A 144179-nucleotide genomic window follows, 5' to 3' on the forward strand; every position below is an offset into this window, starting at 1 on the left:
AATGACCCCAATTTTTTATTATTATGATAAGTTAAAATCTATACTTACAATGAAGAAGGTCTAAAAGAAGAAAAAGATCAGTAAAGAGATGGAAACATTTGAACAATATAGTGATAGAAACATAGCATTTTGTTGTTAAAACAATCTAGGGGATCAAACATAACTATTCCAATTTATAAATAAGGTGCAGGGGCCCCCAGAAATAAGTGACTTGCTGAAGTTCACTGAATTAGAGAAGAACACAGGGCTTCTGATTTAGAATTTGGTATTCTTTTCAGAATACTTAAACATAATTACTGAGCTGAAAAGAGCTTCTGAATCTATGAAGAAAATTACAAATTCTCCTGGAATAATGTGTCTTTGGAGTACTTTATGATGATATTTATTGTAAAGTCAGATAGAAAATGCTGATTTTTATTCCAGTAATTCTATATGAACCTTTTTTTTGCCATTACAATTATAATTTAAGTAAGATACTTTTATTCATTCTCTTCAGTCTCTCCATTCACTTGAATGTATTGCAGCTTTTCTTCATGTTTCTTTTACAAAGGTGGCATAAGGGTAAGAATTTGGGGTCCACAAAGTAGGCACCTTTCCATTTCCGACTCAGAATATATTCTTTATCAACTGCCATTCTTCCCAGGCCTCCATTATTGTGAATTCACTCTTTTAAGTAGTTAGGAAGGTTGATGAGATTGCTCTCCAAGTTGCTAGCTGGGAGTGGGAGTGGGAATGAGGGAACTAGAGAGAGAAGGAGACTTAGGAGGGCAAGCCTGAAGGAGTATGTGGGTTGTGAGAGCAATCAAAAGGAGAAAAAGGCAAGCTGTGTGCAAAGCTGTGAGGCTTCCAAGACAAGTACTCCTGGTTGACTGTTTTGTAAAGAGCTGATGCCAGTGGCAATAAGGAATGAATGCAAGAATCTACGACCTCAAAACTCAAGGAAACCTAGATGGGACTCAATCGGGGCACCTGCTGTGAGAGGTTGCTTCACTAATTTGCAGCAGAGAAATAAGAAGAGAACAGCGCATTCTCATACTTGTTTAATCTTCTCTAAAATCTGCTTTTGTTTGGCATTTGGACTCCACAGAGTTCCTTTGATATTGAAATGCTTCAGGGTTCATTGTTTTTTTTAAAAATGCTTTGTATACTTTAATAATATCATTAATTTAAATATAGAAAGCTGTGATCTGAGATGAGAATCCATTATGGGCTAGTAATAAAATCTTCATTTTTTTTTCCTATCCCATACCAATGACCTGGTAGAGATTAGAACTGAGGGCTCATATTCCTCAAATTGGAAAAAATTGATCATAGAGTGATTGTGAGAGGAATAAAGCTTCTCCTCTCCCACATAAAGAAAAGAGAGGCCTCAGTGTATAATAAAAATAACACAGAGCTAGGCAGAAATTTTCTTTTCATCTCTGCTTTCCACTTATTATGTTGTTTGAATAAATTACAAAAACTTTTCTGTGAATTTCCCTAACGTTCTTGGTTGTTTCACCTGGGGTAACCATACATAATGCCGTATGTAATGTTTCAGATTCACTAGAAAGTTGGCTTAACCATAAGTTGCTTAAAGATATCAGACAAATGCCTTAAAGTCTTATCTTTTAATATGACACTATAAATAACTCAGATTCCATGATTAGTATTTTTACAATTGGTTTATTTCATTTTCCACAATCTTGACTGTAATAGAGGCAAGTTCAACCTATTTCCCATCACCCAACATAAAATGTTCTTTTCAATTGTCACTGTGAATAAAGCTGACAATTTCCACTTGATGCGTGAATGTTTGGTGAAGGGTCAGATACACTCAGTTAGGCCCATTGGCCTTCAACTATCTCTTCTGTTGACCCGAAAGAGTATTAGAAATTCTACCAGTAAAGATGATAATTTGGGTTAAAGCTGTTTCAAGGACAGGTTCAAAATTTCTGGAAATAAAATATGTAAGGATCTAATCTGAAAATAATTATTTTGCAAATTAATTTGTAATTCATTTAACAAATTTATGTTGAATGCAATGTCTATAAGAAAGACCTTGTTAGGTTTGTGGTACTAGAGCAAGCAAAGTAACTGCACTTTTTACTTTATGGAGCTTTGGTTTTCTGGAGGAGACAAATATTCAGATATTTAGAGTAATAAGTGTAGGACACACCAATATAAATTTTCGGAAGTAAAAGAACCTTGTTTCACAAAGAGATGTGGCCTAGACTTAAGCGTTGGGGAAGACTTTCTTGACATAGTGACCCTTGAACTGAGAACTGAAAAAGGAGAAATTAATTTGACCACAAGGAGGAGAGGACAGGACTACAGGTAAAGAGGTAAATATGTCTAGAGGTCCTTTAATGGGAGGAAGCATTGTATATTGGAGTAAAGAGGGAAAGCCAGAAAACCTGGAGCTCGGAGAGCAGAAGAGAGAAAAAATAGTAGCAGATACAATTGGATCAATAAAGGTAATTATACCAAAAATCGACATTTTTATAGCTCTTAGAAAATCAACACTTATCTATCTATTGACATATGGGAGGCATTGCTTTTCAGCGATTTACATAAATCACTTCATTGAATCCTCACAATTGCTACAAGTTAGATAACGTTGCTATTCTCATTTTGGGAAATGAAAAAACTGAAGCACAGAGAGATCAGATATTGTCCAAGGTTTATAGGTAGGAAGTGTAAGTGTAAGTTCTAGAAATTGAACCCAGATGGTGTGGTTCTTAGTGTGTACTTTTATTTACAATATTCTACAACCTCCTCATCATTAGAAGCTAAAATAATCATACTTTACACTCTTTTTTTTTTGAAGCAGAGGTTTCAAAGGCAAGAGAAAGAGAAAGGAATACAGCTCTCTCTCTCTAGTGAGAGAGAGGGGACTTCCAAGAGGAAAAGGCCCATAGTTTACTTTTATTGAGTGTTTGCTATGTACCAGGTATCTTTCCAAGTTTGCAAATATATTATATTATACATTCAACAAAAATCTATTGCCAATCTACTGTTCTAGGCAATAAAGATACGGTGGTAAACAAAGCAGACACAATTTTTATCCTCACAGAGCTACATTTTAAGGAGAGGAGTCAGCCTATGAAAAATAAGTAAACAAACAAGTAAATGTATAGCATTTTAGATGGTGACTAATACAAGGCACAAAAGGGCTTAGAGGTGCCAGGGTGGGAATGGGCAGGTCTATTTTGCATAGGGTGCTTACAGAAGATTCACAGAATGATGTGTTTTAATAGAGACCTGAAAGGAGAGAAAAGCATCGATGTGTGACTGAGAGGGTTACATTCCAGGAAGAAGGAACACCGAGCAAAGACCCTTGAAGCAGAATGTGCTTGGCATGCTCAATAGATGCCAAGGACACTTGGCAATAGGCTCAGGGTAGGGAGGGGGAGAGTAGTAAGATATGAAGCCAGAGAACATCAGGCTACATCATGTAGATCCTGGAGGCTATCAGAACTTTGCCTAATACTCTGAAAATGGAAGTTATTGAAAAGTTTGGACAGGAGGAATCACATAAAGTGATGCATGTTAATGAGACCATTGTAGGTGATGGGTGGATAATACATTGTGAGGGACCAAAAGAAAAACAGTTAAGACTAATTAAGAGTTTAGCTTCAATAAACTAAGCTAGAGATGATAATGTCTAAATTATCTAAGAATCAGCAAAATAGCAGTAAATGTGGTGAGATATGGTCAGAGCCTTGATGCCTTTTCAGGATAGTGGCAACTGGATTTGCTAAAGGATGGGATGCAAAGTGTGAAGAAAAGAGACGAATCAAGGATGACTCCTGAGTAACTGAAAGAATGGAGTTGCAATATCCTAAGATGGGAAAGACTGTGGAAACACCAAGTTTGGAGGGGGAGAGCAAGAATCCGGCTTTGTACTCGTGTTTGAGAAATCCATTAGTCTTTCAAGTGAAGATGTTGAAAAGAGAGTTGCTTCTATGAGTCTGAAATTCAGTAAAGATCAGGTTAGATAAATAAATTTGGCAGCCATCATATTATAGATAATATTGAAGATCAAAAGATCGAATGGGAACCACCTCATGAATATACAGAGAAGAGGAAACTCTCAAAAATGAAGCCATGGGAATCTATAGCGTTTACACACTGGGGAGAGAAAGAGGACCAACAAAGGAGACTAAGAAGATGCAGTGAATAAGCACGGAGGAAATCCATGGTGCACCAGGGACTCAATTCCTTTCAAAAAATGAAAATAATCCACTATGTCCAATGCTGCTAAAGGATCCAGTGAGTGTGGATTGAAAATTGACCACTGAATTAAGCAAGGTACAGATCATTTGAACGTCGCCTTGTTGAGCAAAGGGTAAAAAGTCTAACAGGACTAATCTCAAGAACAGATAAGGAGAAAGGAACTGGAAACAAACTGTAGACTTTTTATTTTTTTAGAAATTTTACTGTTAGAATCCAAGAATGGGTGGTAGCTGTTTGAAAGGAGAATGATGTAAAAGAAGAAAAAAATGATCATATGTATATATATATATATATAGAGAGAGAGAGAGAGAGAGAGAGAGATGATAGTAGAGATGGGGAACAATTGCTGGAGTGATGACATTGAGGGGACAGGAAGGAATAGAATCCTGCATATTAATGGAGAATAGACACTAGAAGCATGAACAGTGCATGCATAAAAACAGGAAAGAAGGAGTCTATATGGGCACACATTGTAAGGTAGATGTGATAATGAGAGAAAGTGAGAGTTCCTATGATGGTTTATTTTTTGCCAGTGAGACAGAAAAGCAAGATGGTCAGATGAGAGTGATGAAGAGGAGATTTAGAGATTTAGGGAAAGAAAAAAGGGTATACAATAATTAAGAGAAGTGGGGAGTGAATTAACTAGGGAAGGAAAGATGGCTTGTGAGTACGGATTCATTTAATCTTCATATCACCGCTATCAGATTTATATTATTATGCCCATTTTATAGATGAGAAAACAGAAGTATAGAAACGTTTCATACCTTAACCAAAGCCACAGAGTTAATAAGTGTCAGGCAATTTAAGTCAAGTGAGTCTTTTGTCTGACACCAGTGAAAAACTATTAAAGCATTTTTTTTTTTAACAGGAACATGACATGGCCAGGTTTACCTATTAAAAATACCACACTTGTGGCCATGCATAGTGACTCATACCTGTAATCCCAGCATTTTGGGAGGCTGAGGCAGGTGGATCACTTGAGGTCAGGAGTTTGAGACCAGCCTGGCCAACATGGTGAAACCCTATCTTTACTAAAAATACAAAAATTAGCTCAGCATGGTGGCACACACTTGTAGTCTCAGCTACTCAGAAAGCTGAGACAGGAGAATTGCTTAAACCCAGGAGGCAGAGGTTGCAGTGAGCCGAGATTGCACCACTGCAATCCAGCCTAGGTGACAGAGCGACACTGCATCTCAGAAATAAAAAATAAATAAATAATCACACTTGTTGCAATGTAACCAAAGAATGTCTTGGACTAGAATGGAGGCAAAAAAAAAAAAAAAAAAAAAAAACTTAGTGGTGGACTGATTATAAGGGATGTCAATGATGATACTGACTTTCAAAATTGCAATGCTAAAAGTATGAGGCACTGCTGGCCAAGACAGAGAACAAATTGGGGGGAAATGTATTTTAAGTCTTGTACATATTGAATTTACAAGGTCTTTGATCCTTCCCAATGAAGACATCAAGTAGAAACTTCGCTGTAAAGATCTGTTGCCCAAATGGCTAGAAATATAAAATGTGAGGCTAGCATAACAATAATTAAACCATAACTGAAGATGAGATGGCTTTGGAACAAGCATAATTGGAGGAAAAGAGGGTATTGAATAAATACCTCAAGGAACTCAAAAATTTAAATGCTACGTCAAAGAGGATATGCCTACAAGTTGCCACTGAACCAGGAAGAAGTTAAGAAGGCTATTGTGGCAAGGGAGCTAAATAGTATATTTAAAAGGGAAGGATGTGGTCAACAGTGCTAAAAATTGTTAAGAGGGCAAATAAGATGAGGACACAAAATATCTCTTGGATATAGAAATGGTAAAATCACTGGAGATATTGGCCATTTCAGTAGAATAATAAAGGCAGATGCTGGAACTGGGATGTGGTAGGATAAGTTGGAGGTAAGAAAATTGCAAGAAGTCCAGATAATACTGTGTAAGAAATTTAGCTGTAAAGGAAATGGGAAAAAAAGTGATAGTAAGGGTATATGAGATATAGAATAGAGAGAATTTTTCAAAAAGGAGAGACTTTTGACTTGACTTAAAATGGTACCCCCATTTTAAGCCAAGGGACTCTGATTTCTTTGCCTCCCTTCCAAGTCTGCTTATATTTTCCCAATTTGTAAATATCAGTGTCAATTTCCCCACCTGCAAAGTGGGGATTATATTTTATAATGTTGCTATACATGGCTGCTAACTGGGAGCAAGTGAATTGTATGAGAACAATTCTGTTTTTCAATCACAATGGATGAATGTTAATATCAGATGTATTTTTCCCCTTATGTTTCCTTGTAGAAAAGGTTATCCTTGGAGCAGAGGGTCTAAATATCAAAAGGAAGCTTCCAATTGACATGGATTGGTTCAGTTTGTGGAAATATTAGAGAGATATAGGTGCAGGCGAGAAATAGAATCCCAAATGAAGATAAAAGGATTCTATTGGCCATGGGATAACTCTACTAACGTAACAAGAGAACACAGACATACAGACAGAATTGTCCAGGCCCTTTGCGCATTTGTTCATTAGTATTCTTTTTTCTATTGATTTGAAAGGGTTCTATATTATATGGACACTTACTCCCACCTTTTATTTATTGCATACATTTCTGTAGTCTGGATATTTTAATTTTAATATGTGATTTATGCCATATAAATTTTCAATATTTCTCATTTAACAAATGTTCCTTTTAGTTTTTATATGGCATACTCTGAATAGAAAGAATTTAACTGTCTTCAACCAAAGCATATATAAATACTTTTCAACATTTTTTTCCTAAGACATTCTTGATTTTTTTCCACTTTTGAAGTTTTCAGATATCTGGAATCAAATTTATATTAGACATGAGGTAGGAATCTATGTCCAGCCAACCTTCACCACCACCACCTCGGTAGTTGTCTTTAATTAGAACATGATGTTCAACCTCCAGGTTTTAGCCTCAAGCACCTAGCAAGTTGTGTAACTCCCTCAAGGAACACTTCCTTGTTCTGGATCAAAACTGCCCACCTATCTGTGAGGTGCTTCATCACTGCAGTGGAAGCGAGGAGGAAGAAAGGTGGACTCCTTTTCTCAAGCACTTGTGCTCGCCTGTACCAGAATCACTCAGAATGCTTCCCGGGTGTATATTCTTGATGATTTTACTCATTCCTCAGGTTAAAGGTATGTCTTGCTCTTTTTATCAGGACTTTCTTATTATACTATGAGGTTGTGTCTCTTTAGTCACAAACTTTAAATTGTAAGTGATAAAAACAATAAACATTGATGATTTTTCTGAGAGCTTCGACTAGATTATAGCTAATCATGAGAGTCCATGCATCTGTGTAATGCCATATCACTCTTGAACGCTCTGACCCACAGTGAGGAGGAGAAAGGAGTGGACAAGTACTGCACACCTGCAGCATGGCAGGCACTGTGCTGGCCATTAGCTGCTTTGTATGTTAAAGTGTTTAAAATTTGAAATTAATATCTCTACTTTACAGATAAGGAAAATGAGACTATTTACGGATCAGAGAAATTAAATATGATACTGCTGGCCACACGATAAATTGGTAAAGCCTTGATTCAAATCAGAGCATATTCCAAAAAGCCCATGCCCTCTTCTCTTTATTGTTCTTTAAGTACCACACCTTAATTAAGCAGGGCTCACCTCACAGATGACTATCAAGGTGATAGGACATGAATAGAAGATTTATGGTTAGCACTGATTCAGGGCTACCCAAAATTCTTTAACAGGCCTTATACTTAACTATGAAAGGTAAGACTTTAAATACAAACAACCCTGGAAGACCAAATTCAGTAATTTACATTCAAACAGGCCAACAGTGCAGGTTTTGACAGCAGACAAAATCCAGAGGTTGGCATGAAGATAATACAATGACAACTGCAGGCCGGACACGGTGGCTCACGCCTATAATCCCACACTTTGGGAGGCTGAAGTGGGTGGATCACCTGAGGTCAGGAGTTTGAGACTAGCCTGGCCAACATGGTGAAACCCCGTCTCTACTAAAAATACAAAAATTAGCCAGGCATGGTGGTGTGTAGTTGTAATCCCAGCTACTTTGGAGGCTGAGGTGGAAGAATCGCTTGAACCGGGCAGGCGGAGGTTGCAGTGAGCCGAGATCACGCCACTGCACTCCAGCCTGGGTGACAGAGCAAGACTCTGTCTCAAAAAAAAAAAAAAAAAATAATAAATAAATAAATAAATAAATAAGTAAGTAAAATTACAGCTGCAGAACATGGCGAAAATATGGAGGAAATGGAGGGACACTGATTTCTTTGGCTCCTTTCCAAGTCTCCTTATATTCTCCTGATTTGTAAATATCAGTGTCAATTTCCTTGCCAGTAAAGTGGGAATAACATTTCAGTGTTGCTGTCCATGGCTGCTAACTGGGGGCAAATGAACTGTATTAGAACAATTCCGTTTTTCAGCCGCTGTAGACGAATGTTAATGTCAGACGGATTCTTCCCCTTATGTTTCCTTGTAGAAAAGTTCATCCTTGGAGTAGAGGGTCAACAACTGGTTCATCCTAAAAAGCTTCCTCTGATACAGAAGCGAGATACTGGACACACCCATGATGATGATATACTGGTACAGGTTTTGATTTAGTAAATAACATTTGTTGTTTTCACAGGCATGTAGACAGTTGTCTCTAGCTCCAACCAGCAGCAAATAGGGAGAGAGGAGTTTCAATTTTTCTAAGGACTCCCATTCGGCATACAGCATGTGCTTGGGAATAAGCAACCCCTCAATGGGTTAGAAAACAGAAAAGAGTAAAGCTTGGGTTTAGGGGATACCATTCTAAATTTTCCAGTTTATGGAGTTCCACCAACAGCTTTTCAGGCTGACTTATAACAACCTCATTTGTTCTGAGCCGGTGCCTGGCGAATGTCATCTTGAGCGTGTTGCTTTCCCAGAGGTCTGGCATGCAGGCTTTTGTTTATAGAGTCTGCAGCAAAGATGTACAACTTTCAGAGGAACTCAAAGGCCTGCTTGGTCTGTTGCTCAGAAGGGTATTTATTCAGACGTTAAAAATTAAATAAAAACATGTGAAATATTACTTTCAAAAGTAACGAATGCTTATTATAGAAAATCGATAATATACGTAAGAGGGAAGAGGCTTGAAAATTAAGATGTTTTCAATTTCCACTGTTATAAAAGACATTAGATGAATGTCCTTAGGTATTTATCATTAGGCACTTGATTTTTAAGCCTTAGGTTTTAACTGGGCTCATGGAGAATATTGACAGGCACTTTGCCCAAACGTACTATGGAAGTCCAAACCCTTCCCAGTGAGTTTCTTCTGTCTACCATTAGAGCAGCCAGTTTTTCAAGTTCTCACTTGTTAGGTTTCTCAGTCATAAATCAGATACATTTCAGTTTTCTAAACAGTCCCATTGAGATCTGTTTCCTACGGCTTGAGATGATTAAAATAAAAAGCAACTCTCTATCTCCTCCCCTTTGGAAGTAATATGTAACTATTTTGGTCAACGATTCTCTTTAATATCCAACTCTTTTCTCACTGTCTCAGACTTTGTCTTGGCTGAAGAATGGTACTCAGCTAAGGGGACTTTCACCAGCTTTCTACCACCTATTGTGCATACACTGGTGGGGTCTTCTCACAACTACTGTCTTAAGACTTAATCAAGACTGATGTTAAAAATCTCATTATGGCCGGGTGCAGTGGCTCATGCTTGTAACCCCAGCACTTTGGGAGGCCGAGGCGGGCAGATCACTCGAGGCCAGGAGTTCAAGACCAGCCTGGCCAACATGGTGAAACCCCATCTCTACTAAAAATAAAAAAATTAGACAGGCATGGTGGTGTGCACCTGTAATCTCAGCTACTCCGGAGGCTGAGGTGACAGAATCGCCTGAACCCAGGAGGCAGAGGTTGCAGTGAGCCGAGATCATGCCACTGTGCTCCAGCCTGGGCAACAGAGCAAGACTCTCTCAAAAAATAAAAATAAAATAAAATAAAATAAAAAAATCATTATGAATATGCCAGATAAGCTTGGATAAGGGCAAGAAATATAAACAATGAACCTAAAGCTTCTTGTAGTACCAGAATATGCTCAAACAGACAAAACAAAATTCAAACCACATTGAAGGGGTCTTGTCAAAAGAATTCAGAAGCCAACAGAAAGAGCTCCCGATGGCCAAAGCTGGGATAATGTGAAGAACAAAATAAATAACAGTTTTGTATTACGACATGAAGTATAAATAAATATCATGAGCCCATACTGATATAAATAAATGACTGAATAACTTATATATAATAAATAAATAAATGGAAAAAATGGACAATTCTCCTGGGAGAGGAATCAAATAATTTATGTAGATGATGTCCTCTCCAGGAAGTGGAACCTAAATCCCCACCCATTAAGTGTGGGCTGTAGGTTGTGACTTCCTTCCAGGGAGTACAATATTGAAGAGGGGAAAGAGTAATTTTACAGAGAGAAAGATGAAAACACCACCTCAGCCACGTGATCAAGTTTAACACTTGCTAAGTCCTGTGGCTAGTAGGGTGTAATAAAATGGCATTTTCTATTGTGGTTCTCACCTCAAAATCCATAACATCAGTCTAAGCGTGAGAAAAACATCAGAACAAAAACAAATTGTAAGACATCCTACAAAATGCTTGACAGATACTCCCCATAAAGGTCCAGATCATAAAAAAAAAAACAAAAAACCCTGAGAAACTGTGAGACTTGAGGAGGCTAAGGAGACATGACAACTAAATGTAGTGTGGGATCTGGGATCAGATCCTGAAAGAGTTGAAGTACATCAGGGAAAAACTAACAAAACCTGAATAACTATAAACTTGAATTAATAATAGTTTATGCATCTGGGCTCATTCATTGTGACAAATAGACTATAGTAATGTCAGATGCTAATAAACAGGGAAACCTGAGTAGAGTATGTGGAAACTCTGTACTATCTTTCCAACTTTTCTGTAAATGTAAAATGATTCCAAAATAAAAATTAAAAACCAAATTCTCTTATTAAAAACAATATTGATACAATTTAAGATATCATATTAACAATATTGACAATATTAACAATAATCTTTTAATATTTGTTAATATGAAATCCATATTTGAATTTCCAAAAAAGTTCCATGGCCACCATTACACCCATACATGCATGTACACATACACGCAGACACACACACATACACACCTCTACACATACAACTCATCATGTTGCAAAACGTGACCAAATCCTTTCTATCTGATTAAGTACGTAACCTAGTTTCTTGGCTTCCCACATGGGGATTCTGTGTCTTTATGATAAAGCCGTTAATTTTATTGTTCAACTTACAGTCAAAACAGCCTTAACTAATGCACACTTAACATTGAACAAATACAAAACTCTCCTTTCCAACCTCATAGCTGCCCCTCTTCAGATCCTCCTTGCTATAGTAGCACAGCTCTACAAGTTAAACAAATCAGAAATCTGGGCTTAGTCTTGACTACTCTCTCTTACTCCATCTATCACTGAGCCTTGTAGATTCTAGCATGTAAATGTGTTTTAAAGTTATCTACTCCTTACTCCTCTGCTCAAATCATCTGCATTCATCGACAGCCTTAAATGGTTTTCCTGGCTATAGTACTGAGTTTTGCTAATCCATTATCTATAATAAGTAAAGTACTAAAACACCATGCTTGCTATGGCATGTTTCTGCCTAGATATTTAGCTTCTCTTTGTTCTTAGGATAAAGCCCAAATCTTTGACTTACTAGATTAAACATGATTTACTCCTTCCCACTTTGTCATTTCATTTCTATTCAACTTACACCTGATTTTCCAGTAATATTGAACCTCTCTCTGTTCTTCAAATGTGTCATGTTCCTTCCTGGCTCAGGGCCTTGGCATATGCTGTTCCCTGCCCCGACTTCTCCTTGTAATATCCCCGGAACATCCTTGCATTTCTCCAATTATGATGCTCATTACACTCCACTATGTGTGCTTGGTTATCCAGTGTTTTTCTCTGCCAAGCAGGGGCTTCCATGAGGGCAGAGACCTACACCATCTACACCATTGTACTTTCCATATTATCTCTGTGCCTGAAATAGTAGTCATTGAATAAATGAATGAACAGTCATCTCAAAGTAATGTGCAACATGTATGACCAACAACTGTGAATCTTAAATTATAGAGAATTTTTATGAAGCATGAAGAAATAAAATACCACAAAAGAAACTGGTGAAAGGACATGAATCAGAATCCATATGAAAACTACAAATAACTCAATAAATAAAGGAAAAATATTGATGTGAATGATCATCCAGGAAAACAATTTATCACAATAAGTTATCATTTCATTGTTTGAAATATTTGTATTAATCATAATATCGATTATTGGTAGGAAGGTAAGGAAACAGAGACTGCTATAAGTTGATGGTGAGGTTCTAAATATGTCCACTTCCTGTCTTCATGATAGTTTGGCAATATTTATCAAAAGCTTTACAATATTTTTCATGTCATTGAAAATGCAGCTCTGTCCAACTACAGGGAATACTCCAAACCAAATTTCTCATAGTAAATATAGATTAAATAAATGAAGTTTCACTGACATTGTGCTTAGCTGCCTAAAGACACATACTATAAAAAATGTATTAAAATAGGAAATAGTCATGATTTATAATTGAATGGAAAGTAGATGAAAAAACAGTATGTATACAAATTGTTTTAAAAATGCGTGAACAGGATATCTGTGTATAGGGCTGCTACATGGACATATGGTAAATGGTGTATCCTTGGATGAGGAGAGAATCTGCATTTTCCATTTTATCGTATAACTAGAAACTATATATAATATGCTATATTATATTAATTATACTAAACTATATTATAACATGCTATGTTATAATATAAATAGCTATAATATAAATATAACTAATAATATAACTATAATATAAAATAATAACTATATGTTTTATTCTAATATAACTAGAAGAAATCTAGTTCTAAAATATAACTAGAATGAGGTTTGTAAAATCTTCCTTCTAATATTAGTTCTCTTTCAATTCATCTTTATCAGTATTTTGCGTTTTGGCTGAAAGGACTGCTGGGTGGATTGGAGATAGGGAACGTTCACCCAAAGCACTACTTGCTCTAGCACACACTAAATGAGCCCACGTTGAAGTCATGTGATGCCTCTTCTTTTTTAGAAAACGTATGAAGAAGAATTGTTGTATGAAATAAAACTAAATAGAAAAACTTTAGTCCTTCATCTTCTAAGATCCAGGTAAGTTCTATTGTGATCCCAGTACCTTACAGATTTTAGTAATTATGGTAAGCCAATTTTCGTAAAAACTGCCAGTGAAGTGGATTCCTCAAGTAATTGTTATTTGTATGTAATCTGAATTTTTCCTCTTCAATAAAAGCTCTTCATGTGTAAACCAATCACATCTCAAAAGCTTAAAGACAATCATAGATGCCACTGTTCTCCCATTCCTAAATAACTCCATACTTTGAATATTTGGAGTTTTTTTGAGTTCCATATAGTCACTCTAAGAACAGGGTTAATACATTACTGTGTTGGGAATCAGTGGAAGAAAAGAGATTTGAAAAACATGGTTTTTAAAATGACTTCTAAGTTGTGTAAACTAGATATCAAACCAAGTTCCATTGCAGAGTAAACTAAGAACTGTAGAGCATTTGCTTCGTCAAGACATCTTGTGTAACCAAATACTGTAATTGCAATGCCTATAACTTTCTTCATTGGCTTTCTTCAAAAGAATGTCTATTGTTCCTGCTGTTTAAGTTTCATTGTTTTTCCACTGGGCCATTTCTACACATAATAGCTCTGTCTCAGATCCCCAAATATTAAAAGGGTGAGGAGCTGTCAAATGCTAAGCAGAAAGAAAGAGTGACACTACTGGGGAATTGAGACTTTGGTCTATTAGCTAAAAGTAAATAACAAAACACACACACACACACACACACACACACACACACGCAACCCCAAACCCTCCCTCTATTCTGAATCCGTCACCGGACAAATGTACTGAATAATAAACATAATCCCATAACCATATTGATAATACATTTAGACTCTGCATATTTTCACCTTCTCAGCATGAAAGAAGCAAACATTTATTGAGAGATTTCTCTCTCCGTTATTTTTTAATTCCTGAAAAATGTATATGAGACAGATATTGTTTAATTTACACTTTGCTAAGGAAGAATTATAGGTGCACTGAAAGGATAACTTGTCCAGGGTCACAATACTCATAAGCACATGATGATGCAGATGGTCTGACTGAAGAGTTCCAAGTTACTTTCACAATTACCCCAGGCTGCCTAGGCCTCTGAGTTAATTTCATTGTATTAGCCATTGCTTAATTCTGCTAATCAGCCTGGAGTGTCATGTTATTGAATTGTACACACAGAAAGCAGTTTAATCTAATTTCAACATCTGTAATAGGCAACACTGCCTCATTCCCTTAGTTCTAAAAAGTAAATGAATTTAGTGCATATCACAGAGCCTCTAAATCTGTGAATATTATGTGATTGGATGTTTTCGTAATACAGTAACAAACAGAAACTGATCTTATTAATTTAGATTTCTATTTGTCTTTCTTTCCATGACCACACTTTTCAACATTTCCCCTCTAAGTTTCATTCAGCTTGGTTTTAATAACAATAAATACTTATTTTATAAACTCATGTTGAGAAATAGTGATGAATCTTTCTAGGACAACAGTGTTAAATCAGATTGCATATTCATTCTGTGGAAACATTGATTGGGTCAATTTTCTGTTCGCTATAATAAATCTATTAATAGATGAAGAGTTTTATTTGTATGTGCACATAAGTCACCAGAAATATTAATTTAGAATCTACTATACAACCAAGCAGTTTATTATACATTTTATATATGCTATTTCAAAACAAACACAAAATAATTATATTCTATTTACCTGTTGCATCTAGTTAATGTTCCCAAGAAGTTTACTATGATATAATTTTAACACACAGAGCAAATTGAAAAAATCCATATACCCACTAACATATACATATACCCATAGACCCATTAAGATGCACATACATACACATATTCACTAATATTTTACTATTTCTGTTTTATATCATCTTTCTTATCAATCCATTCATCCATCAATCCATTCATCCTCCATGTTATTTTTATGCATTTTAAATTATATTGCAGACATCAGTTTACTTTCCCCTCAATACATGAACAAGCTTAGCATTAGAGTTTAGTATTTGTTTTTGTTTGTTTTAAGACACAACCTCACTCTGTCACCCAGGCTAGAGTGCAGTGGCACAATTATGGCTCACTGTAGCCTTGATCTCAACCTCCTGGGCTCAGGTGATCCTCCCACCTCGGCCTCTCAAGTAGCTGGAACTACAGGCACATGCCACCACACCCAGCTAATTGTATTGTTTGCAGAGATGGTATTTCACCATGTTATCCAGGCTGGTCTGAAACTCTTAGGTTCAAGCAATCCTCCTGCCTTGGCCTCCCAAAGTGCTAGGATTACAGGCATGCACCACTGCACCCAGCCTAATATATGTTTAGAATTAATTTTTTCTTTGTGTAACATTTTCATAAAACGAAATGCACAAATTTTAAATGTGCATCTACATATTTGTTGAAGTTTATGTATGTATGTATGTATGTACACATGCATGTATTCACTTATTGTAATTTGACAAACTATGATTGTATATATTTATGGGGCCAAAGTGATGTTATGATTCATGAATACAATGTGAAATAATTCAATCAAGCTAATTAACATATCTATCACCTCAACTACTTATTTTTTTTTTGTGGTGCAAACACTTGAAATGTACTGTCTAAGAGTATTTACTGTCACTATTATTAAGTAAATTCAACATGCTGTGCAACTAAAAGGCCTAGAGAAAGGAGTGGTATCATTCAATTCTATCAGCACTGTGTTCATAATATTTAATAAGCTTTCATTATCCTCAGACAACCCTTGTCAGAGAAACTTATGGCACAAGGAGAAATGGAAAAGAGCATTGGTAGCAGACTGTTTATTTAGAATCTTGGATCATTTACTTAATTAACCTCCTTGGTTCTCAGTTTCCTAACTTACAAAATGTGGATAATTTGGTTGTTTGGATTCAATAGCATAATGAATGTATTGCACCTAGATAACGTACGTAGAGCACATTGCCTGGATCAATAAGTGTTGACTGCCTAACAAAAAAAAAAAAATAGATCCCAATAAAACACAAACTAACTTACTCATCCCATGTAACTTGGGCTTTGTACCTACCCTTTGACCATCATCTCCACATTTTTCCTACAGCTCCAGTCACTGGTAACCACCATTTTACTCTCTGCTTCTATGAGTTCAATTTTTCTAGATTCCACATATAAATGAGATTATGCAGTATTTGTCTTCCTGTGCCTGGCTTTTTTCACTTGGCGTAATGCTCTCCAATTCCACACATGTTGTCATAAATGACAGAATTTTCCTCTATTTTAAGGCCAAACATTATTCCATTGTGTATCTTTACCATATTCTCTTTATCTATTCATCTGTTGATGGACACCTAGGTTGATTCCATAATTTGGCTATTGTGAATAGTGTTGCAATGAACATGGGGGAGGAGACATCTTTTCCACACAGTGATTCCAAATCTTTTACGTAAACACCCACAAGTGGAATTGCTGGGTCCATCCATTGAGCTCTGGCAAATGCTCTTCATGCTTCTCCTGAGTCATCTCCTCTCAAAATCTGTCATGGGAAGTTTTGTTTTGTTTTTTTTTTGCCATAGATTACATTTGTCCATTCTGGAAATTTTCAACACAAGAATCACACTACACGTACTCTTTTGTGTAAGACTTTTAAAATTTAGCATACTGATATCGAGATTCATTCATGCTGCTGCATTTATCAGAAGTTTGCTTTCTTTATTTTCTTGCAGTATTCTGTTGAATAAATACACTGCAGTTCGTTCATCCATTCTCCTATTGATAGACATGTGGGCTGTTTTCAGTGTTTGGCTATCATTAGTAAAGCTTCTATGAGCATTCATGCACAGCCTTTTTATAAACATATGTTTTCATTTCTCTTTGGTGAACACCAAGGAGTGATATTCCTGAGTCACAGGATATGTATACGTTTAGATTTATAGAAATCTGACAGATTCTTTTCCGAGGTGTTTGTCAAATTTTAATAACTACCAGCAATGTATGAGAATACTAGCTGCTGTATGTATTCTTCATCATTTTATATTGTCACTTTAAAAAATTTTAGCTATACTAGTTGCAATATTTAATTTTTATTAAATGTTATGTTTCCTGTTGAAAATTTTTTCATGTGCTTATTTGATCATTTGTATATCTTTTTAATCTTTAAATATTTACCCATTTTTATTAGGTTATTTGTCCTGTTATTATTGAGTTCGAGGAGATTTTTTTTTTCCTCACTCTGTCATCTAGGCTGGAGTAGAGTGGCGCGATCTTGGCTCACTGCAACCTCTGCCTCCTGGGCTCAATTGATTCTCGTGCCTCAGCCTCCCCAGTAGCTGGGACTACAGGCATCCGCCACCATGACTGGCAAATTTTTTGTATTTTAGTAGAGATGGGGTTTCACCATGTTGGCCAGGCTGGTCTTGAACTCCTGAGCTCAGGCAATCCACCCGCCTTGGCCTCCCACAGTGATAGGATTACAGGCATGAGCCACTGTATAATTTGGAGACCAGCCCTTAGTCAAATATAGTTCTTGTTATGTTTGTTCCTGTCTGTGACCTTTTAATTCATTTTTTAAAATTGTGTCTTTTAAGAAGTAAAAATTTATAATTTTAAATAAATTTTAATTTATCAATTTCTTTATGGTCATCATTTTCTAGGACCTAAGAAAAATTACCTAACTGCAAATCACAAATATATTGTATGTTTGCTTCTAAGCTCTTCATAGTTTTAGCTTTTAGTTTTGGTCTGTTATGACCTTAAATTTGTGTATGTGCATATGCGTGTGAGTGTGTGTGTGTGTGTGTGTGAGAGATTTGCTGGAGAAGTCAATATTCTTGTTTTTCCATATTTATAGGCAATTATAGGCAATTATTCCAGTCCATTTTGATGAATTGTCTTTCTGGTGCTATTGGATTACTTTGGCACCTTTGGCCAAAATCAAATGACTATTTCTTGGCTCTCTATTCTATCTTATTCATCTATTTACAGTCTGTAAGCCATGGCCAAACTGCCTTGATTACTGCAGCTTTTTAGTATAACTTAAAGGCACAATATGTAACTCTTCTAATCAGAATTGTTTATTTATTCTAGGTCCTTTGCATTTCTATATAAAATTTAGAACCACCCTGGCAATTTCTATTAAAAGACCTGCTGGAATTTTATTGAATTTCATTTTAACTGACTGAACCTATAGATAAGTTTGGAAAGAACTAACATCTCAATAGTGTTGAGTATTCACGTTATAACTCATCTTCTTTAAAGTTTATCAATATCTTTTTTTTTTTTGAGACGGAGTCTTGCTCTGTTGCCCAGGCTGGAGTGCAGTGGCGCAGTCTCGGCTCACTGCAAGCTCCGCCTCCCGGGTTCACGCCATTCTCCTGCCTCAGCCTCTCCGAGTAGCTGGGACTACAGGCGCCCGCCACCACGCCTGGCTAATTTTTTTTGTATTTTTAGTAGAGACGGGGTTTCACCGTGGTCTCTATCTCCTGACCTCGTGATCCACCCGCCTCAGCCTCCCAAAGTGCTGGGATTACAAGCGTGAGCCACCGCGCCCGGCCTATCAACATCTTTTAAAGTTTTCAACGTGGAGCTCTCACCTGTCTTGCTAAATTTATTTCTTGATATTTACTATTTGTGGTGGTTATATAAGCTGAATTGTTTTTATTATTTTATTTTTCTATGATTTGTGTCTACAATATAAAAGCAAAATGGATTATTTTATTTAGGCTTTGGGGTTGAGAAGCATTAGTAAATGAATTTATTGACTGTTTTGTAGAGTACTTAGAAATCTTCTAGGAAATTTACCATCTTGTCCTCTGAAAATACTGATAGTTTTGTCTTCCTCTCTGATTATCATTTCTTTTATTTTTATACTTTATTTTATGACAATGGCTAGGACCTTCATTACAATTTTACCAGAAGGAGTGAGGGCAGCCTTACACTTTTCCTGATCTTAGAGGGAAAGTGTTCAGTATTAAATGATTAATATGACAGTACCTGTAGATTTGTCATTGATATATTTTATCAAATTAAAGTTCCTTGAAAAGTTTGTTGCAAGTATTCTGTCTGAATCCATTGAAATGTCCATATGGCAGTGTACACTGATTTTTGTTCATTATACATTATATATTATTTTATAATAAATTACTGTATTTAATTTGCCAATATCTTATTAAGGGTTTTTGAAATTATGTTACTGATGGCTATTCTGTGTTTTTAGTTTTTGCAATAGATTTGTCAAATTTTGATGATAGATTATGTTGGGCTTCTGAGTTGGGAAATATTCTCTCCTATATTTTCTTAAAAAAGTTATTTTCAAAGTGTTTGATAGAATTTACAAATGAAATTGCATGTGCCTTGAGCATATTTGTGCGTATGTGTAGGAAAGAGGTTTTATAGCCAATTCAAGTTTATTGATAAGGGGTTATTCAAAGTTTCTATTTTATCATGCATCAGTTTTAAATTACAGTTTTCAAGAAAAATGTCTATTTCACTTAAGTTGTCTCCTTTTTTGGCATAAAGTGTTTCATAATATTATCTTATAACTTTTAAAAAAGGAATAATTTATTTAGTGATAATTCTTTTTAAATTTCTATTATTGGTAATTTGGGTTCTTCTTATATGACCAATCTAAAAGGGACTATAAATTGTCGACCTTTTATTTATTTATTTTTAATTTTTTTTTCTGTTTTTTTCTGAGACAGAGTCCTACTGTGTTTCCCAGGCTGGAGCGCAGTGGTGTAATCATGGCTATTGCAGCCTCAACCTCCCAGTCTCTAGGCATCCTCCCACCTCATCTTCCTGAGTAGCTGAGACTAAAGGCATGCGCCAACATGCCTGGCTAGTTTTTTAAAAACCTTTTTGTAAAGATGGGTTTTCACTTTGCTGCCCAGGCTGGCCTCGAACTCCAGGCCTCAAGCGATTCTCCTGCCTTGGCATCCCAAAGTGTCAGGATTACAAGAGTGAGCCATCATGCCTGGCTTGATCTTTTCTTCAGCTTTGTGAATAATTGTAATTGGTTGTCTATTTATTTTACTGATCTCTTTTATCGTTTGTATTATTTTCTTTATTCTTCTTATTGAGTGTTTATTTTTCTCTGGTTATAGAATATGTAATATTTTCTAAGTATTTAAAATATTGAAGTCATAGCATTTCTCTCAAGTCTTCATTTAGATACATCTCAAAAGTCTTGATTTTTTTATTATCATTCATTTCAAAATATTTTATTTCTTCTGGGATTTCTTCTTTGAGTCATGAATTATTTTAAAGCATGTTATTTAATTACCAATGTTTGGATTTGTTTGATTTTTTAAAACGTATCTTTGGGCCAATCATTTGTGTATTTTGCAGTTTGTTACAGGTTCGGTTTTTTTCATGTGTTACAATTTCATTCAGACTAAAGAACTTTTACCAATTTTTGTAGTATAGATCTGTGGCAAAAATTCACTTCAGTTTTATTTTATCTGCAAGTCTTTATTTTGTCTTCCTTCTTGAAGGCGATTTGTGTTGCGTGTGAAATTCTGGGTTCACCAATTTTCTGTAAGCTCCACCTTCCGGGTTCACGCCTTTCTCCTGCCTCAGCCTCCCGAGTAGCTGGGACTACAGGCACCCGCCACCACGCCGAGCTAATTTTTGGTATTTTTAGTGGAGACGGGGTTTCGCTGTGTTAGCCAGGATGGTCTCCATCTCCTGATCTCGTGATCCACCCGCCTCGGCCTCCCAAAGTGCTCGGATTACAGGCTGAGCCACCACGCCCAGCCGATTTTCTGTATTTTTTTAAGAAAAGACGATGACTGATGATGTTCTCCTCTCTTCAGGCTCACATCGTCTCTAATGGAATGTTAATAGTTGTATAAATTTCTGTTCCCCAGTATGTGTCGTGTTGTCTTTCTCTTGCTGATTTCGAGATTTTGTCTTTATTTCTGATACTCTGCAATCCGACAGTGATGTGCAAAGGTGTGACTTTCTTCATATAAATGCTGTTTGATGTTTGCTGAACTTCTTGAAATTATAATTCACGTCTTTCTCCAAACTGGGTTCACTTTTTGCTACCACTTTTCCATTTTTTTTTCTGATACCCTTTCTCCACTTTCCAGCACTCCACTAATCAGTATGTTAGTCTTTTGATGTAATCTACATAGCTCTGAAGCTCTTTTTTTCTGTGTCTTTTTCAGGTTAGATAATTTCTATTGATCTCTCATTGAGTTTGTCGACTCTTTTATCAGTTTTGTTCTTATTTTAAGGATATCAAGTAAAACTTTTATCTAGGTAGTTTTTAGCTATAACATTTTCAATTTATTTTTAAAAAATATAATTCCATTTATCTGCCACGGTTCTACATTTTTGCATGCATTGCAAATAACTTTCTTTTACTTTGCTAAGCATAGTTACAGTAGCTGCTTTAAAAGTCTTATCTGTAATTTCAGCTTCTAGATTAACTTGAGATAAGCCTCTGCTGATCATCTTTTCTCTTGACAATAGTTCAATGTTTTATGTTTCTTCATTGTGTAAATTTGAATTATGAACTGAACAATCTGAATGTTGTGTGAAATGGACTCCAAATTCTGTTACATTCTGCTGAAGAGTTCTCATATTTTCATTTTATTTGGAGATTAACTTTGTTGGACTTAAACTGCAAATTCTGTCTTTTGGGTGGCATCAAATTTTAGTTCAGTTGTTTTATTCTTAGCATGGCTACTTTTAATCTATCCTTCACATGTCATAGTTCAGGGAAAATTCTGAATTTGAGACTGAGTTTGTTTACAGAACTGAGGACTCTCCCTGCTCTCATTTTCTTCCATGATTACTGTGTTCATTCCTGTTACTGTGATTACTCCAAACTCTGTTATATGGCTTTTCAAATAAGAACAACTGTGGTTTTCTAGCAGAATTTTATCCATCCTCTATAAGGCAGACTTCAGCCTGACCTCAAGCTAAATGCTGTAAAACTGGAAACTTCATCTTATGCTGTGCCTTCTTCCCTGTTTCTCATACTGTGCCTTCTTTACCTCTCATGCTGTGCCCTTCTCCCCTGAGCCTCCTTCCCTTTCCCAAAGGATGCTGACATCCCTTCAGAGTCTGCCTGCTTTTGCTCAGTACCTGGATCCTTTAGGTACTTTCTTTCTATATATTATCCAGAACTAACTATTTTTATACATGGAATGTTTGTCTGGTAGTAGCTTATTCAGCCATAGCAGGAATGAAATGCTGTATTTAGTTCATTTTAAACATTAGTTCACCATTTATTTTTTTGACCACTCCTAATATTCCAAATACTATCTTAAAAACTGTGAGACACAAATAAATAAAAATGAAAAGTCCCTTTCCTATGGTAGTTCACAGGTAACCTTTGAAGACTGACATGAAATACATCAGGGGTGAACAAATGATAATTGGTACACCAAATTGGGCATGTTTCTACTAATGTATACCCCTTAATCTAAGAGTAATGTTCAAAATTTGGAATATTTGGAGTAAAAACAGCAGCAACAGTAACAAAAAATGAAACAAAGAACATGTAATAGCAGCCACATATACGGCCCATGTAGCCTAGAATGCTTATTGTCTTCACCTGTACAGAAAAGGTTTGCTACATTTTTATTATGTAGCAAAGATGAAAATGAACATCTTTGGAAGTGTGAAATACACCTTAGGAAGGGATTTCAAAATCTGCTTGATGGAGTCAGGATGTGTGTTTTGCACTGAGTTTTGAAGAATTTCTAGAAGTTTCTTATGTTCAGGTTGGGATCAAGAAGTGGCCATGGGTAGTCCAAAAAGACGTTCAAGAAAAAAATTATTCAGTGACAGTTGTTAAAGCACCATAAGGCAGGCTTTATTCAGGCCCATCACTATAGATATAGAGACCACTGCAATGGTAGGGTCTTGCCATGGGGGAGAGAGATTGGGCTCAATTCCAAATACAGCATGGGTAGTGTGAATTTATTATAATTAATACATATGGCTTTTATCTAAATATGTAGCTGTTAGGTTACTATATATTAAGACATATTCACCACATATATCTAATGATGTGATGAATATAAGACATATTCATCACATATATTAATGCATGTTTTTTGCATTAATTTTGGTCTCCGATTTTTGTTTAGATAACATTTTCTCCAAGCTATTTTAAAAATACTGCTTTGCTAAAACCGCCAGAATCTATTTTCTAGCTTCTCTACAGTCTTTATGAACCATGATATTTAGGTAGAAAGGCTCTTCATATGAGCGGGCTTGATTTTGCTTTACTATTTCTAGCAGAAGAGGATCTTGCTGAGATTTGGAAGCAAACTGGACACTTCTCCATCACATTATAGGTTTTATCTGTCAGGTGTTTAGAATGAACAAATCTCACCACCTGTCTGCCCTCTTTTTCAGGGAGTTCCTGGGCTCAAATTACAGTGAAACATTCTACTCCATGAAAGGAGAAGCGTTCACCAGGCATCCTCAGATCATGGTAACTTATGGAACTTTACTGTGTCTCTTCTCTAAAAGTAGTATTTCCTGATGTGATTTTGAAACCCTGTTCTAGCTGTACAAGCTGCTCCAGAAAGTACTACATCAGAAATAAGTTCTGAATTGATTACTCTCACTGAAAAATTATAGTATAAAAATACGATTGTGTGGACCCTAACCTCTTACTGCATAATAAGCAAATCAATGACTGCTAATATATCTTTGCTTTTCCTAAACTGATTTCTATACACTCAATATGGTGTTAAGTCTGGGAGAGGGTAAAGCAGGACACCAAAAATATAAGGCACCTTATGAGGCTGTGATCAAGCTAAACGGATAAAATCTGAAGCTATGAAACAACTTTAAAATCTCCATTAATTGATCCTTATGTGATTCTCATCCCCTTGCCCAGTTTTTCTGACGCACCAATGTTGAGGTCTTTTCTTCAATCCTCACATGAATTTTTGTTCATTTCTTCTTATTATTATACCATTAATTTTAATAAAATCTAGACACAGATTTTATTTTTACATCCCCATTGCTTTTTTCCAAAACATGTCCTCTGTAACCTTCTACCAAGAACATTACTTTTACCAAACCTATACATTTAAAAAAGTATTTCCTCCATTTTAAGCAATTGTCAACTTTTTTTCGTTTTGTTTTGTTTTGAAACAGAGTCTCGCTCTGTTGCCAGGCTAGAGCGCAGTGGCGCAATCTCAGCTCACTGCAACCTCTGCCTCCCAGGTTCAAGCGATTCTCCTGCCTCAGCCATCCAAGTAGCTGTGACTACAGGCGCACGCCACCATGCCCGGCTAATTTTTGTATTTTTAGTAGAGGCGGGGTTTCACCATGTTGTCCAGGAAGTTCTCGATCTCTTGACCTTGTGATCCACCCGCCTTGACCTCCCAAAGTGCTAAGATGACAGGCGTAATCTACCGCGCCCAGCAGCAGATGTCAACTTCTATGAGAGCTAAGTCTTTATGCAATCTTCAAAATAGGACGAGAGGAAAACTGGGTAACATTCTTTTATGCGGGGGGTGGGTTTTTTGTGAGGGTGTGAGGTCCCTGGAAGACCATAGGAAGTGTCATCCATAGGGAGGATTTTAACACATGGCAATGATGGGAAAAATAATTACCTGATTGGACTACCATGGGCAGAGCATCAAGTAGGGAGTAATAAAGACACCAACTAGATTGAAACAGAGAGGCCAGAGAGAAAGGCTAGTTTCATAAAAATTTTAAGGTGGATTAAAAAGTAATATTTCTAAGGAAAAGGTCACAATTCTAAAACTACTGTTATCATTAACAGACTATTAAATTTGTAGAGGAAGAATCTATACTTTGCTTTACACACAATAATCACATAATTAAGGTAAAATGTCTCTGAAGCAGGCTCAAATATTTCCAAATGAAAGAATTTAGTGAATGAATGCAGAACAAATATCAATGTAATTTGTCAAAATAAAACATTGATACATTCTGAACAGAAAATATTTAGATATTAGTATCTATATAAAATCAATATTTATACATATAGTAATAGAGTCTTCTTCTATTTTAGGATCACTGTTTTTACCAAGGATCCATAGTACATGAATATGATTCAGCTGCCAGTATCAGTACGTGTAATGGTCTAAGGTAATGCAGAATGTCTTTCTTTTTCCTTTATGACTTTTCCTATGGATTTTCAAAGAAATTAACTTTGTTGATTTTGTTTTATCACTCCCAGTATATAGAAAAATTAATGAGAAAAAAGCTGCTGTGCATTTTTAGCAGTGTCAGCTGTAGCCTATGATTTACGTTTTGACAAAGAGATGTCTAAGGCATAGTCCTGAACAAGACAAGCTTTGCAGTATATGAATAAGGGATTCGTATTTGGAAGATGGCTGAAAATCATTCAGTCTGGCCTCTCATTTTATAGATCAGGATACTGACTGAAATTAGAAACTTTCTCCTGAATATTCCATTTGCTAGTGGTAAAATTGAGTCCAAAATCCAGGTGTTTTGAATGCTAGTTTTGTGAATTCCCATTATGCCATAAGGCTTGACTCATTTAGCTTTTTACTAAATCAACCTGTGTTTGCAGCCTCTTGAAAGTAAAAATGCAGAAGCAAAGCCTATAGTTCTCTATAGATCATAGGCTCATGGACAAAGAAAGATGATGTGAAGAGGTAAAGAAGAGAAGAAAAAGGAAGTTCTGTCTTTAATTACAGGAAATTGACTTGACTAGTTCTTAGTATTTTCAAGAATGAGAACCCCTTTAATGAGACAGTTACCACATATTAGTATTTTTACTTTCATGTATTTACTTTCGTTTATATTCCATGTCATAATAGACATAGAAACTCACATAATTTTTGCAATAACTCTTAAGACTTGACAGCGGTCCACAACCACCAGTGGGACTTGCTACTCTACCTGTGCTCAAAGCAGATATTGGACTGTGAAACTTGTGAAAATCTAGTAAGTTGACTCTTAGAAAAAAGTATTGCTTCAAAGGCCACGTATCATCACATTTCCTTACCACTGAAAGCACCCTCCTACATGTTCATGAAGCACTGGCTTTGTGGTTTCTCTTTCTTGAAAAGACAAAGTCAATACAATGAAATAGAGTAATTATAGACCTTGAATACACATTGTGTTCCCAATTTCTACAGGGGATTCTTCAGAATAAGTGACCAAAGATACCTCATTGAACCAGTGAAATACTCAGATGAGGGAGAACATTTGGTGTTCAGATATAACCTGAGGGTGCCGTATGTTGCCAATTATTCCTGTACAGAGCTTAATTTTACCAGAAAAACTGTTTCAGGGGATAATGAATCTGAAGAAGACTCCAAAATGAAAGTGAGTACTTTATTATTAAGTTATCTTTACCCCAAATGAAACGCCTTTTATTTTCTTGATGATGTCTAGGGAGAAAGTATGAGTCCAGCTAGTGAAATATATGTGCCACTTTGAGTCTGGCACTTCGTCTGATATTTGAAATTGGAAAACTTTTGTTTTTCTTATCTATGTAAAAAGTGTTTATTTCATAGAGTAAATCTCAGTTTGTTTCATCAGTTTCAAGAAAGGATGGTTCTATAATTCTATGTATAGATTGATAACACTGGGGCTATGAGTAGTTGGAAATAATGAATTTTCAATGTCCTAAAACCTAATCTAGAGATAGTGTCCTTCCTTGTCTTCCCTGCCATTTTTTTTTTTGCAGTTATTGATGACAAGCTATGTTCTCCCCTTTTCATCATTCAAATGTTTTAATGGTTAAGGATGATTAAGGATAAAACAACTTCAGTTTTTGGTGGGATGGTTGTATAAAAGTAGTCCTTGGAGCTTTAGGCTTTTCTATACAACTAATCCATATATCCTTAAATTCCCAGTGGATGTTAGCCTGTAAGCTACATGGTTGTTTTCCTTCTTCATATGTCCATGATTTGTATAGTGTCTCACACATACTGTATGCCTAATGGATGTTTCCTGATTGAATAAATCAACAAATAAATGATTACTTAGTCCACAGAAAAAGATTTAGCCAAATCTTTGAACAATTTACCTCTGGTTTGTCCTCAGAGAATATGTACATACCTCAGCGCACGCACACTGAAAGCTGAATACTTAGAAGAATGTCCTGGTATTGGTGTTTTATAGACATAAAAGATTGGCCAGGCATGGTGGCTCATACCTGTAATTCCAGCACTTTGGGAGGCTGAGGCGGGCCAATCATCTCAGGTCAGAATTCGAGACCAGCCTGACCAACATGGTGAAACCCCGTCTCTAGTAAAAATACAAAATTTGGCCAGGCAGTAGTGGCGTGCGCCTGTAATCCCAGCTACCTGGGAGGCTGAGGCAGAAGAATTCCTCGAACCCAGGAAGTGGAAGGTTGCAGTGAGGCAAGATTGCACCACTGCATTCCACTCTGGGTGACAGAGTGAGACCCTGTCTCAAAACAAAAATAAATAAAAATAAATCAAAAAATAAAAGATCTATGATTAGCAAAATTTATACATGTTTGCTTGGAATTGAGACTACTGAAAATTAGAAAGTTGGGAGGCAGGGGAAGGAGTACAAGAAATGCAGTCAGTCCTGTTTGTCCATCCTATGTTTTAACTCTCAGTTACAGATGGATGTTTTTCACGTGAGCTTACTAATGAAGCACTTACTCAGTAAATGAAAAAAAAAAAAAAACTGAATGTTAAAGTATGGGTTTATGATTATTTACAACTCTTATTTGACCTGAAAGCCTAAACAAAGCATTAGGAAAAAGAGCTAATTCATGCTGGGCTTAATACCTAGGTGATGGGTTGATAGGTGCAGCAAACCACCATGGCACGTGCTTACCCGTGTAACAAACCCACACATCCTGCACATGTACCCTGGAAATTAAAAAATTAAACTTAAAAAAAGAAAAGAAAAAAGAACAAATAGAAAATACTAAAATCCGATGTATAGGACCCCATGTTTAATCATATAGATCTCATTTAGATAAATACGTATAATTTTTATATATTCATATGCCTCCCCACTTTGTATCAATATCAACATTTCTTACCTTGAAAATACTAGGATTTTTTTTCCAACTTAAAGGGTTAAGATAAAAAGTGTTAACTATACTTCAACTGAATTTTCCCTAAATTTACAGGAAATCCATGATGAAAAGTATGTTGAATTGTTCATTGTTGCTGATGATACTGTGGTAAGTTTTCAATAGAACATTTCTCTCTTTATTCTTCCTTGTGGAACTTGTAGTTATCATTCTAGCATAGAGAAAAAGGTATTCTAATCAGAGTTCTATTCTAGGCTCAAAGTCCTATTTTTAGCTTCCCAAAACAGACATACATAAGAGATTATGGGGTCCGTTGCCACAATAGCAGACTGACCCAAAATAGAACACCCCTCCCCATTAAGAACATATGGAAATGCTGAATAACATACAAAAAGTTGAAAATATTTTAACAACCTATTGTTAAGCTCAAAAGAAAAAGTGGAAAATCTCCAAGTACTAAAAATGAAGAAGAAAATCTCTTTCAAACAGTGAGTAAAATTTAAAGGCTTGGTGACCCCCCTGTATAGAATACAAAAAGAGGCAATTGTAATGTAATTGAATGTAAACCCCTGAGATGCAAAATACTGAAATTTGGAAATGAGACCTCTGCATCAGTCTCAGAGCCATAAAGGGCTGCCCATCTCAGAAAAGGAAACTAGAAATGCTCCACAGAAACTGCAAGAGATAAGGGAAATTTTCTCTCTGCCTGTAGCCATGAGCAGGTAAAATGTTACACATGGGAAAACAAATCTCCTGTTTGTGTTATGCACAGATGTGTGACATGATATTACATATTTCTTCAGATGCAGCATTGCCAAGCAAATTTTTTAATATAAAAACTTATTAGAGAACTGCTAAACTGCTGGAAGTCAAGTCAAAAATGCCCCAAAGTGACTCTTCAACAATCCAAGATAAAATGAACCACATGAGGAAGAGTCAATCAACTTAAAAAAAAGGAAAATAAGCTCACCAGGAACTGTAAATCATCCAATGATATTTCAGACTATGCTGTGACATTAAATTATATGTTTAAAGTTATTAAAGATGTAAAGATGAATTAAAATGACACTGAAATAACTAGAAAAGACTGGACAAAACAGCAGGCATACTTGAAAAGCTACCTGTTTTAACATTTATAAAAGGAAAACGTATATACCCTTGAAAAAATTAAACAGAAGATTAGACACATGTGAAGAAAGAATTAGTGAACTGGAGAATGGAGGATGTAGAGAAACCACCATTTCTCCAGAGAAATAAAAAGTTGGAAACTGTAAAAGAGAACATAAGAGACATTAATTCAGAATATAAAGTTTATAAAGAGTGAATGGGAATGATTGGATGACAGATGACAAATGAGAGACAATTCTTGAGAATTTTCCAGAAGGAAAGGAATAAGCAAATCAGATAACATTGTAGAAAAATTTCTGAATATCAAAGACAAAGAAAAAATCTTTTAAAATCAACTGTAAGAAAGAGACAGATTGCCTATGAGTAAATCACAAACAGAGCATACATTTTAAACAACAGAAGATACAGTTTCTAGAACAGTAAGTTCAAACAGCTAATGCAAAATGTTATAAAATTTAAATTGAGTACTAAAATATCAGGCAAGGATAATACATTGGGAGAAAGAAACCATACTTGAAATGTTCTATGGAATTTTAGATTAGGAATGTAAAGGTAGTCACAATTTTACACTTGGTAAGTAAAGTATGAGTGTTAAAACTTTAATTGTAATCATTATGAACCTAGCAATTAGAATGTAAATATTCCAAAAGAGTAGAGGGAAATAGATGGATTTGAAAATTTAAAAAAAAAAGACCAATCCAACAGAAAGCCTCAAAGAAAATACACACATGCACACATACACCTACAGTCACGCAGCACATAACAATGTTTTGGTCAACAATAGACCACATATATGAAAGTGGTCCCATTTGATGATAACAAAGCAGAAAAATTCCTATAGCCTAGTGACATCGTAGCCATCATAACATTACAGCACAATGCTTCACTCATGTGTCTGTGGTGATGCTGGTGTAAACAAACCTACTGCATTGCCAGTTGTATGAAAGTATAGCACATACAATTAAGTACAGTACACAATACTTGATAATAATAAAAAACAACTATGTTACTGGCTTATGTATTCACTATATTATATTTTTTATTGTTATTTTATAATGTACTCTTATTGATATATTTAAAAAGTTAACTGTAAAATAGCTTAGGCGAGTCTTTCAGGATGTATTCCAGAAGAAGGCATTGCTATCATAGGAGACGGCAGCTGTATGTATGTAATTGCCCCTAAAGACCTTCAGTGGGACAAGATATGGAGGTGAAGACAATGATAGTGATGATCCTGATTTTTTGTGTAGGTTTAGGCTAATGTGTGTGGTTTTTGTCTTAGCTTTTAACAAAAAAAGTTTGAAAAGTAAAAATAAATAAAAAAACAGAAAAAAGCTTACAGAATATAGATATAAAGAAAAAATATTTTGGTACAGCTATAGAATGTGTTTGATTTTAAACTGTTGTCTAAAAAAATCAAAAGTTTAAAAATTTTTAAAGTTTATAAGTAAAAATGTTACAGTATGCTAAGGTTAATTGATTATTAAATAAATAAAAATATACTTGTGTAAATATAGTGTAGCCAAGTATAGAGTGTTTACAAAGTCCACCGTAGGGTACAGTAATGTCCTAGGCCTTTACATTCACTCACCATTCATTCAATGATTCGTCCAGAGAAACCTCCAGGCCTACAAACTCCATTCATGGTAAGTTCCCTGAGGAAGTCTACCAGGTTTTTTTTTTTTTGTAATTTATGCCACTTTTTATTGTACTTTTTCTAAGTTTACATACACAAAAACATTATGTTACAATTGCCTACAATATTGAGTATAGTAACATGCTCTACAGGTTTGCAGCCTAGGAACAATAGGCTATACCATATGGTATAAGTGCGTTGTAGGTTGTAACATCTAGGTTTGTGTATGTATGCTTCATGATGTTTGCACAAAGATGAAATCACCTAAGAATTCATTTCTCAGAATATATTCCCATTGTTAAGCAATGTATAACTATATTACATATATACATACACACAGAATAGTAAATACAAAAACAGAAAAAAATATGTGAAAGTAATTCCAAATGTGTCAGAAATTAGAGTAAATATAACAATTATGTCTGCCTGTTAGAAGTTAGAAAGTCTCAAACTGAATATAGAAAAAGGACATTGTGACATTTTTAAGAAATATACCTAAACCTCTCAAGAGACTTAAAAAATCTCAAAACTAGTTCTTCTCCCCAAAAATATATCTTATGATTTTAATAGTATATAAAAGAGAATTTATGATTTAAAAAGTCATTTGAGATAAATTGGGGAATTAATCAGAAAAAGGGCACCAAAATTATATAAAATATGAGAACGCCTAACAACAAAGTATAAAAAGATAACAACAACAACAAAAAAAACAGGGATTCCAGAGAAAGTAGGGTAGTTTTTAGCTCTTCTCCATCAGAAAATTTTAGGTCAAGAGGAAAAGCTTCAGCAAAAATTGACAAAGATTTGAACCACATAAATATAAGTTTGATCTAACTAATCGATATACTACCTTGCATTTTAAAAAAAGAAAATATATTTTTTGATGTACAAATAACATATTTGAAAAAATTAAGTGGGTATCTGGCCATAAAGACAATACACAGAAATAGCAAAGAGATATCATAAGATCACTGTTTTCTTTTTTACTACAATTAGAAGTTATAACAAAAATTGTTAAATTAAACCACTAAAAGACTATTGGTTTCAAAACTGAAAGTACAATATATTTCCAAATATTAATTGTCTAAAAAATCAAATCTGAAATTATGGACTATTTATAACTGACCATAAAAAATAGTATAGTAAAATTTATTAGATACAGGTAGCATACCAGTATTTAGAAAGACATTGATCAATTTAAACAGTTTTATTAAGAAAAAAGAAAGAAAATAAATGGACTAAGAGTCCAACTAGGGAGATTAGAAAACAAAACAGTATAAATCCAAAGAAGGTATAAAGAAGAAAGTAATTTTAGCAATGAGAAAAATCAATAAAACCACCAAGCAAAACAAAAAATACCACAATGGAGTAGTTCACAGAGCCAAGTACTAGTTCTTTGAAAAATTAATGTAATAGACAACCTTCTGACAAGGCTGATTAAAAAATATAGGAATACATGTAAAATTAGAAGACAAAATGTAAATAAAATTAAAGTTACACCTTATTAAAAAATATATGAAGAACCATGTGCCAATAAATTTATAAACAGAAGTATGTAGTAAAATGTTATCAAGCTGACTCAACAACAGGAAACCCCAAAAAGATTTACAGCAGATTGGAAAAATTACATAAGTAGTCCACAACCTATCAACAAATAAAGACACCAGGAGCCTCAGATTCGTTTAGTGACAAATTTTACCAAAGTTTGTTATAAACAAACAAACTTTGTTTGTTTAACAAAGATAAATAACCTTATCTTTTACAAACTGTTCCACAGAAAAGGAAAAGAAGAAAAAAATCCCGCATTTTATAAGGCTATTATAACCTTTGTATTATTTATTTACCACTGTGTAATAAACTACTCAAAACCTGGTGGGTAGTCAATGACTCATGCAGCTGCAGTAATCTATTGGCTCCAATGGCTGGCTAGTCTAAGATGGCCTCAGTCATTTGCCTGGTACGTGATATTGGGTTTTAGCTGGCCATGTATATCTCCAGTAGGCTAGCTGGTTGTGCTTTCTTGCATCATAGCTGGGCATCAAAGCATCAAAAGAGAGGTGAGGCTACAATGTGCAGGAGCTTTTCAAGCTTCTGTCTGTACATGTTTTCATGTCTCAACCAAAGTAAGTCATATGTCCAAGCCTAGAAACAACGTTGGATGAAACTTATAAAAAGATATAGATACCTGTAAGAGTGATTCCTTGAGTCATTACAATAACAATCTATGACAACTGATAATATTGGTAACAAATCTAGACATGATCTTATGAGAAAGTAAAATTATAAGCTAATTTCACTTATAAATGCAACTTCAAATGTCCAAAAAATATTTGCAAACCCAAGCCAAGATATATCCATAAAAATTTACACGAGAGTGAAGGTTTCCTCCAGTAATGTGAATATTGCTTTGCTTTGACATGAATAGATTTTTAAAAAGTGGTAATTTCAAATATCTCAAATTTGTATATATAGTATATATTTGTGCATGTATACACATACATATCATTCAACACTCATAATAAAACTCTTAGGATATAAAAAGTGGAAGAAAATAAAATATATTTACCAAACTCCTATTCAGTACAAACATTAAACTTATTAATAAAATTTTGGCAGTTTTCCTCCAAAATTGGGAATAAGGTACATTTGTTTATTGTCACCAGATTTCTTTCAACATTTTTACTGAAATTCCCAGCCAATGTAATAAAAAAGGTAAGACCCGTCTTAATTGAACAGATACATTTTTTACACATTAAATATAGAAGAAACTATAATTAACCTATGAACAAAATTTTAAATCAAAATTAGTAAGTTCTAAGCACTAAACAGATAGGCTTACACTGGCATGTTGCTGAGAAATTTTATAAAGAATGCTAAGAGACACTTTGCTCTTAATAATAATATATGTGTTATTAAAGACTAAGAACAGGTTATTAAAATTTCTTACTCATATACTAGGAGAAGGGTTGCTTGGTGTGATTTTAGTTGCATTAAACTGGGCTTTATGTGTATAGCTCTTGCACACGCTGCTTTAATAGTATCTTAAAATATTTAAGGGTTTCTTTGTTTAGAGAAGTTCCTATGGTAAATCATCCATTTTCATTAGACAAATGTTAATGAGCATTCAGTATGCTAGGTTCTGAGTGTTAATGATATATATGATAGCCAAATAAAAAGAGCAGCAGAGGTCAGGTGCAGTGGCTCACACCTGTAATCCCAGCACTTTGAGAAGCCAAGGTGGGAGGACTGCTTGAGACCAGGAGTTTGAGACCAGCCTGGGCAACACAGCAAGACCCCATCACGACAAAAAAGAAAAAAAAAAAAGCTGGGTGTGGTGGTGTGCACCTGCGATCCCAACTACATGGGAGACTGAGACAGGAGGATCACTTGAGCCCAGGAGCTTGAGGTTGCAATGAGCCATGTTCACGCCACTGCACTCCAGCCTGGGTGACAGAGCAAGACCTTGTCTCAAGGAACAACAACAATAAAAAGAGCAAGAAAGCAAGAGAAGGATAGAAAATTTGAGCATTCCGGTCAGATAAAATAAGGAAACCAAAGGCAGTCTTTGGAACCTGTTGAGAAGTTTATGTATCTCCACCATAGTGAGGAATTCTCAACAGGGAAGTGAAGTGAGGATATGGATGACACACTGACAGCTAGCAAGTTGAAAAAGAAGAGCAGAACACAAATGTCTGAATCCTGGGAAACACCAATCATTAAATAAAGACTTGGCAATAAAAGTGCAAAGCTCATACATAACCATTCCTCCTCCCTCCCCTCTGATTGAAACTTACTGATTGATAAAGTATCTAATCTTTGTGATCCCTAAAATAGCTTCAGAATATTCTCCACAGTGAATTTTAGGCAGTGAATTTTGAGCAATTCTTATCAATCAATCAATGGAAATCCTGTTGTGAAACACATTTGTCATCCAGTATTTAAGGGATAATGGGAATGCACAATAAAATAGTAGGAGTGTACAGGGTAATAGGAACCAAGAAGAAATTTCTTGAAACAGAAAATAGTCAGCATTAAATGTGGACAAGATGACCAGAAAGGAAAATATGTTCACAATGTATTTGATAATTAAGAGAATATTTGTGGGTTATTAAGAATAGTTTCAATGGAGTAGTGGCAGTTATAATCAGAGTGTAGTAGGTTGAATATGTGGAAGATGAAAATTGAAGAGATTCTAATGCTATATCTTAGCAGTATTTTGATATTTAAGGTAACAGGAGAGCAATGGGATGGTAACAAGTAGATACTTGTGGGATTCAGGAAAGGCAGGTTAATTTATTATTTTTATTATGAAAGAAGTTTGACCATTTGCATTTATCCCTACAGGACACCTTATGTTATTATTAAGTATATTTGATCAGGTTTAAATAAATAATTGACACAAGATCCCGACAGTACAAAAAGGGAATGCAGTTATAAGGAGAGAACAAAAGTCAGAATAGACCGGACATGAAAGTCTGGTTTGCCCTCATAGCTATTTCCTGGAGGGAAGGGGTAGCTACAGTTTCCTGACCCTCTTCAGCACTTCTCCAGCTCCACTGGGTTTTTAAATTAGATATTCCTTATTTTGTGAACACCAAGGACACAGAAGCACTAATAAAGTTGCTGTTCTTTGCCATATATTGATTGCTTTGTAGCTTTAATAGGTTTGTTTCATCAATGTGATAAAAATAGACTCTAAAGAACACTAATCGGTTGGTTTAATAAATTAATGTAATGTAGTACAATGAAATGTGAAAAGGAAACAGAGTTATAAAGAAAAGCTTGAAGTAATACTAAACCTAAGCATTTCTTTAGGAGGGCTGTATTTAGTTATTTTATACCAAAAAATGTATTTAAGTTGTCTAGGTTTTAGCTGAATGAAAGGATTTCTCTTTCTTCATTAAGCCAATGAATTTTTTCTTTGTAATAGCTGATGAATGAAGTATTTTGTTAAGCTTTTATGCAACTCCTATTATTAATGAATATTAATATGATATTTATATTTCCAGTATCGCAGAAATGGTCTGCATAAACTAAGGAACCGAATTTGGGGAATGGTCAATTTTGTCAACATGGTAAGATTTGATACAGTTTTTGAATCAAGCCAATAATATGAATGCAAAGAACCTTTCAGCACAGATCTCTGCTGGACTATTGTAGTCACTTGGTACTAAGGGAGTACAAAGCACAAAGATTCACCAAGTAGACTAATAAGCAAAAATCCACTGGAAAAAATAATAACAACAAACCACAGCTCTGAGTTTTCAATTTTCAATGTAAATGACATTTAATATTGAAATAAGTTTCAAAACTTGGTCTCTAATCACAAAATTTATGAAGCTATGTACAAAGAATATGAAAATCAATCACTATAAACCAAATTGCACTACTTTAAATCACTGCTCTGTGACGTTGTATAATGAAGTCTTTTAAGCTATAATTTGTTGTCCATGGTTTGGCATAGAAAGTGGAGTAACTGTTTCAGTAAAATATATTAAAAGGCTTAATTTGTCTAAATTAGAATGAGGTATATAACCCTTAAAAAAAAAAACAAATTGTGAATTGCAACACATTTTTTTTGCTGGCTCATTCTAAGACAACCTCAGCCCTGTTACTAGGATAATGAGACCCCGTAGGAAAAAGCTGTAAGGAAGGCCCCTCTAGGCCAATGGTTACTAATTTAACAGTTGAGGGACATTTAATCTGTAGTTTTTGGCTATTGTAAATACAATGGCTTTAAACATTTGTATATAGTTGTATGTGCAATTATAAAATTTCATTTATTTTTTGTAAATAACGAAGAAGTAGGAATACTGGGTCATATGGAAAGTGTATGCTTCCTCACAATAATATATTCTTTGAAAGAAAGTTACTATGCACGGCTCACACTTAAGAAGTGGAAATTATGCTCTTCCTCCTTGACAATGGAGCATCTACATAAATTAGTTGAAATTTTTCTATGCAAGAGATTTATCTCTTTTTTTCCATTAATATGTATTTAATAATTTATTTATATCAGTATGGACTCATGGATATTTATTTTGTACTTTGAGTTACAACCTAATACTACTTTATTTTGTTGCTCAAATTGTTTCAGTTTTGTCCATTGGGCAATATTTTAGCTGGTCTATGTGTCCCTTGGGCATACCCTCATCAGTGTGTGAGTGTGTGTGTGTGTGTGTGTGTGTGTGTGTATGTGTGTGGTATTTATAATGTTGGATTCTCTGAACTTCTGGGATCTGTGATTTGCTGTTTTATACTATTTTTAAAAATTATTCACCATTCAAATATTTCAAAGAAATTCAAATATTTCTTCTGCCTTGTTATCTCTCTTCTCTTTCTCGTATTTCAATTATATGCATATTAGATCCTGTGATTTTCCCACAGCTTTGGACCTTCCCCTATGTGATTTTCACTCTTAACTCTTTGTGTTTCCATTTGGCTAATTTTTGTTGGGCCAACAAGATTCTTTCCTCACCCATGTCTAGCCTACTGATGTACTCATCAATGGTATTCTTTGTCGCTACTACTATATATGTACTCTGCTATTTTCATTCACTCTGTTATAGTTTCCACCTGTCTGCTGAAATTCCCTCATCTTTTCAAGCTTGTTTTTCACTATATTCATTTTTTTATTACTGCATAACAAGTTACCACAATCCTAGCATCTTAGAACAATACTCATTAACTATCTCATAATTTTTATAGGCAGGAAGTCTGGGTACAACATAACTGGGTTCTCTGCTCAGGATCTCAGAATGAGGAAATCAGGCCTGGGGATCTCAGCTTGTTGTTGTTGGCAGAATTTAGTTCATGCAGTTACAGGATTGAAGTCCTCAAATTCTTGCTGGCCATCTGCTGGGGCCATCTCAGTTACTGGGGGCCCTCTTGGACCCTTTCACAACATGGCAGGTTTCTTCTTTGGGCCAGCAGGAGAAATGCTGCTGCTTCAAATTACTAGACTTGTTTTAAAAGATTAAGTTAGGTCTACCCACAGTAAGTTCAGTTATTCAACTCAGAATCGTCTGATTTGGGTACCTTAATTACATCTGAAAAGCCGTAAGCTCCCTTTATCTTTGTTCTGTATCATAACCTAAATATACTAGTGAAATTCATCATAGTCACAGTCCTGCCCACATTGAAAGGGAGGTCATTCCACAGTGTGTTAGTGCAGGAACAGGAATCCTTGGGGGCCATCTTAAAATTCTGCAAATCACATTCATCTTTTCCATTAGAGCCTTCAACATATTATTGATAACTAATTTAAATTTCCTGTTAGACAATTTCAACATGTGGGTCATCTACGAGTTTAGTTTTGTCAACTCTTTTCTCTCCAACAGTGGGTTGCCTTTTCATGCTCTTTTGTATGTTCTTTAACGTTTTATTGGATAGTAGACAGTATGTATAGGATAGTAGAGTCTAAGAAAATAGTATTTATGCCTGAAATGGTACACTCCCTCTTTTGCTAGGTCATTAACATGCGGAATTGGATTAATCTGGTCAGAAACTGAGCTGATTTTGTTGCTACTGCTACCTGCAGTGCACTATCAACTGCATATTCATCTGGTATTACTTTGTGCTTAGGGTGGGTGCTGAATTGTTGGGGAGTTTTTCTCCATATTTCTGTTCCTTTCTCAACTTTAGGCTTTTATTGAGAGCCAGCACCTCCCTTCACATTCTCACTGCTTCTTCAGTAGTGGCCTGTTGTTTGTTCCTCAGTGCCTTCTAGCCTAGTTATGGGGTCCAGAGCATTTTCTATCATCCTGATTTAACCTCAGCCTTAGGGAAGCCCTGTCCATGGGTGGTTGGGTGAGTATTTCTCAGTGTTCATTTTCCTCTCCATTGGTAGGAGATCTTGAATGGTCTGGGTTCAGGACAGTTTCCCACCTCTCCTCCAGGAGTAGAAGGCTATTTTTGTTTTGTTTTGTTTTGTTTTCCTTTTCTTCAGTTGTAATACATTTTAATTTGGGTTCTGGGGGAAAAATTTACTATAGCTCCCTTGGCAGTTTAAGGCTTTTCTTCCTTGAGGGAAAGAGTTTGGTAGATTTTATAATTTTTTGCAAAGCAGCAATTCTCCCCCTCTTCAGGCCCACCCCACTGAGGGAGCCATCTTGAGTCTCCCTCTCTGTCCCCCGCTGTGGTTGTTGGCATCCACGGAGGCCCATGGAGATCAATCTGTGTGTGGGTCTGAGATCCCTGTGTCTGGATCTCCATAGGGCTCTGCATTCTCCTTCTCTCCCACACTTGCCCTGAAGCAATTCATTAATGATATTTGGTCAGTTCTTTCTACCCATTAAAAAGGTGCTCAACATCTTCCTTTCTCATTATCTGCCACAAGGGAGGTGCTCTGGCACCATCTCTCCTTGAAGGAGACTGTCTTTGCCTAGGGTTCAGGCACACTTGTTGGCCCTATTGCCTCAGTTCTCTGGTGGATTCAGAAAAAAATATATGATTTTCTAGATTCTCTGGCTTGTCCTTTTTGTCAGGGTAGAGGCAACATTGTTTCTAACTTTGTATATTGTAGGCAGATGCAGAACTTCTCCCAACTGTTTCAATTTATGTCTGTGGAAATTGAAAATTTTCCCCATGCCTTTTTGTAAGAGGGAGGAAGGAACAGTGTGGAGTGCGATGATTACATCTCATAGTCACTTCTGTTTTCTTCCATTCCTTATATCTTGCAATTATGTCTTTTATCACTTCCCTAGCATTGACCCCAACTCAAGACTCAAACTCTCTCCTTGGTTTCTCATCTTCAAGTAAGCATACATACAAAATTGTTGCAAATTGCTGAACTTTTACTGAAGATCTGTAGTTTAGATTGGGAGGTTACATAGCACATTATAAAACAAAAAATTTAAGCTGACAAAGTCTAAAAGCCCGTGTGCCTGGCCATTGTATCCCTTCTTAGTGGCCCTTTATCCTTCACAGAGCCCATACTCACGTTATTTTACTGGGTCCTTTCTTATTTTGATTTTCATTATGTCTTCACTCCTTTTAACTCAGAGATTCCATAGTTATTTCCCTACTATAAAGAGCAGTTCGACCCTCCACAACCTTCCAAATGTGTGTATCCAAAACTATCCAAGAATTTAGCAGAAAAAGCATGGCTTTTATATGTTCTTATGAGAAGAAAATATCATCATCGGAATGACAAATAATATTTCCGTTTGAACTTGTGTGCAGTTTTGTAAATGTAAAGCCCACTTGTGAATAGAGAGGGTCTGAAAATCCCAGGTTAAAATAATTATTGCTATGTAGTACTTGATTTCTAAAGTTTACCACACATTAAGATTAGGGTCAAGATCCTGGTGTGGTGGCTCATGCTTGTAATCCCAACACTTTGGAAGTTCAAGGCAGGAGAATCACTGAGCCCAAGAGTTCAAGACTAGACTGGGCAACAAAGTGAGACATCGTCCCAACAACAACAACAAAAAGAAATAAATAAATAAAATAGCCAGGCACAGTGGTGTGTGCCTGTAGTTTCAACTACTCAGGAAGCTGAGGTGGCAGGATCCTTTGAGCCCAGGAGTTCGACTTTGCAATGAGCTATGATTGCACCACTGCACTCCAGGCTGGGTGACAGAATGAGACCCTGTCTCAAAAACAAACAAACAAACAAAAAATTCAGGGCCAAGAGGAATAAGGATGCATATCACAGGCTCCAGTGTAGATTTGAGGTCAGAGTTTGACTACATGTCTAACCTTGGGAGAGTTTAAAAGGCACCTAATTCTCATGATTATGAAATGACATTTTTGGCCTCTACTGACACATGGAATTGAGTATATTCATATCATGTAGGTTAAGAAAAGTAGAATATTAACACAAGTTTATTGTTACAGGAATGATATAATTATTACACTTCTTATTGACTAGTTACATTGCCTAGTAACATTGTATGAATGATCTTTCCATTTCTGTTCATTCAGTGTTGATAGTTTATCATTCACTTTCTTTCAACCTACTTGTACTGACTATTGTGAAATATAAAACTGATACAACACATAGTCCTTTCTCTCAAAACTCCCATAATAACTGCATAAACTCTAACTTCTTTTGTCCTGGCATAAAAGTACCTATCACCCAGGTGTTTACAGAGCAGGTAGAAATAGGTGTGAGGTTTATAGGCTACAACTATTTCCGTCTGCTTAGAGAAATCCCTAGTGACATTTCTCAGATTAAAAAAAAAGATAGTTACAAAATTCAAACATAAAGATCAAACACAGCAGTTAAGTTTTTGAAAACCAATACCAACTTTCTAACCTGCCACAGAATGAACACTTGGCCTGAAGTATGAAGGTGCATAAGGAGCACTCACACCGCCTGCCACTGTTAGTAAATTTATGCTTTTAGGCCAGTTCTAAACTCAGAACTTTAAGAAATTCTTCCAGTACATCCTGAGACAGTGCCTGTAAGACTTATGATAGTTTGAGGAGGCAGATCTTTCTGATCAAATTTCACCATTGCCCAGAAAATTCACCAGGTATTCTGGGCAATGCATTCTGTCCCATTTTGATATATCTGTTTGTAACATGAGGCTTGCATTGTTTACTTATGTACCTCACAAGTTCAAATTACTGTTTTTTGGGGAAATGTAAAGGAATATAGTAATATTGAAGAATCTTTCCAGCAACATGACTTTGTGAAAAATGATTTCTTCTTTGAACAGATTTATAAAACCTTAAACATCCATGTGACGTTGGTTGGCATTGAAATATGGACACATGAAGATAAAATAGAACTATATTCAAATATAGAAACTACCTTATTGCATTTTTCATTTTGGCAAGAAAAGATCCTTAAAACAAGGAAGGATTTTGATCATGTTGTATTACTCAGGTTGGTGATTGCTCTATTTTCTTGCATACCTTTGGTGGATTATTACAAAAGAAAACAAAAAAATTAACAGAAAAAAACACTTTTTAAGCAGTTGACTTTTGGGTAGTACACAGGGACAAAATGTTATTTGTAGCTATGCAGAAAATTTCCAAGCGAGGAACAGTAGCATATACCTTTAATCCCAACATTTTAGGAGACCAAAGTAGAAGGACTGTTTTAGCCTAGGAGTTCAAGACCAGCCCCAGGCAACATAGCAAGACCCCATCTGTACAAAAAATTAAAAAATTAGCTGGGCATGGGGGCATGCACCTGTGGTCCCAGCTACTTGGGAAGCTGAGGCTGGAGTATCTCTTGAATCCAGGAGGTTAAGGATAACATGAGCTGTGATTGTGCCACTGCACTCCAGCCTGAGTGACAGAGTGAGACCCTGTCTCAATAAATAAATAAATAGAAAGTTTTCAAGTGGACTATTTAATAATCTTTCTTTCTAATATTAATACTAGAAAAAAATCTGATATATTCATATTCCTTGGTAGACTTAAAAATGCCATTAGGTAAGCAAAGTGCTTTTAGAATCCATTCACATTTTTTGTCAGCATCCAGTGCTAACTCCTCTCACCCTCCCATGTTGTACCATTCCAATATTCTACCAAAATCTACCTTTATGGGAAAGCACCTCACTCTCTGAATATTTCCCCTCATCGAAACCTGCCTACCTGGTGACCAGCCCATCAATACCATCTTCTCTACTATAGAATTGAACAAACAACTAATCTGATAAGTGAAACCTGTCAGAGCTTTAATATTCCTAAGTAAAAGCATGACTTTGTCTAGACTGCTCAATCTTTAATTTCTTTAAAAAGCGGACCATTTTTGTCATTTTTATTATTCAAGATACCTAGCACAGTACTTAGCCCAGAGGAAAAGGTAAGTAATTATGGAACTGAATGTAATACAACCTAATATTTAGTACAGTCCTGTTATCCTAAAGAATGCTAAATTGTGAAAGAAGTCCTTTGGAGTAATGCCATCTTTTAGCATCTCTTCTGATGCCCTTAAAGCTACCGTATTAGAATAGTGCCCACTTTTCCTACTTTATATACCCATAATATCGGTATTTCTCCTAAGGTCTGCAAACCCAGCCTGCTAATCTTCTATTATTATTCAGATGCTGACTTTCAGTCCGAACTTAAAAACCTGAAGCTTCCAATACCTGTAGTCGGAAGTCAGATTCAGTCCTTTGGCAGATTAATGAGAGTGCATCAGACCTCCAAAGTAACATAATTCCTGTTTTTTATATCTGGGATGGCCCATAGCATACATCTCCAGAGGCACAGTTGTGCCTGGCTTGTACTTGAATATCCATGCATTAGCATGCCCCAAAATCATGGGGAATGGAGTGTAGTAAAACATCGCCATAAACTTCAGAGTGGGCAAGATTAACTCCTTTGCCCTCTCCTTATACATGTATTTTTAAATACTTAATAAATAAAACCAAAAGTATTTGAATGGGTGTAAGTAGAAAACTTTTAACTACTTTAGAACACCTCCTATTCTAACCAGTAGCTTCTCATATCAATAGGATGTCTGCAAGTAAGGAGATGGGGTGAAATGCTACTAAATAGCCAACTGAGCATCATATTTGGGACTTCTTATGTGTTAAGTTTCTTGGGTACCTGCCCTTCTGTATTCACTTAGATGTAGAAGCGGCAAGACAGTATATACCGCATTATCATGTGTTACTTGATTTCAGGCAACCATGAGAGGACACTGGAGATTATTCTTGTCCTGGTGCTTCCCCTCCGTACATGTGGTTTTCTCAGTATCCCCAGAGTTTAAAAAGACCAGAATTCTGTCTCTCCAAGAAGCATAGTCAAATACTGATGCCTAATATGTAGGAAGAGAAGCATTTCAATAATAAAGAGAAAAATGGAGTGTATCTTAATCAAAAAAGGTAAAGTGTATCTTAATCAAAAAAGAAAGGGGTCATCTAATCTGACCACCTTTCTTGTCTTTGAGTTCTATTACATTCCAGGTGTGACCCTTTAGCCCCAATGGCTCTTTTTAAAGTGGTTCAACTCTAAATAATATTCCTGAAATCAAATCAAATTTGGATTCCTATAATATAAATATCTACATTTGTCTTTTCAAGTAATCCAAGAACAGTTCTCATTTTATCTGAAACTCATTTAAGTGTTTTATTATAGCTATCAAATCCTACCTGAGTTTCTATGGTTGATTAAAAGTCTTAACATTTTTCAATTGTAGCTAATCAATCATGGTGTGAAGTCCATTCACTGTGTTACTTTGTTTTTCCTTCTAAACACTTTTACACTTCATTAATTAATTTCTGGTCTTGTAAGTGGTTTTATCCAAAGCTGAAGGCAGAGTAGACTAGAGTCAAGTAAAATGGGATTTGGATTGTATTTTTTGATTTGTATTTTTTGTTTTTTGTTTTATACCTTTCTACAATTTCAGTGTAAGATTGCACTGGCTTTATTATTATTATTATTATTATTATTGAGGTAGAGCCTCGCTCTGTGTCCTGGAGAGCAGTGGCACGATCTCAGTTCACTGCAACCTCCGCCTCTCGGGTTCAGGTGATTCTCCTACCTCAGCCTCCCAAGTACCTGGGACTACAGGTGTGCACCACCATGCCCAGCTAATTTTTGTATTTTTAGTAGAGATGGGGTTTCACCATGATGGCCAGGATGGTCTCAATCTCTTGACCTCGTGATCCACCCGCCTCGGCCTCCCAAATGCACTGGCTTTTTCAATGCCTCTAATATCCCACAGGTTAAAGATGAGCTCAATATCAGTTAAGGTCAGCCTCAATTCCAAAACTCCAGAAATAAGAAGGCATTTTCACATGCAAAAGCATTGGCATTGTTGGGGTTCACTGCAATTTGATCTTTGTGTTAAACTACTAACTCAGATTGAAGAGTATTTTTGCATCTTTTTCATAGTGGGAAGTGGCTCTACTCACATGTGCAAGGAATTTCTTATCCAGGGGGTATGTGCCTGCCCTATTATTCCACCAGTATCATTAAGGTGAGCTGTGTTTTATTTATATTACTTAATAATGTTTGAATAAAATTGTTGTAATGTCCTGGGTTCCATGGAAAGAGATTATGTGTGCATTTTGTCATATATACTCACTAAGATATGTCATGAACAGACTGTTATGTTTTCTTTATTAAATGAATAAAACTGTTTTATTAAAAAATTATACATATTGAAGGTAAACCCGTTTTGTTCAGAGTTTAAACGGATGGTATACCACAGATCAGCATGCAATGACTAGTAAAGCTCTTTTGCATATGAAATATAGCTACTTATAAGGACAAATAATGCACACAAAAGTTGATGGCTCATTTAGCAAGTGAGGATAATTGTTCTTGTGCTGATAATAAGGCACATAAACCACTTCATATATCATATCAAGATGACCTTTCAATTCATTTTTAGAAAGCATAAGACCTAAAAACTGTGGACTCCCTTTTTTTTTATGTGATCCTTTCCAAAGTCTCTAAGCTTCTAGTAAATGTTGTCCAAGTAACCCCATCTGAGAGATTCTTGAAAACACGAAGGTTTCTATTTATTTCCTTTATGTCGTGCCTAGTTGTTGCTATGCCTTGTCTGGTATTAAGATAAAAAACTTCAAAGCTAGTACTTATTTAAATGACCACATGACTTACTTATTATATAGTTATTTTGTGCTTATAGATTTTCCTATGCTATTTCAGTAACATAAGTTTTGGATCGCAGAGTCAATTTCATCTGATATATGCTGTTAGATTATTGCTACTCATACTATGATACATGCTACTTAGATTATGATATTATAATCACTCCAGGACACATTTTAAACTTTATATGAGTAAGATGAGATGACCAAATTAGGTATGTTTTATTAGCTTTATAGTAATCTGATAGCCCACCTCTTTTTGGAAATTAATTTTGTATTAACATAGAAATTAAAGCATATAATGGAACTATGAGCCAAGTTAACCAATTCTTCCATGGATTTGAAATATCTGACATTTAAGTTTTTCTCATAATAGAAACTTCGTCTTTAAGATTGTATAGCATTGTTGTGCAATGTCAGACTATAAGCTGAAAACAAGAACCTCACATTTTTATTTGTATAGAATTTGGATATCTAGTACCAAGAGGACAATCACTATTACTTATTATATTGTGTAGGATATTTATCTTAGTTCATTCTAGCCGCTGTAACAAAATATCACAAATGAATGGGTAAGAAACAATAGAAAGTTATTTCTCGGAGGCTAGGAAATCCAACATTAAGTCCTTAGCAGATTTGGTGTCTGGTGAAGCCCTCTCTGGCTCATAGTTGACACCTTCTCGCTGTGTCCTGACCTGGTAGAAGGGGCACGGATCTCGTTCAAGCCTCTCTTATGAGAGCATTAATCCCACTTATGAGGGCTCTGCCCCCATGACTTAATCACCTTCCAAAGACTTCACCTCCTAGTGTCATCACCTTGAAGTTAGTTTTATACCTTCAACACATGAATTTTGAAGAGGTAAAAATCATAATAATATTAGTTAATAGTTTTTAACTATTTATAAGAATGAGCTTCTATAAATTTAACAATGACTATCACCATGCCACAAAGAAAGAATTTCAGATGTTAGAGCTAGAGAAACTTAAAAAGTCACTTTCTTGGGCTTCTTATATAATTAAGGAAACCGAGGTACAGGGGAGAGAGGTAACCGAGTCTGTGCCTTTTTAAATAGATACCAGTTAACTAGGAGCTAGAAGCCAGGTCTTTCAACCACTAGTTTGAAGCACTATGTACTACAGTGTGCTATCTTGAAAATTTCTAATGCAATTTTTTTTTCATCAGGATCTTTTACCTGACACAAACATAATTGCAAACAGAATGGCACATCAACTAGCGCATAACCTTGGGATGCAGCATGACGAGTTCCCATGCACCTGTCCTTCAGGAAAATGCGTGATGGACAGTGATGGAAGGTGAGGTTCGAACAACGTACAGAATACACTTAAGTAATTCAGAAGTGGGCTGGGTGTGGTGGCTCATGCCTGTAATCCCAGCACTCTGGGAGGCCGAAGCGGGTGGATCACCTGAGGTCGGGAGTTCGAGACCAGCCTGGCCAACATGGAGAAACCCCATCTCTACTAAAAATACAAAATTAACCAGGCTGGTGGCGCATACCTGTAATCCCAGCTACTTGGGAGAAGAATTGCTTGAATTCAGGAGGCGGAGCTTGCAGAGAGCCGAGACCATGCGACTGCACTCCAGTCCGGGCAACAAGAGCAAAACTCCGTCTCAAAAAAAAAAAAAAGTTTCAAAAGTGGATTTTGAGTCAAAATCCATTATTGTAGGATATGTTGTAAAGCTATGGAATTTCCTAAAAAGTCTATTCCATAACTAGGCGTGGGAGTTTTCTTTCTGGGGCTAAATCTTGCCAACTGGTAGTGTCTCTCTCTAGTGATACCGTGAGAGAAATCCCAAAACTCTTTCTGGGTACATTGCAAAAGTACACCATGAACAATTAGTACCAATTGCTACCAAGGCAATTAGGGGAGAAATAGACTCTACATGCCTTGTTTTGTCATCTTTTCTATAAGCTATAATGTCTTCCTTCACATCTTTACTCAAACGTTATTCCCACCAATGATTTCCCTGGCCACCTGGTCTAGATCACCCATATATCCTGGCATTTCAACTCCCACTCCTTTTGTTTTTTGTCTTCTCTTTAGTACTTATTACTATCTAGCATATTCTCTGTTTCATGCGTTCAGCTTATTTATAACTTTACTCTTCTGCTGGAATATAAGCTAGTCCCACAAAGTCAGAGGGTTTTGTCTTTTTGGGTCACTGTTATAACACCACTGTACTAGAAAAGTCCCAAACACATATTAAACACTCCATAAACAGTTACAGAATAAATGAATATCCACCCTTCCCCATTGCACTGTGAATTACCAGGCAGTAAGGTCCTAAGTTTTGCACAACTTTGAATCCCTTCAGAGCAGGTATACATAAAGCGTTGTATATAGTAAGAAAAGTTTCTTGTTGATCAATGCTTCCACACATTGATTAAATGAAGTAAAGTGGCTAACACAACTAAATGTGATGACTGGCACAGAATAAGAACTCAGTAATTAATATTTAGCTTTACATTATTATTTACGTAATTGGTAATATTTTACAGAGTCCTAATATCTCAGTCTAATGTAATCAAGACTCTAAAGTCCTACTGTATTGAATTATTATGTCAATAATAATGTTAAGGAAGTCAAAAGAAAAGGAAGATGGAAGGGAGATAAATTTCAGGTTAAGAAGGATATCACATTCCTACGGATATGTATATTATTAAATAAACTGTTTGTCTTAACAAATTTATAGAGAACCACTTTGTGCCAGACACTGTGTTAACTAATGTTTATTTTTTTTAAATCACACATGATACAAATGTTGCTTTGAGATGCTTGTAATCTAGTAGGGATGATAAACAAGTACATAGGTTATTTCAAGAGGACCAAATTAAAGAGGATGTGGAAGCAGTAAACACAGGCAACCAGTCTATAATGTGGGCTTCAGGAAGGATATGCTGGAGGATCGATAGCCAAGATATTTTCACTAAAATAGCATGTGCTCGTTGTGTCTTAAAAAGATATTTTCTATAATAAAGAACCCAGTTGCTTCCCTGCTCTAAAAGTAAACATTTACATTTGTTCTTTCTAAATGCTTCATAAAATGCTCACAGCCGCTGTACCACTATGCATTGATATGATTAATCTTTATTTTTACCTCATTCTATCTCTAGCATTCCTGCACTGAAATTCAGTAAATGCAGCCAAAACCAATACCACCAGTACTTGAAGGATTATAAGCCAACATGCATGCTCAACATTCCATTTCTTTACAATTTTGATGATTTCCAATTTTGTGGAAACAAGAAGTTGGATGAGGGTGAAGAGTGTGACTGTGGCCCTGCTCAGGTATTTGCAAATGATGCTATCTTTAAATTGCAAAATTTATGATCAGGTAGAACCTAGGCAGGGATGTGGCCATTAATCAAACCAACCATGGTGTTCCTTGTAAAGCTTTTAAAAATTTTGCTTTCCATTTTTATTTTGATTTTATAAAACAAATTATTGGTGCAGTCTCATTCCAGGGCTTCTTATCAAGTCATGAAACATGTGTAATGATCTTGCTGGAGATCAGCACCATCACCTTTCCTTGTTTATGTGTAATTGGTTCTGCTTGTGACAAGGGCCCATAAGTGTTCTTAAGTCTGACGTCTCATGCAGAGTCAGAATCTGCTCTACAAAATCTCTTACTCAATCAAGTTTTATTAACTTATGAGGCTAGCCTGTATCACAGCTGGACAGTTCCTGTTAATAGAAAACTCTTTCTTAATAGAGCAGAAACCTTCTAATGTTTCATGTATTTATAGTAGTTGTGGTCTCTGGAGCATTTAGGAAAAGCCCTTGAGGCAAATTTTAAAGTAATTCTTAATATGCTTTTCCCCAACATAGAAGCTATTTCTTTCAAGAGCTTATCACATAGGTATGTGTTCTAGACAGCTGCCTCTGAAATTAATAAGTGCAGATGAATCACCAGGGGACATTGTTAAAATGTGAACTCAGATTCAGTAAGTATGGAGTGGTTCTGAGATTCTGTACACCTACCTAGCTGCAAGGTTACACTGATGTTGCTGGCCCAAGGACCACAATTTTAGTATCTACAGTCTAGATAATGCACACTACCAGGAGGTCTAGTAGGACAGCAGTTAGAGACTCCATAATCAGACTGGGGACAGTGACCTGTCCAAAGGTTCTAAGAATGTCTTCAAATGTCTCAGGTTAAATGCAAAGAGGCTCTTAATTTTAGAAAATGATCCTCCTGTCCATATGCATTCTTTGGAATGGTTCCATGGATTCATTCTAACACATGAGGTAACCTATCTGGCCACACTCCATTTTCTTTGAGGTTTTAATTTTGTTTGAGAAAATAGGGCATAAGTTACCATTTTGATGCTATTTAATGATACATTAAAAAATAAAAGTCAGCCTGAAATAATGGGCAGCTTGAGCAAAAGGTAAAATCAGATATTCAGCAGTTGAATAGTCTCACATCACACTTCAGTACAGGGAAGCAGTAAGACCCTTCAAGGAAATGGAGATCATTAGGATAATTGAAGATGATAAATGTTGGACTCTCTGTCAGTGAGAATCCATTACCTGTAGTGTACCAAACAGCATGAGAGAAGGAGAAATAGTAAAAGTCCCAAATACCAGTTCTAAACAGTAATCTTCATGTATGCACCACAGCCAACAACCATGCATTAGTGTTTAACTCTAACAGAATCCACAGAAGCACAACTAATTAATTCTTCAAACAGGAGTCAAAGTACATACCAATTTCTCATCTCTCTTTTGTGGTTATTGCCAGGAGTGTACTAATCCTTGCTGTGATGCACACACATGTATACTGAAGCCAGGATTTACTTGTGCAGAAGGAGAATGCTGTGAATCTTGTCAGGTAAGGTCGTGTGCCAGGAGAAGGTTTTTTTTTTCAGTTTAAGAATATGTAGGATCCAAGAGTTATTTAACCACTGGACAGCCCTGCACCACTGACTCTAGAATGAAGCTAGGCTTGCAAGTACCCAACAGAGATTCTTGTGAGATGCTCCAACATCTGAGCATTGGGCTGTGCTATGGCCTGAGTAGTGGAGAAACATCAAGTAGCAATTGGAGGTTTAGGAGGGAAGTCACATGACCAGCTCTATTCTTGCTCCTTTGTAAATAATCACCAATCGGTTTAACCTCATCTGGGAGGATAGTTGAAATCTCAAGGGTGAGCTAAAAGGGAAAGGGGTTATATTAGCATTGGAAAGTGCTAGTGGCTAGTAAGTGGAGAAACGTTCCTGAGGAAGACAACCAGAAACCCCAGTGGCTCCGTCCAAGAGTTTATTGACACTTCTTTCACTCAACTTTATTGTGAATTCACAAATAAAACAAACATATCTTATGCATCTTCAAATTCATCCAGAACCCAGCATAATTAAGTTCATATTGAATGGCTGAATGAGAGAATATCTCTATGCAGTTCCCTCCAGCAGTGAAGGCAAGGGTATTTTTCTCCAGTACATATGTAGGAATCTGATTTATTGGGACTGGAGATTTCCTCATTATAAGCAGGGGTTCCCAGTTTGAGGTGGGTAGGGGGTAGGCAGGGTATGTACTGGATCCCTTGGAACAAAGAAAAGACAAGATAAATGAGAACACCTGCCCGTTTCTTCATTTGATGTATATCCCAACTCTCCCTAAGGCTGTTCTAATACCAGCTTTCAAAAACATCATTTTGTCATTCTTAAAATCACATGAGTGCCAACACACTTACAAATGATAATGATTCTTGGTGGAATGGAGAAGGAAGCTATGATCCATCCTTAAAACCTTTCTTAGATGAATGGGTCAACTTTCTGTCTACTTATGAAACCTTATCTACCTAAATGTATCCAGGATTTAGTCTCTTTGTTTTTCCTCAACAGATAAAAAAAGCAGGGTCCATATGCAGACCGGCGAAAGATGAATGTGATTTTCCTGAGATGTGCACTGGCCACTTGCCTGCATGTCCTAAGGACCAGTTCAGAGTCAATGGATTTCCTTGCAAGAACTCAGAAGGCTACTGTTTCATGGGGAAATGTCCAACTCGTGAGGATCAGTGCTCTGAACTATTTGATGATGGTGAGAGATAATCACAGTGAAGTATTCACACAGATGGTGGCCTGTATTGCTCTGTTATTGCCCTGTAGGAATTGGGTCAAGATCAGATATAATGTCATTTGTGGCGTTATTCCAAGATATTGCTTAGCATTTCTCTGGATATTACCTGTCATATTAGTTGATCTTAAGTCTAATATTAACTATCTCAGTATATGAGCTATGTATATTTGTTACTGTTTTATATCTCCAGCCTAAAATATTCTCCTGAGGCAATAGGATAGTTTTTAAATAATTTATTCCATTCTACTTCACTATGACATGATTCTGAAAGTTTAATTACATTAGAAAAATAAGGTCTTTATGATTCATGATAGTCATGCTTTTATTGTTTTACTTTTATACCATTTTTTACCCCAGAGGCAATAGAGAGTCAGGATATCTGCTACAAGATGAATACAAAAGGAAATAAATTTGGATACTGCAAAAACAAGGAAAACAGATTTCTTCCCTGTGAGGAGAAGTAAGTGCCCTGTGGAAAAAAAGTAATTTGCCTTCTTACAGCACTTTGTCAAAATCAGAATGGCTCCTGTCCCCAGACCTGTTAACCTCTTTTTACTGAGACCAGGAGAAGAGGGAAATAAGAAGGAAATTTTGGTGTCCTGATCAAAATTATGCTAATTCAAATTACTAATAAAAAAATTCCCCTGTAAACTTAAGCCAGTATTGATTTGTGGGGTTCACAGGGAAATCCAAAAGAAATAATATCATTTTACATTTTTTACGGACTCATCTCAGTTCCCAGGGCCAAGACTTTGCTCAGTGGTTTTCTCTGCCCATTCCAGCCTCCTTAACTTGGTGAGAAACCTGGAACTAGAAAAAGAGTGACCGGGAGGCTTCATTGCCAGCCTAGTTTCAAAAACTGTATTTCTAGTTCCAAGTTTGAATATTCTCTCTTTCCTTCAGAGATGTCAGATGTGGAAAGATCTACTGCACTGGAGGGGAGCTTTCCTCTCTCCTTGGAGAAGACAAGACCTATCACCTTAAGGATCCCCTGCAGAATGCTACTGTCAAATGCAAAACCATTTTTTTATACCATGATTCTACAGACATTGGCCTGGTGGCGTCAGGAACCAAATGTGGAGATGGAATGGTAAGACAAAAGCCCTTTGTTTTATTAAAACTTCTTAGTTCAATCCTTTAAAAACATTACTGGATACTGTAATTGGTTCCAAAGAGGTCTAGATATGGAAAAGGAAAAAAATATTGACAAGTATTTTTTTAATGAGGAGCAGAGTAGCAATAACACTGTAATAAACATCCATTTTGCCTAATTTTAGTCATGCCAAATGACACATAATTGTTACAAATGTTCTTAATTAGTAAAACTTACAGTGGATATCTAATGAAATTATAGACATGGATTTTTCTAATTAATGTGACTATAAAGTAGCCTTACATCTTCATTTATTTTATTCATTCACTCATATTTACTAGCCATATACTATGACTGTATTCACTCATATTTACTAGCCATATACTATGACTGTACACTAAAGGTAAGCATACATGAGAATTTCATACATTAAATATTAAATGATTACAGTTCAACAAATTGCTTTCTTAGTGGTGTGACCAATGTACATTGATGTCTAAAGGAAAAGTGGCTGACTTTGCTCAGAGAAGATGAAATGGCATCTTAAATGAGTAACATTTCAGCTTTTACTTGAACATTTTAACACACAGGAAATGGGAGAAGACATTTTAGCAAAAAATGCCTGCACAATATGTAAAGGTACAAAGTGTATGGCATAATTCAGATAACCAGCAATTTCAGAGTGGCTTGACCTTTGGGTTAAATGGCAAAAGATGAAATTGAAGAGAAGACAGAATGGGGCTAAATTGAAAAGAGTTTTTTATGGCAAGATGACAATATTAGAATGCATACTCTAAACAATAGCTGGCTTATAAAGAATATATGGAAAACACATGACATTTTACCCCTAAAATCAGCTATTTGAAACTGAGTAGTTTCTCTATGTGATATGTCTTCCCTTCTCTCTCTACACTATCACCAAAAATATTACAGTGACATTTGTACAGTGTGATAGAGAAATACATTGGAAAACCAAAGTTCAGAATGTAAAAAAAAGAACTAGAACTAAATATTTAATAGAGACTTACGTTTTGAGTCTATATATTTAACTATCCTACTTCCCATTAAAATCATTAAATGAATATCAACATGCTAAGAAATCTATGTTTGTGAAAATTAAGGTATGTATGCTAACCACAAGCTAAAAATTTCAAAGATATTCAACATGACAAAGTGTGAAGCCTCAGGTTGAAGAAAATACCAAAAGATTTGCTATTCACCTCAGATATGAAAAACCAGCCTGCGATACTTTAAGAGTGGCAAGGACTGAAGAAAGGGGCTGTTAGAAAGGCAGTTGTGAAGGAATCCATCTCCATCTCCTAAGTACATTGTGACAATGTACTCCGCATAGAGAGCTTATTCCTTCAAGAGAAGGCTTAGGGCAGAAGTACATCCATCACAGTGGTGCCAGTTCTTCAGCCAAATTCTAATGAGGAAATTCATGCATAGTTAATGCCAGTCTATGTAGGTATCACAATGATGTGAGTGAAAAAAAATCTTTTTGGCATTGATATGCTATTTTTAGACTATGAGCTATGGGACCTTATTCAAATCCGTTGTTTTAGCAGGGCTTCTCTAAAACCAAAGGACAAGAAAAGGAGTAGGCTAACGAGACGGAAAACATTTTGGTAATAATTGCCCCACTCCAACCAAACAGCAGGGAAAAATTCTGTGGTCTGACTCCTCCTACATCAGCAAGGATCAAGTGGGAAGCCTAGACTTCCATTTTCTTCCAGCTCTAACAGATGCCCTGGCTCCAGACAGGGTTTTAGTGGAGGCTTATGGGGAGTCAGGACATTCACCACAACTCAGTGGTGATGAATTCTTCCAACCCCAGTGTCATGAAAGTATGTGAGGAAGCTGGGTTTCCACCCCAGCTGGCATGAGTGAGGCAGTGATTCTCTTCCATAACAGGAATGGTTTTAGAGAAGATCTGCTAAAACAACAGATTTGAAGAAGATCCTACAGCTCATAGTCCCCAGAGTATCCAGAATACAAATGAGTCACTCTTCAAACAACGAACCAGGGAAATCTCAATTGAAATGACAAAAGACAATCTCTAGATGCAACAACAAGGTGACACATATGTTGAATTACCTGACAAGGAATTTAAAGCAGCCTTTATAAAAATGCTTCAGTGAACAATTATGCACACACTTGCAATAAATGAAAAAAGTAGAAGGTCTCAGCAAAATAACAAACTTCCAGAAAAGATGTATAAAATATAAGAGCCAAATGGAAATTTTAGAACTGAAAAATTACAATGCTGGAATAAAAAAATTCAGTGAATGAGTTCAACAGAAGAATGGAGGGAACAGAAGAAAGAGTCAATGAATGTAAAGAAAAAAATAAAAATTACTCAATCCCAATTGCCATTTCAAGTAAAGGTGAATGTAAGGTGAAACAGGAGCAAAGATGACTCTTGTTATGTTTTAGCAAAGAGACTGGTAGCATTTTGCCCCTGCTCTAGAGATTTGTGGAACTGTGAACTGAAGAGAGATGATTTAGGGTATCTGGTGGAAGAAATTTCTAAGCAGCAAAGCATTCAATAGGTGACTTGGGTGCTGTTAAAGGCATTCAGTTTTATAAGGGAAGCAGAGCATAAAAGTCCAAAAAATTTGCAGCCTGACAATGTGATAGAAAAGAAAAACCCATTTTCTGAGGAGAAATTGAAGCTGGCTGCAGATATCTGCATAAGTAATGAGAATCCAAATGCTAATCCCAAAGACAATGGGAAAAATGTCTCCAGAGCACGTCACAGGTCTTCGTGGCAGCCCCTCCTATCACAGGCCCAGAGGCCTAGGAGAAAATGGTTTAGTGGGCCAGGCCCAGGGTCCCCGTGCTGTGTGCTGTGTGCAGTCTAGGGACTTGGTGCCCTGAGTCCCAGCCACTCCAGCTGGGACTAAAAGGCTCCAAGGTACAGCTTGGGCTGTTGCTTCAGAGGATGGAAGCCCCAGACCTTGGCAGCCTCCATGTGGTGTTGAGACTGCAGGTGCACAGAAGTCAAGAATTGAGGTTTGGGAACCTCAGCCTAGATTTCAGAAGATGTATGGAAATGCCTGGATGCCCAGGCAAAAGTTTGCTGCAGGGGCAGGGCCCTCATGGAGAATCTTTGCTAGGGCAGTGTAGATGGGAAATGTAGGGTAGGATCCCCCACACAGAGTCCTTGCTGAGGCACTGCCTAGTGGAGCTGTAAGAAGAGGGCCAATGTCCTCCAGATCCCGGAATGGTAGATCTACCCACAGCTTGCACTGTGCACCTGGAAAAGCTGCAAACACTCAATGCCAGCCCATGGAAGCAGCCAGAAGGGAGGCTGTACCCTGCAAAACCACAGAGGCAGAGCTGCTCAAGACTACAGGAATCCACCTCTTGCATCAGTGTGATCTGGATGTGAGACATGGAATCAAAGGAGATCATTTTGGAGCTTTAAGATTTGACTGCCCTACTGGATTCAGACTTGCATGGGGCCTATTAGCCCCTTTGTTTTGGCCAATTTCTCCCATTTGGAATGGCTGTATTCATCCAATGCCTGTACCCCCATTGTATCCAGGAAGTAAGTAACTTGCTTTTTGATTTTACAGGATTTTAGGTGGAAGGGCCTTGCCTTGTATTGAATGAGACTTTGGACTGTGGACTTCTGAGTTAATGCTGAAATGAGTTAAGACTCTGGGGGACTGTTGGGAAGGCATGATTGGTTTTAAAATGTGAGGACATGAGATTTGGGAGGGGCCAGGGACGGAATGATGTGGTTTGGCTGTGTCTCCACCCAAACCTCATCCTGAATTCCCACACTTTGTGGGAGGGACCCACTGGGAGGTAAGTGAATCATGAGAGCAGGTCTTTTCCATGCTGTTCTCCTGATAGTAAGTCTCATGAGATCTGATGGTTATTATAAGGGGGTATTTTCCTGCACAAGCTCTCTCTTTGCCTGCTGCCATCCATGTAAGATGTGACTTGCTCCTCCTTGCTTTCCACCAAGATTACGAGACTTCCCCAGCCATGTGGAACTGTAAGTTCAATTAAATCTCTTTCTTTTGTAAATTGCCCAGTCTCATGTATGTCTTTATCAGCAGCATGAAAACGAACTAATACAATGTCGAAAGATTTCCTCTTTTATCAAGAAAAATTTTTTGAATGAAATTTTAAAAGATATTAAACCTATATAAAAAAGTATAATTTGAGATCAAAGAGCATTGCCTTCAAAATACAAAACATGATTACTGGTTTATATGTAATGTGGGCAGTAAACCACTGAATGGATATTACAAAAAAAAAATCAGTAAGTTAGAAGCTAAACTTCTTAACACAATAACATAAAGGAATGTTAAAACTCAAAGAAAATAAATAAAACCAGGAAATAGAGTTCTAAAAAATTCATTACAGATTTAGTATGAATTCTAAATTTAAAAAAACAGGAAAGAGGTGAAAATATAATTAATGAAATAATCATAATGTGTCCCTAATCTGAAGAATGTATGAAAAAATTCACTTAGTACCAGGAAAAATTTATAGAAAGAGATGAAGGCTTTTACTTACCCTCATGCCTTGAATGTCAAAAATAAAGAATACATGCCATAAGCACAAAAGAGAAAAGGTCATTAATTTGCGACAGAAAGAGATATCAGGTTACCATAATACTTCTCTGCAACAAGTATCCAGAAGACAATGGAGCAACATCTACAGAGCTTTGGGGAACATAATCGTTGGGACCCTAAAACTATATTTACAGCTAAGTTTTTATTCAGACAGAAAAGCAATACAATGACACTCTCACACATATTATAACTAATAAAATATATTGTAATATACAGACTGCACCTATTTTTCGAAAAGAAAAATAGTCAAGAATGTATTCCAGCCAAGAGAGAAATAAATTTAAATTTAGAAGGTAAAATAAGGAGATAGGATACGAAAGAAATGATTGCAAGCAACAAAATCCATAAGACTTTTGAGTAAATTCTAGTTATTAATTATAATATTTTTATTACAGTGATGTAAAAAATCTCAGGAATAATAAATAATTTTGACAATGTAGTATCTGATTTACTCAATCAAAAACTTGAATTGAGAGAAAGAGGAAAGAAGTAAAAACATGATAAATTTCTTATCTTACAGAAGGAGAAGTTAATGTTGATTTTTTCTTGAAAATGATAGAATTATTTAGATTCAAATATATTAATGTAAACCAAATCAATCTTTAGAAATTAGCATATATAGCTTTCAAATTAGAGAAAACAATAGCTGAATAAAAGTGATAAATATAGTAAAAGGTAAGCTACAATGTCTAATGTTGGAAATCAAGTAAATAAAATGAAAGGAGTAAGAGTATATATATCACTTATTCCAATAAATATAGATGTATTAAGTTCTCCCTACAGAAAATGTAAATATAATCTTTGAACTGGTGGCAATAAATGAATGTTTAATTATAAATAAAATTTAAAATAACATTTAAAAATTAAATAAATTGAGTAAGGATGAATCAGGCAAAGACCAAAAATAACAAAACCAATAATATTTTGGTGATCAAATTTACCAAGAGAAAGGAAAATTTAAAGCAAAAATATTAAACACAAATAAGATTAATTGATATTAATAAAATGACCATCAATTGTGATATAATAAACATACATTGCTAAACCAAATCAAAAGAAAAACTTCACTGAAACAAAAGAAACTGTTGCAGTTACAGTTGTAGAATCTTTGACAGATTAACGCTGAAGTAATTACTCAGAACATAAACATTTTAATAACTAATGAGTTTAAAATATTTCTTTGCATGTATAGTACACACCTCAATCATCTATAGAGGATTTCTCTATCCACAGAAGATACTACATGTGGAATTTTACAGTAGGAAAAATTACATAACTTATAATTAAATCATGTAAATTGAAATTTTTCATGTGTAAATTGCATGCAAAATTGTGCACTTCACATGCATTACATGAAATTACAATTTCACATCAATTGTAAGTCATTTTAATTCACGCTTGGTTACTTCATTTCTAGGTGTGCAACAATGGTGAATGTCTAAACACGGAAAAGGTCTATATCTCAACCAATTGCCCCTCTCAGTGCCATGAAAATCCTGTAAGATATGACTGCTTTTAAAATTAATGTCTTATCAGCCATATATTTACTTTATTCCCCAGCCTATATGTGCATGTATATGTATGTATATATGTATGTTTGCTGCTTTCTAAATCAAATATATATTTGGGATTCATTTTTTCATGTGTTATCAACAAAATTTATCCAAGGAGCCAAACCACATATTATTATACACATATATAGCCAGTATTACAAGTAATGCTTTCATTATTGTACTGGTTATCTAGAAATTCAGTGATTCGTGTAGGTATAAAGTTTAAATCTGATGTTTAAAGTTGAATCTATTGCAACATATCTTATAGTTAAATTACACCAAAGTCAAGTTAAGCTTTTGAGAAAATCAGCAAACATTGTATATTTTTTACAAAATAATATATTAATTAACACTAATACCAGCAATTACTAACAGTTTGTGCCTAACATCGCTCATAAGCTGGGTTAATCAGTAACACTTATATAGTAATATACACACACACACATATATATATCAGGTTTCCATATTTATCATATATATCATATATTTATCTGGAAAGATAAACCATGCTGTCTTGTTCATCTGCCTTTGAATTTGTCAGTATCATTCTCTTATTCAAAGGCCGTTTTCAAAGATGGCTGCTTCTTGTATTTTGTTTACGTATTTTTACGCATCATTGATTTTGTTAGGCAGTTTAATGAATACAAAGTTCGTGCTTGCTTGTGCTTGTGTGCATGTATGTTTGATGTAGAGATAGCACTAAAGTAAGTGAGTTGCAGAACACAACTTATATCAGTCATTTGAGAAAATATCATTGACTGCTCTTCCAGGTGGATGGCCATGGACTCCAGTGCCACTGTGAGGAAGGACAGCCACCTGTAGCCTGTGAAGAAACCTTAAATGTTACCAGTGAGCATCCTAAACCAAAATCTTTCATATATCAAAAGCCTACCCAGCGAAAAAAGTTTTTCTTATTTTTCAAGCCTGCTACTTATTTGCTGTGTTTTGATATGGATTTGTATGGTCTTCATATTATTGTGCATGAATACCCAAATTGATTTTACTGCAATTACCTTTTACAGCAATTCCCTTTTACAGCCAATGTAGTCTCTTGTAGCTAAATTAAATTTTCTTAGGTCTTTCACAAACCCTCAACACACAAGGGCTTTTCTATAGTTATTAACTGACAATCAAAACTCTTCCTGATGATTGTGGTTCCCTTAAATATAACGGAATATTGGGTGGAGTGTCAGTTGCAAATACAAATGATAATTTGTATAATGTTTGGGCTTTTTACTTTACTTAAAAATAATTGAGAGGAAAGGAGAATCGAAGTCCTATAGAAAGGAATAAGGAGCATTGTAACAGCTCCATTAAATGTTAATATTCCACTGTTTTACAACTGATACCCTCGATGAAGCCCATGTTTCTTCATGTTGCAGATATCACCATCTTGGTTGTTGTGCTTGTCCTGGTTATTGTCGGTATCGGAGTTCTCATACTATTAGTTCGTTACCGAAAATGTGTCAAGTTGAAGCAAGTTCAGAGGTACATTTACGTTTTTCTATGTGTTGAAGGGAATTGTTACTGAGAATATATAAGCTTTGTAGTTACAGAGGATATTCGATGGGGGGAATTATAAGCTTCTTACTGAAGATCAGGTAACAACAGTAGTAACTCAAGCTTTTATGTACTTGCTCATATGCAGATATTAACATCAATGATTCCCAAACTTTGCGCACATTGAAATCACCAACAGGTCTTTCAAAAAATATTGATGTGAGTTGAAGACATTTGTTATTGGGTATAACTTGAGCATCAGTATTTTAAAAATCTTGTAGATGATTTAATTTTAGCCATAAATGTATCCCATAGTTTGTTTATCCCATAATTTCTGATTCTTCCCACATCAAGAATCAGGTGACATCACTGAAGATTGTATAAGTATTAAGTTGATAATTAGACAATATAAAAAGCATTATTTCAATATATTTAACATTGCAATGAAATGGAAATTTTTGAAATATAAAAATTACTAAAGCTTACTCATGAAGAAATAAATAACCTGAATAGCCCTATATCTAATAAATTAGTTGTTCAATTTCCTTCTTGAAAGCCCACCTATAGAAACCCTGGGAGTGGAGAACAAAGGATACTTTGGTGATGAGCAGCAGATAAGGACTGAGCCAATCCTGCCAGAAATTCATTTCCTAAATGTAAGAAACTTCCATTTGCAACAGTTAATTTATTGATTTTTTTTAAGTAGCTGCATATGTTTAAAGTAGAACCCCTCCTAGGCTAAGTGACATGGGAAGTGCAGAGGAGCAATTTAACATGGTTCCACACACATGAAGCTTTGAATCTACATGTAGGGAAAGAAAAGAGGGCAGGATTCAAAACAAATATGGAACAATAACCAAGATACTATATCAGAGCAGAATATATTTGTTGAATAAAATATTAATTTGTGCACTACTGGAAAAATTTATAAGCATAAACCACATTATGGGCCACAAAGCAAGTCTTAACAAACTTAAAAGAATTGAGCTGGGCGCAGTGGCTCACGCCTGTAATCCCTACACTTTTGGAGGCCGAGACGGGCAGATTACCTGAATTTGAGATGAACCTGGCCAACATGGGAAACCCCGTCTTTACTAAAAATATAAAGAATAAAAAACAAGAAAGAAAAGAATTGTAGCCACACAAAATATATTCTCAGAATTAAATTACAATAGAAGTAAGTAATGGAAAGAAACTACTAATTAGAAAATTTCTCAGTTGAAAATTAGGTAACGAATTCTAAGGAACTTAACTTTCAAAGGAATAATCAAAAGGGAAATTAGAAAGTATTTTAACCTGAATGAAAATTAAATACCACGTGCCAAAACATGCGGGTGTAGTAAAGTCGGTAGAGGAAAATTTATAGCACTTATCTGCTTATGTTTGAAAAGAAGAAAAATGAAAGATCAATGACCTCAGCTTTTACTTTAAGAAACTAGAGAAAATAAAGACAATGAAGCCCAATACATGCAGAGAAAAAGAAAAAGTAAATATCAGCTTGGTCACTAATGAAATAGAAAGCAGAAAAATAACAAAGAAAATGTATTTTGAGAAGATTAATAAATTTTATAAGCCTCCAGCCAGTCTAACTAGTTAGTACTTATTATTAACATCGAGAATCAGAAAGGCAACATCAATGAAGATACTATAAATATTAAGTTGATAATTAGAAAGTATTATGAAAAACCTTATTTTAATAGATTTGACAGTGCAATGAAATGGAAATTTTTGAAAGATAAAAATTACTAAAGCTTACTCATGAAAAACAGATAACCTGAATAGCTCAAGTTAAATTTGTAGTAAAAACCTTTCCACAAACAAAAAAAAATTTGACCCATATGGCTCTACTGGTGAATTCTGTTTAAAAATTCATGAACACATAACACCAATTCTACACAAACTTTTCCTGATAATTGGAAAGAGGGGGGAAATTCCCAATTTATTTTATGAGGCCAATATTTCTCTGACACCTACCTATAAAAGTCCTTACAAGAAGAAAGCACTACTAACTAATACACTAACAAATATAGGTGCATGAACTATTATTAGATTTTAGCCAACTGAATCTCATGATAAATGATAATGCATCATGATCATATATAGAGGATAATGAATCATTATCAAGTATTACTTCAATAATGCAAAGAAACTTTAACATTCAAAAAAGCAATGAGGCTAAATTACTGTATTATCAGTGAAAGTGTAAAATCATATGATCATATCAATAGATGCAGATAAATTATTTGAAATAACTATATCTATTCCTGAGAAAATTCAGTAAACTAGGAATGTAAGCAATATATGAAGATCTAAGAAAAATGTTGAAAATCCTGCAGAAGTCCCTGCAAATCACAGCTTGTTCAATAATTGTAGCAACAGCTATAATTTCCAATACATTCAGCTCACTTAAAAAACTGTTAGAATGGTGATCATTAAAAAGTCAGGAAACAACAGGTGCTGGAGAGGATGGAGAGAAATAGGAACACTTTTACATTGTTGGTGGGAGTGTAAATTAGTTCAACCATTGTGGAAGACAGTGTGGCGATTCCTCAAGGATCTAGAACTAGAAATACCATTTGACCCAGCAATCCCATTACTGGGTATATACCTAAAGGATTGTAAATCATTCTACTATAAAGACACATGCACACGTACGTTTACTGAAGCACTATTCACAATAGCAAAGACTTGGAACCACCCCAAATGTCCATCAATGATAGACTGGATAAAGAAAACGTGGCATATATATACCACGGAATACTATGCAGCCATAAAAAAGGATGAGTTCATGTCCTTTGCAGGGACATGGATAAAGCTGGAAACCATCATTCACAGCAAACTATCACAGGAACAGAAAACCAAACACCACATGTTCTCACTCATAAGTGGGAGTTGAACGATGAGAACACATGGACCCAGTGAGGGAAACATCAAACACTCGGGCCTGTTGGGGGATGGGGGACAAGGGGAGGGACAGCATTAGGAGAAATACCTAATGTAGGTGACAGGTTGATGGGTGCAGCAAACCACCATGCCACGTGTATACCTAGGTAATAAACCTGCACGTTCTGCACAGGTACCCCGGAACTTCAAGTATAAAAATAAAATAAAATAAAATAAATAAAAAAACTGAGTGTCCAGGCACAGTGGCTCACAGCTATAATTCTAGCACTTCGAGAGGCCAAGGCAAGAGAGTAATTTGAGGCCAGGAGTTCTAGACCAGGCTGAGTAATATGTCAAGCCTTTGTCTATATAAAAAAAGAAAAATAACCAAGCATAATGGTGCACACCTGTAGTCCCTAGCTACACGGGAGACTGAGGCACCAAGAACCTCTGGAGCCAAGAATTTCCAAACTGCAATGAGCTATGATCATGCCACTGCATTCCAACCTGGGCTACATAGTGATACCCTGTCTCAAAAAACAACAATAACAACAATAATCAAGACAAAACCTGTAAGGAAAGATCAAGAAACTACAAAGGCATTAGCTTTAAGAAAAAAAATTAGCTGATGAAGAAAGCATCATTTTTGAAAAGATTATCTCTTTAAAATGCTGAAACTGCCCATTAGGATTTAAGTCATGAAGAAGGGATCAAAAGGCCCAAATTTTAAGGCTAATAATTAACTGACTGTTGCTAGATGCAAGTGCCAATAAAAATACAATATTGCCAGTATTTTAAAATCAGGATATTTTTGGTTGGTGGGGTGGTCTGGTTATGTAGTTCCAGAGGTTTTGAATGCTTTGCCATGGCTTTAGTCATGCCATAAGCCTTGTGATTTTTGCTGCACAATAGTGCAGAGCATGCCCCCACTCTATCCCCCAGAACACATATATGACATTTTAGTGGAAATGCCTCCGATGAATTTCACTGGAGTATAGAGATAGTGAATCTTTCTCTGGTTATATATGTTAGTTATCATTTTTATCCATTTATACTCTTTATTATACCAGATGTGATTCCAAGAAGGTAAAACCAAGTCTTTTTATTATTATTATTATTATTGTTATACTTTAAGTTTTAGGGTACATGTGCACAATGTGCAGGTTTGTTACATATGTATCCATGTGCCATGTTGATGTGCTGCACCCATTAACTCGTCATTTAGCATTAGGTATATCTCCTAATGCTGTCCCTCCCCCCTTCCCCCACCCCACAACTCTCCCTGGAGTGTGATGTTCCCCTTCCTGTGTCCATGTGTTCTCATTGTAAAACCAAGTCTTAATTGTCCATTAGAATGGACAAAACACGTGTGATTTTTTTTTTAAGTTTACACTGAGATTTTCAGGAAAGAAACCACATGATGCTAATATAATTCTCATTCATTTGTCTTGAGGTTTAAATGAGAAATTGTATGTAAATACACCTAGCACAGTGATTGGTATATACTTAGCACTTAATATGTGTTATTTTAATCTACTATGCTTCATGTGCTGTTGCAGTTACTTTCCTAATTACATTTTCCTTAAATTAATACGTTAAAATAGGTGGACTTCCAGAGAGACGAGTCAGGAAAGGTAGGCTGAGTACTGGTCAATGATGAATAACCATAGAGCCTAGGACATATTTGTTACGATTATAGATTCTAAGCTTCCTTTAAGGGCTTTTGGTTTTTTGGTTAAATGAGGGGCACCTAGAAGAGAAGATGAATAAATATCTGTTGGATATGCGAATAAATTCAATTTACTGCTGATGGCATATACACCATGATATTAACACAGATAGCAGAGTTGGATCCTCAAACATCACATTTAGGGTTTTTGTATTACTTGGCATGAAATGTTATAAACAATAATGATTTAACTGATGCTTATTTGACACAGTTATCCATCAAAGACCAGTCCTCAGCAAAACTGGGGTTTGAGGGAGGTCTGTCTTTGGCATCTTTTACCTATTACGTTCATGATGCTTGTTTTTTGTTTGTTTGTTTGTTTTTTCTCTCCCTGCTCTGGCATCCAGGGCCTCTCACAGATCCTGCTTCCATCGGACCATGCTTTCTAGTTGTATTAATATCTACTGGGGAGTTAACAGAACGCACTTTAAAGACGGAAACTTAATTTAGGAATTTTTGTATTTTAATAGGAAATTGTGTAGTTTCTCAAAGACATTCAAGGCCCAAAGGAATGTGGCTGGTTAGGGAATTTCAGGCATGCAGTCAATTAGCGATAGTAAGATTTGGTGGCTAGCAGACCTGCCTCATCATATTCATATCACAATGTATAAATCCCCACTCTTCTCATATGTAACTTCGTCTTATAGACAGGTCCTGAGATAGACTCATGTGTTGTAGGATAACAATCTACACAAGAATATTATGTCTGGGTCTTTCAGTATTGGTATATTTACTAGGAAGTGCAGGTTAATAGTATCTCTTTTCACTAGCAGAGAACTCCAGAATCCTTGGAAAGCCTGCCCACCAGTTTTTCAAGTCCCCACTACATCACACTGGTATGTCCCCATCCCCTTCCTCTTGGTGGTGGGCTATGTCCTTTCCAATAATAATATTCATGAAACTTAAACATTTGTTGGTTCCTTGAAAAGGACCAATAATATAACATCGATAGCTCTCTGATTGGAGGTAGAAATGGGACACTCTGACACTCTGGCATAGAGACCTACTTCTTAACAGGGTGGGGGTTAGGGTGAGGAGGGTGAAGTGAGCCAGGCAAGTCCTAGGGCAGACACAGTTTTTGTTTAAAATGTTGGCATTTTGTTCATCATGATACATGCATTTTGTTGCAAATTAATTTTGATATTTTAAACTAATACATTAGCACACAATTTATCTTAATTACTGAATTAGTTTTCTCCCCTTAAATTCTGCCCCTGAGACCAATGCCTCACTCACCTCACTCTAGTCCTGGCCCCTGTTCTGAAAGGTAAAACACAGCAATGGTTTTCAGTGAGTCCTTGATCAGCCAGAGGGCTCTCCCCTGGAACCCTCAGTTAGCCGAAGCTGTTTAATCCCTGCATCTTTATTTATAAGGGAGAAACCAAATATTAGCACATATTAGCACACACATGCATTAGAGACTGAATCAAAACACACACACAAAACAGAACCACTACAGGATTTCTAGGAATTGCCCAAATGACTAGAGTCTCTATCTCTACATCCTCAAGGTTACTCAGTAGAGCACTTCTTACTCAGAACTGGGTGCTGAATACACACAGATTTTCAACTTTGTATTTTTAAAAGCAGCCATTCTCATTAAGCTTTCTTTATGGAAGACTAAAACGTTATGATTAGTTGATTAGTTTCTAATCTGTGGCTGCACAGAATCCTCAGATCACACAAAAGGATTACAGAAAGTGGCAGACAGCTGGGGGAGTTATATGAATGAATTCTTCCTTGAACCCGGGCAGTCCATGTTTAAAATCAATTTTACTGAGATTCCAATAGAGATGTTATTGGAATGAAAGTGCTAATACTTAAAAAGTGTTTGAAAATCTCTAACCTAATATATTCTAGGAAAGATTCACACATTTTACAACCAATAATGGTTTCTGATACAGCTTTGCTTAACCAACACTATCTATCCTCCTCTCCCTCAATCTCATAGGAATTCACAAACTGTCTTAAGCAATTTACAAACTGTCTTGGATTTTTCATGGAGCAAGCAGTGGTGGCCTGCGTGTGTATGTGCTCATGTGTATGTGTACACATGCATGTCTGTGTGTGGATGCGCATGCGTGTGACATCTAATGCGGCTCCTGATACAACATAATTTATTTATTATAGAAACCTGCAAGTAAAGATTCAAGAGGAACCGCAGATCCCAATCTAAATGCCAAGTGGTAGGTTACCCTGACAGATAGTACCTCCCTTTTTTATTTTCCAAATGCCAGCATAGTTTTGTGTTCTTTACCTACTCATTGATTTACTGGGGACATCCTCTGTACTTATCAACAGATTAAGAAGGTTAGAATTTCTTTTTTTGCTGATACGCTTAAATTTCTAATATATAATTCTGCTAAGGATGTTTTAATCAAAACTTTTGAACCTGACTAGAGGAGCAATCTAGAATTCAACAGTGCCAGAGTCTCAATACAGGTTAGGAATAATGAAAGCAGCACTATCTTTCAGACTTTTGTCAGTCAGAGTATACATACCCACAGGTTTTCTTCAAGTATGTTAAAGGACTTCGTAATGTTGGGAATCACAGAAAAGGAAGAGTTTCCTTCATGATTCCTTTTTTAGATTTTTTCACTTATCAAATCAATAAATGGGAGAGTTGATTTCACATTCGACTTAGTATGTCTATATTAGAAAATTTATCCCAAAATTGTGATTTATGTCAAAGGGAAAGAAAATGAGCATGGCCTGAGTACATTTTGAGTTTGTTTCCATTTCTTCCTCCTTTATTTTTGCTGGGTTTTTACAGTGCACTAGGCACTGGATTCGTATGAAGGTTCCTTCCACAAAGTGTTCTTATGAGGAATCTTGCTTAATAAGATATACCACCCACCTCCACTGAAAAGCAGGGCATTTTCTAATGATCTTTCCACTCCACAATGACAAACCTGTCCCACAGAGAGTAGAGAGTGAAGATACTCCTTAGTGCCAGCAAACTGTTTGGCATCCCATAATGGAAAACAAAACTATTTTCTTTCTTTCATAATAGGCCTATTTATTTTATAACTGCTTAATTAGCAATGGCTAGGGAGAGCTATAAAAGCATGAATAAGTGTAGGACTACAGAATCCAGAAAGGTTATTCTAATTAGTAGATATAAATGAGTAATGGAAATACATGGTTCACAGAGTTCATAGAAAACAATTTATTTTTAACCATCTGTTTCTATTTAGAGCTTGAAGTTGGATATCCAAAATGGCTGTGCAAGCTTAGGCTGGAGATTCTGGATGCAACATCTTTACAACCTCACCTAGATATCTGCTACGCAATTTTTTGGTAGTTTTTCAAATGTTCTTTATCCAGACAGAAAATGTTTAAGAGAAACAACTTCTTTCTGTTAATATTTACCAGTAGAATTCACACCCTCTATCATAAACATATGCTGCAGAAAAAAATGTCTTGTGGTCTGTCAAATGCTCTTTATCGCAATATAAAAATTCATACCCTTGCTGTAGTATTTTCCTACAAAATGTTACCCTACTTTCTTTTAAGAGTCCAAACTTTTAGGATGATAACTTACAGTCTAAGAAGAAAACATTGCATATAAAAAGTTATTTCTTTGGAAACATAAAAGTACGTTTTAAAACTTGAACATGACATCATTAGCACTAATTCTGGTTTAAATGAAAGTCCTGCAGAAATGCCAAAGAAGGCAGGGCAGAGTGGCATGGATTCTACTAGATAATTAAAAGTGAAAGAGGCAGAAGAATAGTGGACAGAACTGCAGGATAGTCGTTAAAATAATGGTGGTAGGAAAGGAAAACACAGAAGGCTCCTGGCAATTCTAAATTCCTAGGTTTGCCTTTCTAGAATTCCTTAAGAAGCTGACAGAGAAATCAGAGGGTTACAGGAATTTCAGAAAATTTACCTCAAGTGAGAGGACATACTCACAACTCCTATGAAAGGTTTCTAAGGTCTTTATCCTGTGCAATTTGACAATGTGCCATTTCTGTGCTGCCTCCACCCCGTCCCTGTCCGTTTGTTATGGGATGGGGGGTTACCCTGGGAATGATTTCAGCTGCTTCTTACACAGATGCCTCTCAAGGTGTTCTTTTGTGTCCTCTATTTTCTTCTTGTGAACTGGTAAAGCTACATGCTGTATTTTTTGTTTCCATTTACTGAAATAAAGTTTTCAAGTGCTAAATAAAAATGTTCTGACTCGATGAAATAAATAAAGGCTACAAAGGAAGGAAGAAAGGCTGCTGTCTTTGTTGACATTTTTGTTGCTCTGCTGACTTGTTTTTCTCCTGGAGCGGAGCCTGCCTGCAGCACAGCACAGCAGTGACTCAGCGCTGGATACCACAGGAGCTTCCCTTCGGCATCTGCTGTTCTAATCAAAGCCGCCACTTTAAGAAAGGGGGTTGGCAAATGTGTACTCAAAGCCAAAGAAACTAATTAAGCGTTTTATGTAAATTTGAGGGAAAAAAAACCCCAGAAACTCCACATCTGATATGTGCTGGCCTCATTAAAGCAAACAATAAGCCTCTGATGTCCAAAATTAAGGAACAACCACATCTTCATATTCTCCTGAACACTGCATATATGGATGAACAAAGCACATTTTGATGATATCGTATTTCCTTTATAAAAGGATCACCTTTCTGATTCATTATTTTTGTATTGCCTCCATATCTCTTTCAGACAAAATCACCTCTCCCCATTGCTTCTGTCTCGGGCTCCATATTTAACTAACTGCTACCTTCTGGTGATTTTTTTCCTAAGTTCTCTCTCCAATAATAAACATGTCTTGTACCCCCTCCATTCTCCCACCTCATTGCTTCCTGTTCAGATCTCTTTAAATTTCTCATTTGCTTCCCTTTCCTTCCAACAACCCCAGAAGCCTCTGACAGTTAAGCCCCTTTTCAATTTTAGGTCACGTTCTCCAAGTTTGTCCATATGTAGACCCCAGGCCTTAGGACTTTCTATTCCTTTTATTTTTTTATTTTTTTTATTTTTTATTTTTTTATTTTTTGTAAAAATATGATATTATAATCTTTTTTTATTTTTATTTTTTTTTATTATTATACTTTAGGTTTTAGGGTACATGTGCACAATGTGCAGGTTTGTTACATATGTATCCATGTGCCATGTTGTTTTGCTGCACCCATTAAACGCTGTTAGGAAGCCTCTCCTTCCAATGTCTACGGAGCAGAATTAAACGTCACAACTCCCTTGTCAGCCCAGTTCTGCCATGACCATGGAGCCAGTTACTGACTGTGATTTCCCAGGAATGGACATCGGGAGTCCCTGCCCCAAACACAGACGTAGCTGGCACTTGCCCAAACTCAAGTTGAGTTTGTTGTGTTTGGAGATGCTGTGTTTTAGGGTATGGGGTTGTCCTTGCAGTTGGGTCATGCCCCTCTGCTCTGAACAGACAGAGATTTATATGGAAGCAAATGATATTGCCCTTTAGAGTTCGTAATACGTACTGCCCTTTTCAACACCATTTATCTAAGTTTGTATTTACATTTTTAATGGCCTTCCATAGGCTGGATTTGGATTGGGGAGGAGAAATCCAAAAGATTTACAAGCAAAAATGCTAAAACCTATGGAAAACAAATAGGACAAAGATGTGTCTTGGCTATCCTGGGACTGGAGGCGCAGCTGAGGTGAGGCAGCTGAGGTGAGGAGTGGACCAGCTAGGTATGGAATTAGGGTTACAGTTGGGGGGCGTTCTGAGAATGAGAGAAGCATGGAAGGGTTGCCAAGCTCTCCACTCACCCCTGCAACATGCACAGAAGTGGGTACCCAAGAGAGCACCACGGACAGTAAAATCCAAGAGAGGCCTGAAAGCTGATGGGCTTCGATTACACTCCCAACCCACACACAGATCAGTGGCCTGAGGGCTGAGTTTTACAGGCCCCCGGGGTTTAAGCAAAACCTCTGTCCAAATTACTGACCACTGTAACCTGCCGACCCCAGGGCAACCCATGGAAAAAGAAGATAAAATATAAAAGTGAGAATTAAAACCTGAGCAGAGATGTCCGTGGCTATACGCTTCAAGCAGAGATGTCCATGGCTGTACACTTCAGGAAGGGAGTTAAGGGAGAGGATGGGGGAGTCGATTGTGCAGTTTCAGTTCAGCCCAGCGACTTTTTAAAACACTCCAAACAATAAATTGGAATCCATACTTGCTGTAAGATATTATCAAAATGCTGTTGTGCCAAGGAATCTCACGCACATATTTACATTAGTTCTGCCAGGAATGCACCAATGATGACACAAAACAAAACCTTCACCGACGGATGACCTATCGTCAGCATTCCCAATATACCAGCAATTATTCCCAAATATCAACCATCTCCCCATAGCTATTCTGCCTTTTTCTCAAAGTATCTGTCCAGCCGGATGATTCTAGAATTCAGAAACCCACATCGTATGTGCTAAAATTAGGAAGTCATATTCCAAGAAAGATAATAACTTCTTTATTAGTGGGCAATTGTCTGTGTACCTGACAATCCATCGGTGACTTTCATGGAAGAGTCACTAGGTGGCCACATAGCTAACAAAATTCTTGTTAGCTAGAAAACTGCTCCAGGCTGCTGCTGTCCCTTTTCCAGATAGCACTAGGCCGTCAAAATCATGACTTTAAGTAAATTTCTTAAGGAATTTGATCAATTCCATTCTTGATGATTACAGATGGAAATCTAGGTGAATTGTTTCAAACACTGTTTTCGTCTCTGGCAGAGTTGTGGATGGAAATAGGCAAAGAGGGACCATATCCTTAAAACAAAAGGGGAACTGGGCTCTCAGCTAGAAAGCTTTGAATGGAGATTTTAGACTGGAAGGATAAATCTTCTTTACTCTCAGTTATGAAGCCCAATCTTCTTGACATTGGCATTTGGATAAACCCCAAAAAACCCAGGGTCCTGAAAACTACTGCGAGTGGGTGTCTGGTTTTTGTTGTTGTTTAATTATATATTATCTGTTCATTTTTTTTTTTGAAGGCCATCAAATTAGCTTGGCCGACTGCTGCCATGGAAACCTGAAGTGCTCCCACCTCCCGGGGGATGTATAATGGATGGTGAATGTCAGAAGTCTGCATCCTGTGTTACTTATCTGACATTGTGGTGGACTGTTGATGACAACTGATGTCCTCTACTAATCATCACCATTGTGTGAGAAATATTGATTAGATCCTAGGCTTTTTGAGAAGCTTCCTGATCACTTTCTAACTGAAGGTCAGGCTTTTAGGAAACTCAAGAGCTGATGTATAGGGAAGTGAGGGTCTTGTGGGCTGGACAGAATCCATTAACATCTGTCTCCAAGAAAAGTTGTAATTGTGAGACATATGTAATGGGTATTGATTGCTAAGGAAAGAAGATACATATAACTTTAAACCTTAGAAGTCTCCAAGGACAAAAAAATATGGAAAAGGGGGGGTCTTTGGGATTGCAGGAATGCTGGCTGGGAAGAAATTGTTTCAGAGCTGTCTTAGAGGATCTTAGATAAGTAAATTCAAGAGCCAAAGTCTCTTGCTCAAGGATACCAGAGATATGCTACTACGGCAGCTAGAACAAACAGCATTTTGTGAGTGGACACTATTTGTCAGACATTATTCTAAGCACTTCATATGTATTATTTCATTTACCTTAAAACAGTGAGTTAAATATTATTACTATTTTCATTTTACTGCTTGGAAAATTGATATCAAAAAAGTCAAATAATTTGCCAAAAGAGATAGCTGATTAACTAGTATAGTTCTAAGCCAGGAAGTCTAACTTCAAAGAGTATGCTTTTAATCATTATTATGCTGCTGATATAAATGCAACTTTGGCAGGAAAAATTTACAGCCCTCACCCCCAAAATTCAGAACTGTGTAAATATCTCACTTCCATTCTCTTCTTCCATCTACCATCCACCATATTCCCAACCACAGTAATAATGGTGCGTGAGTTAACGTATCAGGTAGGAAGAGCAAAGTTAGGCAGCTGTCATCTCCCAATTCAGCCAGAGCATGGCTGAGATGTTGTTGTCCAAGGAAGAACTGTATTTGGGGATGGACTAAAACTAAAACACCCTTTGCAGCTTTCACTGGCCACTTCCTAGCAGGCACTTTGTGATCCTTGAATCTTTCCCTTGTGTTATAGTGACCTCAATTTCTGGATGATCCTTTCTTAATAGAAAAGACCTCTACCTGGGTGGTGCTTTAATTTAGCTTAGTGTGTTTGGGCAAGCTGTCTGTTGCTGCCTCTGCCATCACTGTGCATAACAGGGAAGACAGTGGGTCAGGGGATGGCAGGCGCCAATCAAGAGATAGAGCCCTCTGCTAAAGGTTCCTTTGTTGCTTTAATCAAATGAAGAATGCACCAGATGAGGGTCACTTGGAACACACAGGGAAAGGTAGAACACCTACAAAGCATCTTCCAGACTCCAGGCACCTGCAAGATACTATTGCATTTCCGTGAAGTACACAAGGTCCACGGAAAGGATTATTTTACAAATGAGGATTCTAGGGATTAAGAGGTCCTCAAACACACAGCCAAGAAATGGCAAAACAGGAATCACAGGCCTCAGACCAAAGCCACCATTCAAACAGTAAGTCACTCCAGTTTTAAGAGTGACAGCATCACAATTGGCCACTGGATGACCTCAGGGTTCAATCCTGCTAAAAGTAGCTTTGGATTGAGACCATCCTGGCCAACAAAGTGAAATCCTGTCTCTACTAAAATACAAAAAATTAGCCAGGCGTGGTGGCATGCACCTGTAGTCCCAACTACTCGGGAGGCTGAGGCAGGGAAATCCCTTGAATCCAGGAGGCAGAGGTTGCAGTGAGTCGAAACTGCACCACTGCACTCCAGCCTGGTGACAGAGCCAGACTCTGTCTCAAAAAAAAAAAAGGAAGCTTTGATGCTAAAAGGGGCTGGGTAGCAGAGATCAGTTAGTGGACCCTCCCCAGTCCTAGCCAAAAGGAGCACAGTGTCCATTTCATTTTCACATTTCAGGTTCTTCAAAGTCATGCCTAAAGGGGGGAAAGAATTAAAAGATCTACCGTCATTCAAACAGGATTCAAAGAGAGGAACCACTGGATGGAAAAATGTGAATTATTTTAGACAAAGCCTTTAGCATTTAAAATACTCCTCATCCCATAATTAATCTATTCCTTTCTCTCTCATTATCAGTATCAGTGCCTTGATATCAAAGTGTATATCAATAAGCCACAGATGGGGAAATAATAGTTGGAGTGACCTCCTGAGCTTCTAGGTTGTTCTACCCTCTCCCTTAAAGTCCTGGCTCAGGGGCGTGCCTCCTCAGGTCCACCAGGGAAAGCAGCTGTAGAGTAATCAGATCTTCTCTGAAATGTCCCTGACCCTGTCTCTGAAGAGGGACATTTCCCAAGTTTAAGCTATCATTACGTACTGCAGTCTTCTGTCTGGCTGAAGGAAGAAATAATCTCCTAAGTAGCACATTGTGCAAATCTGATGCGTCAATCTTCAGGCACTGCCAAGCAATTCAGAAGAGAAATAAATCAATTCATTCCATCTCGTTAATGCTGCCGTGTCTAACAGGTTTCTATGATGAAAATGTCACCAGCTGGACACTGTGACACTTAATATTGCACCTTCAGAAATGAATTATCAGGCACAAGCCCAGTCTGATGTCATTCTCCTGCCCTGGTTCACTTGAATCCTCAAGAAAAAGAACACTCAGGCTCAGAAGGAACAATGATAAAATGGCAGAACCACATGACATCACCTCCTGTATCACAAAACAGGCAAAGTTATAACCCTCTTCACTAGGATCCCTCCGTGACTCCTCTAAATAGAAACAATAACAAAAAAGCAGAGGCAGTGATTAAGCACACTTACAGATTCCAGAGGGAAAAAATCTTATAAAAATAAACAACAAATGTGGACTGATGCCATGTAGGTTCTGCTTACTTATCCATTAACGTCTTTGTTCAACATGTACTCATCACATACTGGCTGTGTTAGAGGTATTATTCTAGGGACATGAAGATATGCAGGTGTACACAGCCCTGCCCTGAGAAAACAAGGCTTCGTGAGCAAGCAAAACAGGCTTCTAAATGGATGGTCATAAATTATGTGATGTCTGTATCAAAACATCTCATGTATCCTCTGAATATATATACCTACTCTGTACCCACAACAATTAAAAATTAAAAGATTAAAAATAAAATACATTGCCACATATACATGAAAAATGAAATTCTGGAAAAAAATTAGAAAAATAAATTAATGTGATACATGGCACCAAAGACAAAAGCAGTAGGTGAAATTGCCCAGGGGAATGAAGAGGAGGCTTGTAATGCTTGTTGGAACGGAGAAGGCGTCACAGAGGTAACTTTGAATCAAGGTCTTAACAAAGGTACAAAGGTTTGCCAAGCAGAGAATTAACATTCCAGGGAGAAGCAGCGAGTCTAAGCATACCTGAGTTTGGTGGGTCTGATCACAGAAAGTAGGTTAGTGTAGTTATATCATAAGGTATATAGGAAAGCATGGTATTAGAGGACATTAAAGACAGGCTACATTGGATATTCTATGCTGTGGTTATCTGTTGTTGTTTGAGACAAGGTCTTGCTACGTTGTCCAGGCTGAAGAGCAGGGGCACAATCTCGGCGCACTGCAACCTCTGCCTCCTGGGTTCAAGTAATTCTCTTGCCTCAGCCTCCTGCGTAGCTGGGACTACAGATGTGTGCCACCATGCCCAGGTAATTTTTTAATTTTTTGTAGAGACAGAGTTTCACCATGTTGTCAGGCTAGTCTCGAACTCCTGGCCTCAAGTGGTCTGCCTGCCTCAGCCTCCCAAAGTGCTGGGATTACAGGCATGAGCCACTGTGCCTGGCCTGCTGTGGGTATCTTAAAGGCAACTGACTTGGTAAAATAACTTAAATGAAAGTAACAAGCTAAAATTTGTGTTTTAGGGGGGAAAAAGTCATGATTTTGAAGGTTGGATGAGAGAAGGCTACTGTACTGTCCAAGTTAGAAGATATGAAACCTCAGAGAGACCAGGGTGGCAGAAACATAGATTAAAGGAGGGCTACAAGAAGTTCTTTTTTGATTGGATAAGGGAACATGGATGAGGTCAAGGGCAGAGTTGATGCTGTCTTCTATGTTTCTGATTGTGTAGATGAAGTTTTATTGGTTCCTTAACAAAGAAAAGAAAGTAAGAGAGAAGCAGGTTAGATTGGAGATGACAATGGAGCTTAAGTCTGATGCATTTTTAACTTTCTTATGTAAATAAATATAGTGAATTAATATAATGATAAAAGTATACTGGTAAGTTTATGTAATCAAATTGGGGTAACTGGGACACCTATCACCTTCAATATTTATCTTTTTTTAATGCAAGGAACACTCAAATTATTTTTTTCCAGCTACTTTGAAATGTACAATTGATGAATGTTAAGTGTAGACACCCTACTCATGTATCCTGAAAATATGTACACATATATCTACCAAAAAATCTAAAAAAAAAGTATACTGAGAAATACTCGGATAAGTTTTCCTAAAAAAATTACTTAAAAATATGCATTCAATTTTACTCAGTTATTGTGCTAACAATTGACTATCTGGGACCTTGGACTAGGAGCAGAGGGTATATAGTGCAGGGTAGGTTTATCAAATATTGTTTTAGATTTAGAAGAAATTTGTTCCTTTTATAAGTTTTGAAAACAAAGCCCAATGAAGTTAAACAACTAGTGGAAAATAAACAAGATATGGATAATTGTGTAAACAGGACCCAACTCTCCCAGCTTCTCATGTATTACATGGTCCCTGCTCATCTGCAGACTCATTGGTGAGATAAAGACTATTAAGCTATTCCAAAAATTCTCAAAAACCCTAAAGAGTTTATGGCTCTCCTGAGTAAGCCCCTCTGTGACTTTCACTCTAAGCCCCAATAAAGGCCTCTCAAGGGAGAAAGTTAAGATCCCCTGAAGCAAGAAAGTCATTCTATTTGAAAAGACAGAATGACAATTTTATCTTATTCTACCCAACACAATCTTCCTTGTTTCCCCGTCTTGGAACACTAAGTCCACTGCAAATGTTTAATATCTTTTATATCTTCCATGTCTCTACTTATATTTTTGAACATATTGAATATTATTTTAATGAGTGTTCTGAGCCTAGTCTGCTAAATCAAACATCTGTGTCTGTTCTAGGTTAATTTTAAGTTTTCTTTTCATGTAAGCCCCCCACTTTGGCTTTACCTTTTGCAATGAGTAAAAGCTCCCTGAGGCCTCGCCAGAAGCAGAAGCTGCCATAATTTCTGTAGAGCCTGTGGAACTGTGAGCCAGTTAAAACTTTTTTTTTTTTTTTTTTTTTTGAGAGGGAGTCTCGCTCTGTCACCCAGGCTGGAGTGCAGTGGCACAATCTCGTCTCACTGCAACTTCCGCCTCCCAGGTTCAAGCGATTCTCCTGCCTCAGCCTCCCAAGTAACTGGGATTACAGGTGCCTGCCACCACACTGGGCTAATTTTTGTATTTTTGGTAGAGATGGGGTTTCACCATGTTGGTCAGGCAGGTCTTGAACTCCTGACCTCAGATGATCCGCCTGCCTCAGCCTCCCAAAGTGCTGGGATTATAAACCTCTTTTCTTTATAAATTATCCTGTCTCAGGTATTTCTTTATAGCAGCGTGAGAATGAACTAATATATCCTGTGAAATACAGCTACCTTACTCTACTTGGATCCATAAGCTCCTTCTCCTCACCTCAGGGAATCCACTGGGCTGTGCTGGGGTTCCCCCTTCTTTGTGCTGCAGCCTGAAAACTCTGAAGGCAGTGAGTTTGGGAAACCAAATAGTTCAGATCCTTCATTTCCAGTCTCTCAGGATTCATCATCCTTCATTGTTGGATGTCTTGTGCCTTAAACTGTTGTTTTCACACTGTTTGCCTTTAAGTTTTTGCAGTTGTCCCAGACAAGTTTGCGCCATTGCACTCTAGCCTGGGCAACAACAGTGAGACTCCATAAAAAAAAAAAAAAAAGCCTCACAAATATAATCAATTTCGGAATAGTCTCAAAGTATAAGTACATTCATTATATTTAAAAAGTTATAGGATGACCAGAAAAATAGAAATATTAAATGAAAAGTCTCTGTAATTTAAAACACACATAACATAGTTGAAATTTAAAATGCAATGGATGTATTGAACAGCATTTTGGACATAAACAAAGAGATAATTACTGAGCTTTATGGCAATTCTAAAGAAGTTATTCCAAAATACAGCATACAGTTGAAAATAAATATAGTTGAAAAATAAAAAACTAGTTGAAAGATGTAAGAGAAAGTGAAAAGATGTAACATATGTAACTGAAGTGATGATAGAATGGATTGACATTATTCAAATAATGATGGATACATTTGTTCCAGTAACATGAAAAAGAAAGAGATGAAAAAGAAAAGAAAAAATATTTTCAAAACTAGAGCATTTCGGTTTCCAGATAAAAAGCACTCTTCTTAAAAGTCATAGTAAAATTTCAAATCATTGGATTTAAAGTGAAGAATCCAATACCTCCAAGAGAAAATACAGGTTATAAAAAAGGGATTAACAATAGGATGGCATTATATTTCTTAAAGCAGCTTGTGAAGTTAGAAGAAAATGGAGCAAAGCCTTCAAGAACTGAAGGAAAATGCTCATCAGACTGCACTTTCTTAGTTGCAAGACAGCATATAATTCCTAAAACCGACAAAGGTACAAATGGAAGTAGAAGTAACTTACTTAGAAATATAGAGGTAGCTGGTAGTGGGAATAGAAAAAGTATGGAATGTCTAGTATATACAAATAAGAATCAGAAGTGGTAACATATGGAGCAGAAGCTCCTGTATTTCATTATAAATCTTTGGATATTATTTGATATTTTAAACAATGTGTACATTTTATGAAAAAAATATTTTTGAAGAAGATAAGGTAGCTGTCCATCACAATATACAGTGAGCTAATTAAGAAATTCAACTTCTGGTTCATACAAACGAGTAAATAACTTAGACAATTTTGCTAAAAACTTAATTTTATTTTCTGGTTGAAATACCAAGAGATGCAGTTTTTTTGGTCTTCAATGTATAAAGATCAAAATATCTAACATTATATCTCATATACATATATACATCGGTGCTTATGGATGTGTGTATAGATAGATAGATAGATAATATAAATATAGATATATTTTTTTAAATTTCAAGTTGACTTGCCCATTGGAGAATTCATGCAGGGTAGATGAGGGGGTATGTCCACAAGGTTGAGTCAGGGAGGACCAGGACTGTCCCTTTATCATCTCTACTTAGTGCCAGAAGGACAATATGAAATTGTGACTGAGAGAAAAGTTGAGGCTGAGCCAGTGAGGCATGTGCAAAATGGGCCCTTAAAATTGCAATAGAGGAGGCATCAAGAGTCCACATATTGAAATCAACTGAAATTGGAGAGCTAGGCAATTTGGTGAGAACTGGCTGAAATGAGGGAAGTAAATAAGAAGTGGCCTGGAATAATTCCAGACATGAGAGCCAATGTCTGCCATTAGGCTTGTACAAATTCTCCATATACGTTTGCATAAGTGAGTTCTTCCACTTAAAAAGGATGGGACAAAAATGACCTTAGTCTGTCGTATGATGGGAGCCCTCAAAATTAAAAGCAATACCTATATACCGAAATACACAAAGGACTGAATTTTGAAATTCAATCCATGGCCTCTATGAGCCCTCCAAATAGATGAAATAGATGAGATTACCAGTCTGCAAATGATCAGGACAAAGCTCTTTGTTGTGATGATGAGACAGCATCATTGGATGACAGCATCACTAGCATCTGACTCACTTGACAAAGTATCTGTATCCTGCCTTTCACTAAAAAGCCTAGCACTGAGGGCTCATGTATTCTAGGTAATGGGCATACTTCTTTGCTTTAAGGAGCACTGTTAAGATAGGAGTGTTAAAATCAAGGCTTTAACGATAACACAAGGATTTTTAAGAGATTTACTACTTTAATTAGAACCAATGATTAGAATGTCTTGCATTACATTGCAGTACTTAGAATATGAGAATGCAATTTTCCTTTAGTCACTAAGATAATAATTTTTATGAGTGTATTCAGAGGATGTGCATATGTATAAGATAATTGGAAGATGGTTTTTAGAAGAATAGTTATGTCACAAGAAAATTTTAAAAATTCACTAAGCTACTGATATTAATACTTGCATTCACATGTTAAAATCTTTCCGTTTTTCACAGTCAAATTTCCTACTTATGCATGTGAAGTGTATAGTTTTTCCCCCATTACAAGAGGTGCAAATTTTTCCTTAGGAAAGTTGCATTTTGGCAAGATATTCGAAATAAAAGAAACACAATTGTTGTTTTTAGTTTTAGCCTTAGTTTAGTGTTTTTTTTTTTAAAGAAAGTCATTGATAGTCACAGAAATATTAGGATTTCTAATAGGTCCTCAGAGTATGACTGAAAAGGTCATGTCAAGACAGGGTCAGCAGTATACCTTGGCACTGAGTGTGAATTGGCTTAGGAGATGGGATCATATTTACCTGAAAGGAAGCAGAAAAAATACTCTGAATCATTTTTGTTCTCAGGAACTTATATCAGCTTAGGAAGAAGGACTAATATGTACAAGAAAACAATCCCATGGTAAGTGGCATTTATTAACCTTAAATAGACTAGGTGCACAGGGCGATCTATCCCTATATGTGAGTTTGTGTGTTTGAACCTGAAGGACATTGTGAAATACTATTTTTCAGGCTCTAAACATGGGTCATTGTGGGAAACAGAAAATGAAAGAGGCAGAGATGTTAAATTTCTCTTCATAAAGTTGCATGATTTACTAGTTAAAATCAATGGGGACTACCTGTAGTAATCTACAAATAAATAATGACTTTTAAGATGGAAACATGAGAGACATCTGACTTGCCATCCTTGTTCTCAGAACAGCAAATGGCTCATCTGAGATCTTAGAACAGATGCAGAACAATAATACAGGCTCTTCTTCCATAACAAGGGCATCACATACTCTTCCTCTAACACAGAAGGTGGATCATGAAGGGCATTGCCAACCCCACTGCCTGCCTCTCATCTAAGTAAAAAATCTACTCGGAGTTTTCAAAACAGCTGTGTATTATTGGAGAGGAGGCCCTCAGGATGAAGATACCGATGATGCCTACTTCAATGTGTCTTCTGTATTGAACATTAAGTACAAGAGTAAAATCCTAGTTTAAAGAAAAATTTGGAAGAACACTATTCTAAGTAGTAAGCTTTCTATATCCAATTGTGGGGAAATTTTTGGCTTGTTTTATTTTCTCAGTTTTTCGTCACTTGATTGTGAATGAGAATAGCCATTTCTCCTGCTGTAACACTGTGCTATGCAGTAAGCACTCATTTATAGAACATGGTACTAGATCTGCTGTATATATATCTCAAAGCATTGGTTCTTGATTTGGTGATTTTTCTCTTCAATTCACTTTACATAAAAAGTCTCAAAGTAATTGTAATTCCTGTTCATGACATTCTAACATCCTTACCAGTGAGAGAATATATGCCAGATATAGAAAATATAACAGTTGTTCTTCCCCCATGTTAAATGTATGAACACATGGGAATTGAGATACACAGAAAGCAGCTTCAAGCAAGGATACTCATTGTCATTGTCTGTGTCATTCATTAGAAGTTCTATGGGGGTAAAATAGCCATAGCCAGTTAGTTGTTTTTATTTATACATAACCCAATTTTATAAAATTTAGCTTTCAAAGGCTACTAAGCCATCAACAAATATTTAATTGGCACCTACTATGTGTTCAGCCCTCAGAAATACTACTAAACATACATAATAACTATTGTTAATGTTAAAATAATTAGGTTTATCAATTTGGAAAAGAGAACTTTATTTCTCATAAAGGGTTGCAGCCTACAGGGTGACCATTCTGACAGACTGGGAAGTGTAGCCTCTGGTCAGAAACCAAAAAGAGACACCTCAAGGGAGGGGCAAAGGGAATAGGAATTTATGCTGAGCCATATATATATATACGTATATATATATGTACATATATATACGTATATATATATGTATATATATACATATATATGTATATATATATATATTTTTTTATATATATATATATGTAGTTGGTAAGCTGTGGTAGCCATGTATATTTATGAAAAGAGAAATGTGTGCATGCACAGTTGAGCCTCATGTCCCTTCATGAGTATAAATGGCTGCAAGCGCGTGACCCCAACATGGAGTTTTCAGCTCTCTGATGGCAAAAGGTGAAGCAGAGAACAGGAAAGCCCTCATTACACATTCTTCCTAGACTGGCCAGAGCCACTCCATGGTTGGTGGACTCCTATCAGAAGGAATGTGGTTTGTTGTTTTGTTGAAACTGCAAAAGGGTAGACCAGTATCCAGCAGTTGGCTGACACCATTGGTAGAGTCTTTTGAAAGGGCTGGTTTCTGTTTTTCCCTTAGGGAAGAAAGCTTAATAGCAGTTTGCAAAGGAAGGGGTATAATGAGGCACGTCTAAGCTCCCATCCCATCATGCCTGAGAACTCAGTTTTCAAGGTTTCTCTGAGGTCCCCTTGGCCAAGAAGGGGTCCATTCAGTCAGCTGGGAGGCTTAGAATTTCATTGTTATTTCTCATGATAAAGAAGAAAAGCAGTTTTTATATTTCTATTTGGATTGTGAAAATAAGATCTACCTGTAAATAATACAAAGTATGTCATTCAAAGCTGGATGTTAGTGCACAGTATATAAAGTGTTATATAACATGAATATCCCAGGTCTCCCTACACTGTGACTTCAAAATAGAGATAGAGGAGTGAAATCGTTAAAACTGCAGGCTCTGCAGTGAAACCACCCAAGTTAGACTTCTCAGCTCTGACACATGCTAGTGGCATGTTCCTGGGCCATCACTAAACCTTTCACTGCTTCCCTATAAGCTTCACTGGTAGGTATTATTCTCTCCTCTAAATTTCCTCCATTTATAATAGTTCTGGGAGTCCTACAGGGATTATCACATGTATCCAACAAATCCCAGAGTTGGCTGCAATCATGCAGGTTTATGCTGTTTGTACACCCAGGCTCATGCTTGCTCCTTTCTGCTGTCTCATCCCAGCACTGTGCACACTCCTTCTCCAGATAATTCAAAACTTTCAATCATCAGGATGCCTCTGCTGGATACTCTCTATGTGATTCTCTCTTTACACCCTTTTTTCTTCCCAAGGATGCTGTGGACGACAGCAATGAACATCTCCTTTCTGTGGTTTCCTTTGGAGTTTGTCCAATAGGAGGCACAACAGGCTGAAGTTTGGAAAGGGAAGACTGGGATTGGGCTTTGCATTCTCCCAAATCCTTTCGCACAGGGCTATGGCTTGGGAAGTTGCTGTGCTACTCTATTAAAGTCCACAGCACTTGTCAAGCAGCCCTGTCCCTAACAGCAACTCCCCCACACCTTTCTCTTCCAGCAACAGTTCACTCCCTTTGCCCTTTAGGGTAAGGGTGGTAAGGGCTAGCTGCTGTTGATAGCCTTGGGGTTCTTCATCATCCTTTTTGATTTTCCTGAAACTCTAAATATACCTTTTATTTTTATTATACTTTAAGTTTTAGGGTACCTGTGCACAACGTGCAGGTTTGTTACATATGTATGCATGCGCCATGTTGGTGTGCTGCACCCATTAACTCGTCATTTAACATTACATATATCTCCTAATGCTATCCATCCCCCCTCTCCCCACCCCATAACAGGCCCCGGTGTGTGATGTTCCCCTTCCTGTGTCCACATGTTCTCATTGTTCAATTCCCACCCATGAGTGAGAACATGCAGTGTTTGTTTTTTTGTCCTTGCGATAGTTTGCTGAGAATGATGGTTTCCAGCTTCATCAATGTCCCTACAAAGGACATGAACTCATCCTTTTTTATGGCTGCATAGTATTCCATGGTGTATATGTGCCACATTTTCTTAACCTAGTCTATCATTGTTGGGCATTTGGGTTGGTTCCAAGTCTTTGCTATTGTGAATAGGGCTGCATAAACATATGGGTGCATGTGTCTTTATAGCAGCATGTTTTATAATCCTTTGGGTATATACCCAGTAGTGAGATGGCTGGGTCAAATGGTATTTCTAGTTCTAGATCCCTGAGGAATCGCCACAATGACTTCCACAATGGTTGAACTAGTTTACAGTCCCACCAACAGTGTAAAAGTGTTCCTATTTCTAAATATACCTTTTTGCAAAATGGCAAATCATCCACTTCCTGCTATTCCTCTCATTCACACTTATCAATTATCCCCCATTCAAGTGCAGCACCTGTGACCTGCCTGGACTCTGTCACAATATCAAAATTCTGTCACAATGTCAAAATTCTGCTGAGTTTCATGCCAAGGGAGGGGAAGGAGAATATTCATCCTCTTTTCCCATTTGCTGTCACATGCAATCATATGGGGCCCAAAGCAGATCAGCTTATATCCAGGTAAGTCAAATAGTTATACCAAATCTCATAAAACTCAATTCCGTACAATCTTAGAAAAGAGGCAAAAAAATAAAAATGAGGAATCAAGTTATTCTTCCCATCCTCTATCCTCTTCATAAACCCTGCTTCTAATCACAATATTCCTCCCAGGCATAAAACAAAAATTGCATTGCCTGCCTATGGATACAAAGAGGCTCGACTGATGGGAGCAAGAGTTGGGAAGGCTTGGCTTACAGAGCATTAGCTTACCCAAGCAGAACATTCTCCGTTCCAATAATAGAAGCCAGGAGGAGTAAGAAACTGATCATTACAAAGGTTGGACAAATCAGAAAAGGCTTTATGGACAAGATGAAATTGACTTGGGCTTGAGAGATAAAAAGGATTAAGAAGTTCAGAGAGTATTTCAGGGAAAGGTAACATTTGTGCAAAGATAATGAGGTAGGACACTAATAAATTGAGGGGAGTGGGGTTTAGGGAGCAATGGAAGATAAAGTCAGATGGGTAGAGGAAGCCACTCGAAGGCAGATCTTGAAAGTTACATAGAAGTATTTACAGTAGATGTAATCAGCAGTAGGAAAACATGGAAGGTATAAAATCAACCTGAAGAGACAAGTGACAGGCCACTGGAAAGAAGTCTGTTCTAGTAGTTTTGGTTAATTTAATGAGATCTTGGAACTCTGGTAATGCTATCTTCAAAATGGCCCTTTTAAACTTTCTGGACAATGTAGAAACCAGCAGAAGCCAAGCCCATTCTTCCATAATGGCAGACGTGGAAATCTTAAAATCTTTAGTTAAGCGAGCCTTACAAAGAATTATGGCACTTTGCTAAAGCTCCGCTCAGAAGACAGATGACAGATAAATAAGCCTTCAACACAGCTCTGCACTTGGAAATTGCAAAGCTGACAAAATGTTCAGAAACTCACCCAGAAGTAGTTTCCGTACAAGCAAGTTTCCTTAATTGCTATTTCTTGAAAAGTGAGTAGATGATAATTCTTTAGGCCCAGGCTACCTCTGTGATGGCATACGGTTTGAAATGTAGTCTAAAAGAAGCAATAATGTAGAAAAAGGGCAAAGAGATGAAAAGGATCAGAAATGGCTACAAAGTCCATATGGCATGGACTCCAGTAAGATTACAGGTCATAAAGTGGTCTATGCTTTCCGATTATCTAAATTTTCTGCATATGATGCTTCCTTTTTCCCTTATGGACAACTGTAAGAAATACAAAATCTTTGGAGGAAAATGGAAAGCTAGCATATTTAGAATATTTTTAAAAAGGTTAAGCTTCATGCATTATCCTGTGCATTTCCTTATTTAGTAACAACTTTATTAAGTCTATAGGTATTTAGTAGTTTGCTCAAAATCACACAAAAAGATTTTAAATTAGGACACTCAGTCTTCATAATCAATACCTTTCACATGTTACTCACCTGGTATAACTAACAGAAATCATTTATTTGAATATATATGTGGTCAGCCCAATTGATCTGAGTTTTCTTCTAAGAATTTTCAATAGTCATACTGTTGAGCTGTATCTCTCTGAATTAAATCAAGCCTATAGCTAAAGGAGATCCCCTCTATAGTCCTTTCCTCTTTTCTAACTGGTTTTACTCATTGTTTTATTCATTCACTGTGTGTGTTTGAAGGAAGTTAAGCTTTGATCTCATTTATTCATTCATATTTTCATCTATTTCAGCACCTCTTATATGGAAGGCATCAATGAGAACCAAAATAAAAACTATAATCCCTCACTCAAGAAGTTTAAAATAAAATGAGTGGACAATTGTGACCAGAAATGCTATTGATCTTCTAAAGTTGTATATTCAATAGTGAATATTGTATGTTTAAAGTAACCTTGCAAAATGTGTCATGTCAAATGTAATAAATTGTATGTTCTGATGAAGGAATGGAATGCCACATTTAAGGAACTGAAATTTATCTGGGCATTGAACAGTCATTTTATATTTTTGAGGAGAAAAGTCATTTTACTATTCCTTAAATATGTGTAGTTTCTAAATACAATATGTATGTAGCATGAAAGTACTGAATTTAGAATGGAAAGATACCTTTACAGTGACCTTGTTCTATCCTCTTATTTGACAAGGAAGACATGCAAGCTCAGATAGGTGAGAATTACTTACCTGGATCTGACAGGGCCTGAATTCTACATTTTCTAAATTTAAACTTCCTGGTAGACTGTCATTGAACTGAACATCTATTAACTCCCAAATCAGTACTTCATCAGATCTTTGTGACCCAATATTGATTCATTATCTTATTTGCCAGATAAATAACAGTTTAAGCACAATGCTATGTGCTGGGTGTGAGAAAAGTGACACGCAGCTCCCGACCTAGAAAAACTTCCTTAATGTGAGAGAGGGTAAAATGCAAAGCAATACATGTGTTAATCCATTTGGATTCACAGGGTATTAGGAAAGAATAATAAATATACTGTGGCATCTTAATTACCCATTATGCTTATTAAAATGCATGAGTATTATATAAAACATTCCAAATGAGATGCTATCAAATTCATATGACATTGTTGTAAAACCCTCAAGATATTGAATAGCTTCATTAATGACACTGTTAGAAAAATACTGCTGCATTGCAGGCAATATTCCCATTTGGAATAAACTCATTTGCACTTTTCTCCTCAGCGATGGAGCCACTGCTTTGCTATCAGCCAGTGCTCCAGAAACTCCTTAAGCTAAACCCACATTTAGGAAATAATAGAGATCATTTTTTTGACTCCTCTAAAACCTTCTAAATCTCCCATAGCAGTTGGTCCATTTGCTGAGCTGCAGAACTCACGCTGTCATGAAGGAATTTTACTTCACAGATTCAAAGAGTGGTTCAGAGCTGTAATGGTCATTGGGCCATTTTTCTCATTTTTCAGGTGAGGAAACTGACACTCAGAGAAACTGGATGACTTGCTAGCTAGCTGCCAGATGAAACTAGATCGCTAAATACCTAGCACCTGTCTGGTGTTGCTTCTGCTACCACACATTATCCGGACACCTGTCTTACTCTGTTTTGTGCTGCTATGATAGAATATCTGGGATTGGGTAATTTATTAACAGAAGAAATGTATTTGGATAACAGTTCTGGAGGTTGGGAATTCCAAAATCAGGCAGCCCACCTGGTGAGGGTTTCTTGCTGCTTCAACTCATGGTAGAAAGAGGGGAGGGGGAAAGAGAAGGGGAATGTGTAACGAGACCAAACACGAGAAAGAACAACCTGGTTTCCGCTAACTAATCCAATCCTGTAAGAGGGAGAACTCGCTTCCCTAGATGGTATTAATCTACTCATGAGGGATCCATCCCTGTGACCCAATCACCTCCCACTAAGGTCCACTTTCCAACACTGCCATATTGGGAATCAAATTTCAACATGAGCTTTGGCAGGAACAAGCCACATCCGAATCACAGCAATACCTTCTCCAATATTATTTTTCCATTATCAATAAACTCACAGTGACCCATTATGGCATGAGGTTCAAAAAATGTTCTATCTATTCATTAAACGCTATTATGAGTCCACATGGATATTTATTCCAAGCAGGGAGCTCGAATGAGAAAGAATGACACAAACAGGGTTTTTTCTTTGTGGCACCTCTGCTGGGATGGGCCACCTTAGTCTGTTTCTTGTATTGAACATGATCTCCTCCAGTGATTTATATAGAAAACTTTATGGAAACTGCAAGACAGAAATTCTGCTGGGTACTTTGCCTAGGTTATCTCATTCAGCCCTCACAAATCGTGATGGGTGTGTATGTGGGGGGTGTGTGTGTGTGTGTGTGTGTGTGTGTGTGATTATCTTTCTTTTGTAGATTAAAAAACTTAGGCTCTGAGAAATTATCAGTGCAGGTCACATACCGGGTAAGTGGCAAATCTAAGAGAAACTTTGGTTTCTCTGAACCTAAATTCATGCTGCTTACACTGTACCAAGTTACTCATTGAAAACACCAACTCTACCCTGAAATTAAGCAAAAGCAGTATTTGTTTTCATATAGTGTAATTATATGTGCATATTTCAGGGTTTCAAATTAACAGAACCATGTTGGAATTGATATGACATTTTGCATTTCCCACATGTTTTATAATTTTTTTGTTTGCTCAATGAGAAAATCTTTATAAGTGATTTTGCAAGTCATAGTGTTTGGGGTTTTGTTTTGTTGGTTTGTTTGTTTTGTTTTTTTTTTTGGCAAGGAGTAGGAGCCTGAACAGAACTGACTTTGTCATTCTATGGCCTCAGAGGCAGGGATGAGTTACAGCTTTTAAAATTTCCTGGGTTTTGTCCATGTCCTAGGTTCATAAACCCATTCATCTCAGCTCCAGAATTGTAGACTCGTCAGGGCCACGGGGAACTATTGTCTAAAACACCAGGTCTCGGCCAGGTATGGTGGCTCATGCCTATAATCCCAGTACTTTTGGAGGCTTGGGCAAGCAGATTGCTTGAGCCCAGGAGTTTGAGACCAGCCTGGGCAACATAGTAAACCTTGTATCTACAAAAAAAAAAAATAAATAAGTTAGTCGAGCATGGCAGCGCTTGCTTGTGGTCTCAGATACTCGGGAGCCTGAGGTGGGAGGATCATTTGAAACTGGGAGGTTGAAGCTGCAGTGAGCTGAAATTGTGTCTCTGCCTTCCAGTCTGGGTGACAGAACAAGACCTTGTCTAAAAAAAATAAAATAAAAATAAATAAAGTACCAGGTGTCTCTTTTAAAGGGCAAAATGAAAAACATTACCAAGATTGATGTGAAAGTCACAGAAAGTGATGTTTGTGATTTGTGGAAGACTCATCACCACATTGAAATGTCAATGCCTCCATGCAACCTAATGAACCCTTGGCCTTAAGTCACCCAGTATTATGTAATGTAATAAAAATCTACTGGGGTTCAGCGGGGTAGGTGATAGTGTCATGGTGTTACAACACTTTTGTACAGTGGCCAACACAATGACTGCTTTCATATTCATTTCCTTCAGCTTCATTGATTATGTTGTGTGACTTTGCCTAAACACAGCATAGATGTTAGTCTGATTTACATTGCAGTGACCTCTAGCAATCGGCACCAATTTCCCTTCAACTCCAGTCTCGCAGCTCCCAAAACTCAATATTTGAGAATGGTACATTTAAACAAAGTCAAGGTGCTACAAGGTGGATCTAAAACCTAGGAGTTTTCTCATCTACCCCCAGCTCAGGAACAGATAGTCATTGGAAACCTAGTTAGACTATGAGCAGAATAAGAACAAGAAATGAAATCGTGACAAAGGCATTTTACCAGCAGATATGAAAGAGTTGCAGGAACAAGTTCTTCTGTAAAATATTGTGGTTAAAATCTACGAGGCTACAGTTAAAGTTTAAGCCAGGCGCTAAAAGAACCATAGATTTGCTCCTAGCTCTGCTTTGATTCTTTGAAAATATTGGACATAAAATTTGAACTCAGGTGCCTATTTTCACATCTGTAGTTTGAAGCATATATCTATGAATTCTGATGACAACATGTCTTGGTCATATTTACCACACTTAGATCACAGCAGTATCTAATTCATAGATGACACTAAAGTTAGGTCTATTGAATAAATTAGGGCTTGGTCTTCCTATTGCCTGTAGTGCTCACACATAATTAAAAGGCAGCATAGTATGGTGGTTAAGTGCATAGGTTGAGCCAGTAAACCTGTGTGTGACTCTTCACTACTTATACATGTAAACCTGGTTAAGTTCCATAATCATTCTGTACCGCACTCTCATCAAAGGTACGTTGTAATAATGGTACCTACATCATAAGATTGTAATAATAATTAGCTGAGTAAATATAAGTAAAGCAATTAGGGCAGAGCCTGGCATATAGAAAATACAAGTACATGTTATTAAATTTGACCTTGTTAAAAAGATCTTTATTAACTCTATGATTTCCTGTTTATTCCCTTCCTGACAATATTCTATTAAAACAATTAATGAATACTGAAATTGCCCAGTGAAGAGCAGAGGAAAGTGAAGGTAAAGATTAACAATCAAGGAGTGAGAGTAAATATTTTATACATCCCCAGATCTCCCAAGTTGCTCTCATGTCCTAGAATACAAACCAATCATTGCATTCCAAGGAGGCTCCTTTGTAAAACACAATGTATTACTCATTAACTTAGGAATCTGGAAATAGAATGCATTTTCTCACAACTGCAAAAAGGAACAGAAGGGCAGGTATGCAACTTAATTCCCTTGTTTGAATTCAGTATTACAGTGTGTAGCATTTTTTACTAGAATACCCTGGGCATAACATGTTTATCACAAGCTTTCTCTTTGAGGCCTTTAATTTGCCCACACTCCCTCCCCTTGAGTTCCCACTGTGGTTCCACTAGGGAGGCAACTTTCTGATCCTATAGCCTACACATAGGTTAGAGGTTTGTCTGTCTTAATTTTACATTCCACTGAGCAAAGGAAATTGTTTCCAAAAGAGTAAGGCAATAAAATTCCTAATTTTGCCTTTAAAATGCATAGGTAATCTATTTAGAATGATCTCTCTTTGAAGACATAGGTTTGAAACATCTTAGGGTATCGTGATTATGAGCTAATTCCTGCTCCATTCTTCCAGGTTGGACTATAGCTCTTGGGCCTATCCTGTAAAGACTCAGCTCTGGGCCAATTTAGATTAAACCAAAGGAGACCAAAAGAAAACTGGTAGCCACTCTGGGATAGGGTCAAGAACTGGTCATGCTTGAACCAGCCCATAGTTTGTTCTGTAGTGATTCATAGACATCTTCTTGTCAGTGAGTTGCAATCTTGCATTAACCTCTACCATGAGTTTCCAGACCACATACCTGGGCTTCTGCCTCTGTTTCCTGAGTTGCACTGCATTTGTAATCCAGTTTCCTGATGGCACTGGAAATTGGAGCCGAAACCCAGCTGAAGGAGAGAGGACCCTGACATACAACTTTACCCCCATTGTTATTTGCTTTGGGGACTGGATCACTTTTCTCTATTTCATATGTTGGTCTTTATTTTGTTCAAAATAACATGGACCACCTAGAACCATGACATTGTTTTCTAATTACCAGGCATATCTCCACTATATAGAAGTTCTTTATTTTGTACCACTCTTTAGATCAGACTCCTCTGTAAATGGACAGCTCAAATCAAGAAATAATTAATGCTACTTGTGGATACTCTCATTCTTATTTGTTTAAGCTCTCAGAGATAGCACCACATTTGGGTTTGTTAGTTCTGGTCTGGCTTATGTCTACTCACTCATGTCCTCGTTGAGCAGCTACAGATGGTTAGTTCATCATGACCCATGGAAGGGCCTAATGCGATCCTACTTCATTAAAAATTAGAATCACACACTCACAGACACACACACACAAAAATAATATTCGCAGAGTTACTCACAATAGAAATACATGTACACATGCACAAAAATGTCATAGCAGGATTATTTTTTATTTCAAATAATTTAACAATAATGTATAAATAAATCATGGCCTATTCATACAATAGAGTACTATACAATAATAAATAAACATAATTTATTGGTACATGCAAAATTATAGATAAATTTTGTAGGCATAACTGAGCAGAAAAAGCCAAACACAGGCCGGGTGCGGTGGCTCACGCTTGTAATCCCAGCACTTTGGGAGGCCGAGGCGGGCGGATCACGAGGTCAGGAGATCGAGACCACGGTGAAACCCCGTCTCTACTAAAAATACAAAAAATTAGCCGGGCGTGGTGGCGGGCGCCTGTAGTCCCAGCTACTCGGAGAGGCTGAGGCAGGAGAATGGCGTGAACTTGGGAGGCAGAGCTTGCAGTGAGCCGAGATTGCGCCACTGCACTCCAGCCTGGGCGACAGAGCGAGACTCCGTCTCAAAAAAAAAAAAAAAAAAAAAAAAAAAAAAAAAAAAAAAGCCAAACACAAAGGGATATATTCTCAGTGGTTGTGTCTGTATAAAGGGCAAAAACAGACAAAACTAAGTGGCTATAGTGATTACCTCTGGGAAACAGAAGAAAAGACACAGAGAACAAGGGTTAGGGAGTAAACATGAGTAAATCACAAACTCCATCTTCTAGGAGCTAGCAGTCCTGCAGAGAACAGGAAAATGTACACAGAGGTTTATGAAATTGGAAGTAGCACCTTAGGCAGCAAGCAGAGAGCCTTTCCTTTGACTCCTAAGGCTCCCTAGAGATCTGGAAGGCTTTTATTTTACGGTAGAGTTTATATTACAGTGAGTCCTGGAAATTGTCATCCATCTGCTATAACTTGACAAAAGAAGAACTTGAGGCATCCTAAGATGTAGATGTTTCATTGCAGTCTCTCAGTAAAAAGGTAGGCATTTTCACATTCAATATCTGTGTACTTTTCTGACTATGTATTCTAATTATAACATTTTTAAAGATAAAAATACGGCCTCCTGCAATTAAGGCTCCTGCTATTTAATTTTGGGGCTACAGATTTATAAATAGTACCTAATCTTCCCCTTGGCTGTTTATCCATCCTCATTCTACCAATATTCTTCTGTGGGCAGATGATGCCAAAGTCTGTAGCTGTAGCCCTGACATCCCTATCCTGCTGTCAAGTACACTTGCTACAGGGGACCACTTGAACACTTCCTCACCTTTGACAGCTTGTCCACAATACTATTCTTTCTGCCTCTAAAATCTGTTGAGTCCATTCTCTCGTCCCCTCCCTGATAATTATCACTCTTCTTGCCACCTCATGCCTTTTCCTGGACAATTGTAGCTACCACCTAATTGGTCTTCACAACAACAATTTTTATCCATCATAACTGTGACTCCATCAAGACCATAAATATGTTGACACCATTCTTTTGCTCATAAGTGTTAATATCTCCCAATTGCTAATTGCAAAGCCCCTAGGCCTGGCCTTCATAGCTGGTTTCAAGCTATCTCACTTATGCCTTCTACTGCTCTACTTCTCATATCTGATTATTGTAACTAGACTGATTTTCTCAACATTTGCTGTGTCTAGTCTCACTAATCTTATTTTGTTTCTTTTATTCATAATTGGCCCTCTGCCATGGATTTGTATCCTCCTATCTTCGGAGACCTAATTCTATATATCTCACAATGTCGAATTCAAATGCTACCTTTTTGATAAAAGTTTTTCCTCATTCCTTCCAGGTGCCATTTCTCCCTCCTTTCAAGGACCGTCACGACTTTATTTTTATATCTTTTATATGTATTTATCAATTTTCCCCTTTTATCAAGAGCCTAATTTGCAAAAAAAAAAAAATAAAAAAATAAAAAATAAACTAAATGTGTAATGAGAAAGCAGTAGTTTGAATCCTACTTTTGTTGCTTACCAAGTGTGTGATTTGAGGCAAGTCATTTAACTTGAGCTTCAATTTTTTGTTTGTTTGTTTTCGAGATGGAGTCTTGCTCACCTGTTGCCCAGGCTGGAGTGCATTGGTGTGATCATGACTCACTGCAACCTCTGCCTCTTGGGTTCAAGCAATTCTCCTGCCTCAGCCTCCCGAGTAGCTGGGACTACAGGCACGTGCCACCATGCCCAGCTAATTTTTGTATTTTTAGTAGAGACAGGGTTTCACCATGCTGGCCAGGCTGATCTCGAAATCCTGACCTTGTGATCCGCCTGCCTCAGCCTCCCAAAGTACTAGGATTACAGGTGTGAGCCACCACGCCTGGCCTTTATTATCATGTCAAAATATGGAAGATGGCTGCAAATTTTCAGGACTCACTACAATATAAACTCTATCCTAAAATAAAAGCCTTCCAGATCACTACGGAGCCTTGGGAGTCAACAAAAAGACTTTCTGTTAGCTGCCCTCTAAGGCTACTCATTGTTTCATAAACCTCTGTGTACATTTTCCTGTCCTCTGCAAGGCTACAAGCCCCTAGAGGATGGAGTTTACGATTTACTCACGTTTGGTCCCTTAACATAAGCACCATGCCTTGTACACTGTTAGTGCACTAGAAATGTGTGTTCTTTAAGTACATCGTGGAAAAGAATCATATAGTGAAGTGGTGGTATTTTACATAAAGAATTAGACAAGTCTAGAATTTACTGGGAATGACCAAAGAAGTTGTATTCATTGATAACATCAGGATCTAAACCCAGCTGTCATGTCTCAGAGGCTAAGACTCAAATAACTTGACAGTTCATCCAATCATAAATAAAACAGTGAAAGGAACTCCAGTGATCATTTAGTTCAAGCACGTCGTTTTATAGGGGTGTCCTTCCAACCGCTGAAAGGCTTTTCCCACTTAATATAGACAGAAAAGGCTACAGCAAGAAGCCAGGTTTCCTCTTTTCTCTAGAGATCTCTTCAGCTTGTCACTCTGCTTACCTCTAGAAGCCCTGTTGCTAGGCAACCATGAGCTCTTTCTACCACTTAAGTTTTAAGTGCATTTTATGAAATTTCTCTCCTTGATATACTTGAATGATGGTGGAGTTTACTATGAGAAAGAACAAACCTGAAAACAGCCAGCTTGTGAGCTTAGGGAAGTTAACTCAGTCTGGTTCCTCTAACTGGACGATGGGATTATTTTGCTTGATGTGAATAATGAATAGGGTATTGGTATTACAGCATTAAGCACCCCGAGTCCACACCAGCTCTGGGCATGTGGATGAAAGTGTGTGCATCTTTTCTAAGGGTGGTGAATATTAATCTCACTATGCCCTTTTAAAATACAGATTTTTCCATGAAAATTACAAGTTTTGGTTATTTGCTTTAACAAGATTTTCACTTGGAAACTTCCACATTTAATCTGATTTTTATAGCAACTGCATGTAGTACAGAGGCCTTTTTCTTGTACCTGATTTATGATCTTTCCCTGGAAATTGCCCTGGGGACCCCTCTGGCCCACTGCTGAACTCTGGTACTCTTGGTTTCTCTGGTTCCTTCAACTGGGGAGCAAATGGGAATTAAAACTGACTTCTTTAACTGGTTTCAGCCTTGCTATTTGTATTTCTCTGCAATGCAGCACAGCATTCTCTTCCAAGCACAGCGAGCTCTAACTCTGGCAGTGTTTTCGTAATTTATATTTTAATATGGGGACTCAGTTCACATATTTGGGAGGATTCGGTTAGTTGTTTCTCAAAGGCTTGGATATAATAGGACGTTTGTAGCCAGTTGCTCTTCTGGCCATTATTTTGTCTCATAAGCCAACTCTGAACCCAGTTTACTTCACAAAAACTGACAATAGTGGTTTCATTTTTAGCTCTTGAGCCAACTCTGCAATGATAATCAGCCAGTTATTTCAAAGGTGATACAAGAGCTAGGAATTATTATTCCAAAATATTTGGAAGTTGCCAAGGGCCATACAAATTTTATTAAATCCTTTATAATAAAACATGTTAGAATTACAAATTATAATAATTTACTTTTATATATCACTTTTCAGAATACAAAATACCTTATCCTGATTTTTACAATGACCTTGTGGGATAGGCAAAGCTCTCTGAAAGTAGGCATTAGCTCCAATTTATACACTTGAGAAGCTGAGACTCAGGGAAGTAACATGACTTGTCAGGAACATTCTGTGGAGGAGCTAGGACTTTAACCCAAGACTTTCAGTTCTAAACTCACCATTCTATTACTAATGATACTCTTTGCCAAATATCAGAAGATTACACTTATTGAGCTACTTATCCCATACCTTGCGTGGTAGAAAGTAATGATAATTCTAATAAATGCTAATACTAAACGTTGTGAATACATTTGGAATTCAAGTTCTATGACATACATGCTATTATTTTCCACATTTTATTGATAAAGAAATGCAGGCAAAATCAAGTTACATAACTTGCCAAATGTCAGAAAGAGTGAAGATTCAAATCGAGGCCAATTCCTGAGTCCTAAGCACCGCTATGACTGATGTAAGAAATATAAGGCAGCCAGCTGCAGAGAAAGGACAGTGGTGACCAAGTGAGTTCACAGGTTCATTTGAGGACCCATCTTGGGACCTCATGTTCATTAACACAGTATTCACTTGCTACATGCTTCAAGCAAATAACTGGTTGGTGTACGACTATGCAGCTAAAGAATATTAGACTCAAGTACTGTGGGTCTAAGAACACAGCTGAATCTGGTGGGTTGGGGTCACAGAGATGACTCCTCCTCTAAGTTACTGATTGGGACACTTGCCTTTGATCCCGCTCTAAATAATTTCTATATCTTTATTTTTTTTCCCAAGAGACATAACTTAAATAAAATCTGACAAGTAGGATGATCATGTGTCCCCATTTTCCCAGGTCCTTACTGTTTTACTTCTGTTGTTTCAGAGTAATTATTGACAAAAGCCCCTTTCACTCTCAAAGGCTTCCCAGTTTGGGTAGTAGATATTATGGTAAGAAACCCATAGTTTCCAAACTATCAAAATTTCAATTGAGTGGAAAACGTCACATTTTGTTGTATAATTGACTTGAATGTGGATAGCTAATAGCTATTTTGCCTTGATTAGACTGAACTTAGCTCAGTCTCCTGTCTTTCATCTGCAAGATGGATATACCCATATAAATCTTGCATACTTCTTATAAGGATTACGTTATACACAAGCATTGGCTCCCCATGAATTTGTTCCCATTCTTCACTTCCAGTATCCTTTATTTAATACTTAAGTGAGGGCTGACAGTTGTTCTTTTCTATATATGCTGCTTGTCTCTTAAAATAGGTAAGCCCCTCAATGGTCATGATCGAATGTTAAATCATTGTAAGTCCCAATCACTTGACATGCTTCCTTGTAAATGCTTTTAGTGTAATAAATGTTTGCAGATAGTGGATTTGTCTATGACTAGAGCTTATTGAAATATTTAAGCATCTCTAGTATACAATAGTTTCATGGAATCAATGTTAATGTCAGAAAGTCATCCAGCCACAAATCTTACTCTCTTCAGTAAGCAAGCTCATCCTGGTGGTTACAATGCTTCTTTTATGCTACTAGGGTATTCCTTAGCAAATAACTGCAAGATTGCTTTACATGTCATGGTGCATTGCAGCTAGAAGTCTTCCCTTCTTTCTGATCCTTATATCAATATTCGTTTTCTTCATTTTGTACATGATAAAAGTTCATCCTTTATTAAGGAACTAAATACTATAGCAGTGGCTTTTTTTTTTTTCGAGACGGAGTCTCGCTCTGTCACCCAGGCTGGAGTGCAGTGGCGCAATCTTGGCTCACTGCAAGCTCCGCCTCCCAGGTTCATGCCATTGTCCTGCCTCAGCCGCTCCGAGTTGCTGGGACTACAGGCACCCGCCAACACGCCCGGCTAATTCTTTTTTAGTAGAGACGGGGTTTCATTGTGGTCTCGATCTCCTGACCTCGTGATCCACCCGCCTCGGCCTCCCGAAGTGCTGGGATTACAAGCGTGAGCCACCGCGCCCGGCCAGCAGTCGCTTTAAAGTGATTTAGGCACTCTGTAAGAATTTCCAGTTTCCTTAAAGAAGCACTGCATTGTATCTTAAGAAGGCACCACATGGTTTGGCTACAGAGAAAGTCAGTTCCAAGTTAAAGTTTACATGAAGATATGTTTGCAGGGGTCTCTGCAGCCTTCTGGACTGATCTGCATAGAATCTGTATAACATGCAGTTGAGAGGGAGAGTAAGACACAATGGCTAGCCTGAAGCACACACACCAGAGCTATTCTAGAAGAATCTGACCCTGCTAGAAAGGCCAGCGGCAGAGATGACCAGGCAGGTCCCAGTGCAGTGAAACTGGCCTCAGTTAAGGTGTTCTAAGTGGTCAGTGTTGAGGAACAGAATGAGGTAGGGAGAGCATAGTATGGAAAAATCCAAGGAAGAGGGAGTAGGATTCTTTACAATCAGAGAAACTGTTGCTATGAGTCCAGGAGGTTTCCCCATTGAGAACTCTAGGCCTAGCCTCTTCAGAGATTAGGAATTATACTTCCTCCATAAACACTTATCACATTTTATAGCAATTTATTTTAATTATCTGTCACCCCACTAGACTGTAAACTATGTGAAGGTAAGGGAATCTCCGCCTTGTCCTGCTCTAATCCAGTACTCAGCAGGCACACTGTAATTGTTCAATAAATAATCGTTATGTAAATAAAGGAACCAGACTTGCATCCCAGGGATGAAGCCCACTTGATCATGGTGTATAAGCTTCTTGATGTGCTGCTGGATTCAGTTTGCCAGTATTTTATTGAGGATTTTTGCATCAATGTTCATCAAGGATATTGGTCTGAAATTCTCTTTTTTGGTTATGTCTCTGTCAGGCTTTGGTATCAGGACGATGCTGGCCTCATCAAATGTGTTAGGGAGGATTCCCTCTTTTTCTATCGATTGGAATAGTTTCAGAAGGAATGGTACCAGTTCCTCCTTGTACCTCTGGTAGAATTTGGCTGTGAATCCATCAGGTCCTGGACTCTTTTTGGTTGGTAAGCTATTGATTATTGCCACAATTTCAGAGCCTGTTATTGGTCTACCGAGACATTCAACTCCTTCCTGGTTTAGTCTTGGGAGGGTGTATTTGTCGAGGAATTTATCCATTTCTTCTAGATTTTCTAGTTTATTTGCGTAGAGGTGTTTGTAGTATTCTCTGATGGTAGATTGTATTTCTGTGGGATCGGTGGTGATAACCCCTTTTTCATTTTTTATTGCATCTATTTAATTCTTCTCTCTTTTCTTCTTTATTAGTCTTGCTAGTGGTCTATCAATTTTGTTGATCTTTTCAAAAAACCAGCTCCTGGATTCATTAATTTTTTGAAGGGATTTTGTGTCTCTATTTCCTTCAGTTCTGCTCTGATTTTAGTTATTTCTAGCCTTCTGCTAGCTTTTGAATGTGTTTGCTCTTGCTTTTCTAGTACTTTTAATTGTGGTATTAGGGTGTCAATTTTGGATCTTTCGTGCCATCTCTTGTGGGCATTTAGTGCTATAAATTTCCCTCTACACTCTGCTTTGAATGTGTCCCAGAGATTCTGGTATGTTGTGTCTTTGTTCTCGTTGGTTTCAAAGAACATCTTTGTTTCTGCCTTCATTTCATTATGTACCCAGTAGTCATTCAGGAGCAGGTTGTTCAGTTTCCATGTAGTTGAGCAGTTTTGAGTGAGTTTCTTAATCCTGAGTTCTAGTTTGATTGCACTGTGGTCTGAGAGACAGTTTGTTATAATTTCTGTTCTTTTACATTTGCTGAGGAGAGCTTTACTTCCAACTATGTGGTCAATTTTGGAATAGGTGTGGTGTGGTGCTGAAAAAAATGTATATTCTGTTGATTTGGGGTGGAGAGTTCTGTAGATGTCTATTAGGTCCACTTGGTGCAGAGCTGAGTTCAATTCCTGGATATCCTTGTTAACTTTCTGTCTCGTTGATCTGTCTAATGTTGATGGTGGGGTGTTAAAATCTCAAATTATTATTGTGTGGGAGTTTAAGTCCCTTTGTAGGTCACTCAGGACTTGCTTTATGAATCTGGGTGCTCCTGTGTTGGGTGCATATATATTTAGGACAGTTAGCTCTTCTTGTTGAATTGATCCCTTTACCATTACGTAATGGCCTTCTTTGTTTCTTTTGATCTTTGTTGGTTTAAAGTCTATTTTATCAGAGACTAGGATTGAAACCCCTGCCTTTTTTTGTTTTCCATTTGCTTGATAGATCTTTCTCCATCCCTTTATTTTGAGTCTATGTGTGTCTCTGCACGTGAGATGGGTTTCCTGAATACAGCACACTGATGGGTCTTGACTCCTTATCCAATTTGCCAGTCTGTGTCTTTTAATTGGAGCATTTAGCCCATTTACATTTAAAGTTAATATTGTTATGTGTGAATTTGATCCTGTCATTATGATGTTAGTTGGTTATTTTGCTCATTAGTTGATGCAGTTTCTTCCTAGCCTTGATGGTCTTTACAATTTGGCAAGTTTTTGCAGTGGCTGGTACCACTTGTTCCTTTCCATGTTTAGTGCTTCCTTCAGGAGCTCTTTTAGGGCAGGCCTGGTGGTGACAAAATCATTCAGCATTTGCTTGTCTGTAAAGTATTTTATTTCTCCTTCACTTATGAAGCTTAGTTTGGCTGGATAGGAAATTCTGGGTTGAAAATTCTTTTCTTTAAGAATGTTGAATATCGGCCCCCACTCTCTTCTGGCTTGTAGAGTTTCTGCCAAGAGATCAGCTGTTAGTCTGATAGGTTTTCCTTTGTGGGTAACCCGACCTTTCTCTCTGGCCGCCCTTAACATTTTTTCCTTCATTTCAACTTTGGTGAATCTGACAATTATGTGTCTTGGAGTTGCTCTTCTCGAGGAGTATCTTTGTGGCGTTCTCTGTATTTCCTGAATCTGAATGTTGGCCTGCCTTGCTAGATTGGGGAAGTTCTCCTGGATAATATCTTGCAGAGTGTTTTCCAACTTGGTTCCATTCTCCCTGTCATTTTCAGGTACACCAATCAGACGTAGGTTTGGTCACATAGTCCCAAATTTCTTGGAGGCTTTGTTCATTTCTTTTTATTCTTTTTTCTCTAAACTTCCCTTCTTGCTTCATTTCATTCATTTCATCTTCCATCACTGATACCCAATCTTCCAGCTGATCGCATCGGCTACCGAGGCTTCTGCAATCTTCGTGTAGTTCTCGAAACTTGGCTTTCAGCTCCATCAGCTCCTTTAAGCCCTTCTCTCCATTGGTTATTCTAGTTATCCATTAATCTAATTTTTTTTCAAAGTTTTTAACTTCTTTGCTATTGTTTTGAATTTCCTCCCGTAGCTCGGAGTAGTTTGATCATCTGAAGCCTTCTTCTCTCAACTCGTCAAAGTCATTCTCCGTCCAGCTTTGTTCCATTGCTGGTGAGGAACTGCGTTCCTTTGGAGGAGGAGAGGTGCTCTGCTTTTTAGAGTTTCCAGTTTTTCTGCTCTGTTTTTTCCCCATCTTTGTGGTTTTATCTACTTTTGGTCTTTGATGATGGTGATGCACAGATGGGTTTTTGGTGTGGATGTCCTTTCTGTTTGTTAGTTTTCCCTCTACCAGACAGGACCCTCAGCTGCAGGTCTGTTGGAGTTTGCTAGAGGTCCACTCCAGACCCTGTTTGGCTGGGTGTTAGCAGAGGTGGCTGCAGAACAGCGGATTTTTGTGAGACCACAAATTCAGCTGTCTGATAGTTCCTCTGGAAGTTTTGTCTCAGAGGAGTACCTGGCCGAGTGAGGTGTCAGTCTGTCCCTACTGGGGGGTGCCTCCCAGTTAGGCTGCTCGGGGGTCAGGGACCCACTTTAGAAGGCAGTCTGTCCGTTCTCAGATCTCAGCTGTGTGCTGGGAGAACCACTACTCCCTTCAAAGCTGTCGGACAGGGACATTTAAGTCTGCAGAGGTTCCTGCTGACGTTTTGTTTGTCTGTGCCCTGCCCCCAGAGGTGGAGCCTACAGAGGCAGGCAGGCCTCCTTGAGCTGTGGTGGGCTCCACCCAGTTTGAGCTTCCTGGCTGCTTTGTTTACCTAAGCAAGCCTCGGCAAGGCTGGTTCAACATACGCAAATCAATAAATGTAACCCAGCATATAAACAGAACCAAAGACAAAAACCACATGATTATCTCAATAGATGCAGAAAAGGCCTTTGACAAAATTCAACAACCCTTCATGCTAAAAACTCTCAGTAAATTAGGTATTGATGGGATGTATCTCAAAATAATATGAACTATCTATGACAAAACCACAGCCAATATCATACTGAATGGGCAAAAACTGGAAGCATTCCCTTTGAAAACTGGCACAAGACAGGGATGCCCTCTCTCACCACTCCTATTCAACATAGTGCCGGAAATTCTGGCCAGGGCAGTCAGGCAGAGGAAGGAAATAAATGGTATTCAATTAGGAAAAAAGGAAGTCAAATTGTCCCTGTTTGCAGATGACATGATTGCATATCTAGAAAACCCCATTGTCTCAGCCCTAAATCTCCTTAAGCTGATTAGCAACTTCAGCAAAGTCTCAGGATACAAAATCAATGTACAAAAATCACAAGCATTCTTGTACACCAATCACAGACAAACAGAGAGCCAAATCATGAGTGAACTCCCATTCACAATTGCTTCAAAGAGAATAAAATACCTAGGAATCCAACTTACAAGGGATGTGAAGGACCTCTTCAAGGAGAACTACAAACCACTGCTCAATGAAATAAAAGAGGATACAAACAAATGGAAGAACATTCCATGCTCATGGGTTGGAAGAATCAATACGTGAAAATGGCCATACTGCTCAAGGTAATTTATAGATTCAATGCCATCCCCATCAAGCTACCAATGACTTTCTTCACAGAATTGGAAAAAACTACTTTAAAGTTCATATGGAACCAAAAAAGAGCCTGCATTGCCAAGTCAATCCTAAGCCAAAAGAACAAAGCTGGAGGCATCATGCTACCTGACTTCAAACTATACTACAAGGCTACAGTAACCAAAACAGCATGGTACTGATACTACAACAGAGACATAGATCAATGGAACAGAACAGAGCCCTCAGAAATAATGCCACATATCTACAACCATCTGATCTTTGACAAACCTGACAAAATCAAGAAATGGGGAAAGGATTCCCTATTTAATAAATGGTGCTGGGAAAACTGGCTAGCCATATGTAGAAAGCTGAAACTGGATCCCTTCCTTACACCTTATACAAAAATTAATTCAAGATGGATTAAAGACTTACATGTTAGACCTAAAACCATAAAAACCCTAGAAGAAAACCTAGGCAATACCATTCAGGACATAGGTGTGGGCAAGGATTTCATGTCTAAAACACCAAAAGCAATGGCAACAAAAGCCAAAATTGACAAATGGGATCTAATTAAACTAAAGAGCTTCTGCACAGCAAAAGAAACTACCCTCAGAGTGAACAGGCAACCTACAGAACGGGAGAAAATTTTTGCAACCTACTCATCTGACAAAGGGCTAATATCCAGAATCTACAATGAACTCAAACAAATTTACAAGAAAAAAACAAACAACCCCATCAAAAAGCGGGTGAAGGACATGAACAGACACTTCTCAAAAGAAGACATTTATGCAGCCAAAAAACACATGAAAAACTGCGCATCATCACTGGCCATCAGAGAAATGCAAATCAAAACCACAGTGAGATACCATCTCACACCAGTTAGAATGGCCATCATTAAAAAGTCAGGAAACAACAGGTGCTGGAGAGGATGTGGAGAAATAGGAACACTTTTACACTGTTGGTGGGACTGTAAACTAGTTCAACCATTGTGGAAGTCAGTGTGGCGATTCCTCAGGGATCTAGAACTAGAAATACCATTTGACCCAGCCATCCCATTACTGGGTATATACCCAAAGGACTATGAATCATGCTGCTATAAAGACAAATGCACACGTATGTTTACTGCGGCACTATTCACAATAGCAAAGACTTGGAACCAACACAAATGTCCAACAACGATAGACTGGATTTAGAAAATGTGGCACATATACACCATGGAATACTATGCAGCCATAAAAAAATGATGAGTTCATGTCCTTTGTAGGGACATGGATGAAACTGGAAAACATCATTCTCAGTAAACTATCACAAGGACAAAAAACCAAACACCGCATGTTCTCCCTCATACGTGGGAATTGAACAATGAGAACTCATGGACACAGGAAGGGGAACATCACACTCCGGGGACTGTTGTGGGGTGGGGGGAGGGGGGAGGGACGGCATTAAGAGATATACCTAATGCTAAATGATGAGTTAATGGGTGCAGCAAACCAACATGGAACATGGATACATATGTAACAAACCTGCACATTGTGCACATGTACCCTAAAACCTAAAGTATAATAATAATTAAAAAAATGAACCAGCAAGCTACATAAACAGCAGTATCTTAGCCACGAGTCTAGGTAGAACACTAAAGCAAAGCTTCATAAGGGAACTAATGAATCAGGCAAGTACCAGGTTGAAATTGTGGGTGTGATATGGACTCACCTCCATAGACAATATCCAAGGTCAACCTGGCAGAGACTCTATGGGACCACTGAAATTCAGGGTATAGCATATGGCTTAATCCCAAGTCTAACCAAAGAGAAGACACTACCATTGATATCCCCTGTTCTTGTTTTGCTCAAAGAACACAAGTCTGACTGTTAATAGGTCAAGCCTTGGGGAGCCACAAAAGGCACTGGGGTATTTGTCCTTGCATTAGGTCATTTTAAGCAGACGCTTCTGGCAGATTCTGTAAAATCTACATATTGGCTTCATTTTTATTGTAATTTGATGAAAAGCCGGGTATTGATTTTTAAAGTAAAAGCAAAAAAATACTTGGAAAGGTTTTGATTCTTCCCATTAACTTTATTAGAACTGTAACAAATCAGTCATCTATTAAGACTACAGCATTTGTATAGAGAAGACAGTCCTACATTAAAATTGTTTTGTCCCAATCTCTGTCTCTCCCTAAGGAAACACGGTGTGTTACTTAACTATTCTTCTAAAGATTTTTTTTTTCTCGGGCAGGGCATGGTGGCAGCGCCTATGTTCTCAGCTACTCAAGAGGCAGAGGTGGGAGGAACACTTAAACCCAGAAGGTTGAGGCTGTAGTGAGCGATGCTCACACCACTGCACTCCAGCTTGAGCAACAGAGTGAGAACCTGTCTCAAATAAACCAATAAAAATAAAGAGATTGACAAAATAATAATTTAGAAAGACAAAAAATATTTATTTTTTGAGACAGGGTCTCACTCTGTCACCTAGGCTGGAGTGCAGTGGCATGATCACGGCTCACTGCAGCCATGACCTCCTGGGCTCAAGCAACACTCCCAACTCAGCCTCCTGAGTAGCTGAGACTATAGGTGTGCAGGACCATGCCAAGCTAATTTTTGCATTTTTAGTAGAGATGGGGTTTCACCATGTTGCCCAGTTTTGTCTTATGCCCTGGGCTCAAACGATCCATCTACCTCAGCCTCCCAAATTGCTGAGATTATAGAGGTGAGCCTCCATGCCTGGCCAATCTCTTCATTTTTTAATGTAAATAATTCCACTTTAGAAAGATTATTTGCTTATTTGCTTTGAGGTAAAGACCTAGGAAATATCAAAAATATTCAATATACATTTGAATCTATTAACATGTCTTCATTTCCTATTTGAAAAAATTTTTAAAAACACTAAAGGTAGCTTTTAAGGATACTTCAGTCTCAACTATGAGTCAGTCTGGGATAAGTACAGTTCAAGATGAAGCTGAGGCATGGTCAGATCAAAACCAATGGGATGAACATTAATATATTTAGCTTTGTATCCTAGGGCTTAAGCAAGAATTTGAAGTAGAGGATGTGCTCAGAAAGTAGACGAAACAACAGATGAAAAATTTAAAAAGTGAAGGAATTAAATAATCTTAAAGGATGTGTCTGTTAATGAGCTAACCAGTGATACCAAATAATGCCCAAATAGGTAGAGGCAATTGGCTTACTATTGGTAGTGATAACATACAATCAGGTCAAACCTGATTAAGTTCCCATAGTTTGAATGGATGGCACAGCTCAAAAAAGACAAGTGACAGGAACGATGTCTAGATTCTAATAATGCTGAGCCACAGTTGAGGTTAAATCTCTAATCTCACCATGGAAATGAAAAGTTGAGCAGGAAGACAAGATAAAGAGGAACAAAGAGTCCTACACCTCAGAGGCAAAGGTGAAGGCTGTAGCCTAGTGTCTTTCAGATGCTCGTGGCTCATGAGAGGTGAGCCAGATCAATGACAACAAATCTAATTCATGACCTATGCTGTCACTGAATTTCTTTCTGTTCTGATGGGGATTGGCTATAAACTGGGAGGGAAGTTAGGGAGAAGTGAGGGTTTCAGTATCCCATGACAGAAATAAGTGGGGAGTCACAAAGGGCACTGGGGTCTTTGTCCTTGCATTAGGTCATTTTAAACACACACTTCTGGCAGATTCTGTAAAATCTACATATTGGCTTTATTTTTATTGTAATTTGATGGATAGAGAGTGATACTAAAAAATTCATGCTAAGGACAACATTTTCTTTCTCACCATCTAGGATGAATGAATCTTATCTAGAGTAATGGAGAGATGCTAAAGAAGATGCCAGAGACGGTGGGTCTATGTACCTGCCTGTCATCCCTACAACTGCTTTGTGATCTAGGTTTCATTTCTCCCAGTTTTACAGACAAGGAAACTAAAGCTCATGGAAATTAAATAATTTATAAAAATTTACAATACAGGAAGAGACAGAGATAGTTATCAAAGGTAGATCTTTCTCAATATTATGACACCTTCAGCTAACTTAGACTCTGAGAATCTAAGTCTATGAACTGCAACAGAAACAAAAGACACGGCCTGCCCTTCTTTTTTGGACTGGGCTGTCCTCACCTGTTAGCTATTAAGAAGTGTGATAATTTTCAGGCCCTTACTCCAGAGTCTGACTCCAATCATCATCCCTATTACCAATCTTCAGATGTGTATTCTGAGAGAGTTTGAAAACTTATAACTCCTAAATCTTGACTTCACAGGGTTTATAATCTAATTGGCAACACAAGATAAATAGTGTAAATAGGTCACAATATTAGTCCAGAAGCAGGACAGAAGAAAAAATGTAAGCAGTCAAAAATGTGAACTCAGACTAATAGGAACTGCTTTAACCAGAAGAGATGAGATATTATTATGACCTAAAGGATCACGGGACTAGAAAGAGAGGTAATGGCAAAAGCATCCCTATACCAGAGAAGAATGAGTAACTGCTCATGGTTAACTATAGGAGATTTTTAATTCACGGATCCTTCCAATGCTGCTCAAATCCTTAAGCTGTATTCATCCTTTTTGTTCCCACATGTGTAGATTTCTATTCCCTTCTTCAGCGCATAAATCCAACACTAACTCCCAGTTTACCAAAGACAGATGGTTAAGAAGGTGTAATTCATGGGAGATAGATGTTTCCGAAGCCACAAGGTTTAGTACATATAGTAGAGCATCAGTCTATGGTTCTCCTTGCTCTTTTATTTTTTTCAAGAACTGGTATCCTTTTAGCATTCAAACAGAGGTGTTATGAGTCAGCAAAAAGAAAATAAAGTTTTTGTTGTAAGTCAAATTGACTATTAGTATTGTTGTATGTTTTGAATGGAAATAAATGGCATTCACTTCTTTAATCTATCCATATGCTATATGTATATCACCGAAAATGTCTTTAGTATCAAGAGTTAGCTCCAACACTGCACTACATAGATTTATACACACAAGGGTTAAAGTATTAAAAACTATCTTAAAGCTACATGGAAAACGAATGGCCAATGAAAAGCTCTTTTGATGAGGTAATGCTATTTGCTTAAGTTTCATTGGTTGAGTCTAAAATTTCTGTTTCCAGGAGTTGGAGGACAAGTTTCTCTGCAACCAGAAAGAACTGGATAGTCTCCAATTGCTTATATAAGATATTTTATGATCATTCAGTAAAAGCAAGTCCCTCCTCAACTTGCCAATAGCCTAGAATTATTTCCCAACAAACTCATACATAAACTAGCCTGCAGGGATTTCTGCTTGTTCCAAAACAAAATCTATGTAAGAGATTAAGAAATGCAGAGTTAAATTCTGAGTAATTATATTTGTGTACTGTGTTGGAAAGAATATTAAACTATAAGTTAACACACCTCATTCCTCATCCAAGCTCTGATACAATCACCTTGGCAAGCTTGTGCTGCTACTTACCACTTCTAGAATTTAGGTTCATCACGTTTTTGTTTTTCAAAATTCTTATTTCTTGCTGAAAAATGACAATAATTGTGGCAGTCCTACCTATTCCACAGACTTTTTGCATGCAAGGGCATCCAATGAAATATTGAATATGCAAGAGCTCTGAAAGATATCATATCTACCTCAACTTACAGGGTTTCCTGTCATTTCAGTGAAAGATGACATTATGACTCCTTTTTGAGGTAACATTAGCACCCTTTATAAGGAAGCACAGAAATCCTCTTAGCTAAATGTGATACGTCCATATGTTAAAAGAAAAAAAAAACCAACAACAGAAACTGAGAAGGTAGTCTGCTTTAATGCTAGGGAGGAAGATACAGATTTCATTGAGGTAGAATTCTATCCAAGCCAAACTGTCTTGAGACTTAATTATCTAATTAGAATAGTTCTCTTAGCTTTGTAAAATATAGATAGGCTCTTTGTCTCATTGAGAGTTTTAAATCCTATCTTCAAGCCCACTAGACTTTGAGGCAACTATCCCACTACTCATTGCAATGTCTAGCCATCTAAGTATACAGCCCACTTCATAGGCACATCTGTAGCTTCAAGTCTATTGCTATCTTGGCAAGAAAAAAAATGCAACAGATTTATTTTCTGGGAGAGGGTTCTAGTTATAGATCTTAACATATTTAAAAGCAAAACTCTTGATATTCTTACTACCCAACTCTAGCCTTCCCAAATCCCTATCTCTCTCATCTCAGTAAATGGCAATCCCATCCTTCATGTTGCTTAAGCAAAACACCTTGGAGTCATCTTTATTTCTTCTCTTTTTCTCCACCCAACCTTGACTCTATCAGCAAATACTGCCAACCTACTTTCGAAATACACTCACAATCCAGCCTCTTCCACTCATAATCACCACTGTGATTATCACTCTGGTGGAAACTGCTGCCATTTTTCCCCCTGGATTATTGCAAAAACCTCCTAGTTACTCTCCCTGCTTATGCCCATCCCATACGATCTACTGTTCAAAGAGCAACCTGAGTAATTCTCCTAAAAAGTTAATGAATAATGTCACCTCTCTGCTCCAGACCCTCAGAGGTCCCATCTCACTCAAAGTGAAAGTCAGAGGCCTTATACTGACCTGGCCCCAACATGACTTCCCTACTCCTCTTCTACTACTGCCCTCTTCTGTACCTGGAATACAGCAAGCATCCTCATCCACCCTCCATACCTTTGCACTGTGTGTTTCCTCTGTCTGGGATGACCATCTTCCAGCAAACTTTCTCTTGCTCTCTATCTTTATTCTCAATTAGAACCTTTTCAAATGTGTTCTTAATCTACTGTCATTGCAATGGTCAATTTTGTGTGGCAACTTAACAGGGTTAAGGGATGCCCAGATAGTTGATGAAACATTATTTCTGCTTGTGTCTATTTCCAGAAGAGAGTAACATTTGACTCAGCACACTGAGTAAAGAAGCTCCCCCCTCACCAAGGTGGGTGGGCATCATGAAATTCATGGAGAGACAAGATGGAGCAAAAAGGTGGAGGAAGGGAAAATGTACTCTCTCTCTTCTTTTCCCTCCTTCCCTTCCTCCCTCCCTCCCTCTCTCTCTCTCACATACACACACATACACACACATCTTGAACTGGAGCATCTATCTTCCGCCCTCAGAAATTTAATTCTTGGTCTCTGCATCTTCAGATTCCAGGATTTACACTAGCACAACACTAGCACCCCCTCCAAACACACACCCTGTTCTTAAGACTTTAGACTCAGGGTAGGAGTCACACCAGGGGCTCCCCTCATTATCAGGCCTTCAGACTCAGGGTGGGAATCACACCATGGGCTCCCCTGGTTCTCAGGCCTTCAGACTTGGGCTGAATTACACCACCAGCTTTCCTTGTTCTCCAGCTTACAGATGGCATGTCATGGGTCATCATCTTCATAAATGCATGAACTGATTTCTGTAATTAATCTCCTCATATATATTAATTATGTTTTTCTACAGAACTTTGACTATTAAACCCATATAAAATTATGTCTTCTACACAAACCCTTTCTTGTCTACATTGCTGTTTTTCTCTACAGTTCTTGTTGCTATCTAGCAGATTTTAGATTGTCTTGTTTATTGTCATCCTTTTGCATGACAACATAAGCTCCATGAGTAGAAGGATTTGATAATTTTTCTTCTATATTCACAGCGCCTAGCAGTAGGTGCTGAAAAGTATTTAATATAGTACCCAGGAAAGGTAGTTTATTCATATCTTACTTGAAGTAGTCATAAAATATTTAATACTTAAGGAAAAACCAAAGTGTAATTATGAACTCTTAAAATTGATCCTAAAAATATTGTAACTTATATGTTCCCAGAGGAGGCATTCAGTCAGTGTCAGTATCACTGCACTAAGTGTATAGATGCCCAAGGACATTCTATTGATTGGAGAAATAGGAAAAAGTAATGTATAAATGAATGCTTAGAATTACTCAGACACTGGGAGATTTTCTTTCTTTAGCATTTTGATCTAATTTCAGGAATCTCAGTGGTTAATAATTATTTAGATGTACATATTCTTATGCATTCATTATAAAATCAGTCCTTTCTGTTGATGTATAAACACAAGTATACCAATAAGATAATGAAATATCATCTATTATCCTGACTACTGACAGTGAAATTCTGATATATGAGTAAGTTACTCTCTAAGCCCAAGTTAACCAGTTATTCATGTAGGTTGAGAAGTGCATACTTAATTCATCTTAGATAGAAAGAATTTTTAAAATGATCTAGAAGAATCAGTATGTCTCTGAGAACCTTACTGATGTGCAGAGGGAGTACCTTCATAAGAAACAATATGGCATATGTTAAAATATTATTCTGATACTTGTTAAAAGGATACTTTTATTATTATTATTATACTTTAAGTTTTAGCGTACATGTGCGCAATGTGCAGGTTTGTTACATATGTATCCATGTGCCATGTTGGTGTGCTGCACCCATTAACTCATCATTTAGCATTAGGTATATCTCCTAATGCTGTCCCTCCCCCCTCCCCCCAGCCCACAACAGTCCCCGGAGTGTGATGTTCCCCTTCCTGTGTCCATGTGTTCTCATTTTTCAATTACCTTTAATGAGGACTATTACCATAGGTATCAAGACCATTAGAGTAGGGGAGAGAGATGACCTCCGAATACAAAACAGACCTTTAAGGATTTATAGCCAAAGAGCAGAGTGAGAGAATCAGTGGATAGAAAATTACTGGCTGGGTGCAGTGGCTCATGCCTGTAATCACAGCACTTTGGGAGCCAAAGCGGGCAGATCGCTTGAGGCCAGGAGTTCAAGACCAGCCTGGCCAACATTGCAAAACCCCATCTCTACTAAATATACAAAAATTAGCCAGGCGTGATTGTGCGCACCTGTAATCCCAGCTACTCGGGAGGCTGAGGCACAAGAATCACTTGAACTCAGGAGGCTGAGGTTGCAGTGAGCCGAGATAGCAATGCTGCACTATAGCGTGGGTGACACAGTGAAAATCTGTCTCAGAAAAAAAAAAGAAAAGAAAAGAAAATTACTAGGAGGTGACAGCTAGGATCTAGGGTAGTGGGATTGTTGCTAAACTGACTTAACAAGATTCTTACCAAAGGTAAGCCAAGTATATATGCACCAAAGGCTGAGAATGAGAAATCTGATGAGTTATCGAGGATGATCGGATATCAAGGGTGGGGAGATTCTTGCTAAAGTGACTTAGCAGGATTCTGGCTAAAATCGCACTAAGCAGGCCTAAGATAAAACCCAAGAATGAGGCCTAGTCTTAAAGGCAGCTCAGAGGAGCCTGCCTAAGGTCTGGTCAAGGAGAGAATATTTATTACACAAAAGGTCATATCAAGAGCCCATCTGAAGTTCATATGTCTCCAAATATCATAAATAAGACTTGGCCATTATTTAATTCAACAATATGCATCCACTGACCTTGCTGTAGGCACTGTGCTCAATATAGAATAAATAAATTCAAATATAATGCAATTTTGACCTGGGAACTTCCACACTAGTGGAGAGACCAAAGTGTAAATTAATCACCACACTGTAATACAGCATGTGCTTTAATAGAGGGTGAAGAACATATTATGAAACACAAGGAGGAAAGGGAATTGATGTTGAACAAAAGAGAAAAATACAGGGGTCACGGAAGTCTTCACAGCAGTCGATTCTTTTGGTTTGGGTCTTGATGGAAAGGTAGGAGTTTATTGATCAGAAAAATAAAATTGAGGAATACCTTTCAAGGAAAAAGCAACAACACTTACATAGGTTCAGAAATACAAAACAAATATGATAGCTCACTGGGAGATGCAAGAAGAGGCTGGACCCAGCATGGGGTGCCTGAAGAGGAATGGAAATGAGTAAGGCAGGTAGTCACCTGGATCCAGATTGTGATGGACACTGTACTCTAATTGCGTCCTTGGGTTTGACCTTATAGGAGGAACAGAGGAGTGGAAGTCAGATTTATAGTTTAGAAAGATTTCTCTGACACAAGTGGAAGAGGGAGACTGAAGTATAAACAGACCAAATAAAAAAGACTACTTTGGTGGTTTCTGGAGAGAAAAATAATAATGAGGGTTTCAAGGAAGGCTAATGAGGTTGGAAAGGAAATGACAAATTTAGAGGGGACAGATTTTCATTAGAAATCCAATGTTAATTATAAGGTAAGACTTCTGAGTGCTTACGAAGATAGTGGTAGTATTAATACATATAAAGAGTATAAAAAAATGAAATAAAATAAAAACATGTCACCTGTGGGGTGTATAGAGAGATTTGTTTCGAGTATGTTGAATTTAAGGTGCTCAAGTGACCTCCAAGTCTAGATGTCTGGAATGCAGAACTGTATGTGGGTTTGTGACGCAGGTAGAGGTAGAAGGTGAGACAGGAACTTGCAAATCACTGTAATAGTAACAGGAGTTTGAACCACTAGAGATGGAGAGCGTACACAGGAAGAACACCGTGTGAGGAGACAATAAAAAATGGAACCCAGGTGCACTCATGCATAAGAAAAACCAACCACTGTGTGTTCAATTAAAAAGAAAAGGCTTATGTTATATAACCCCAACTGTTCCTAAGCAGGATGAATCATGTTAGTAAGAAAAGCCCTGTTTTGAGTGTACATTGATAGGTTTAGATAAGCAAATATGAGATATGCAAATCTGCTAAATTACTCTGCAAATGAGAACAAGAGAATTGAAGTTCTTTAGAGAAAAATACAGACAAAAGAACAAAAAAGGAAGGCTAGATGCTTAGGGAAATCAAAGCGAGATTCTGGCAGGAACTTTAGAAAAAATATGTTTCAAAAACAGATTTGAAGTTCTATGTTGTGATTTACACTCTTCCCAAATGAAAACTTCAGTAAGTCCACAGTTCTCTGATGTCTTTACACCTGTGGATTCACTGGTCTGGGATTGTGTGGAGGGGGTCAGTTCTCTAAGAGCTATTGATTTCCACTTCTGGCTACTTAGTGCAATTAAAAGACAATGTTTATAAGATAAGACAGAGGATGCCATGAGAGACTAGGCAGCAATAATTCATACATAAAAAAATTGTGAGAAGGACGTCCTACTTCCCCCAGGGGCTAGAAGTTTCCTGTTGACCTATGTGCTACACAGTATAGATATTCATAAATGATACATACCAATAAAACACATACAACAAATTTAGCTAGTTAGCTAGCTATGTGATCTTAGGCAAGTTTCCAATATTTACCCATACACTAACTCACTTACATATGCCTCTGTATTCTTATATCAAATTCAAATTCAAAATGATAGCCTCATTGACATGCATAGCATGAACCATCATGTTTGTCTATATATTTAACCTCCTTTCTATTAATACATTCCCTACCATGTGCATATGCAAAATGTTGCTTCACTGTACATCCCCAAAAATACAGGAACAGTATATGTATTGTTTTTTGTTTGTTTGTTAAGCTACATATTCGCCAGGTGTGGTGGCTCACACCTGTAATCCCAGGACTTTGGGAGGCTGAGGTGGGTGGATTACCTGAGGTCAGGAGTTCGAGACCAGCCTGGCCAACATGGTGAAACCCCGTCTCTATCAAAAATACAAAAATTAGCCAGGAGTGGTGGCACATAATCCCAGCTACTCGGGAGGCTGAGGCAGAATTGCTTGAGCCTGGGAGATGGAGGTTGCGCTGAGCTGAGATCGTGCCACTGCACTCCAGCCTGGCCGATAAAGCAAGATTCTGTCTCAAAAAAAATAAATAAATAAAAAATAAAAAATAAAAAAAAAGCTACATATTAATCTCTGGTTTTAGAAAAAGATAATTTTTTAATTTTATGAGGTTTTGTGTTAGGCAAATCACGCAAAGCAGATATAAGAAGCTTAAAAATGTTTCCATAATGCAAAAACATATATCAGAAGGCTTTTTTAGAAAAATCAATACAGCGAAGCAAACCTTATGTGCATTCTGCAGGCAGCTGCTGTCAAGTTTCCATGTTGCCCTATGGGTCTCAGAGGACGCCCTTATTCTTGCAGATACTGCAGAGATGTGGGTGTGGTTTCCAATACAGAAGCTAACTGTCTATGAATATTCATAAACACACTCTAGCTAAAACCTTCTAAGGGTTTTCTGGGAACAGTTAAAATAGCAACAGTAAATTTTAATCTAACCAGATAAAATAGATAAGGAAGGATGCTGAGTTATTTGAAAATGAATATATACAGCACCCCACTCCCAAAGCCTGTTCAGTACAGAGCCAGTTTCCTCCAAATCAGTCCCCTCTGAGTTATGAGGGCCTGTTACTTGAAACAGATTAGTAAGGAACAAGAAGCACAATTCACAGAAGCTACAAAACAATAGGATCCAATGATTTCTTAAGACAGTGTCTATAATTGGTTATTTCTGAATCCCTAGGAAAAGTTCCAAAACTCAGATAGCCTCAAACTTTCCTTACATAGTATTGATTTTTTACAAAATTGTGCACTTAAGCATTGTTTTCCCAATCATGAGCTGATCTTTGCACAACATGTGAAAAATACAAAGTTGTATAAAGAAAGCCAAAATACATTTAATTCCTCAATCCAAAATTTATAAATGCTATAAACATAGAGACAACTATTTTATCTCCATAAATCTCTGTGCAAATTTATCTGTGTATCTATCTATCATCTATCTAACCTATCTATACATATATACACATACAGATCACATAAATCTCTTTATACAAATTTATCCATATATCCATTTATCTACCATCCATCTAACCTATCTATACACATATACATACACACAATATTTTTAAATGGATATTTTATATATTTAAAGACAGTGGTAGTTTATCTATATACTGTTTGATATCTCTCTTTTCAGGTTATATCAAGGTCACTTTGCTAAATTTTTACAAATGATCTAAAATCCCATATTATGGATATGCTATCATGTATGTAAATAAACTTTAATTGTTGGATATTTAGTAATTTTTATTTTTTGCTATCATAAATAAGAGTATAATAAATATTACTGTACATAAGTCTTTATGGGCATTTCAGATTATTTCCTATAAATAAATTTCTTGATTAGAATTAGCCTGGTAATGTTCCACAAAATTTTAGAAAATGTATAGAAATTTTTGCTCATAAATGAACATTGCTTATTTTGCCCTATAGTCACGACTAAGATAATAAGTGTGATCACAAAGCAAAAAAATCTTAATCTGCATTATTGGATTACTAACAAAGTGGAACATTCCCATACGATTATTTATTTCTTTTTCTATTATTTGGTAATGGTCGTATTATATCCTTGATCATGGTCTTCAACGGTGCAAAAACTAATTTTTATAGTATTATTTCACTCTCTGTTTCTCTCTTTATCAAATACAGTTTTAGCAAAATGTAAATTTTTGTTAAATGAATTGGAAAGCTTTTGATCTTATTTTCTTTTAACCTGGCATAATTAGTTACGGACATTTAATCTTGGAAATTCAAAATAAAGATAGACCTGGAATTACTAATTGGGGCAACAGTATTTTTCAGATGTAATTTTTTGGCCAAAAAAAAAAAAATCTCATTTTTGCATATCCGTGATCAATTCCTATCTTCTGTTTATTCTTAAATCAAATGAAGTCATAACATTTTCTAGAAATTATGTTTATTCTGTCAAGATTTCAAATGAAATAAAATTTACTGGCAGAGTATTCTACATATGTTATTTATTTAAAATATGTTTTTTATTAGTCACATATCATTTTTATTTATAACGTTGTGGGGTTTTTTTTCTCTATGTTTTCTTAAAATAGATAAAAGTTTAGTTAATTAGTACTTTATTTTCTGGGAAGTTATTATTTTAATTTATAAGTGATCTTTGTATTCCTACTTAAAGTTTTTGCCCTGGCACCCTCTAGCTGTAACTAATGTTATGTATACTTTGCTTTAGTATTTTATAAATTTTTCCTCCAAAATATTCTCTCCAACAAGTTACTGATAACAATTCCATTTCACCTTATTTTGGAAGAGTATTACTGAACAACAGAATTGTTCTTTACTTTTGGTCCAGTCTATAATCAGGCTATTTATCTTGGTTAAATGTTTTGTAAAAACTCATGTTGGGTCTTTTATTACATTTTGTTATACGTTTTTTTCTACTTGGCTCTTTGAGCTAAGATTTCTTATTGGATTTTTCTTTTCTCCAATAATTTGGAGAACTTAAAACCATTTCGCATTTTATGTATGATTAACTCAAACTTTTAAAACTATATTGGAAATTTATGTTTCTAATAATAAGTATTAGAAATGGGAAAATATTAACTGACTTCTATTTTAAAAGATAAGGTGGTTTTTTTTGTTTGTTTTTCTGTTTTGGTTTGTTTTGTTTTTATGAGATGGAGTCTCGGTCTGTTGCCAGGCTGGAGTGCAGTGATGTGATCTCGTCTCACTGCAACCTCTGCCTCTGGGGTTCAAGTGATTCTTCTGCTTCAGCCTCCCGAGTAGCTGGGACTACAGAGATGTGCCACCATAAACTTCCTATACTGTTATGCTTTGGGTGCTATTTTCCCAGATATACCTATGATATTTTTTAATTAGTTTTTGTTTGACTTTCTTTTTGTCACTAGGTTTTAGTTTCCTAAACTTACCTGATTATCAAAATCACATTGGGCTTTGGTTGCAATTCTGAATTTTTTGGTTCCATCCAAACCTACCTAATCATACTCTCTAGGAGTAGGCCTGGGAATTAATATTTTCAGCATGTACTTGAAGTGTGCCTTTGAGCTTGTTTAAGAGGTGTGAGTTTACATTCAACATTTTTTAGAGTTTGCATTCAACTTTTTTTTTTATTTTATTTTTTACCCAGGGGATCTGTTTGATCTGCAAACTAGAGTATCATTCTAGAGTCTTTTCTGTTATCTATATATGTATTACTGTTCCATTTATGGGTTTTTTTTCCTTTTTATTAAGAATGCCAATTATGTGTAGATTATCTCCAGTTTTTATATGAAAACTTTCACCTTTTAGCCATTTGAATGTTTTTGCTTTTAATGGTGTGAGTTTTTGTCTATCATGGTTCCATTTAGTAATTTGGATTTCTGCCATTATGGTATGTTCTCCTCAATATGATGCAGATTTTAATTCTTAGCTCCTTCTGTTCTTGTTGATTTACAAATTTTTAAAAATAATTTTATGTCAATTTTATTGAGAAATGTTTTTATTTTATCTTGCTTTATTATATGTCCTGTTTGCTATGGTTATTCAATCTCAAAAATGTGTTCTTTCCTTAAGGGCACAGAATTGTTGCAGAATCATTCAACTCTGAGGTTTTGTTTGTTTTGATTTGACTGGGCTTTGTTTTTTCACTCCCAAGTGAGAGTGAGTAAAGGTCTACCCAAATGTTTTTCTCTACAACACGGTGGCTGAGACCTCCTGAGTTTTTCTCTTAGTTTACCTCACTGCTGCTTAACTCTTATTTTTAATTTAGGACCTCCTAATGCAGTGTTTTTCTTACTAACATGCTTATAAATCACTAGGAATCTTCTTTAAAAAACAGATTCCGATTCAGAGCAGTGGGTGGAGGCTGAGGGTCTTCATTTCCAATCAGCTCTCAGATATTACTGATGCTGTAGCCCTAAGACCCACACTTTCAGTAACAAGGTCAGTAACAAGATAGATAGTAACTATCTCTTAGTGCTTTGGATTTATAGATATGAAATGGAATCAACTGACAAGGTTTCAGTCTTCTGTGAAACCTTCCATCAACTGTAACCTTGTTTCTCCAAATTTGGGGGCATGTAAGGGATATAGGTCGTATGCAAGTTGTTTTGTTTTTTAATTTTTTTATTTCCATAGGTTTTGAGGGAATAGGTGGTGCTTGCTTACATTAGTTATTTAGAGGTGATTTGTGAGACTTTGGTGCATTCGTCACCCAAGCAGTGCACACTGAACCCAATTCATAGTCTTTTGTCTCTCATCCCCTTCCCACTCTTTCCTCCTGAATCCTCAAAGTCCCTTGTATCCTTACATTTTTGCATCCTCATAGCTTAGCTCCCACTTATACTGAGAATATATGATGTTTGGTTTTCCATTCCTGAGTTACTTCGCTTAGCATAATAGTCTCCAATTTCATCCAGGTTGCTGTGAATGCCATTAATTCATTCCTTTTTATGGCTGAGTGGTATTCCATCGTGTGTGTGTGTGTGTGTGTGTGTGTGTGTGTGTGTGTGTGTGTGTACCACATTGTCTTTATCTGCTCATTGATTGGTGGGCATTTGGGCTGGTTCCATATTGTTGAAATCACAAATTGTGTTGCAATAAACATGTGTGTGCAAGTATCTTTTTCATATAATGACTACTTTCCCTCTCTGCCATCCTCTCTTCCCACTTGTAGGTGCTACATGAGCACAGAGGCCTCATGGTGACTTTGAGCCTACAAGTGTGTACAGTGTCACGCCTATGATCTGCCTCAGCCACAGGCTTTCATTGCTCCAGATAAGATACTGAGGTTGGAGTCTACTGTGGTCTCCTCTGTATATTTCCTGTAACAGAACACTCTCAAGAGTGAATAGTGCATGTCAGCCCTGTCTTCCTTCAAACCCGAGTATTTTTGTACTCTATCCTGCAGATTTCTTAACTTTTCAGGAATATGGATCACTCCTATCTCTTATCAAAGTATTGATGATGATTTTTCCTCATTATATTTTGTTGATCATTTCATTAAGGTACTGTGAAGAGGGTGGAAAAAATAGGGAGAGAGCCATTTAGAGAAATACATGAAGTTTTCTGCTCATGTTGCCGTCTCATTCAGAAGTCTTACAAACTCCTGTTTGTATTATTTGTATGTTTGTGTGTGTTTTCTGTTTCCCACATAAAAATAACCCTATTAACTTTATGGTTATATAAGTAATATTTCTTTATTGTATGTTTTTCAGATAGTACAAAAATATATCACGATTAAAAGGAACTAAAATTGCCCTTGCTATGGTCTACGTCTAGTGTCCCTCCAAAACTCATATTGAAACAATCTCCAAGGCAACAGTATTAAGAGATGGGAACTTTAGGAGCCGATTAAGTAATGAGAAAGAAGCTCTCATGGATGGGGAGTAGGCCCTTATAAAAAGCTTTAGGGAATGGGTTGCCCTTTTCTACTTTTCTGCCATGTGAAGACACACGCCTCCTGTTTTGCCTTCCACCTTCAGCCTGCATGTGAAGCACTAAGCTAAATATATTATACGCCTTATCTTATCTTAACCTCACCATAGCCCTGTGAGGTAGGAACTTCATTATTTCAGTGTTGCAAAGGAGGGAACTGAGGTGCAAAAAGCACAGTGGATTGGCCAAGGTCATTGAGCATGGTCACTGGGCAAAGGCCAAGGAATGAAAGGCCGTATGTTCAAAGTCAGATGGAATTTCCTCCTGAAAGCCATGAGGAGATGCAGAAGGATTTTTACCAAGACAGTGACATGATCTTATCTGAATTGTATAAAGCTAGACCTGGAGTTGGGGACGGGGGAAGAAAGGTGGAGCCATGGGCAGAGGAAAGCAAAACAGAGTCATTTAGATAGATTTAGGTGAGATCTAAGGGTGAATAATGAATCAGAACATATGCATCTGGTGAGAAGGGAATTGATTTGAGAGAGAAGAGCAAACTATAGTGGACCATCAAAGGGCAATTCAAGAGTTAAAGTACTGAACCAAAACAGATATTAAAGATGCTTTATTATTATATATTCCCCCAAAGGATGATGGGAATCTGCACAATTATACAGAATTTACACTATGATAAATATCGACTTGGCAATCCGGAAAATCTGATTAGTGATTAATAGCCCAAGTTATTTTAAACTCATGGGTCATGGTCATTAAAAAAGGAGAAAATTGCCTCTCTTGTTGCCTTCCACTTTAGTTCCAACTAGGAAGAATCATTTAGCAGCCTTTGTTATGCAGCTTATAAATATCTTTTGAAAAACAGGACAGCATCAACGCAGTATCATTCGGACACTGCATGACGTCACATTCAGCTGGTACCAAACAGGACAGACAGAGTCCTACAGTCCCAAACCAGGACCTGGAGTTTCCAGGGATGAAGGCCCACTTTCTGTCTTCACTCCTTGGCTCATGCCTTTAAGAGGGTGGGTAGGGGGAAGATTACAAATAAAAATCACTTGGTTATCAGCTCCAGAACAAGTTTCCCTCAATTTCTCTCTTATAGGTCCATGAAAATTGGTCAAGGACAATTTGCTAACATCATGGTTTTCCTCCTAAAAGGACAATAAAAGCGGTAGCTACTTTACAATTTTCCAGGGAAAATAAGACCAGAGAAGTGTGAGAACAATAGCCCAGTTTGCCTGTCTCCAGGGTACTTTTCCCTACACACACAAACTGAGCAACACGTAGGGGTTCAGGCCATGAAATAGAATGGTTCAGTATTTTGCACAAAGGCCACTTGGAAATTAAGTTCCTGCTAAGTCCTGTTCTTTTTAATTATAACCTGTAAAAAATTATTGCATGTGTTAAATTTTCATAAATCATATCCAAAATAAGGCTTCATGTTTGGAAGCCTGGATGACATTTTAAGAAATACAAAATAAGCCTATTCCAAGGTAGGAAAAGTGATCAGAATTGATGCAGATTGCCTTGGCACATTTCCTAAGTCTAAAAAAAAGCAAGAAGCTATGAATTTGTAATATATATAAAAACGACATCCTGTAGAGTTTTTAATTTTATATATTTTATTGATTTTTAGAGATGGGGTCTCACTATGTTGTCCAGGCTGGCCTCAAAATCCTGGGCTCTAGTGATCCTCCCACCACAACCTCTCAAGTACCTGAGACTACAGATGTGCACCACCTCACTCAGCTAGGGTGTTTTTTGTTTGTTTATTTGTTTTTGTTTTCTTTAGCACACACACCTAAATGTGCACAGATTGTAAGTGGACAAGTAATGTATTTTTAGTGTTCACATCCATGTAACCAGTGACCAGTTTCAAGAATCAGAACTTGGCTAACAGTATAGAAGCTTGCATTTACCCATTTCCAGTCATTATTTTTCTCTTGAAAATGGTATTAGGGATTGAATGCTTTTCTCCAATCCTCAAATTTATATGTTGAAACCCTAACCTGCAATGTGATGGTTTTTGGATACAATACTAATATTTAGTAGATGAGGCCCTTATGATGGAATTAGTACTCTGATAAGAAGAAACAAAAGAGTACTTGCTGTCTTTCCCTCCACATACAGAGCAAGAAGGGGTTGTGAGAGTACACAGCAAGACGGCAGCCACGTGCAAGCCAAGAGGCTTCAGAATGAAATCTGCCTTGCTGGCACCTCGATCTTGGACGTCTCAGTCTCCAGAACTGTGAAAAATAAAGTTCTGCGGCTGAAACCACTCACTCTGGACAGCCCAAGCCAATAAAGACCAATGGTAACTACTTCTCTGAATTCTAACGCTACAGATTACTTTTCCTTGGTTTAGAATTTTTTTTTAATTATACTTTAAGTTTTAGGGTACATGTGCACAACGTGCAGGTTAGTTACATATGTATACATGTGCCATGTTGGTGTGCTGCACCCATTGACTCGTCATTTAACATTAGGTATATCTCCTAATGCTATCCATCCCCCCTCCCCCCACCCCACAACAAGCCCTGGTGTGTGATGTTCCCCTTCCTGTGTCCATGTGTTCTCATTGTTCAGTTCCCACCTATGAGTGAGAACATGCAGTGTTTGTTTTTTTGTCCTTGCGATAGTTTGCTGAGAATGATGGTTTCCAGCTTCATCCATGTCCCTACAAAGGACATGAGCTCATCATTTTTATGGCTGCATAGTATTCCATGGTGTATATATGCCACATTTTCTTAATCCAGTTTATCATTGTTGGACATTTGGCTTGGTTCCAAGTCTTTGCTATTGTGAATAGTGCTGCAATAAACATACGTGTGCATGTGTCTTTACAGCAGCATGATTTATAATCCTTTGGGTATATACCAAGTAATGGGATGGCTGGGTCAAATGGTATTTCTATAACTCGACTTACACTGTGTGTATTCATTAGGTTTGGTTTATATAAACATAATGAGAAATTCATTCATATTTACCAGAATAAGGAAATGCTTTTTCTTTTTCCTTGTTTCTTGAAAATTTATTTTCCTTGTTTGTTGTTGTTGTTGTTGTTGCTGTCTCTTTGGCTTGTTATTGTTGCTGTTTTACGGTGAATAGTATTGACATTACTCAAATGTTTATCTTCAGATGAAGAAAATATCATTTGATCCCCACTGCCCACAAACATTTTTCTGCTAATATGAAAGAAAACATTGGTTGATTTTCAAACATTAGCTTACTCTTATATTCCTGGAATAAGACTAGTTTATTCAAGATATATTCTTTTTTAATATATATTTTGCTGGATTCACTGAGCTAAAATTTTGTTAGAATTATTACATCTATATCCCTGAGAACTATTGGTTTATAACATCCTTATCAAGTCTGTGGATGATGGTTCTATTGGCCTCATAAAAAGAGTCGGGGAGTATTCCCTATGTTTCTATACTTTGAAAGAATGTTTTAATATTGGTATTTTTCTTTTCCTTAAGTATTGAAAGAATACTGGCAAAGTTATATGAGTATGTTTTGGTTTATTGTTATTTGGTGTGTATGGAAGGTATTTAGCAACAGATTCAATTTCTTTACTAAATATTAGACTAGAGATTTTTTTCCTATTACTTTCAGTTTATGTTAGTTTTTTCTTAAGCAATTTATCTGTTTCATCCAAATTGTCAAATTTACTGGCAAAAAGTTGTTTCTAACATCCTGTTACCACTTTAAATGTGTATAGGAAATGTGGTAATACTCATTCTTACTATTGATAACTTACGTTTCCTCTCTCTTCTTTCCTTTTTCCTTTTCTTTCTTCCATACTTTCTTCCTTTCTTCCTTTTTACCCATTCTTCCTTTTTGTTAATTGCCCTTTCTAGGTATTTATCAATGTTATTAATTTTTAAAAGAGTCAATTTATAACCTTGTTGCTTTTTACTATTGTACTCTAATTTTATTTATTTCTGCTTTTAACTTTACTATTTTTCTTCTATTTTATTTAGTTTAGCTTTGTGAGTACTTTGCTTTCTTTCCTTCCTAATATAGCTATGCAACACTAAAAATTTGCCTCTGAGTCTTAGTTGAGTTCCACAATTTGCTTTTTTAAAAAGGTTATATCTTTCCTGAAATTGAATTCAAAATATTCTATAATTTTGGTTGTAACTTCTTTGGTCCACAAATTACTAAGAAATGCATTGTTAAATTTCTAAGTTTGGAGATTTTATTTATTTTTCAATTTTTTCTTTCTTTCTTTTTGACAGTTTCCCTCTGTCACCCAGGCTGGAGTACAATGGCACACTGTAGCCTCTGCCTCCTGGGCTCAAGCAATTCTCATGCCTCAGCCTCCTGAGTAGCTGGGATTATGGACATTCACCGCCATGCACAGCTAATTTTTGTGTTTTGGGTAGAGACGGGTTTTCGCCATGTTGTCCAGGCTGGTCTCAAACCCCTGGCCTCAAGTGATCCACCAACCTCGCCAGTGTGCTGTGATTACAGGCATGAGCCACTGTGCCTGGCCCAATTTTTATTTTATTTTTTATTTTTTTAGACACAGCCTGTCCCCCAGGCTGGAGTGCAGTGGTATAATCATGGCTCACTGCAGCCTCAGTCTCCTGTGCTCAAGCAATCCTCCCACCTCAGCCTCACAAAGTCAAAAGATTTTAAGTTATTTTTAATTATTTATTTCTAGCTTGATTTCCCTGAAGATCAGACCTCATCCTCTGAATATTAATCCTTTGATATTTGTTAAAGCTTTCTTTATGGTTCAGCACATGATGGTTTTAGTAAATGTTTTATGTGTACTTGAAAATAGTCTGAATTTTGAATCAGTAGGATTTCTATATACCCATATTGCCCAAGCTGACAGCAAAACCAAGAACACAACCCCATTCATAATAGCCACAAAAGAAATAAAATACCTAGGAACTCAGCTAACCAGAAAGGTGAAATATCTCCACAATGAGAAATAGAAAACATTGCTGAAAGAAATCAGAGGTGACACCAAGAAATTGGAAAAACATTTCACACTCCTGGAGCGGAAGAATCAATATTGTTATAATAGCTATACTCTCCAAAGCAACTTATAGACTCAATGCTATTCCTATCAAAATATCCTTTTTGAGAATCAAATATTCTAAAATTTATGTGGAACCAAAAAAGAACCTGAATAGCCAAAGCAATCCTAAGCATAAACAACAAAGCTGGAGGCATAACACTACCCGACTTCAATGCATCCTGCAAGGCTACAGTTACCAAAACAGCATGATACTGGCACAAAAACAGACACATAGACCAACTGATACAGTCAAATAATACAGAAATTAAGTGGCACACCTATAACCATCTGATCTTCAACGAAGTCGACAATGAGGAAAAGACCCCCTATTCAACACATAGTGCTGCCACAGCTGGCTAGCCATATGCGGAAGATTGAAAATGAGCCCCTTCTTTCATCACATAAAAAAATTAACTCAAGATGTATTAAGGATTTAAATGTAAACTATAAAAACACTAGGAGAAAACCTGGGTCATACTTTCTGAACATAGGCCTTGGCAGATAGTTCATGAAGTCTCCAAAAGCAAGAACAACAAAAAATAGACAAACATGTAGCAACAAAACAAAACAAAAGTTGCCACAAAAACAAAAATAGAAAGGTGGGATCTAATTAAATTAAGAGCTTCTGCACATCAAAAGAAACTGTCAAAAGAGTAAACAAACAGCATACAGAGTGGGAGAAAATGTTTGCAAAGTATGCATCCAAACAAAGGTCTAATATCCAGAATTTATAAAGAACTTAAACAAATAAAAAAAGCAAAAAGCAAACAACCCCTTTAAAAAAAGGGCAAGAAACATAAATGATGCTTTTCAAAAGAAGACATACACATGGCCAACAAACACGTGAAAAAATGCTCAGTATCACTAATCGTTAGAGAAATGCGAGTCAAAACTACAGTGAGATACCATCTCATACCAGTCAGAATGGCTGTCATTAAAATATTAGAAAATAAGATGTTGACAAGGTTATACATAAAAGGAAACACATGCTGCTAGTGGGAATGTAAATTATTTTAGCCACTACCGAAAGCACTTTGGAGATTTCTCAAGGAATTTAAAATAGAACTACCATTTGACCCAGCAATCCCATTATTGGCTACATACTAAAAGAAATAATGTCATTCTACTAAAAAGATACATGCCTGCATATGTTCATCACAGCACTATTCATAGCAGCAAATACATGGAATCAATCTAGATGTTTATCTATGGTCGACTGGATAAAGAAAATGTACTACATATACATGACAGAATACTTGCGGCCATAAAAAAGAATGAAATCATGTCCTTTGCAGCAACATGGATGCATCTGGAGGCCATTATCCTAAGTGAATTAATGCAGAAACAACAACAAAAAAGAAATACCATATGCTTTCACTTGTAAGTGAGAGCTAAACATTGAGTATACATGTACACAAAGAGGGGAACAATAGATACCAGGGCCTACTTGAGGGTACAGGGTGGAAGGAGGGTGAGGGTTGAAAAACTGACTATTGGGTACTATGCTCATTATCTGGATAACAAAATCATTTGTAAACTAAACCCCTGTGACATGCAATTTACTCATGTAACAAACCTGCACCTGTACCTCTGAACCTAAAATAAAAGTTGAAAAACAAAAATGAAAAGAAAAGAATGTGAATTCTATTGTGATTTTTATGGGGTGTTCTTCATGTTAAATCCCTAGTGTTCCATTATTGGAATGCTAAGCATGTGGAAGTTATTTATATCCTACTGCTCAAGGTCATCGCCCAAGTCTGATTGCAAAAATTCAAAAAATTGCAACCTCAGGCATAAATAGATAAATCAGAACAAGTTTACTTAATGTGTTGTTAATTTCTTCTATATTCTCAGAGTTTTGTCTACTTGTTCTATAAGCTGTAATGTTTGTTAAAGTATGTCTATCAGTTTGGTTTGTCTATTTCTCCTTTAAATTATGTTAATATTTTTTGCTTTATGTATCATAAAGATGCACCATTGAAGGCATACAAATTTAAAATATTGATTTTTTTTGACAGATTTACCCAGTTATTATGAAATATATCCCTTTATTTTTAGTAAGATTTCTTACCTTAAAGTCTATTTTGTTTGATATTAGCAAAGCTACTAGAGCTTTCTTTTATTATATATTGCATGGAATATAGTTATTTTAATCCATTTATTACCTTTATGTTTAATGTGTTTAAACATAAGTCCTTAAAACATTAATACTAAATTTAATTACTTATTTACTTCTGCTTCTATCTACCACTTTACTGCTTGTTCTCTATTTGACCCAATTATTTTAATTTTATTTTTTCTCATTTTATATTTTATATTAAAAGTTATTTTCATCATTCCATTTTGCTCTTATTAACTTCTTAGTTATTTTCTGTTTCATTCTTTTTTAGTGGTTACCACATATACCATAGCAAACATTGTAGTTACTACATATATTATAGCAGGCATTTTTGAGTGAGTATAATGCAGTATAAATATTACTTTTATCATCTCCTAATAAATCTGGAACTTATGATACTTTAACTCAAATTACCCCTTATGCATTTCATGTTATATTTATTGCACATTTTAATTCTACATATTTTTTAAATTATATTTTAAGTTCTAGGGTACATGTACACAACGTGCAGGTTTGTTACATAGGTATACATCTGCCATGTTGGTTTGCTTCACCCATTAACTCATCATTTACATTAGGTATTTCTCCTAATGCTATCCCTCCACCTGCCCCCCATCCCATGACAGGCCCCAGGGTGTAATGTTCCCTGCCCTGTGTCCAAGTGTTTTCATTGTTCAATTCCCGCCTATGAGTGAGAACACATGGTGTTTGGTTTTCTGTTCCTGTGTTAGTTTGCTGAGAATGATGATTTCCAGCTTCATCCATGTCCCTGCAAAGGACATGAACTCATCCTTTTGCATGGCTGCATAGTATTCCATGGTGTGTATGTGCCACATTTTCTTTATCCAGTCTATCACTGATGGACATGTGGGTTTGTTCCAAGTCTTTGTTATTGTGAACAGTGCCACAATAAATATATGCGTGCATGTGTCTTTATATTAGTATGATTTATAATCCTTCGGGTATATACCCAGTAATGGGATCACTGGATCAAATGGTATTTCTAGTTCTAGATCCTCACAGACTTTAGGAATTTTCTTTTCCGCAGTCAATTTCCTCAATTTATTCACATATATACTCTAACAGGCTTCTCATTCTTTCCTGCTTTTCCGTATTTCCATTGAAATCATTAATTATTCCTGTAGACCTCTCTTGTATTTTGTTTAATGTAGGTCTGCTGGTGACAAATTTACTTGGTTTTATTCTGAATATGTCTTTTCTTTCCCCTTCATCTTTGAAGTATATATTTGCTGGGTATAAAATTCTAGGTTGGCAATTATTCATGTTTCAGCACATTTAAGATGTCATTGTATTTTTTCTTACTTCTTTTACAGAAAAATCAAATGTCAGTTGATCCTTTACAGTTAATGTGCTGTTTTTTCCTATGACTACTTTTAAAATTTTCTCTTTCTCTTTGTTTTTTAACAATTTGACTATCATGTACCTATTGTTTAATGCATATTTGCCAACCTGGCTTTCCCTAAGTTATCTGAAGCCATAGGCTGATGTTTTTTCATAAATTTTGAAATTTTTTCAACAATTGTTTCCTTAAAAACTTTTGTTTTCCATTTTCTCTTCTCTCCCACCCAAATACCAAGTACACATGTTACACTTTCTGAGCATGACTCATATGTCTCTTATACTGTGCTCTATTTTTTCAACTCATATTCCTCTCTGCATTTTGGGTATTTTGTATCAGCTGTTCCTCTTGGTCATCACTCTGTCTTCTGGTATGTTTAATTTGCTGTTAAACTCATCCATTCAGAAATTCTATTTTTCAGTTCAAGAATATCCACTTGATTTTCTATACAGATTCCAATTCTATGTTGAAATTCTGCACTCTTTCCATTTTTCTCTTTTCATTTTTTGAAAATCCTGATCAGTTAAAGAACTAGTGTGCTAACTTTGATATATCGATTCCTTGTTGGATCGTTTCTATGGTCAATTTCATCTTAGAGTTTAGTCCTATGATCCTATCTCCTCATATATCTAGGAATTTTTATTGAATGACACATAATGGGTTAAAAAATTGTAGATACTTTAAATGGTTTTATCTTCCACAAGAGAGGGTTCCCCTTTATTCCATTAAATGGTTAAGAGGAGACTGATTATTTCAAAGCCATCTGTTTGAGGACTTTCACACCTGTAAATCTGTCCTTGAAACCCTTCATGACTGCTAAGATTGCCTCTGGTTCACAGCCTGGGCTGCACTTCGAGTCTCAGTTTCAACTCCATGGACAGAATCAGAATAATGTCCACAAAGAATACTCCAGCTAACACCGTGTTGCAGTTTGTTAAGATGCAGCCAACTTCTTCTTTGTAGCTCTTCCTAGGATATAGCCCTTCAGGGATTTCAGTTGCAATCATTGTGAGTTTTGTGTCTCCTCAGCAGTGAGAAGCTGCAGGAATCTCTGCTCTGATTTTCACAAGGTTTGCAGCTTAGTGCTTTAGTCTCCCATCCCACATATTAGAATTTGACAATGGTCTTGAGGAGGAGACCAGCTGTGTTAAAAGGCCCTCAATTTTCCAATTTTATCACTCAAGTTCTGAGCAAATGTCAGACATCCCTCTGGCTTCTTTGTCTACAGCAATTGTTGGCTTCTAGAGGTCAAGCTTGAATTTTAAGATTGTAGCTATATCCAGATATTCAAGTACCTCTATGAACAAAGAAACAGGAGTTTTGTATCCACGTCAGTTTACCATCACGGAGGGCGGGGATTTTAGCTCTCTTCTCTTATTTTCAGTACGTGTGTACTGTCCCTAGTACATATTTGTTTGCTGAATAACGAGACTGAAAAATTCCACTCAGCGTTTCTGAGATCTGGGCTTAATTCTTTAGCCTCCTCTCCCATGCAGATTTGGAGTGCAGCAAATGTATTAAAAGGGAAACTAGCCATCTGTTTGAGGACTTTCACACCTCTAAATCTGTCCCTGAAACCCTTCATGACTGCTAAGATTGCCTCTGGTTCACAGTCTGGGCTGCACTCCGAGTCTCAGTTTCAACCTCCGTGGACAGAATCAGATAATGTCCACAAAGAACTGAAAGTCGTAATTTCACCTTCTAAAAGTGTTTCTCGCCCTAGAACATTACTCTGTAGTCCTCATAGTTCTGTGGTTCTCTGACATTATTAAACCTATAAAAATTGTATCTTATCTGACTTGTCTAGTTTGTCTCAGTGGGAACACTGGTCTGCTATGAAATTCTCCATCCCATCCCTAAGAAGTCCTGACTTGGCTGTTTAGATAAATAAAATAAATGCCATTCTTCATTTTTTTACTTCTACATGGAGTTTGCTTTCAGATCTTCTGAACGCATATCCAATGGCTCTTACTCACAACCTCTTTACACATAGATGAATACTGACAAAATAATTTTATTTCAAAGCAACCATAAACCATAATTCATGTCATCTTTTTCAGAAGTTGCTGGGTGTTTTTAGTCTACAACCAAAAAAAAAAAACGCCAACACTAGTTTATTAGTGATTTATGATCATATTTATGACTTCTGAGTAGGAATTTCTTTACTCAAACACTTTATGGAAATGTTTTCTAATTATCTGTCTAAAGATTGGTAAAATCAATCTATACCACTTCTGGCTTCTCTGTCCCTATTCCCCTTCACTGACAGTGGTTGCAGATTAAGTTCACTCTTGCCCCACACTGTACCCAAACATCCCTTTCTTCTCCAGTGTTGTTAATAAGGTGTTTGGAGAGTTTTGTCTTCCATAACGTAATTTGTTTGGAAACATGTTTGTAGAGGGATCTGAGGCTTTTAAAATACACAGGCATTTGATACCAGCATTTGCATGTTGTCATGAGATCAAGAAGTTTTGACACCTCCTTCCTTCTGTAGAACAATTATGTTAATGTTAATATAACATTTTGTGCTTACAAAATGGCTTTATATAATCTCATATTTGCATCTCAATAAGTATGTAACAAAGTTATTATTGGTATTTCCATTTGAGAACTGAAAGACTGATCATCTGGGGGATTAACTGATTTCTCCAAAGTAAGATAGCTAGAAATGAACTGAACTTCAGCTCAACTCCGGGTCTTCCTATTATAAATTCCACGCTCTTTTTATTTACTTCCTTGGTTTAATCTGGATTACTAGCATACAAAGATAGTGTGCTAGAAACTGGGAAAATGTAATCATATGAGATTCTATCCTTGTGCTTGTATAGTCCATGGGAAGACACACAGTAATGACCCACCATTTCCAGAGTGTAATAGGTATCATACCAGGTAGGTGGTGGTATGTGAGCACAGAGGGCTTGCATTTAAATAAAAAGAAGACGTCAGTGAAAGCTTATCTGAGAAATGACATATGTTGAGTTTTGAAGGTACAAAGATTGGGTAAAGAATAAAGGAGAACACTTGTCCAGAGGCAACAGCATATAGAAAGATACAGAGGTGTAAATCACAAATGTTCTAATATTCTAAATATAATTTACTTGGGGAATGGTTTAGAAGGTAATGATTAACCTATATTCTATTAAAGGTTCTTAGAGCTAGAGGGTTTCCCCAGAGTCTGCCTAGACTTGTTAGCTACCACATAGTATCCTAATGATACCAGCCAAGTGGGTCATCAGTTCATTAAATAAAACTTTACAGCCTCTCTAATAATGTTTTTCATCAGCTAACAACACTTGGTTAATTTTTTAATTATTATAAGAAATATTCTTCAGAACTTACACACTACCTGTTTCTGTCTTGGGTAAAATATTCCCTAGATCATCACAGACAAGTGAGAGTACAAAGAATCACAAGTAGATGCTTCAATTTGTTAAACTCATACTATTTTCTCCCAATTATTCTTGAAAAAGGTCACTGCAATTTTTGAAGACATCAATTTCTCTCTATATGGTCATCGTAAATTCTCAACTAAATTGTGTTTATGCTTAATGGGCCATCATTTAGAAGTTTTTGTTTTATCTACTTCCAGATCCTTCCCTTTTATTTACTGACAGTTTTCTAATCTGAAAAAAAAAAGATATATGAAACAATACAATTAGCATTTCCGTATTATGGATTCTACTCCAAATTAGAATAATTCCTCAATCATAACTATTAATTTGTAATTGAAATGTATACTTTTCAATGATGAGGCAAATATTATGGTTTATTTTATTCTCATATTTTATGAAAGATCCTGAGGCTCAGGCAGACAGTGTCGTCTTGCCCTCGGTCACAGTGCGGAACCAGAATTTAGTTTCTAATCCAATGATTTTCCCATTACCCCATGCTGCCTGATCACTGGTTTCCTCCCTCCCTCTCTCTGTTTTCTTCCTCTCACCGACTACATTCCAGAAATCTTATTACTTCTTGTTAGTTCTACAATGAATAGGTGAGAGTTACCTTCCCTGGAGTTTATGCTGTTGATTAGAATTTCTGAATTCCATAACTAAATGACAAATGACTTGGACTTTAGGGAGCTCTCTGTGTCAATTACTGAATAACCCCTTTCTGAATCTTAGATTCACTTTTTATCCTTGACACAGAAGTAGGACCTGACATACTTTCTAAATTTATATTACATTGCATTTTACCCCCACTTCTAACCACCTGGTTTATTTCACTGCTTTGAAGGAAAAATAAAATGACATGAACGTATTTCTGGGTGAATTTTTAAGTTAAGCTCTTATCAAGCCTATCAGTTCAAGATAAGGTGTATGGAACTATTGAAGAGACAGAGAAAAAAAAGTAAAATTTATTATAGCCTGTCAATTAATTGGAAAGTAAAGTATGTTAAAAATAGCCCCTGGGGTAAAGCTTGTTCAAACCAACCCCTCAAAATCTAGTTTGGGGAATAACTATCTAGTACATAATTTCCTTCTCCTTAGTAAGGATATTGTAGGATGGAAATCAGGATTAAAATTGAAGAACACTGAAAGTTTATTCCAGTAGAATTTTAAAACAAAGAAAAAGGAGAGGGAAAAGTCATAAAAGCAATAATATAGGAAAATTCCTAGAGTTGAAGAAATGAGTTTCCAGATTTAAAAGGTCTGCTGAGTTATAATACTTTAATATAGTATATAAAGAAAATATTGGAAACTTCTAAGAGAAAATGATCATATGCCAAATATCTGGAATCTGAATGTTGTCAGATTCCTAATCAATAATGGTTTCACACAGATAAATCACATTTCTGATTTATAAATTTATAAAATGACTCTAGATGATATGTAAGTAATGGACTGGAATGAAAGCAGCGAGACAAATTAGGAAGCTGTCACACTCATCCATCCCCAGTGGGATGATGACAGTGGGGATGGAGAGCTGTCCAGAAATGTGAGCTAAAATCAACAAGGGTGTGGAACTGAGAAATCCCAGGAGACAGAGACCTACCAGTTCCCCCAAATCCATTAGATACCCCCTACATTGTATCTTTGTGACTATAAGCAGTACACAGATTGTATCTGCAGATAAGCATAGTCTGAAGATTTGGAATTCCTTCCCAGACACCAAGCAATCTTTACTTTTCTATCCTACATTTCATACATACACTGTTTTAGCTGATTATATGGAAAATCTCCAGTTGGCTTCAGGTGGCTATTGTTTCCTTTTCTCCCCCAACATTACCCAACAAAACAAAAGAAGAGAAATTACAAATATAGTAATCTAAAAAAGCTCATAGTTCCTATTCTTAAATAATGTAAATTCTAAGTGACATAGAAAGCTAACTAATATTATAAGGATACATATGGGTATACACGTTAAGTGGAAAACAGTCATAAGGTAACGATATTTCTTAGGCATTTGAAGGGAGGGGTTTGCTGTTTGAGGAGTCATAGAGGTGGTACTCAGGTAGAACTCGGAAGTTCGGGTGTCTGATAGGTGGAGGAGAAATGGCAGACATCACAGAGAACACAGCATAAATAATAGGTGAGACTTAACAACCATGTTTGGGAGGTAGAGAGTAGAAGAGGCTGGTTGGAGAGATCTTTATGACCATGTACAACACATAAGAGCATTTTTTCTTCCTTAATAGTACCCTCTCCACTGACCATTTGAGTGCACATTCATGTAAGAGCCCAGTGCACCCATCCCTATAGCTAGCCTTGGTCTTGAATACAATAATATGACCAATATAGATATAATTTGGTCCCACCCATATTTGAACATTCATTATATTTTATATTCTTCTTATGTGGTAGCTGTGGGATTGATCCACTCAGACCTCACTTCAAGAGAATCTGCTGTGGAGAGCACAGGTGACTGGCAACCTCCAGCTGCCACACTTTGAGATATACCTTCAGATTCACACTGGGATGCACTTCCCCTGTTTCACTTCCAGCTGATAAGTGAGCCTAGCGAGATATTAGCACTGGGCCAATCCTACATATTGGCATGGCCAACATTTTCTTTCCAGAACTGGACTGAGATCTGAGGCTGTCCTTACCTAATCCTTCTCTTCCTCTTTCTTTGCACAGATACCTGACTAGCACCACAGTTTGAAAGCTTTCCCTTTCTTTCTCAGGCATTTCCTGTGAATCTATTGTATATCTAATTCTATCTTGGTGTCTGCTTCTTGCAGGACCAAACTGATATACTTGGACATGTATCCCTAAGAATACAAATCAACCATTATTGCTATCAGAGACATCAGAGGTTAAAAATCTTTCAGGAAACACCATTCTGAGACAAATATAACCGTTAATTCCTTTCAAGTTCCATTAGTTTCCACTCTAGGGTTAAAAGGAACTTTTAAAGATCATCTAATTCAACTCTACATTCTGACATGTGGTTACTGAAGTAAATTAATGATAAAAATGGCCTGTTTCTTCACCCCTCCCTGTATCCACATCCTTTCCAATGTAACCTTGCAGCTTCTCTCATCAAGTGAACACTAATTACTGCCCCACTCCTTGCATTTAGTCTGGCTTCGTGACTTGCTTTAGTTAATAGAAAGAGATGGAACACTGAGCCAAGCTCAGGACTTCAGCGACCTTGCACACTTCCACCATTTCTCTTGGACCTCTGCCTCCAAGAGAACATGATCAAGATCACTGGGTGGAGGGTCAGAGACCACATGAATCAGAGCTGAGTCCAGTCATCCCAGCCAAGGCATCAGGCCTGTGAAAAAGTCCAGCTGAGATGACCATAACTGCCCAGCTGACCTGCAACTGATCACAGACATATGAGAGGGGCCCCACTGAGTCTAGAAAAACTGTCAAGCTGACCCATAGACTCCTGAGCAATAAAAAACATTTGCTTTAAGCCAGTGAGTTTGGGAATGGCTTGTCATGTAACATCATTACGTTAAATCTAACTAATACATATGTTTTCTAAGATCATCTTTATTACAGAAGCACCCAGATTCTGCTAGGACTACACCAGGGGGAGGACGTAAATAACTGATCAGAACTTTTTGTCTTCATTTTCTTCTCTTTCCTTAGATTAAATGAGATCATGTGGTTATTTCAGTGGACCTCAATAAATACTTAGAGGCACAGATGTCACTATGCTGTATCCTCCTGTCCACCTCCAATCCATTATTTTTCAGTTTCTTTCAATTCCATAACATGTCCAGTTATCAGGGCTGATTTTCCCTACTTCTGCTATATCCAATTCACCTACACAGTTAGTACAATTGGAGAATCTGAGCCATGAATTTGGGATATAGTTTATTGCATATGTTTCTCATGATCAGAGATTCTTTTTTGAAGGGTGGGGATATTTTATTAGTGAATCTGGTTATTTTCATGGAATTCTTTATTGCAACTTTTAAAGTGATTATATGTTGTTGCTAAAGCTCTGGGCGGGGATGAAGATTATGATAACACAGAGCTGCCAACACCTGGAAACCTGACTACCATGACATCAACAAACAAGAGCTTTTGTTTTTTTAATTCTCACCCAGTGAAAAGTTTCAAGTAATTGGAAGTGTCCTAGCAGCTTAACAATAGAAGTTACAGAGTCCCTTGCGTTCTCACGAATGCGAGATGATAATTCCAACTTCAGGTATTTCAACAAAGTGAAAAGAAGAGAGGAAAAGATAGTACCAAACTTATTTGTTCTTTTTTTTTTTTCAGAATGAGAAGCCCCCAGAAGATTTTGTTTTGTGTCATTGCCAAAAATTGTACCACATGGCCACCACTGCTGCAGGGAATGTAGTGAACTATGCAGTTTCCATCCTCAGTGTGAAGGCAGCAAGGGCTAGCAGTGCTTGGAAATGGGTACGGTTAGGCAACAACAGTGTCTGTCATAGTCTGTACACTGAAGCAAAGAGTAAAATTGGGGAAACAGACAATGCATGTTTAATCAATACAGGATTTATCTGTAGGCGGACAACATGCACTTCAAATTTCTTGAAAAATAATAAATATTCTGAGACTTTGCTCCTCTAATTAATTGTTGTAATTTTGAGAAATATTTATATTGTGAATGAGTAACTTCATCTGAGAATATTGAGTCAAAGCAGGGCACCAGAATATGTATACTTGAAAACTTCCACATGCATTTCTGTATATTCAAGCTGAATTTACATTCCAACACCCAACTCCAGTTCACCTAGTCATCCTCTTCCTCACCTCTTAAATATATCAATTCCCAAGTGCAAGCAACTCAGCCTCCCACATAGAACTCAATCCATTCTTACTGTGCATTCTTGTTGATTACATCATAGGGCAGCTCATTACCCACCTGCGTTACTACAATAGAGGCCTTAGTGCTTACTCCTGCTAGCATTTTTTCCTCAAATCACCACCTAACAATCCTGTCAGAGTGATATATCTAAATTCAAACTGATTGTTTTTAACTAGCTACCTTAAAATTTATTTCCTTTGAAATAAAAGCAAGTATCCTTTTGTCAGGACTTAAAAGGTCCTTTATGAACTGGTCTTCACCATCCTCTCCTAGCTCTTTATCCTTTCCCAAGTACCCTTTGCCCTGAAATTCCCAGAGTTCCCTAGATTCGGCAGACATACCGCATGCCTTCTTCTCCCCACATTTTCTCACATGTTCTTGCACTAGGGATAGCTCTAGGGTCCATTATTCACAAGGGCTTCTCCTTATCGTGCACTTCAACTCTCATCTCCATGATAACCTGCTCATGCGCCTGTCTCGTGAGCTCTTGAAGTGACTGTGTATTTATCACATTTCCTCATCATCATCTCACTATTACTTATCACTGCAATTGTGTGTTCCTATGTTAGAAAATAAAATTTAAAAGCTGTTGGAACCCCTAAAACACTTTCAGTCTTCAGAGACGTGTGATTGTGTGATCTGAGTCATAGAGCATGTAGTTGTATCTTCTTCTTCTTAGATTATAGATTTACTCTTTCTCAGTGTTCTTGTTTTGTAAGTGACTAGGAGAGACCAAAGGCCAGACATCCTACCCTTCTAATTACTTACCTTTGTTATAGATTAACTGTTGCCCTTACTATCCTGTACCTAACTTAGACCAGGTGACCCAAAAGACTTCATGACTGTTACATCTTCAGTGTGGAATGTTAAACATACCTCTCCCAAGAGAGGGGGGAAAAAAAAAAAAAACACCTTGACCAATCAGATCATTATAACCATGCAGTAAGCCTCTATAGAAAGATGTTGAAATTCTGCTAAGTTTCCCTAAACCCTGCCTATATAGACAACCCCAAACTTCTACACTTCAGAACAGTGATGCCCAGTCTTTAGAGTCTGTGCTTCCTGGGCAGGCATCTTCAAGCTTTTTGCATGAATAAACTGTATATTTAATCACATATTCTTAATCTCGTTATTTAAGGTTGACGTGTGTGTATGTGTGTGTGTGTGTGTGTGTGTGTGTGTGTGTGTTCGGCCTTTTAAAATTCACGACCATCTAAGGTAGCCAGGCAGAAGACTGAAATGCTACAGTGGCACCTACATGCTACCACTACCCTTCCCTTTACCCTGCCACAGAAGTCAAGGGCACAGAAGGAACTACACAATCAAGGCTGTGAATTCAGGACTCTGTCTTTGTGCATTTACTTTCTTCACTGGCAACAGTTAACACTCTTTCTGATACACTGTGGGTATATTTGTTGAATCGGTCAAAGGAGAAAAAGTTTTAAAGGTTAACTTCTAACAAAATGTTTATCTCCCTGGAAAAATTAGAAACTACATTCCCTGAGCCTCATCTCAAAAAGTATGGCTTTGGTTGACCTTCAAAATGTTAATTTCCAAGGGAGAGGCAACTTTTTACATCTCAATGGTAGAGTAAATCGTATATCTTAATGTGGGCTCTGAGTCTCTGAGGAGGATTGATGGGCCAGTGAGTGAGAGAGAGGGGGCTCCTTAGGTCCTGGACACCAGGAAATGACAGCTACTGGCTTGTTTCACTTTCCCCGGATTTTTCCTAAATCCTTTCAAATGATTCTCTGCACTTCTTTCTAAATTGAGTTAAATTTTTGCCCTCTGTAAGATTATAAAAACAGCAAACCCAATAGTCTTCAAGAGTGAAAAGGTAAACTTCAGCCTCAACCCATGTGATGAAAAATATCAAATTAGTGGCCTTTGGATTAATGAAGTTTTACTGAAGTCATATTCCTAATTGTAACTTTCGCATTGCTGATACTGACAGAACAAATTGAGAAAAAGCAATTTCGCTTTGCATTCTCATGCATCAAATTTCATGAAGTCTAAATATAGATTCCTAGGATCTCTTGCAATTTCGGAGTAGCACCGTGCCAATCCAGATGAACAATTTTCCTTCGGGAAGCTCCTGAAAAGTTTCTGAAGGAATCCAGTACTGTTTCAGAGACCTCTAGTATCCATTAAAAACCAAAGCAGCACCTGTTGTTTCCTGATTTTTTAATGATGGCCATTCTAACTGGTGTGAGATGGTATCTCACTGTGGTTTTGATTTGCATTTCTCTGATGGCCAGTGATGATGAGCATTTCTTCATGTGTTTTCTGGCTTCATAAATGTCTTCTTTTGAGAAGTGTCTGTTCATGTCCTCTGCCCACTTTTTGATGGGGTTGTTTGTTTTTTTTCTTGTAAATTTGTTTGAGTTCATTGTAGATTCTGGATATTAGCCCTTTGTCAGATGAGTAGGTTGCAAAAATTTTCTCCCATTCTGTAGGTTGCCTGTTCATTCTGATGATAGTTTCTTTTGCTGTGCAGAAGCTCTTTAGTTTAATGAGATCCCATTTGTCGATTTTGGCTTTTGTTGCCATTGCTTTTGGTGTTTTAGACATGAAGTCCTTGCCCACGCCTATGTCCTGAATGGTATTGCCTAGGTTTTCTTGTAGGATTTTAATGGTTTTAGGTCTAACATATAAGTCTTTAATCCATCTTGAATTAATTTTTGTATTAGGTGAAAGGAAGGGATCCAGTTGCAGCTTTCTACATATGGCTAGCCAGTTTTCCCAGCACCATTTATTAAATAGGGAATCCTTTCCCCATTTCTTGTTTTTGTCAGGTTTGTCAAAGATCAGATAGTTGTAGCTATGCAGCATCATTTTTAAAAAATCAGGAAACAACAGGTGCTGGAGAGGATGTGGAGAAATAGGAACACTTTTACACTGTTGGTGTGACTGTAAACTAGTTCAAACATTGTGGAAGTCAGTGTGGCGATTCCTCAGGGATCTAGAACTAGAAATACCATTTGACCCAGCCATCCCATTACTGGGTATATACCCAAAGGACTATAAATCATGCTGCTATAAAGACACATGCACACGTATGTTTATTGCGGCACTATTCACAATAGCAAAGAGTTGGAACCAACCCAAATGTCCAACAACGATAGACTGGATTAAGAAAATGTGGCACATATACACCATGGAATACTATGCAGCCATAAAAAATGATGAGTTCGTGTCCTTTGTAGGGACATGGATGAAACTGGAAAGCATCATTCTCAGTAAACTATCTCAAGGACAAAAAACCAAACACCGCATGTTTTCTCTCATAGGTGGGAATTGAACAATGAGAACTCATGGACACAGGAAGGGGAACATCACACTCCGGGGACTGTTGTGGGGTGGGGGGAGGGGGGAGGGACAGCATTAGGAGATACACCTAATGCTAAATGACGAGTTAATGGGTGCAGGAAATCAACATGGCACATGGATACATATGTAACAAACCTGCACATTGTGCACATGTACCCTAAAACCCTAAAGTATAATTAAAAAAAAATAAATAAAAAAAAAAAAAAAAAAAAAAAAATAAAAAAAAAACCAAAGCAGCAACACTTAAGATTTATATATAGACCAAGTATTGGTGCTTCAGAAAGTTTCCCAGAAAATAAAATTGTAAATTAGTTTTCTTGCTGAATCAAGTCACAAGAGAGTACTTTATGTCAATTACAAAAGCAATAAGTGAACAACAACAACAAATGTGTATTTGAAATCTTTCCTAAAAGTGGATTTTATATTTTGTTTTAGAAAGAATAATTGTAGCTTGCCTATTAAGCAAAAAACAAACAAACAAACAAACAAAAACAACAAAAAAAACACCACCACTGTATAAACAGTGTTGTTCATCATTCAAGCATTAGGATGACCTAAATCACTCACAAGTCACTTGGGCCCAGCCCTGAGTCACTCCTTAGGACATGCTTCAGCTCTCTCAGATGAGGTCTCCCTTCCAATTTCCCAGGTATGTTAGAAACTGAGAGCACACCACTATTACCAGATACTCAATCTGGAGCAATTATTCTAGGATTTTCGATAGTTAAAAAAAAGTGCCTGTTCATCATGCTATCTGACTTCAAACTATACTATAAGGCTACAGTAACCCCAACAGCATGGTACTGGTACCAAAACAGATATATAGACCAATGGAACAGAACAGGGGCCTTAGAAATAACACCACACATCTGCAACCATCTGATCTTTGACAAACCTGACAAAAACAAGCAATAGGGAAAAGATTCCCTATTTAATAAATGATGTTGGGAAAACTGGCTAGCCATATGCAGAAAACTGAAACTGGACCCCTTCATTACACCTTATGCAAAAATTAACTCAAGATTGATTAAAGACTTAAACATAAGACCTAAAACCATAAAAGTCCTAGAAGAAAACCTAGGCAATACCATTCAGGACATAGGCATGGGCAAACACTTCATGACTAAAACACTAAAAGCAATTGCAACAAAAGCCAAAATTGACAAATGGGATCTAACTAAACTAAAGAGCTTCTGCACAGCAAAAGAAACTATCATCAGAGTGAACAGGCAGCCTACAGAATGGGAGAAAATTTTTGTAATCTATCCATCTGACAAAGGGCTAATATTCAGAATCTACAAGGAACTTAAACAAATTTACAAGAAAAAACAAACAACCCTATCAAAAAGTGAGTGAAAAATATGAACAGTCACCTCTAAAAAGAAGACATTAATCCGGCCAACAAACATGAAAAATAGCTCATTATTACTGGTCATTAGAGAAATGCAAATCAAAACCACAATGAGATACCATCTCATGCCAGTTAGAATGGCGATCATTGAAAAGTCAGGAAACAACAGATGCTGGAGAGGATGTGGAGAATTAGGAACACTTTTCACTGTTGGTAGGAGTGTAAATTAGTTCAATCATTGTGGAAGACAGTGTGACGACTCCTCAAGGATCTAGAACCAGAAATACCATTTGGCCCAGCAAATGGTATTTTGCTGGAATATCTGCATATACTGGGTATATACCCAAAGGATTATAAATCATTCTACTATAAGGTCACATGCACATGTGTGTTTATTGCAGCACTATTCACAATAGTAAAGACTTGGAACCAACCCAAATGCCCATCAATGATAGACTGGAGAAAGAAATGTGGCACATATATACTGTGGAATACTATGTAGCCATAAAAAAGATGAGTTCATGTCCTTTGCAGGGACCTGAATGAAGTTGGAAACCATCATTCTCAGCAAACTAACACAGGAACAGAAAACCAAATGCCCCATGTTCTCACTCATAAGTGGGAGTTGAAGGCCGGGTGCGGTGGCTCACGCCTGTAATCCCAGCACTTTGGGAGGCTGAAGTGAGCAGATCACGAGGTCAGGAGATCGAGAACATCCTGACCAACGTGATGAAACCCTGTCTCTACTAAAAATACAAAAAATTAGCTGGGCATGGTGGTGGGCACCTGTAGTCCCAGCTACTCGGGAGGCTGAGGCAGGAGAATGGCGTGAACCTGGGAGGTGGAGCTTGCAGAGTGAGACTCCGTCTCAAAATAAATAAATAAATAAATAAATAAATAAATAATTGGGAGTTGAAAAATGAGAACGTATGGGCACAGGGAGTGGAACATCACACACCGGGACCTATCAGTGGGTGGGGGTGAAGGGGAGGGATAGCATTAGGAGAAATATCTAATGTAGATGACGGGTTGATGGGTGCAGCAAACCACCATGGCACATGTATACCCATGTAACAAACCTGCACGTTCTGCACATCATGTATCCCAGAATTTAAAGTGTGTGTGTGTATATATATATATATATGTATGTGTGTGTGTGTGTGTATAAAATAGTACCCATTTCAGAGGCTGAGGAAATAGAAGGTGGTGCTCCATTCAGGCACTGCCACTGGACATATTTTATAGCCTTGGATGCATCACTTAACCCATGAGAGCCTCAAATTCCCCAACCGTGAAATAAGACATTTGAAACAGAAAACATCACCTTGTATTTGTACAATATTAAATAACTTGCAAAGCACTTCAGCTGTTTTCTCATGTAATCTTAAACAAAAATATGTGAAAGGCTGGGCTAGGTTGAAATTAATATCCTTATGTTGGTGAAGTGTTGAGGATTCCGAAGGGAAACTAACTTTTCTACACTTACATCAAGTAACTGGCTTAAGCAAATAACAGCAATCAGACAGATGGAGGAAGAGTGCCAGGAGCTAAGGAACATGAATAGCCTCTGGAAGCCAGAAAAGTCAACAAAACAGACTCTCCCCCAGAGCCTCCAGAAAAGAAAGCAGCCTGGGCGACAGCTCGGTTCTTAGTCTCATGGCACTTGTACCAGACTTCTGGCATACAGAACTATAAGATAATAAATTTGATTTTGCTTTGGTTACTAGTTTTTTGGTACAGGTTGAGAGTCCCTAATCTGAAAATCCAAAATCCAAAATGCTTCAAAATTCAAAACTTGTTGATTGGCAACATGACACCACAAGTGGAAAATTCCACAACTGAACAACTGACACCTTTGCTTTCTGATGGTCAATGTACACAGTTATTTTGTGTACAAAATTAAAAATATTGTATGAAATTACCTTTAGGGCATATGGATATGATGCCCATAAAGCACAAATAAATTTTGTGTTTAGACTTGGGTTCCACCCCCAAGATATCTCATTATGTATATGCAAATATTCCAAAATCTAAAAAAATCTGAAATCCAAAACACATCTGGTCTCAAGCATTTTGGACCAGGGACACTCAACCTACACAAATTCTATAATTTGCTACTGGCAATAAAAAACTATTATATGATACAACCAGTTTGGAAGACACTTTGATATTTTCTTAGAAAGTTATGTATATCTATAACATGATTCTTCCATTCCACTCCATTTATTCACATCCTATTAACTCAAGAGAAATGAAAACACATATCTGTATAAAGATTTGTACGTTAATGTTTATGGCAGTTTTTTTGTTTTTAGAGACTGAATCTCGCTTTGTTACCCAAGCTGGAGTGCAGTGGTGTGTTTACAGCAACTTGTTTTGAAATGGCTAAAAACCGGAAATGATCAAAGTGCCTATCAACAGATGAATAGATTTAAAAAATCGGGTAAACCCATAAAACCAGGTACTAGTTAACAATTTAAAAGAATATACCATTCATCTATATAACACTGGGGATTAATCTCAGATTATACTGAGTGAAAAAAGTCAGATAAAAAGAATACACAGTCTACGATTTCATTCATATATTTTCTAGAAAACACAAACTCATCTATAGGAACAAATCAGTGGTGGCGACAGGTAAGTGGCTGTGGGTCAAAGCAGGAGTGAGGAAACAAAGGCATGAGTAAAATTTTGCAGGTAATGGATATGTTCACTCTACTGATTGTGGTAGTGGCTTCACTGGTATGGAAATGTCAAAATTTATCATTTGAACACTTTAATCTGTGTCAATTATATCTCAATAAAGTTGTTTAAAAATAATGTAAAATATCAGGGTTCCCAAGTTTATGTAATATGTTAATAGCAGAGATAAATACCATTTTTCACAAATTTATTATATTCCTAAAGGTCATGACCTAGCTGCAAATTTCAGCATAGTAACAATCAAGAATAAAATCAGTTTTGTTCA

General features: G+C 37.0%; 1 protein-coding gene across 1 annotated transcript; it reads left to right on the plus strand.

The window, feature by feature from the left end:
- The first annotated feature begins 7212 nt into the window (after window positions 1-7212).
- Window positions 7213-68572, plus strand: ADAM7 (ADAM metallopeptidase domain 7). Its single transcript, XM_003272881.3, has 22 exons — window positions 7213-7371; window positions 8697-8800; window positions 13383-13459; window positions 23789-23867; window positions 25428-25504; window positions 26524-26713; window positions 28506-28559; window positions 36183-36248; window positions 41841-42010; window positions 44977-45061; window positions 46882-47012; window positions 48833-49007; window positions 50464-50553; window positions 51566-51761; window positions 52158-52260; window positions 52704-52890; window positions 58906-58986; window positions 59812-59890; window positions 60424-60529; window positions 61098-61197; window positions 67284-67339; window positions 68351-68572. Coding segments are annotated over exons 1-22 (2259 nt in total). The 5' UTR covers window positions 7213-7319; the 3' UTR covers window positions 68352-68572.
- The last annotated feature ends 75607 nt before the right edge of the window (window positions 68573-144179 follow it).

The sequence above is a fragment of the Nomascus leucogenys genome, chromosome 8 (genome assembly GCF_006542625.1).
Source record: "Nomascus leucogenys isolate Asia chromosome 8, Asia_NLE_v1, whole genome shotgun sequence".
Lineage (NCBI taxonomy): Eukaryota > Metazoa > Chordata > Mammalia > Primates > Hylobatidae > Nomascus > Nomascus leucogenys.

Bases quoted from the DNA above. Each gene is read 5' to 3' on its own strand.
- ADAM7 (XM_003272881.3), top strand. From the start codon at position 7,320: ATGCTTCCCGGGTGTATATTCTTGATGATTTTACTCATTCCTCAGGTT. The intron at 26,714-28,505 runs GTGAGTACTTTA...CTAAATTTACAG, and splicing joins AAGAAGACTCCAAAATGAAA to GAAATCCATGATGAAAAGTA. The intron at 50,554-51,565 runs GTAAGGTCGTGT...TTTCCTCAACAG, and splicing joins AATGCTGTGAATCTTGTCAG to ATAAAAAAAGCAGGGTCCAT.